This window comes from Tetrao urogallus, assembly GCF_951394365.1.
Source record: "Tetrao urogallus genome assembly, chromosome: 25".
NCBI lineage: Eukaryota > Metazoa > Chordata > Aves > Galliformes > Phasianidae > Tetrao > Tetrao urogallus.
In genome coordinates, this window is record NC_136838.1 from 2,606,471 (window position 1) to 2,744,175 (window position 137,705).

At 56.4% G+C, this 137,705-nt stretch overlaps 8 protein-coding genes across 11 annotated transcripts in view; 5 read left to right on the forward strand and 3 right to left on the reverse strand.

The window, feature by feature from the left end:
• Positions 1-1,682, forward strand: part of BTBD2 (BTB domain containing 2) — a gene marked incomplete at both ends in the record, with an annotated part of 11,925 nt that extends 10,243 nt beyond the window's left edge. Inside the window, 4 exons of the mRNA XM_079546613.1 lie at positions 1-101; positions 1,069-1,156; positions 1,266-1,412; positions 1,521-1,682. The exon at positions 1-101 is cut by the window's left edge and continues 92 nt beyond it. Coding sequence (XP_079402739.1) covers positions 1-101; positions 1,069-1,156; positions 1,266-1,412; positions 1,521-1,682 — 498 coding nt within the window. The remainder of the gene's footprint in view (positions 102-1,068; positions 1,157-1,265; positions 1,413-1,520) is intronic.
• Positions 1,683-3,426: 1,744 nt separating this feature from the next.
• Positions 3,427-10,406, reverse strand: CSNK1G2 (casein kinase 1 gamma 2; the record flags this gene model as incomplete). 4 transcript variants are annotated; one of them, XM_079546666.1, is made up of 12 exons in its annotated part: positions 3,427-3,692; positions 4,306-4,412; positions 5,133-5,237; positions 6,057-6,140; positions 6,310-6,458; positions 6,539-6,623; positions 6,736-6,821; positions 6,915-7,149; positions 7,245-7,393; positions 7,516-7,585; positions 7,678-7,718; positions 10,220-10,406. In XM_079546666.1, the coding sequence occupies 12 exons, from the start codon at positions 10,404-10,406 to the stop codon at positions 3,638-3,640; spliced, it is 1,353 nt and encodes a 450-aa protein (XP_079402792.1). In that variant the 3' UTR covers positions 3,427-3,637. The 4 variants fall into 4 exon arrangements, with proteins under 4 accessions (XP_079402792.1, XP_079402791.1, XP_079402794.1 ...); XM_079546665.1 differs by having other exon boundaries at positions 5,133-5,240; XM_079546668.1 differs by lacking the exon at positions 5,133-5,237.
• An 18,788-nt stretch (positions 10,407-29,194) lies between these two features.
• SCAMP4 (secretory carrier membrane protein 4) lies at positions 29,195-34,503 on the reverse strand (the record flags this gene model as incomplete). Its single annotated transcript, XM_079546756.1, has 6 exons — positions 29,195-29,371; positions 29,482-29,599; positions 29,788-29,889; positions 30,426-30,582; positions 31,908-32,036; positions 34,407-34,503. The coding sequence occupies 6 exons, from the start codon at positions 34,501-34,503 to the stop codon at positions 29,195-29,197; spliced, it is 780 nt and encodes a 259-aa protein (XP_079402882.1).
• A 2,880-nt stretch (positions 34,504-37,383) lies between these two features.
• Positions 37,384-48,491, reverse strand: LOC306955460 (nuclear receptor ROR-beta-like; the record flags this gene model as incomplete). Its single annotated transcript, XM_079546757.1, has 10 exons — positions 37,384-37,545; positions 38,082-38,194; positions 38,495-38,605; positions 39,495-39,602; positions 40,008-40,140; positions 40,773-40,894; positions 41,362-41,775; positions 42,745-42,886; positions 42,980-43,065; positions 48,485-48,491. 10 exons carry the CDS (start codon positions 48,489-48,491, stop codon positions 37,384-37,386), a joined length of 1,398 nt encoding a protein of 465 aa, XP_079402883.1.
• Positions 48,492-64,155: 15,664 nt separating this feature from the next.
• LOC306955410 (AN1-type zinc finger protein 5-like) lies at positions 64,156-68,175 on the forward strand (the record flags this gene model as incomplete). The annotated part of the gene is made up of 5 exons (XM_079546694.1): positions 64,156-64,306; positions 64,793-64,886; positions 65,581-65,699; positions 66,524-66,634; positions 68,027-68,175. 5 exons carry the CDS (start codon positions 64,156-64,158, stop codon positions 68,173-68,175), a joined length of 624 nt encoding a protein of 207 aa, XP_079402820.1.
• Positions 68,176-71,120: 2,945 nt separating this feature from the next.
• Positions 71,121-75,611, forward strand: ABHD17A (abhydrolase domain containing 17A, depalmitoylase; the record flags this gene model as incomplete). Its single annotated transcript, XM_079546874.1, has 4 exons — positions 71,121-71,434; positions 73,313-73,507; positions 74,444-74,623; positions 75,386-75,611. The coding sequence occupies 4 exons, from the start codon at positions 71,121-71,123 to the stop codon at positions 75,609-75,611; spliced, it is 915 nt and encodes a 304-aa protein (XP_079403000.1).
• Positions 75,612-81,184: 5,573 nt separating this feature from the next.
• On the forward strand, positions 81,185-112,622 carry REXO1 (RNA exonuclease 1 homolog; the record flags this gene model as incomplete). Its single annotated transcript, XM_079546877.1, has 16 exons — positions 81,185-81,347; positions 91,645-93,425; positions 95,207-95,308; positions 97,602-97,803; positions 98,429-98,592; positions 100,076-100,213; positions 101,164-101,287; positions 102,361-102,474; positions 103,561-103,698; positions 105,247-105,360; positions 105,960-106,033; positions 109,184-109,294; positions 109,655-109,770; positions 109,923-110,061; positions 111,851-111,971; positions 112,534-112,622. The coding sequence occupies 16 exons, from the start codon at positions 81,185-81,187 to the stop codon at positions 112,620-112,622; spliced, it is 3,690 nt and encodes a 1,229-aa protein (XP_079403003.1).
• A 4,138-nt stretch (positions 112,623-116,760) lies between these two features.
• ATP8B3 (ATPase phospholipid transporting 8B3) lies at positions 116,761-130,283 on the forward strand (the record flags this gene model as incomplete). Its single annotated transcript, XM_079546758.1, has 28 exons — positions 116,761-116,764; positions 117,121-117,195; positions 117,515-117,591; positions 117,672-117,785; positions 118,232-118,336; positions 118,733-118,794; positions 119,216-119,288; positions 119,379-119,449; positions 119,989-120,071; positions 120,697-120,855; positions 121,014-121,102; positions 121,517-121,710; positions 121,940-122,148; positions 123,217-123,251; positions 123,361-123,517; positions 124,222-124,410; positions 124,486-124,598; positions 124,976-125,140; positions 125,429-125,540; positions 125,836-125,911; positions 126,434-126,557; positions 127,163-127,427; positions 127,923-128,146; positions 128,633-128,716; positions 128,813-129,052; positions 129,274-129,412; positions 129,707-129,873; positions 129,945-130,283. The coding sequence occupies 28 exons, from the start codon at positions 116,761-116,763 to the stop codon at positions 130,281-130,283; spliced, it is 3,744 nt and encodes a 1,247-aa protein (XP_079402884.1).
• Between the last annotated feature and the right edge of the window lie 7,422 nt (positions 130,284-137,705).

Genomic DNA, 137,705 nt, shown 5'->3' on the forward strand with positions numbered 1-137,705 from the left:
GACCGGCCGCGCTGCTGCCTGCGGGGGAAGGAGTGCAGCATCAGCCGATTCCAGCAGGTGGAGAGCCGCTGGGGGTACAGTGGGACTAGTGACAGGATAAGGTCAGCTTCTCTGCTCGTTCTGCTGCCGATAGATTCGTGTTTCCCGAGCTTTCCTCCCCGTGCCCGCAGGGCAGCGTGCCAGGCCCTGCTGCCGGCCGCGGGGCAGAGAGGCCGCGTTCTGCTGTGCGCGCAGCTGCAGGCTGCTGCTTGCTCCTGAGTGCCAGCGCTGCGTCCAATGCGCTGCTGGGGCGGCTCTCGTAGCCGCGGGGCAGCGAGGCGGTCGGGGCTCAGCGGTGCGGCTGATTGCTGAGGGTCGGACGAGGGGCTTTGCCGCCCGCTTTGCTGCTGACGGCGCAGGGCCGGGCCGGGGGAGGAGCAGCCGCGTGCGGCCGGGCCGGGCTGCTGCTGGAGCGGGCGGGAGGCGGCCGGGAAGCCGCGGTGCTGTGGGGTGGCGCTGGGTGCAGGGCAGGGAAGTGGCGCTGGCGCAGTCCTGCAGGCACGGCGCCTTTTTACCGCTGCCTCCGTGGGTGCGCGGTGCAGCCGCGTGAGCCGTGCGTGGCGCTGCTGTGAGCCGTGGCCGTACGGAGCCGGGCTGGGGCACAGCAGCGGGGCAGGCGTGCGTCCTTCCAGCCCAGCGTTGCCCCCGTGCCCTTCCAGCACTGTGCTGGGCCGGGGGAAGCCTGCCGTGCTGCACTGTGGAGCAATTTGCTCCGATTCCCCTTTCCTGTGTGCAGTGGGTTCTCGGAGCAGCTCTGTGAGAGCAGCACTGGGAGCTGCTGCTGGCGCCGGGTTGTCCTGCAGCCCCACAACTCGGTGCGCTGTGGGGCTCAGCGATGGGGCGGCGCGGCTCTGCTTCCCCCACGTGAAACCAAACGAGCGCGGGGCCGTAGCACAGCCAGCTTTACGGGTCAGGATCTCAGCAAAGGATTCCAGCTGTGGGTGTGAGGTGCGGGGCGGCAGCAGGGGTGGCGTTGGCGACGTGTCGGCGCTGCAGCGGCGCTCTGAGCACGGCTGTCTGCCCCTGCAGGTTCTCAGTGAACAAACGCATCTTCGTGGTTGGGTTTGGGTTGTACGGCTCCATTCACGGCCCCACAGACTACCAGGTGAACATCCAGGTACGTGGCTGGGATGTGGGGAGGGAGCACGGTGGGGAGCAGATCCCTGGGGGCGGGGATCCGTGCCCGCGGCTGTCACACGGGTGGAAAGCCGTTGTGTCTCTTGCAGATCATCCACACGGACAGTAACACGGTGCTGGGGCAGAACGACACGGGCTTCAGCTGCGACGGCTCCTCCAACACGTTCCGTGTGATGTTCAAGGAGCCCGTGGAGGTTCTGCCCAACGTCAACTACACGGCGTGCGCTACTCTGAAGGTACCTGGGGGGGCGGTGGGGCTGAGGGGCAGCGCGCAGGGCAGAGGGGGAGGGAGGGAGGGAGCGCGAAGCCACGCGCTGTGCCTGAGCCGCCCCGCGTCCCCGCAGGGCCCCGATTCTCACTACGGCACCAAAGGGCTGCGCAAGGTGATTCACGAATCGCCCACCAGCGGCGCCAAGACCTGCTTCACCTTCTGCTACGCGGCCGGGAACAACAACGGCACTTCGGTGGAGGACGGACAGATCCCAGAGATCATCTTCTACACATAGTGCCGCCGCGGGGCCACGGCGCTGCGCCGCGCCCGCCTTCGGCTCGGAGCCCGACGGAGCCCAGAAGCGCCGCACCGAACCCCACCGCCGCAGGGCTGCGGCCGCCCCTTCGTCCCCCACCCGCGGCCGTGCTGAGCGTCGGCGCTTCTCCGCCTGCAGGGAGCGCGGAGGTGAGCGGCGCCGCTGGGGGGGGCTGAGCGCCGCGGGACGGACGATGGCGGTGGGGTCGGAGCGGAGCCGCGGAGCTCCGGTTCGGCGCTACGGGGACGTCGCGGGAGCCCGCGGGGTGGGACGTTCCGCTGCGGTGATGCCCGGCAGCCGCAGCGCGGGCCGCGCTCGTGTTCTCCACGCGGGGCGGCTCAGTACGGCCAGTACCGAAATAACGCAACGAAAACCACGGCGGAAAAAGCGAGCCCGACGGGTCCGCGCGTTATTCGGCGTGCGGGGCTGCGGGGCCCGGCCCCAGCGCGGCCTCACGGCGCCTCTCCCCGCCGCTGCTCTGCGGTTTCTCTCCCCGTCGGTGAGCCGTTCCGCACGGAGAGGAGCCCCGCGTGGCTCAGCGCCGGGCGGCTGCTGTACGTACAGGAATGGCGCTCGCTGTCGGACTTCGCCCCTTTCCAAAAGTGTGAGGCGCTGCACCGCGTCACCCCCGAGCGGAGCTGGGGCCGCCCCCCCTCCCGGCGCCGCACTGAATGTATCCGCTGCTCTGTCCCGTGTTCGCGCTCTGCTTTGGGCCGCGGCGCTGCGATTTGTACATAGGAGATGAATAAAGACCTTCGGTTGTCTTTAGGCAGCTCCTGGGGAAGTGCTGCGAGCCCCAAACCCGGCGCCTTCCCTTCCCCCCCCCACCCCGTGACCACGCAGACACGCAGCAAAACGTTTTAAAGATTTTTTTTTTAATTATTTTTTTCTTCTATATTTTTTTTATTAAAAAAAAAAAAAAACAAAACAAACAAACAAAAAAAAAAACCAAACCAAACCCGAGAGGGAAAGGAGCCCCGCGCCCCCAGAGAAGCATCAGAGATGGCGACGCCGGTTCCGTACATCTCGCTTGGAAGCAGTGAGCGCTGCGGGGTGGGATGGGGGGGGTCTGCGGTCCCCAGCGGGGCGTCCCCACCGCCCCCCCTCCCCATCGGGATGGTTTGAACGATGCTCCGAAGCAGCCACAGATGTTCCCCCCGCTCCCCCCCTCCCCAGAGCCCCGGCGCCGTCCGACCCCTTTGGGGCAGAGCGGCGGGGGGCGGGTAAAGCTAAGCGTGCCCCCCCCGTGCGGTGAGCGATGCGCACGGCGGCGCGTCGCTCGGTTGGGGTCCGGGGGCTCCGCGCGCACCCCCGGGGGTCGCGGCGGTTGGGTGCGGGGCTGCGGTGCCCTCGGCGCCACCCCGGCGCCACCGCGGGACCCGCCGTGCCCCCGTTTAACCGTTTATGGGGGTCCGACCGCCGCACGGCGCCGCGGAGCTCGGCCCGCCCCGCTGCCCGCCGGGACCCGCAGCCGTGGGGCGCAGCGCCGTGCCGAGCGCATCGCGGGACGCGGCGGATGGCGGTGAAGGACGGACCGACAACTCGGCGCGCTGCACTGAGACTCACTTTAAATTAACTTAAGAGACAAAGAAGCAACAGAAAAAAAAAAGAAAAAAAAAAAGAAAAAAAAAAGAAAAAAAAAAAAAAGAGCCCAGGGTTCGGTGCGCAGCGCAGCGCGGTGAGGATCGGCTCCTGTCCCGCCGGGCACAACGGGCGGCTCCGCGCTGCGCTCCCTGCGGGGCTTTTCTTTTTTTTATACCTTTTTTTTTTTCTCTTTTTTGGCGGATGCGGGGACACGAGAGCGGCCGGGCCGGGCAGGGGGAGGCGCCGCTGTGCTGCGTGTGGGCGCCGGGCTCCTCCAACCCCACGGCATCGCGGGCACCGTCCGGCACGGCCGGAGGGAGGGGAGCCCCGCACCGCTGCTCCGCCCGCGCTCACTTATGGCGTTTGGTGCTTTTCCTCTTCCTCCTCTTGAAGAAACAGCAGCACCTGCGGACAGATGGATGGGGATGGAGGGACGGAAGGAGGGGAGGATGGAGGGACGGGGACGTGGGGACATCGGGATGGAGGGACAGGGATGGGAGGATGGAGGTGGAGAGGGATGGAGGAACAGAACGATGGAGGGACAGAGGAGGGATGGAAGGATGGAGGGATGGAGGGACGGAAGGATGGGCAGATGGAGGGACGGGGACAGAGGGATGGAAGGATGGATGGAGGAACAGAGGAACAGGAGGATGGAGGAGCAGAGGGACAGAGGAACAAAATGATGGAAGGGCAGAGGAACAGTGGAGGGATGGAGGGACAGAGGAACAAAAGAATGGAGGGACAGATTGACAGAGGGATGGAGGGACAGAAGGACGGGGGGAAGGAGGGACCATCAGTGCCTGAGTGTGAGGGGAACAGGGGCCCCGTGGGGGTCGGGGCACACAGCGATCCCTGAGAGCCCCACACAGATCCGTCCCACGGCCCTGCACTGCATGCGGCACCACCACGGTGACACCGGTCACAGCGATACCAAGCATGGTGGCACTGCTCGCACTGTCCCTTACGGTGGTGGCGGGGCAGCGAGTGGGGTGCAATGTGGGGCTGGGGGCGTCCTTACTTTGTATCGTCGGTCACCTCCACCTCGGTGGGGGCTGTGATGGGCGCGTTCGAGTGCCCCGCCGTCGGGTCGTCCGTGTTCAGCTCTCCGTTGGTGGAGCTCATCACCTGCAGGGAGGCACACGTCAGCGTGGGGCCGTGCTGTGGGGTGGGGGTGGCGTCCCATAGGGCCTCATCCCTCGCCCCACAGCAGCAGCTGCAGGTGGCGGCCCCGCATCGTGGCGGCCCCGGCTCCCCTGGCTGGGATGGCAGACGGCTGCTCCTGTGCTGCTGTGCGCCCAGCCGCCCCACAACCCCCAGCCAATCCCCCAGCAGCTTCACCGCCGCCCCTGAGCCCCGACACGGCCGTGCTGAGGGGCTCAGCCCCCAAAGGCTCCCGCAGCCCCGGAGGTCCCTCAGCACGGCAATGGCAGCCCGGTGCCGCAGGCCCCACCGTGAAGCCGGGCCGCCCCGGCGCCGTGGGACCAAAGCCGTCACCCCCAGCCCAGAGGAAGAGCGGGCAGCGACCCGGCAGGGGATGAAGGGCAGCAGGAGGGCGAGCCGACCCACGGCCACCCCACGGAGCAGCGGGGCCGAGCAGCAGCGACGGGACAAAGCGCAGACAGAGGGAACGGCGCAGCGCAACCAGGGGGGACCCGGGGGTCCAAGGCACGGTGCCCCCCCGAGTCGAGGGCCGCCCGGGGAAGGGCGGAGGGAAGCAGGGCTCCAAGCCGTCGCCCCATCCCAGCGATGGAGGAACGGCCCGCAGTCAGAGCCGCGTCCTGGCAGCGCAGCACGGCCGGCCTGCTCTGCCCCGCGCCCCCCTGCCCTCAGCACGTGGTTGTGTACCTGCACGGACCCCCCGAGCCGGCCGGCTGCCAGGCGAGCTCCCCCGGGCTCCTCGGCCGGCTGCCCGCCAGCGTGAGCATCCCACTGCTCCGTCCCATCGGGCGGCTGCTCGCGGCAGGCGGGAGGTAGAGGATGAAAAGAAACAAAAGAACAGAAAAGAGGAAAAGAATGGGGGGGAGAAGGGAGAGGTGGGGGACAACGGGGCGAAGGGGGGGGGGGAAGAAGAGCGGCGGGAAGGAGTAGAGAAAATAAGACATGCAAAAAAGCAAAAGCCGGGGCCGGAGCAGCTCGGGGGGAGGCGCTGGCGCAGCTCTGAGCCCTGCAGGAGCGCGCGGCTCCGGGCTGTGGGAGCTTTGTGGGGGAAGCTGGGGAGGGCCGGAGCCACGCGGTGCCTCTGCCCCCACCTGCAGCTCACAGCGGGGCCTGGCGTCCCCGGTAGAAGCGCTGCGGCCTCGAGCAGGGAGGCGGATGGAGCGCCGCGCTCCTCAGCCCTCACTGCTCAGCCTCAGAGGGTCCCAAAGGGCAGCAGCGCTCAGGCACCCGCACAGCACCGCTCCCCCGAGCCCCAGCTGAAGGCACGAGGGGCTGCGCAGCCACCGGGACGGGGCTGAGGGTCGCTCGTCTCCTGCACAGCTCTGCGGTCCCCCAGCACCGCCCCACGCACGCAGCCTGGGGCCACGCTCCGGAGCGGCCCCTCCTGGTGCCAGCTCCGCCCCACCGACGGGGGAGACCGGAACCACATCAGCGAATCACACCGGGCGTCGCCCCCAGCTCCGCACCGCCGCCGTCCAGCAGCGCCGCAGCCCGCAGGCAGCCCCAGCTGCTCCCTCCCACCCGCAGCGACCGGTCAGCCACCGGGATGCAGCCCCAGCACCGGGGCTGTGAGGAGCAGGAGGTGCCGGGGGAGGCCGCGCTGCCGCTCACCTGGTGTTTGGTGTGTGGCTGTGCTTTGTCTCTGCTCGGGGGCTGCACCTGCACCTCGCTGTGCATCGTGCCGATGGGGGTGGGCTGGGGATGCAAGGAGCACAACGTCAGCCGTGCCACCGCTTGCGGCCAAAGGAACCGAGCAGCCCCGGCGCCCAGCCCGGCCCCCGGCCCCCTGCTGCTGAGGAGCCTCAGATGCCGTGTAACAGCTCTCACGCAACAGCTGCCCCCTGCCCCCCCCCTCCCCGCTCACCAGTGGTTTCCCAGCCCAGTCGTATTCGTAGTCGAACACGAAACCGTTCCTCTCAAACAGATCCGTGAAGAGCTTTCGCAGGTAATCGTAGTCCGGCTTCTCAAAGAAGTCCAAGCGCCGCACGTAGCGCAGGTATGTGGCCATTTCCTCTGCGGGGACAGGGGGGCTCAGTTTGGGGAGGGGGGGTGGAGGTGTGGGGCCGGGCCGGGGCCACGCTGGGTGCCCTCACCTGGGAAGTTCTCGCACAGCACCTCCACCGGCGTGGCTCGCTTGGTGTCGCCGATCTTCTGGTACCTCTCCTTCAGTGTGTCCGCCTGGCGGGGGGAGCGGGGTCAGGGGGAGCAGTGGGGGGCAGCTGGGACGTCCCCACAGCACGGCAGGGACACGGCAGGGGCGGCACGGTACGAGCAGCCCCCAGCCCTTTACCTTCAGGCCCTGCCAGGGAAGGCTCCCACGGAGGAAGTACATAAACATGTGGCCTAACGCTTCCAGGTCGTCCCTGCGGCTTTGCTCTGAGCGGAGACAGAAGCGGCCGTCAGCACCTCCCCCCCAAAGCCCCCCTCAGCCCCCCTCAGCCCCCCCAGGCGGGTCGCAGCCCCCCGTACCCTTCCCCAGGTGGGTGTTGATGCTCATGTAACGCGCCGTCCCCGTCAGGCTCTTGTGCTCTCTGTAGGGGATGTGTTTTTTGGTCTCGGGGTCGATGTACTCTTTGGCCAGGCCGAAATCAATGATGTGAATGGTGTGCTGCCGTTTGCTGCCCGGCCGCCCCACCAGGAAGTTCTCGGGTTTGACGTCTCTGTAGATGAGGCTTTTGGTGTGGACGTACTCCATCCGTGTGATCTGAAGGGCACAGGGGGGGTCGTTCAGTGCACCGGGCCGCCTGCCCCCCACCCCCCCGGCCCCCCCTTCTCCCTCCACGTCCCCCCTCCCCTCACCAGCTGGATGGCGATCATCAGGACGGTTTTGAGGGTGAAGGTGCGGTCGCACAGATCAAAGAGATCCTCCAGGCTGGGGCCCAGCAGCTCCAGCACCATGGCGTTGTATTTCCCGCAGGGGCCGAAGTAGTAAACCTGAGGAATTCCTTCTGCGAGAGAGAGGAAAAGGGGGGCGGTGGGGGGGGGGGGGTCAATGCGTGCAGCAGTGGGGGGCGCAGCCCCACGGCGCCTGGCAGCGCTGCCTCCCACGGCTGGGGGCCCTGGGCCGTACCTGCATTGCCGAGCTGCTTGTAGAAGCGATATTCCAGGTGCAGCTGTGGGGCCCGGGACTTGATGGGCTCCTGCGAGGAGGGAAGTGGTGCTCAGTGCTGCTGAGGTCGCCCCCCCTGAGGTTGACCCCCCCCCCCCAGCCCCGCACTGCAGGAGGACTCACCAATTTGATCGCTACGTATTCGTTGGTGTAGAGGTTCTTTCCTGCAGGGAAACACCAACAGAAGGCATCGCCACTGAGCGGGGCTCCCCGTCCCCACACCCACAGGAGGACCTTCCCACCCACAGCTCCTAAAGGCCGAGCTGCAGTGCCCACACAGCTCAGCACGGCCCTGCGGCGGCCCCCCAGGACCCCCCCCCCCTGCTGCCCCCACGCAAAGGGCCCCTCCTGCAGCCCAACGGAGCTGCATCTGCTCGGGGTTTCCTCCCAGCAATCTGCTCCTCCTGCCACGAGGTTTCATCTGAAGCCACCTGAAGCAGCAATAAATCCTCGCCGGGTGACAGCAGAGCCAGCTGCCGAGCAGGGTTACGGGGAAGGGATGAATGGGGGACAGGAAGGGAGCGGAGAAGGCAGGAGCTGCTGCCCCATCCGTGCAGGGAGCTCCCCAGCACACAGTGCCTCTGTGGGGACAGCAAGGGAAAGTCAGAGCCTGCCGTGGTTCGGTTCCAGCCGGGGCTCCTGGTTATTCACCACAGTGCTGGAGGATGGGGGATGAGAAGGGGAGAAGAAATGCAGGGGGGGGCTGCAGCCCGGCCGGATGGACATCGTGAATGTGAGCGGCAGCCCCTCCTGTGACGTGGGGGCAGGGAGACCATCAGCATCACTGCGAGCTGCTGGCCTCCAGCCCGCTAAACAGGGGGTGCAAAGGTAGAAGGAGCGACAGAAAGCTCCAGGAGGGGAAAAGGGAAGGAGAACGGAAGGAGGGCAGGGGCTGCTCAGCCAGGCCTGTCCCTGCACAGCCCCGAATTTGTGCAAACTATGGCCGTGTTGACACCTAAAAGGCATTGCCCCCAGGTGGCACCTCACTGCTGCGGGGCTGCATGGAAGCGGAGGTGGTTGCGAAGCAGAAAACTGAAATCCAAGCAGCAAAACGGGTGGCAGAGAGCAAATATTTGCCTTTGCAAAGGGGCCCTTTGCCCCATCAGCACGGCGCTGCCTCCAAACCAAGCCGTGCGATGGGGCAGCTGCTCCCACACGTCACGGCTGCACAGCGAGGGCAGCTCAGGCACCGCGGGCTCTGAGTGCTCACCATGGCTGTGCTGCCCCTCAGAGCAGCCATTGCTTTTAATACCATCTGAGAGAAAAAAAAACCAGCACGAGTTCGGGGTTTGTGACACCGCAGCCGTGGGCTGAGGACCCACTCCTGTCTTCCTGCCCCCTCCAAAGAGCTGCTTTTAACTTTAGAAAGAAGAGGTGACAGATGGAAGTTTAACTTGGAAAGAAGAAAGTCACCGCGCTTCCGTTCTGCTGCTGGAAGCAGAAGCACTGGGGTGGGGAAAGGTAAGCAATCACCAAAAGGTCACAAGAAGAGACAAATCTGCACTCGGTTGCTGCCTCTGAGGTGCAGCTTCGGGGCTGGCAGGGGGTGCAGGCAGGAAGCAGCAGTGGGGACAAGACGTGCCCTGAGGACTGCTTGCTTTGTGCCCACCTGGGGACGCCTGGCAGCCCGCTCTGCCCCTGCACCACGACCCGGCCTCTCTCCTGTCCTCCTGCAGCACCAGCCCTGCCCCAAAGCTCACAGCCTGCTTCACCTGGCACAGACTGAACTCCCGCAGGCATCAGCTGTGTGCTGGCACAGCCCTGCTGGGACTGCAGGCCTCCCCTGCCCCCGATGTCCATTGGGGAGGTGAAATCCCACTGAGAACCTCCCAGGGCACGTGGGGTCACAGAACCACAGCAAGGCCCAGGTTGGAAGGGACCTCAAGGATCACAAAGCTCCAACCCCCCCCATCACACGCAGGGCTGCCAGCCTCCACATTTCACAGCAGCCCAGGCTGCCCAGGGCCCCATCCAACCTGGCCTTGAACACCTCCAGGGATGGACGGGGCATCACAGCCTCTCTGGGCAGCTGTTCCAGCACCTCACCACTCTCATAGCGAAGAAGCTGACATCCAACCTCAATCTCCCCTCCCTCAACTTCAAACCATCTCCCCCTGTCCTGCCGTTATCTCCCCTTTCACAGAGTTGATTCCCCTCCTGTTTGCAGGCTCCCTTTAGGTACTGCAGGCTGCACTGAGGTCACCCTGCAGCCTTCTTTTCTCCATGCTGAACAAGCCCAGCTCCCTCAGCCTGTCTTTGGAGGGGAGCTGCTCCAGCCCTCAGCTCATCTTTGTGGCTCCTCTGGCCCCTCTGCAACAGCTCCACGTCTTTCTTGTGCTGGAGGCCCCAAACCTGGACGCAGCACTGCAGATGGGGCCTCACGAGGGCAGAGTAAAGAGGGACAATCCCTGCTGCCCACCCCTCTTCTGATGGAGCCTAGGATCCTCGGGAGAGAGCGCTGCTTCCCACAGTGAACCCGAAGGGAGGGGAAGGGGGAGAGACGGATGAGGCGCCGCAGCGCAACCTTCACCCCACAGCATGTGGGAGAGGAAGCGCTGAGCAACAGAACCCGGCGGGGTCAGGGCTGCCCACGCAGTGCTGGGCTGCAGGAGGGCACGGCAGCACGAGGCACGGCGAGGACAGAGGAGCAGAAGGCCCTTCTCACCTAGGCGGAGCTCCCCGAAATTGCCGCATCCGATCTTCTTTCCGACGCGGAAGTTGGGACCCACCATTAAGACTCCCGAGTTGGTTCCGGCGCTCCGACTTCCATGGCTGCTCCTTCCTCCACCCGTCTTGGACATCCTTTTACCTTCCTCCAGCTCCCCTTTCCCTCCTCTCTTATCAAAATCCATAAGTTTGTGATACCCCGGCCTCTCCACGGTTACGCTGCTGCCATACAAATCCCAGAGCTGCTGAAAGTTGAGGGGGAGAGGAGAAAAGAAGCGGGGCTGCCCTCGGTCAGTGCAGCATCCCGGTGTGCGGCGGGGGGACGAGCCGGGCTACTGCAACGTTGGTGCCTCCCGAGGTGCCGCCGGGATGGTCATGGTCAGCGGTCACGAGGAGATCTTTGGTGGAGAGAACATCCTGCACAGGGGGTCCTCCCAGCGCCCGGCGAGCTGCGGAGGGGGGGAGAAAGGAGAGTCGGTGAAAGACGGAGCTGCGTGCCCAGCGCCCTGCCCCACGGCGTGGGAAAGGGGTGAAGGGGGGCTGCCGTGGGGAGAGCAGAGCTGGAACTGCTGCCCTACGTCCCAAGTGGGAGGGAAGTTGTGCCGTGTGAGGCAGAAGGCCGTGGGGAGGACAGGGCACCCAGAGAGGGGGGTGGCAGAAGGGGCTGAGCTCCACGGAGCAGAGCACCCAGCATGGGGCAGCTATGGGGCACAGAGCTGAGCCCCACGGAGCAGAGCACCCAGCATGGGGCAGCTATGGGGCACAGAGCTGAGCCCCAAGGAGCAGAGCACCCAGCATGGGGCAGCTACGGGGCAAAGCGCAGTGGCTGTGCAGCTTCCTACAAACAAGGGGAGGATGCTGGCCCTGGAGGAGGCGGGCTGCGAGGATCCCTGCTCAGGACCCGGTGCAGAGCAGCTGATGGCCGCACGCTTTTGCTCCGTGCCATGCAAGGGAATGCGAGGCCCCATCGTGCTGTGGCACAGATGCCGGCACCTGGGAGAGAGGTCTGGGTGGAAAGGACAGCAGCCCAAGGCACAAAAAGCCCCTCTGCTCACCGTGAGCTGACACAAACATCAGTACGGGGGCAGAGGAGAGGGACGGACAGACAGCCAGGCTCACACAGCCACCACAGGTGGGTTTTTGCCCCTGGAGCAGTGGCTGCAGTCCCCTCCGCTCCCCTCCAGCTCCTGCTGCACTACTGTCAGTCCTCAGCTCTGCTACCGTGGGTTAACCAAGCAAACCCAGCCCCCTCCAGCACTCAGACTGCAGGAAATGAGCGCACTGCAAGCCCTGACGCTCAGCCAAAGCCCATAAAACTTTTTACTGGCTTGCAATAGCTATTAATAATAATAAAAAAGGCTTCTTGTGCTGAAGGATGCACGGGGGGAGGGGGGACGAGGGAGGGTCTGAGAGCACTTTCAGGCAGCCCAGGAGCTGCAGGGCTGCCCTGCTCCCCCCCAGCAGCACACCTCGCTTTGGAGCACAGCGCCTGCAGTGAGGCTGAGCAGTGAGGGTTACGGGCTCCGTTCCTGCAGGCTCTGAGCTGCCATCTCTGGAGCATCCTGCTCTGCACCCCAACGCTTCAGCTGCTCCCACCCTCCTCACTGTGCCACGCTGCCATGGCATCAAACCTAGGGGCTGAAGCTCCGCACAGCGAGGCGCCGGGGACACCGAGCTGCCCTGGCTGTGGGGCAGGAAGGGCTGCGGTGATGCTCGGAGCGGCGCCTCCCCGTGCTTTGCTCCCCCCAGCACACAGCCAGCACGTCACACCCTGCTCTTCGCTCCTTGATGTGGTCTTAAAGCAAAGCAGAGCTCCCCTGTAGCAACGTGAAGAGCTCTGAGTCCAGGAAGCAAAACCAAAACGCGCTGCAGAGCAAAACGCAAGCGAGCAGCGGCCCGAAGGAACGGAACTCCAGAAACAATGAGAGCCCCAACGGGGCCACGCAGAGCTGCTGCTCTCGGCTGGGTTTCCTCATCTGCCCTGCAGTTTGCAGCCTGCGCTGAAATATCCACGCTCAGAGGCTCCTGAGCACGGCTGCAGGCCTGAAAGGCTGGCAAGGTGCTTCTAAAAGTTCTTTCCCATGCAGTGAAACCTGGCAGTGCCAGCTGGGGCAACACTGTTCTGGGCCCTCCAGGCACAGATGCCATTCCCAGCCCAAAGAGGTCACAAGAGAAGAACAAAAGAGGGGAATGGAGAGGAAGGAGCCCGAGGTCGCTGCACCCTGCTACTGCTGCTCCTGGCACACAGCGTTGCTCCCCACCTGCACGCAGGATGGATCCCAATGCTGCAGAAAGGAAATGCAGCTGCACGCAGATGAAAGAGAATGAGAAGCTTCTGAGAGCACAAGGAAGAAAAGCCCTCAGCACCGCACTGATCCTGCCCAGCCGCTGCCTGCAGTGCTCTTCAGGCCTGGATCAGGGTTGGAGCTCCTCAGCAGCTGAGAGCTCTGAGAAAATCCCTGTCACCATAGGAGGGAAATCCAGAGGTACAGAAAAATCCAACTGTTCCTCATCTTCTGGGAACTGAACGTCCCAGCCCCGTTTGCCTGAGCCCAAAGGCAGCACCTCCTGCAGGACAGCAGGAGCAGCACCTGAGCGCAAGGCGCAGATCAGCGTGGGCTGCCATCTGCTGCACCCACTGCTCCTGCTGCAAGGAGGGGAAAGCTCACAGCATGGAGCAAACACGTCCCGGCTCTGCCTCCCTCTGTGCATTGGGATGCTGCAGCACCAGCAGACGTCCCAGCCCAACAACAGGCAGCAGCTCCTTCCAGCCCAGCTTCCTCCTGGGCCCTCAGGGTAAGAGCAGAGCAGTGGTGAGAAGGGTAAGAAGCGCGGCCATCCAGTGGAGAAGGCAGCTCTGGGTGAGAGCTGTGCCACCACAGCTCAATGAAGGCCCAACGGCTCCGTGCTGACGTCTCTGTAGAGGGCTGGGAGCAGCAGAGCTGCGGGCTTTTGGGGTGAATCCCATCAGCAAAGGAAGTCCTGGCAGCAGCTGCCTTCCCAGCAGCACCCCGGGGTTCCTGCTGCTGCAGAACATCTCCCAGCCCTGCAGTGAAGCAGAGATGGTGCCCAGCCCTGCTCACCACAGCTGAGCTCTCCCAGCTCTGCTCACTGCTTCCTCCTTTGCACGTTGGTGTCGGCACAACAGGAAGCTCCCATTAAACACCTCACTGCAACGTGGGGCTGCTTAGGGCAGCACGCAGCTCAGCTCCGCAGCTCCCATCCCACAGGGCTGACAGCCCGCCTTGCGTCTGCCTGATCTGGGGAAAAAACACAACCAAAAACCCCAACGAAACCCTAAACTGGGAAAGCAAAGCTTTTAATCCAACATGATCTGAGCATCCTTGTTCCAAACCTCCCCTCCCTTTTCCTGGCTCCCTGCTCCGTGCTGCCCAGCGTCCCTTTGAGGCTCTGAGCCACGAAAATGAAAAACGCTGGGATTAGGAAAGGAAATAAATAAAAAGGAGGAACGGTTTTGAACTAAAGAAAGGGAGATTTGGATTAGATGAGGGGATGAAGGTCTCTCCCAGAGGGTGGCAGGGCGCCGTCCCATAGGAGCCCCATGGAGGAGGGGCAGCCAGCCCTCGGGGGGCACTGGGTGATCTTTAGAGTCCCCTCCAACCCAAACCACGCCACGATTCCACAAACGAAGAAAGCATTTGTCGTCTTCCCTCCCCATCTTTCCTCCCCATCCCTCCCCCCCAGTCTGAAGGGTGCTGTGAAAATGATGGGTTTTTCTTCCTGAAAATGATGGGTTTTTCTTCCTGCCCCGCAGCGCCCGCCTTCCCCTTCCAGCTCTGCCACCCATCAACTGCTCCCCACGCCAGGAGAGCTCCCTCCCCAGCACACATCACACGCTGCAGGCTCTCCTCACCTCCAACCTCCCACCTCTCCAGGCCATTTTCTCCCAGCTCCCAACCATTCCCGCAGCCCTTTCACGGATCACCATACATCACCCAACGGAGAACATTTGCTATTGACACAGCTCTGCTTCACAGCTCGGTGGCCTGACAAATGCTCAGCTCCACTGAGCTCTCACCACGCAAAACCAATAATGAGTCACGCATGATTTCATTCAGATCTTTAGAGGTTACAAGCTGACACATTCAAAACCATCAGGCTGCTGGAAAAGCACAATCTCAGCTGCTCCTGAGATCCCAGGGATGGTGGGGAGGGACGAGCATCTCTGCTGAGCAACGCACCCGCAGCCAAAGGCAGAGCTCTGCCTTTCCTTGCATCCCCATCCAATGCCATCGCACCTGGATGGAAAATATTAGCAGGATTTTACCACAGAGCAGGAAATGCCACGGCTGGGATTTCAGCAGCAGCACGGGAACCAAGGAAAAGGCTAAAAATACAGCCCTAGGAAATACAGTAATAACAGTAAATATACAGACGCTAAAATAAGACCAGGTCTAAAAACGAGGCTGAAAAGGATCAAACACAGCACATCCCATCTGAGAACCGAGCGCCCCAGAGAGCGCTGAGGGCTTGGGCTCAGCAGCCACAAGCTCAAACTCCCATTAAGCCCACCAGAAAGAAAACAGTGATCCTCTATCAGAGACCCCGAATGGAAACAGTCCTGTGGTCGGCTGCGTGCTGCTGTAAGAAGGACTCTGTGCCTGCATTCAGCCCGGTGTGAGAAGAGATTGTGCCCAACTCAGGCCCAGCAGCTCTGGCTCCTGAGCCTCAAGGCCTTCTGCAGCACAGCCACTGGGCTGGATCCACAGTGCATGGGAACAGCAGCAACGCCAAACAACGTGGGGTCAGGAGCAGCAGATCCTGGGGCAGGAAGGAGCTGGGCACCAAACCGGCACGGGGTTGGATGCAGCAGGCTGCCGGGCAGGGAGGAGCTGAGCACCAGCACCCCTTCCCCTCCCAGCCCTGCTGCAGGAGGCTGCCAGCACCCCCCACCTGCTCACTGCTACTCTCCGAGACCATCAGCAGCTGCTGGGCCGGCAGAGGCTCTGCTCCAGGCTGGGAAACTGAATGATGAACAGAAGACCCAGCTCCAGCTCCAGCCTGACGCCCTGCTGCTCGCACCTGGTGCTCCTGTGCACGGGCCGGGCAGTCTCCTTGCTGCCATGTAAGCAGGATGCTGGAGTAACAGGAGCAGCGATCCTTGTGAGCAATGGGAAAGATGCAGGCTCTGTCCCTGTGTGAAGTAACACGGGCTGTAACTCTGCAGAATCCATCACATCTCAGCAGTTCAACACAAAGAGGCCAATCAGGACGCTGAAGTGGTTTCGGTTTCACACGTGCAGACGCAGCAGTAGTAGGGGAAAGGAAGTTCCTGACAGACAAAGCTCGAGTGCTGTGTTCAGTTTTGGGCTCCTCACTACAGGAAAGATGTTGAGGTTCTGGAGCGTGTCCAGAGAAGGGCAACGAAACTGGTGAGGGGTCTGGAGCACAAGGCTTATGAGGAGCAGCTGAGGGAGCTGGGATTGTTTAGTCTGCAGAAGAGGAGCTCAGGGGAGACCTCACTGCACTGTACAACTTCCTGAAGGGAGGCTGTGGTGAGGAGGGATTTGGCCTCTTCTCCCAGGCAACGAGCAGCACACGGGGCAATGGCCGCAAGTTGTATCAGAGGAGGTTTAGGTTGGACATAAGGAAGAACTTCTTCTCTTAGAGAGTGGTCAGCACTGCAATGGCTGCCCAGGGAGGTGGTGGAGGCGCCGTCCCTGGCAGTGCTCAAGAGGCGCCTGGATGAGGAGCTGCGTGATGTGCTTTAGTGCTGGTGGTGGCAGTGGGGAGGAGGAGACGGTTGGACTGGATGATCTTATAGGTCGTTTCCAACCTTGTGATTCTATGATTCTATGAAAGCAGAGCCTCGAAGTGGGAGACCGGAGAAGAACAGCAGCAGCCACAGCCTGGCTCCCAGCACCTCTGCTCTTCCCCAGACGCTGCATGCAGCGCAGGCCTCGTGCTGATGAGGCCCTTTGGGCTCCTGCTCTGCACAAGAGCAGCGTTCAGTGGGGCCCTTCGTAGCCCCAGCAGTGACTTGAACAAGTGGTCTCAGCCTCGAGCCCCCCGCACACACCGCCTTCTGCAGCTCTGCCAGCAGGTTTTCTATTGAAACCCAACAAAGCGTCCACAGCACAAGGAGCTCTGCCTGGACACCAGATCCTAATTAAGTCCACGCTGCTGCTGGGAGGCAGAGCTGTAAAGGAACCAGCTGCCTTCCAGGAACACGCAGCAGCTGGCCAGCACAAACCTGCACGCAGTCCCGTGAGAGCACCCTGAGCTGCAAGGCCAAGTCCAGCGAGATTCAGAGCACACATCCCAGCCAGATCCGATCTGAGCTCTCCCAGTGCTGCAGTTCACCCCCTGTGATGCCCAAGATTTGCTTTCAAGCCCGGTAACTCTGTGCTGAACAAGCTCCTGAGACTGCCTGCGATCAAACCACCAAGTTCCATTGGCACTTTGGGCAGCGGAGAAGCCCGAGGAGCTGCTGCCTCAGCGGCTGCCACGCACAGCACCTCAGACAGGACGGCCCTGTTCTGTATTTCAGCCTCTGCCACCAGACACAGATCTTTTATTGCCATTTCTGCTTCAGCTGCGGGCAGAAGCTGCAGCAAGAGCTCAGCCACACTTCCTGCTGCCTGGGCTCACGATTCTCCACCACCACGACCAACCATCACGCTGTCAGCGCCAGCATCCGTGCTGTGCTCTGGGAGCGGGGCAGCAAAGCATTCCAGCCTTACGCCAGGCTTCTGAGCCAGGCCAGCTCCTCCCACTGCACCTTCCTGCCCAGCCCTGGGCTCACAGCCCGCAGCACCGACACGGAGGTTTCCACACCAGTGATGATCCTCAGCAGCAGGGTGGAACAGCCACTTCCATTTCACAGCTCGCTTCTGAGGCCGGAACGCCTCCCCTGTGTCACTGCAGCCTGCAGTAAGGTTAAGACCATCTCCAGCAGCACGCTGCCTCCCCAGCCCCGTCCCTGAATACTCCCACATCCTCAAAAGCCAACACTTCTAAAAGCAGCACCAAGCACTTGCTCGCCGTTCTCTCCACGAGGATCTTAGCACAGCAATGGATGGAAACCAAGAGCTGCCATCGGTTTCCCAGGCAGCCAGAAGAGAGGAAGGCTTTCTCCTCTCCTCCTCCACAACCACAGAAGTGCTGCACTTCTGCTCCACAGCAGCAGCAGCCCAGACTGACGCACAGCAGAGGTTGCAGACCTGCCCAGCAACAGGCTTTGGGGCACCTGAGGACTTTGCTCTGCTGTCGGTGCCATCAGTGCACCTCACTGGAGCAGCAGAGCAGATGTTTTGGCAAGTGAGCGCCTGTTTCCCACCCCCCAGCTGTGGCCTTGCTTCCCAGCCTGGCAGTGAGGCTGCTTTGCGTGGCTTGCCATTCAGAAATGTGGGGTTTTTCCCTTTCTTCCTCCAAACACGCAGTTGTAAATGCACTAAATGCAGTTCAAAGTTAGTGTGAGGATTTCATTCAGATGGATGAGGCTCCTGAAGAACCTCCGAGCCCCAACCTGTGCAGTAAGAACAGCAAAGCAGGGAGATGGGAGCACATCCTGCTGCTCTGCAAGGCTGGCTCTCCTAACTTCATACCATTACTTCTCCCCACACTGCTGCAACAGCACTGATGTAACCCTTCAATTTGCTCCCATTTATGCAACCTCTGGAGGCTGAAGATGGAAAACAAACAAGGATGTGACAGCAACAACCCCAACCCCACACACCTCAGAGACCCCGCAGCCTCAAGTCCCACACGTGCTTCCTTCCAGCACAGAGGGATCAGCTGCAGTGAGGACAAGGGGCTCCACATCTGGTCTGCAAAGGGACAGAAACGTTTCCCAACTCTTATCCTGTAACAAAGGGAACTCCTGGATGCATGCGGCTCCTTCCCTTCCTTCCCTCCCCCAGGCCCAAGCTAGGGACAGGCTCAGAACCTCCTGTCCACCTGGAGGAGATTTCCTCCCTCCCAACAGCCAGGACACCTCCCAGCACCCTGGGCACGACCCAAGCAGCAGCATTCATTGGTGTGTCTTCCTGCTGCCCCCAATTGCAAACTCCAAGGGTTTTCCAGACGGCTGATGCAAAGGTTAAATGCCCTTTGGTTCTTATGCTCTCTGCAGCTCGAGGTACTTCACTGAGGAAGCGAAGTAGGGGGAACTGAGAAGGGGGAACTGAGGCACAACTGCCCACCATCACACAGAACGCCGCTTCGCAAGTGGGAGAAGAGCCCTGGGAGGTGGAGAAGGAGGGCAGGCCGTGCTCCCCATCCTACAAACAGCTCAGAGCACAGGGGGGCTCAGCACCGCAGTTGAAGGCACTGATCGCTCTGGGAGCAGCGCGGAGCTGAGGCTGGGGAACAGCTCTGCACCAGAGGGCAGCAGGCAGGGAGCAGATCCCCAGGGAACTGCTCACTCATGCATGAGGAGCGGGGCACTCAGCCCTGCAGCAGGGAGGGGAAGCCAGGAGTTCGTATTTTACCCCAAGGAAGCTCACCCAGAGTGCTGCAGCCCCGCAGATCCCAAGCACAGGCCCAAGGCTCTGTGCAACGCCTGCTGGTTCGTGCACCGCGAGATGCGTGGCAGCAGGCTTCCCATCTGGGGCTGTCACTGCACACAGCTCTGCCTGGCCTCACGTCATGCGTATCACCACCAAACCCTCTGCTGTCAGCAGGATCTGGGCTGGCATAAACACTTTTAATAGTAGGAGCTTTTTCTTTTTTTTCCCCTTAACCCATATCCTTCTGACAGAACCAGGTTAGGAAGCAGCTGCACCGGCAGATCTGGGGTGGCCTTCTGTGATGCGAGGTGGGGAGAAAGGGAACAAGCAATCACTTCCATCACCAAAATACAGCTCATTTCAACTCCTCCATGGTTACACAAAAGCAGTGGACACTACCAGTGACCGAAGCAGCTCTGCTGTGTCCCGGCAGAGTCCTGGAGGCGGGGGATCAGGGGGTGCTGCTCCCACCGGTGATGAGGCTGCTTCCATTTCTGGGCTGCGGAGCTGCAGCACTGCCAAGCCGAGCTGTCCCACATTCCAACAAGCACTGCTTCTCCCCCTGCTCTCTCCCTCAGGCTGCCCAAAGCCTCACGCATTTCCCAAATTGCTGCCAAATCTTAAGAATTGGGAGGGGAAGGAGAAGGGTGGAAGGGCAAGCTTCCAGAGGGGTTCACAGGGAAATCTCTCCCCTGAGCCGTCAGACTCCCCATAGTGGGACGCCAGCACTGTTTCCCTTTTAGAAGCAAGTTGCAGGGGCTCACTGCCGCCCTGCCCCACATGAGGACAGCTTCCAGGGCCACCAGCAGGACCCAGGGCCCCCCCACGGGTGGAAGGAGCAGCGAGGAGGCACCGTGCAATTAATCCTCCCTGCAGAGTAAGTGGGGCAGAGGGACGTGCTGTGGCACGGCAACATCCATCTGCTTACACACCAGCGTCAGCAGCGCCTTCGGAGAAGCAACGAGAGATCTGTGAGGCATTCCTCCCCCCACCCCCTCTATTACAAGGCCCAGCAGCTCGGCCCTTCCTTGCATCCTCTGTCAGAGGTGCACAAGTGAACCTGCTGTTTTCATAGGCGGGGAAGCAAAGCAATACAAAACAGACACACCTCAGATCTCCCCATGAGATCAGGACGGCACCAAAGCAGGAGCGCCGCGAGGGCTGCAGATGGAGAGGCAGCCCCAGAGCTGCTACAGGTCAGGAGAGGGATGCGTACACATGGAAACCTCTCAAGGAGTTCATCCTACAGCCAGCCACCTCTCAGGCAGGGAGCTGTGGTGCAACCTTGCTGCTTTCTCCCCTTCCCTTACCTGCTCAAGACCTGCTTTTCAGGGCTCCACACAAAGGGATGATCTGTAGTGTCAGAGGAACGTGCAGGAGACACCCCCGTGAGGACCCGCTCCATGCTGCTGTGCTATTAATATCTGGAACATTACTTGCATGTACAAACTGTCCCTTCTCCCTCATTTCTGGGCTCTCACTTCTGTGAGCTGTCCCAGAAAGCCCAGCCAACACACGCTCACCCTTCCTTAGCACACACTTCTATCTGAAACCCAAACCTTTTGTTTCTAGTTCCTGCCACTTCTCCCAGTCCCTGCAGCAGCACACCACTGGCTTCCTCACTCATCGCACAGCCCATCCATGGGCCTAACCCCATCGCTGCCTTTGTTACAGTGCTGCTGGGTGCCCACTGCAGCCTCAGAGGTGGCATGAATCCCCCCCAGGGCCCTTCATGGCTATGGACGGGCCGCAGGCTGTGCTCAGACTGCACAGACTCAGCTCAGGTACCTCCACAGTCAGTGCCAGGCGTCTGCAAAAGGGAATGAGCCAACGTCCATCTTCCTTAACAGCCCCCTGCGCCCGGCTCCCCTGTGCTGGACGGGGCTCTGACAGAAGCCTTCGCTTCCCCATCGCGCTCACAGCCACCCCAGCCAGGCTGAGGAGCATACAGGCTATTTTTTACCTAAGCACAACTCAGTTAAATAGTCAAGAACCCAACGAGGTTGGGGCAGAGGCTCGGTGTGCAACTGAGGCAAAGCAGATTTCAGCGCCAGAGCTGGGACTGGGAACTCAGCCTGGCTGCACAATCGGAGCTGGGCAAAGTGCAGCGGGTTCCCCCTGGCAGTTCCTCACCAACCCACCTCTGGCGGGGCTCCCCGTGGGCCAGGCAGTGGCACAAATCGAGAAGGATCGCAGCGAGGCGAGCGAGAAGCCATGAGCAGGTCCAGGGCACGGGGAAACTGCTGTTTGCAGGGCTGCTGCGGCGCATTTCACAGCCACCAAAGGCCGAAGCAAAAGCAAAAGCAGCCCAGCGTTTCTTTTCCGATGGGATTTTTTCACCAGGAAGTCGACGCGCGCTCCAGCCCGGCTCCCCGCGTTGGAAGCGGCCCCAAACCTGAGCCTTCAGCCCTGGCAGTGGGACAGACACACACCCAGCTGCACAGACGTTTCCTCCCTGCGCTGCTGCTCGGGCCCACGGGGCAACATGGGGCCCTCGTAGACCTGTATGCACAGAGACCAAAGCGTTTCCTGCAATCCCTCTGCTCCCTCCCCCCTTCGTGGATGTTCTTCTCTCAAACTTTTTCCTTAAGGCAAATATTTGGAGTCCAGCAGGCATTCCTCATTGCAGGAACAAGTTAAATATTGGCCCTAAAACACCAGCAAGTGCCTTTGAACGATTTCAGGCTGGAGAAACATTGCTCTGGACTTTGATTTCTGGCTCTGAGCAGAAATAGGAGCAAAGCACTCGGAGCTGCACTCCTGTCCCAGGAGCTGTCAGCATCTGGGATCTGTCCCCTGCTCCAGGTGTCTGCTGTCACCCCGCTGCATTGCATCCTCTGGTTATTTCAAGACCTGCACTTGGATACTCAGAGATGTCAGAGCAGACCTGAAGGGAACAGCAGGTGCCCCCCCCAGGCTGCAGCTCAGCCTTCAGCTCAGCCTTCAGCACTGCTCCAAGCAGCATCCTTTGTGGTGTCTGTGCTGGGGAGCACAGATGGAAGCTGTGAATAAAACCATTGGGATAAGGGGAACCAATACAGCTGGAGGTGGGGTAATCCAGGAGAGCACAGAATGGGCTGGAAAGCCCCGCTCCTTTCCCACTTGGAGCTGGGAATTCAGGCAGGGAGAGAACCCAACTTCATCACCGCCAACAGCTTGTGTCAAAAATGGAGAAGAAAAAGGGTCTCATGTTGTCATTTCTCAATCAGCACAGACCCAACAGCAAAAAGCAGTGATTTCCTAGCAGAGGACATCAGGCACTGATGAGGTCTGCAAGAACAGAGCAGCACAGAACCACGCTCCTGCCAAGGAAAGCTTCACAGAATTCAAGACCAACGTTAGCCCCTGTTAATTAACTTAAGAACAACCCTCCCAGGAAGGCAAAGCCTGCGCATCACCTGCCAAGCATCTCGTTTGCCATTTGGAAAGCAAAAGCCAGGCCTCCTTCATTAAAAAATATTACATCACATTAAACAACCAAGGGCCACAGGACACTCTCTGCTCAGTGCTCTCCTTGGGAACAAACCCTTACGGCTGTGGGTCACGCACCTCTCGACCCACCCACGTGAAGCTCTGCCTGCAGGCTGATGCTTACCTGGATGGAGCAGCATTCCCAAAATCACAGAGCATGAGAGCACTGACCCTCACTGAGCTCCCTGAGCGGCTGCAGCGCCGCACCGCAGCGCACGGAAGCAGCCAGCCCTGTGGTTTCCCATTCACTGCTTCGCCCCTTCGCCCCACAGCAGGACGGTGCTTTCAGAACCCCTGAGAGGTTTGGGGAGAAAACTGATGGTTCTGAACACATCAGGCCAACCATAAGGCATGCGAGGGCTGAGCCAGGTTTGTACCCCAAAGGGGCACCCAGCAGCACAGCAAAGGGATCCTGAGCGCCTCTGCCAGAGGTGCGTGCTGCGATACTTTGTTTTAACCCAGTTTTGTGCAACAGGAAGCACCACAGCTGGAGCAGGGATTTCAGGGGATCCCTAGGAGATGGAGGGCAGCCAGCATGGTGATGGGAGCCCACAAAAGCCCCAATGCTCAGCGTGCAGCTGCTCCAGAAGTCACCTCTCTGCCTCCCTCACCACTTAGCCCTCAGCCTGCTGCACTGCCACAGCCCTCCAGGAGGCACCGACTGCCAGCAGGAAGCACAAGGATCCATTCTAATTAAAAAAAAAATAAACAGATAAATTAGAAATCCCACAATTTATAAGCGCACAAGGTGCTGCTCCACGCACACAAGGGATGCCTGTAGCAAGCTCAGCCTCCCTCCCCCTTCCCCCCCCTCCATCTCCCCAGCAGGGCAATGGGCTGAGGGTTTGGCAGCACCAGGTGCCATCATCCCGAGGCTTTGGTCTCCAAAACCCAGCCATGCAGGTACTCAGCCTCCTGGCCACACAAAAGCTGGGGCTGTCAGCAGCTCTGCTGCTGCCAGAGCACAGGCTGCACACACACACACACACACGGGATGGAGCAGCCACAGAACAGCACTGCTGCTCCCAGCACAGCACTTCTCCTCACCACAGCAGCTCAGGAAAGCACCAGGGGAAGGGGAGGGTACAGACAGCCCGAGCCCAGGAAACGTGTTTACTGGCATGCTGCTCTCAGACATCATCTCCTCCAGCCCAGAGGGGGTGGGGGGAAATACTGATTGTCCACCAGCACCAGCCTCGTGCAGTTCCCATTGATCCGCTGAGTCACTCTCAGATTAGCAGTTTTGACAACACTCGGGCTGCACAGGAGCTCAGAAGCAGAATACAAAGCAAGAGGAGACGCAAAGCCTGGCGCTGCACCGGCGCAGGGAAGCACTCAGAGCAGAATTCGGAAACCTGCTGAACTGCGACTGCCAACTTCCTCCTCTCCACTCACTCATCTGAAGAGTGCAGCAACAAGAAAACCAAACACGAGCCACGCTGCAGCCACACAGAGCTCCATTCAGTGCTTCCCGAGATGCTGCCGGACACACAAACATCCTCCCCTGCAAACCAACGCCAACTGCACCCCGGTTGGTTTGGTGCAGGCATAGAGCAGAGCAGCAGCTGTATTTGCAGAGGACTACAGAACCCATTTGTACCCACTTATAAGGCCTTACAGGTTTGAAGGCTGGCAACCAGGAGCTGCAATCCCAAGGCTGTGGCAGGGCAGCACCCTGCAACAGCAGGATGATCCCAACAACCCCTGGGGAACTCGGGGCTCCCCCAGGTGCACACCAGCAAGAAGCTGCCACCAACCCAGCAGCACGGTTGGGTTCAATCGTCACTGTGACCCTCCAACCCTCCCAGAGGCTCCACAGCAGCACTAAAACCAGCCCTGACCAACGCTCCTACCCACAGCGCACCAAATTACAGCAAAACCCAACAAATCTCTGGCAAGCCCCAGCTGCCAAACCCACCCCAACACAGCGAAGGCCTCTCCCCGCCATCCCCACGGAGGCCTCCTGCCCTAATTCACAGCGATTCTCTTTCACTGGCAAACACCAAACGCTCGCTCCCATCTGTTACATAAGGGCCAGCGCTCCGAGCTCGGCAGTGGCAGCTTGGGGTGGGGGCAGAGGGCTGCACACCCACAGGTCAGCCCTGCTGCCCCATGAACTCACTCACTCCTCGGGATTTATTTCCGGATATCCAACCACTTGTTGTGCAGAAGGTAAAGCAGTTTAACGAGGCAACTTCCCAACGCAGCAGCACGCCTCGTTCCCACACCAGCAGCCGTTTCACACAGGACAGGACCAGGCAATGGCTGACCTCCAGCTCAGGTTGGTTTCACCAACTTCACCGTTTCACTTCAGAGCCACACACACACACACACACACAATATGGCTGGTGGCTGCCCGGACCACACGCCGTTCTCCACGCCCAGCTCCCCCACAGAAGCCCAGCGTTCCCCCCCTCGGGCTGAGAGCTCTGCTGCTCTCTCTGCACCCGCAGACAGCAGCACGGGGTGGCTGTTGAGGTGGGGGGGCTGCTGCCCGCAGAACTCTCCCCATCCGCAGAGGAAGGCAGTTCTCCCCGTGCTGGCGGGGCAGGAGGAAGGGGAGGCCGCTTTATTTCTCCCCCCACCCCCCGTTCGTCACATCCATCCTCAGCAGCTCGGCTGAAGAAAAAAAAAAAAAAAGCTTTTTTTTTTTTTAAAAAAAAAACACCGTGCCCAGCACAGCCTCCCAGCCCCAAACCAACGCTTCCAGAGCCCTGAGGGGAAAGCGAAGCCCCATACAAAGGGCCCACGTCCTACAGGCCCCGCCACAGCGGGCGGGGGGAGCGCAGCCCGGCCCTCAGAGCCCCTCACAGCCCCGCTCGGCGCCTCGGCTCGGGCTCCCAGGCCCCACGAAGGCCCCGCAGCCCCATCACCCCCACCGGCCCCCGCACCGCCCCGCTCCCGCTCCCCGCCGCCGGCACCGCCCGGCCCGGCCTCCCCCGCCCCAACGCTGCCCGGTCCCGGTCGGGGCGAAGCGCGGCGGCAGGGCGGTCCCGGTAGCCGTTACCTCGGCGGTCCCTCAGCGCCGGGCCCCGCAGCCGCTGCCCCGCGGCCTGCCCATGGCGGCGCCCCCGGCCCGGCTCTCCTCACGCCGCCTCTCGCCTCCCCTCACCACTCCAGCCAACGACACCGCTACGCCGCCGGCGTAAGCTCCGCGCTCGCCCATGCGCCCCCCACCACGCCGCTGGCGCAAGAGCCCTTCATGAATACCAACTCCGGAGCGGTGCGCGGCGCAAGCGCAGCCGATGGGAGGATGGTGGCGCAACGGCGTTGGCGTAAAGCGCGGTCGAGAATAGGAGGCTGGAGGCGAACGGCGGGCGGGAGGCTTTACGACAACGAAGCGCGCTTTACGGCAGCGCCGCGCTCGGCGGCTATAGGCGGGACTTCCGCTTAACTCTTTGTTTACCGGAGCGCTCGGTGCGGTGCGCGGCTCTGCTATCTGGCACGGGCTGTGTGCTGCCTGCGGCCCTTTATAAAGGACAGGGACAAGGGACAGCCCGTGCTGCGGGGGGTGGGACCGCGCTTCCTGCAGCTTCTGCTGGGGGACGGGCCTTGTGCTGCATATAGCCCCAGTGGGGGACAGGCCCTGCTGTAGGGCAAGAGCTGTGCTATAGGGGCAGGCCCTGCCATAGGACTAGAGCTGTGGTATAGGGAATAGGCCCTGCTATGGGGTGAGAGCTGTGCTGTAGGGGACGGGCCCTGCTGTAGGACAAGAGCTGTGCTATAGGGGATAGGCCCCAAGCTGCCTGCAGCTCCCTATAGGGAACATTGTGTTCCCATTGACCTGAGGGAGAAAGGGGACAATGCTTGGAGTCAGTCCGTCTGCTTGCTTGACCCACTGTGGGAGAAATGCTGCCATGAGATTTTTGCAGATGTGAGGACGATGCAACATCCTGTGCATAGAGACAAGATGCTAATGGCTACAGGTAGGGTAGAGGGCTTTGAGAGGAGGAAGTGATTGAGAGCAGCAGATGTTGGATTGAGTGGCTGCAATGAAAACAGCTCTTTCAGCTCCTGTGAGCAGAGCTGGAACACAAAGCAATTTGGGGCAACAGATCCAGTTGCATGCTTAAGGAAAGGGACGCAACTCACCTTCGTGTCAGTTTGCCCCAGAGATGGCCATATCCTTTCAGGCAGCAAAGCAGACAAGGCAGGAGCCCCACAATGGGCTGTGCTGCTCAGGAAGGGCCAGGAAGGAAGGCTTGACCCCATTTATCACCTGCACCTCTCCTAAGCTGGATAATGAGGACAGTGGTAACGTTGTTATAAAACACTTGCCAGCCAACTGTCCCACTGGTCCCCAGCAAGGGGATGAGCTTTGTCCATAAACGTGTGGCTCTTTTAAGGAGAGGAAAAAATAAAAAATAAAATTGGTGGGAGACTTTGGAAAGAAAATCTCCATTTTGCCATTTCCCTCTGCCACAGCTGAGGTTCCGTGGGAACAGACAGAGCTCTGACACAGCCAGTTCGAGAAGAGCACAGGATGAGCTTTTATTGTCTTGTGATCAAAACACAAACAGAAAGCAGAGCCCTGCAAGTGACACAAAACATCACACACAGACACGAGCAAAACCAGGAGCCGGGTCCGGGTTAATGGTGTGAAGAGATCGAATGTAAACATTAAAAACCATAGAGGAGCCCGAAGAATTCAGCCATGGCAGTTCAGGCAGCACTGAGTCGACTTGCTGGAATTCGGGTTTCTGGCATTGAAAAGGATGGAAGGGGGGAAAACGTGTTTTGAGGTGGCAGCTCCCATCCACGGAGCTTCGCTGAACTCTTTAGAAATCTCAGGCAGTGTTTGCTCATGACTTAGCAATCATTTTGGTAACGACGGCTGTGATCTTAGCGTCTGCCTCCAACCAGTTTGGTTTGAAGCTCTGAAGTATCCCCTTCTCTGCATCGAGCAGGTTGGAAATGCAGGGATGGGCGCTTCGAAAGACCCCCAGATTCCCCAAAGGTGAAAAGAGAAGTACAGTCTCTTGGCAATGCTTCTCCTCACGGTTCTTTTATCACTCTCTGATGGCAAGCGACATAGAATGCTTAAAATCACACTTGACACATGACAAAGGCACCTGAAAGCTTGGCAACGTCGTATTCTATTATGAAGGCTTCAAGCATTTGTAATTACAAACACATTGCACACTTGCAAGAAGAAAACACCCTTGTGTTCAGCACATGAAACATCCCCGAGGGCTGGTGCTGCAGCAGGGGTCAGTGCTGCTCGTAAACCAAGGTCAGAGGAGGCTCTGCTCTCCCACCGATGTTTGCTGTTGCTTTGGCCCTAACAACAAAGGTGTTGTGCAGACTCCAAGCTGTACTTTGCTGAGTGTTTATGGAATGACATGGGAAAAGTGAATGGAGCGAAGGGAAGTTTTGCAGAGGGGGATGGGGAACAGATATTTCTCCTTCATGAACTAACATTGTTAGTTAAGGCACATGTAGAAACGCTTTTCAAAAGATCACTTGCAAATCAGTTCCTCCTAGCTGGGGCAGCCTCCCTGTCCAGAAGCCAGGATTGCTTTCCAGTTACTTCGTGTGAACGTGCAGTGACTCCTGCTGCAGCACCTATGGCATCCCCTGGAGATGGGCAGGCCATGGGGCCGAGCCAAACCTGCAGACCTGGCTCACACGGCCCTGCACAGGACCAGCCCTCAGAGCTGAAGATGCTTAACGCTCACTGCCTTCAGAAACATTGGGAACTGACCTCCCAGACAGAGAGAGTTCCCAGCAGGGTGCTGGGGGAAGGGGGAAAGCAGAGCCTTTGCTGCTCGGGTCGCTGCAGGACACAGGGAATGGGATGGCTCAGGCTCCGGCCGTCCTGCTGGACGTGCATGAGATGAAGGTGGGCAATGAGATACATCAGTGCTAGCTTTCAGGGGTACAAACCCTCCCGACAGCTTTCTCCTCTTCGCTGATTACTGGGGAAAGGCAAGAAGCTCTGCTCGTACCTGGAAGTACTGCTGGATACAGAGGAACCAGCTCTGCACTGCTGACATCAGCTACTGAGCTTCCCTTGGTCAGTCAGACAGCTCACTGCACGATGGTGTTGGATTTTAACTAACATTGGCAGAAGGCAGAATTAAATCTATCCATTTTGGGAATTGCTCTCAAACCACCCTGGGGCCCGGTGTTGAGATAACACAGCTGGAGCCCAGAGCACAGGACAAGGCAGTCAGTCAGGCACACGTAGTGTCAGCATGAAATTCTGGTGTGGGACTGGGATGGCACAGAGATCTCACACTGCCTGCCTGTAAGAGGGCGAGCATCCCCAGGCTCAAAGCCCAGTGCCAGATGAAATGGCACTGAAATGACACAAAATGAGATGAATCTGCACCTCTGCAGCACACAGATCCAGCTAAAGCTTTTGGAAACGGCGAAAGCAGGACTTGTATCCTAAGAGCAGTTCTAGCCAAAGAAATGGGGACTCTTCTTCATTTCTGAGCAACACTCACCCACAGTGAGCACTGCCTTATGAAGGAATCTTCACCAGAGAGCTGCAGATTGCACAGACACCTTCAGATCAGCAGTACCAAAGAAATCAGGTGTTACATTTCCCGTGGAATGAAAAATTCCAGATTACTCATCCAGGAAAGCCAACACGGGTTGGTGCTCTTGCTCAGATTGTGGTTGTTCCGAGGACAGACAGCTTGGAGGTGTGTGGGGAAGCAGGAGAGCAACGCTGGCAGCGCTCACATTGCAGGGAGCTCAGCCACGATCACGAGGAGCCCTGGAGCAAAGAGCAGTGAGCAGTGGGTTCCTCAGTCTGCAACGAGGCAAATGCTGGAGCAGCACAGGGGAAAAACCTTCTGCTATTCTGATCCAGCCGTGCGGAGCTCTGGGCGTTCCATAGCAGGCAGCACACGTCTTCTGCAGCAACGAGGAGACAAAAAAAAAACCAACAACCCAACAACAAAACCCCGCCAAGAGCGGAGCGTATGGAGGGGAATGCGAATGATCTTTTCAGATAACGATAAAAGGAGCGGAAAATAAAAAAGGGAGAGAATCCAGGCAGCGCGCAGCCCGGGGGCTGCCTAAGGCCATTGGTTTCCCGAGGGGTAGTTGGGCACCGTGGGGTATTCGGGCAGGCTGTTCCCTGCAAAGTTGTTGTATTGGGCCTCTCTGCTGGGGGGGTTCCTCCACGCACCGCTGTGCCACTCATCCTGAGCCTTCTGGAAGCTCCCGCCGGCCCCTCGGTAGATTTTGTGCACCTAAAGGATGGGCAAAAGGCCCCAGTGAACATCCATGAACGCTGCGCTGAGCACTGGCCGTGCCACACAGCCACAGACATCGCGCGGCATGGCAAAACTGAAGCTCTCACCCTCAAAATGCAGACCAGCATCGCCACCGCCGACGTCGTGAACATGATGGCAGGGAACAGCATGAACACAGCAGCTGCCACGTTGGTGCTGAAGAACGTGATGGCTGCCAACCAGCCGCTGCGGGGAAGGGAAAGGAGAACACCATTAGAGCAGCTTCACAGCTCCTGGACGCTGAGAGAGCAAGGAGGGCAGTGCAGAGCTCAGTGCTGCTCTGTATCTCCCCAAGGCCCTGGAGCTGGCTTGCCAGCACTCCCTCTGTCCCCCTGCAGGTTGTGCAGTGGCCCCTGGGAGGAGGCTGTCCTTACCATGCTCCCCATCCAGAGAAACCCACTGCCTGCAGGACGGTGAGGATGAACTGCATGCCGAAGACGAAGAAGAAGGTCATGAAATTAAAGGAGCTGTCTGACCTGCGAGGGAAGAGAGATGTGAGGGGCACACTGAGTTCAGACTCAGAGCTCAAACCTTGAGCTGGAGTGGGTTCAGGTAGGGGTCAGGACTCAGAGATCAAACCCCTGAGCTGGAGTGGATGAGGGTTCATGTTTGGGTTCAGGTGAGGGCTCAGAGCTCAAACCTCAAGCTGGAGTGGTTTAGGGTTTGGGTTTAGGTTCAGGTTAGGGCTCAGAGCTCAAACACCTGAGCTGGAGCGAGGTCTTCTGGTGACCAAAGGGTGCCACCAGCTGTGTCTCCTCCACTCTGAGCCTCTCCTCTGCATTCATATTTATTTTTAATATGCATCCACCCCTGTGAGCAGACTGTGCCTCACCGCCCCTGTTGTACAGAACTTCCTTCTATCCAGCCTAAATTTCCCCTCTCTCAGCCTGAACTCATCTCCCCTTGTCCTGTCACGGGATGATCTCCAAGTTCCCCTCCAACCTGAGCCATCCTGTGATTAATCTCTCTCCCAAAGAAAGAAGAAAGCGAACCCTTCTGGGTTCCCACGTACCGAAAGGCTTTGTACACCGGTCGGAACCAGCAGACGTAGCTGCAGGGGCTGAAGAGGATCAGCCAGAGGATGGCCAAGCCAAAATTGACTCCGTAGCCACCTCCAATCCACCACGCCAGGCAAGCAATGATGTTCACGACCAGCGTGATGCAGTAAACTGCAAAGAGAGCACAGGAAAGAGCATGAACTGGTGCCATTTCACATCACAGAACAGTCAGACACCTGGGATAAAGCAGGGGTGGTCTGTGCTGAGTGGGAAATTTGCACCCACCCCAAAGGGAAACGGCTTTCTGCTGTGAGCTGTGGGGCAGCAGCACGGGGACAGCCACCTGCAGGGGATGCACTGAACAGGGGGCTGAGGATCCCTTGTGGGACTGCCAAGGGATGGAGAACAGCACAAGGCTCAGCCCAGTGCTGCTACGAGCAAGGCTCAACCCCTGTTGGTAGCAAAACCCCTTTATGAAAGAGGAGAGCTGTGGGCCCTGTGCTCTCTGGGGCTGCCCAGGAGCTGTCAGACACCAGCACAGCACCTTGCAGGCTCTCCCTCTGCTTCCTGCAGCCTCTGAGGAAGCCTGGAAGTGGTTCCAGGGCTCCTAAGTGCTGCCTTGAGTGAGGGAACAGCAGACTGCAACCAGGCTGAAAACACAGAGACATCCAGGCCCTTTCACACCCCCTGTTCTGCCCCTCGGATAGAGAAACAGCTGCCAGCAGACCCCAGAGGGCACCAGTGCTGTGCTCCATAGCTGAGCATGTCCATTCTGCACTCAGCACCCCAGAATGTCTTCCTCACAGCTACTGTTTTTAATTTCCATTACTACTCTGCTCATGCACACGTGGCAGGTGTCGGTAATTTCTCCAGCAAGAAAGATTTCCTTTAAATGAGCCCTCGTTGGAGATCCATGTGCAAGGGTTACAGGAAAAATGTCAGTTAATATGAGTCTCCATTCCTGGAGACACCTGAGGTCAGGGGATGGGGCTCTGAGCATCCAGTGGAGCTGTGGGGGTCCCTGCTCAGAGCAGGAGTACGACCAGACAACCCTTAGAGCTCCATTCCAACTCAGCCCATCCTGAGATTCTGCGACCTCAACGATCGTCCATTGAACCACTGAGTGGTTGGGATGGGAAGGGTCCTCAGAGGTCAAATGTGGAAAGGCTGGGATGGGAGGGTCCTGACAGGTCAACCATGGAGTGGTTGGAGTGGGAGGGTCCTGACAGGTCAACTGTGGAAAGGTTGAGGTGGGAGGGTCCATAGAGGTCAAAAGTGGAGTTGTTGGGTTCCAAGGGTCCTTAGAGGCCAACCATGGAATGATGGGGGTGGAAGAATCCTTACAGGTCATCCTTAGAGCCATGAGACCACAGAAATGGTTGGGGTTGAAGGGACTTTGTCGCTGCTTGGCACAGGAGTGGGACTGGATGGTATTCAGGGCCCCTTCCAACTCAACCACACACCCACAACCGGGGCAGCTTCCTTATCCAACGTACAGATCCAGACGTGGTAGATCCTCTTCACCAGGGACTGGTAATCGATGGGTATCTCATCCCCAAAGTTCTGGTAGAAGCAGGGCTTCAGGGGGATGAATTTGGGGAGCGGCGGGAAGTTATTCACCTTTTCTACAACACAGAACACAGCAGATGAGCTGAATGCTGAGATGTTCTTGTAAGTGGGGCATCCTCTGCACCTTCCCAGCGTGCATCCCACTCTCAGGACAAGGATAATTAAAAAAAACCCAACAAAACAACTCCTCAAAATGAGTGTCCCAAAGGAGGAACCCCAAAGATCCCAAAGGAGGGGGTCCCAAAAAGGGAGTCCCAAAGGAGGGTGTCTGAAAGAGGGGGGTCCCAAAGAGGGAATCTCAAAGAGGGAACCCCAAAGAAGGGAGCCCCAAAGGAGGGGTTCCCAATGAAAGAAGGGAGCCCCAAAGGAGTTTGCCCTTGGAAGGCATCTCTCTAACAGGGATTTGGTACCAGCTCAGTGCAGGCGTGGGGTGGGGGAGGATTCTGTTGTTAAGGCATTCAGGGACGTACCCCTTTCTTTCCAAAATGGGTCTTTAGGCAACACAAAGCCCCGCCAGCGAACAGAAAGCAAAAGCTTTGCACTCAGACACCACAAATCAGCACACGCTGACGGGAAGCGACACAGAAAAAATCATCTTGGGGACAAATTACATTTCAATATCAACTTATTAAATGCCCCAACCCCTGTATGAAAGCTGCTGTCAGCTTGCAGGCAGGGCTGCCGATGTGTGCCTGCATGCAGCCCCTGCACCTTGGGGAGCACTGCTGATTAAAGTTTGATTGCAGGCCAGGGCGACTAATTGCATCTCATCTCCTTCCGCCCCAGTAAACAGCATTAGAGCCAAGCAGGGGGAGAGATGAGGAATGTGCTGGGAAAAGCTCCAAATGGCACAGAAGAGGAAATGTCTGAGCAGGGGCTGTCAGTGCGAGAGTTCCCTTCCCCAGCTGCTGTCTGTGTGAGCAGACACTGCAGGAGCCGTGTGTAACTGTATGGGGAGTGCCCAGAGCTGCACTGCATCTGTGAGCTTTTAAAGCTGGCGTGAGTCACCTCGCTGCAATTAAGCTGCATTAAGAGGGAGAGCGCAGGCAGGATGCTGTGAGGGGAATCAAAGCCTTTATCGCCACAGCTGCGACCTCAGGACGCTGCATGGGGAACACAGCAGTGGGGGAAAGGAGAGGAAGGAGCTGCAGAGCTTTGGGGGTCACTAAGAAGTATTGCAGCGACGGGTTCCAGCTACAGCAGCGTGCTGAGAAATGGGATCTGGAAGCGTTCTGCTGTGCATCGAGGGGTCCTTACCTGCCATGGTGGTTCAGGGCGTTGCTGGGCCACAGCAGCCAGACAGCAGCAGATCTACTGAGAAGCAGAAGCAAAGAAGGGCTGAGGCAGCACATGTGGGCAGCAGCACGCTGCCAGCACAGCCCAGAGTGCTGCAACCTGCAGGAGCGCCCCCAGTGCCCCCCAGCCCCCCCAAAGCATCCCCTTCTTCCCCCCCAGCAAAGCACCCACTCACCGTCTCAGTGCCTCATTGGGGCTGGGATGGTACCTGGCTCCCTGCAGAGGATTCCCAGCTGCTGGCACAGAGCAGGCAGAGTTAATTGCAGAGCAAAGCACTGCTCCAAAGGTGTGTGTGTGTTTGTGTGCGTTTGTGTGTGCGTGTTTGTGTTTGTGTTTGTGGGTGGGTGGGTCGGGGTGGGGGGGAGTTTTGCAGCACTGCAACTACGGCTGCAATGCATTTCCTATGGACTGGGTGAACCCAGGTGAGCCCTGGGAGGGCACGGCAGCACAGCGTGCTCCTCCTGCACACCGATGGGGAATCCTTGCACTGCTGTCAGTGAACAGGGACAGGATCAACCCCAGCCGCTCCAGAGGTCTGATGGCTCTGAGAATGACTTGCAAGGATCCCCTCACCCAACCACTCCATAGTTGACCTCTAAGGACCCTCCCACCCCAAGCACTTCAGCATTGACCTGCAAGGACCCTCCCACCCCAACCTCTCCACCATCGATCTGTAAGGATCCTCCCACCCCAACCTTTCCACAGTTGGCTTCTAAGGACCCTCCCACCCCAAACACTTCACCATTGATCTGCAAGGACCATCCCACCCAACGTCTCCATAGTTGACCTATAAGGACCCTCCCAACCCAACCACTCCCTGGTTGACCCGCAAGGACCCTCCCACCCCAACCACTTCACCATTGACCTGCAAGGACCCTCCCCCCCCCAGCACCCCGCTGTTCTCTCAGGGTCCCACGGCCCCGAACGGATCACCGGAGCCCCGCACGCACCGCCGCTCCGCTCAGCGCCGCTCCCCCGCTCCCTCCGCGGCGCCGCGGGGTTCGATGGGAAAGAGAGTCCCAAACCGCAGCGCGGCCGCAGCGCCCCCCGCTCTTTGGACTACAACTCCCAGAGTGCATCGCGGCGGCGCCCAGCGCGCGTCACGTGACGGTGCGGGCTGACTGCGCTACGGGGAGCGGAGAGGGACATTATTATGGGAGCGGCGAAGGACTGAAATCCATCGCAGCTGAAGGGGACGTTTGCCACCACGTGGCAGCCCTCGGCCATGGCGACGGCGTTGGAGGGGTGGTGGCCCCAAAATATCTGAGACGGCCTAGCCTTCCAGAGAGGCCTCAAAGTAAGTCCAAAAAACCAGTATTTCTGTTAAAATAAGAAACACAATTTGAGAGGCTGCTGCTTCAGAGGCAGCCGTGGACCCAACGTGTCCCCACACAGTGTCATGGGGCTGACAGAACCCCATGGGGAGCTCAGCCCCACACACATTCTGAGGGTCAGGTTCCGTGGGTCCAGTGCCGTGGAGTGAGGTTCAATGGGTCAGACACTGGGGTCAGGTTCTATGGGTCAGGTGCTGTGGTTCAGATCTTGTGGGTCTGGTGCTATGGGTCATATCCTGTAGGGTGAGGTTCTATGGGTCAGGTCCTGTGGGGTCAGGAGCTGTGGGTCAGATGCTGTAGTGTTAGATCCTGTAAGTCAGGTCCTATGAGTCCTGTGCTGTGGGTCAGGTTCTATGGGTCAGATGCTGGGGGGTCTGGTCCTGTGGGTCAGGTTCTATGGGTCAGGTGCTATGGGATCAGGTTCTATGGATCAGATGCTGTAGGTCAGGTTGTATGGAGTCAGGTTCTATGGATCCAGCACTGTGGTTCAGGTTCTATGGGTCAGGTGCTGGGGGTGAGGTTGTGGGTCAGGTTCTGTGGGTCAGGTTCTGTGGGTCAGCCACTGTGAGAACACAAGCAGGAAGGGAACATTTGAGCCCCACACCAGCAGACGTCCCTCTGCCCCACTGAACAGGCACTACTGGGGACACTGGGCTACCAGTCCGGGTCAGTACTGGAGGTTATGGGGCAGATGCAGCAATGGGTTCCATGCATGGAAACCCACTCAGCGCCATTGGGGTCACACTCACTGCTCCCCACATTGTTCCCATGCAGCCCCACACATTCCCCTCCGCTCTCCATCCATCTCATCTTTATTTAACGTCATGAAGAAAGTCCGACAAAGTCCTCAAATAAACACTTCTCCGCTCCTACGGCTGCGTGGGCCCAAAGAGGTTTTATTCATCATTTTCTTTTCTTTAAAAAAATAGAAATTCCCATCGGACAGAACATCCCACTCACGTCCCCTAAACGGCAGTGGGTTCCCATCGGGGCCACCAGCACCCATGGGTGCAGAGCCGGGACACGGAACGCGGGATCTCCCATTCCTTCCATTCATTCATAGAGCTTAAAATAAGATAAAAGCCATCGGAGCTTCGTCGAGAGCGTTCTCTTTGCACCGACATTCACAGGAATAGATATAATTTATGTTTGATCTGTTTTATACACAGGGTGGGGGGACGCGGGCAGATGAACGCATCCACGTGGAACGGAGCGCACATGGAGAGCGCGGCCCCATGGGGCTGGAACGTGGGGTGAGAGAGAGGGGTGAGGGTTGGGGGGAAGGGGGAAAAGGGTTAGGGTAAGGGTGAAAGGGTTAGGGGGTACAGTAAGGGGGTAGGGATAAGGGGGTAGGGGTTAAGGGTAAGAGGGTTAGGGGGCAGGGGTTAGGGGTAGGAAAAGAAGAAGAGGGTTAGGGAGTAAGGGGGTAAGGGGTAGGTGGTAAGAGGGTTAGGGGTAAGAGGGGTAGGGGTAGGGTAAGGGTAGGGGGCTAGGGGTATGGGGCTAAGGGTAGGAATTAGGGGCAGGGTTAAGAGTTAGGGGTTAAGGGATAGGAGTATGGGGTAGGGTTAGGGGGTAGGGGTAAGAGTTAGATTTATAGGTTAGGGGTTACAGTTAGAGTGAAGTTTAGGGGTGAGGGTTAGGGGTCAGGATTATGGGTTGGGTTTAAGAGTTAGGGGTTAGGGTTAAGAGTTAGGGGTTAGGATTAGGGGTAGGGTTCTGGGTCATAGGTTAGAGGTTACAGTTAGGATTAGGGGTAGGGGTTAGGGTTAAGAGTTAGGGATTAGGGTTAGAGGTGGAGTTAAGGGGTAGGGTTAAGGTTCCGGCGCTCCATTCCCATCCCTTTTGACACGTACCACCAAGACCCCTGGGTTTGGCTTTGGGATGGCAGCACTGCAGGGCCCCAAGCCCCTCCTTGTGAAATCCACTCCATCCCTTCAATAAATAACTCAACGAGTCCGTTCCTATAAAGAGAACTGAAAAGTGCAGGTTCCCGTGTTGGGCAGTTGAATTATTGGTATTCAATACTTCCACTCTTCCCATGTGGGCTCCTCTCGCTCAGAACCCCAAATCTCTCCCACCAGGGTTCATCCTTCCCCAGTTTAAGGTGCTTTCATGCTTTCTTTGCCGATGAAATGAAGACGGCGACGCTGACGTTGACAAATCCCAAAGATGAAAAAGGCAATTCTGACTCTTCCCTTCTTGTCCACCTTCAGGATCCGGGAGGGCAGGAAACGCGCGCGGCGCATCCCCGGTTGGCACTCAGCACTGGGACGCTCAATGGGTTCTACCAACACCGGGGGGCAGAATTGGGGCTGACGGACCCACAGATGAGTGGGTGAACTCCGCCGTGAGTTGGGACACGAAGCTACAAAACCACACGGCTGCAAAACCCCACGTTTCTCCAAATCCCATCGCCTTCCTGGCGACTCTTCCACGACGAGGTTCGCTCCGTGTCCTTCCCTATGAGTTCTGCTAATGGGGAGCACCGACCCACACCCCTCTGGTTCTGCTCCCCCGGATCGAGGACGAGTCGGTGCCGCGCACCTCCAGGAGCATCTCCTCTCCCAAGTGGAGATTTCACATTCATTTCACGGGTACGGCAAAGTCCTTTTTGCTTTTCCTTCAAAGGTGCTTTACATTCAAGAGCTATTGCAATCCACAACCCCGCTGTCTTGGGTTTGGTTACGCGATTTAAACGGACGGCCCCAAACCTCAGGGTTCAGTTCATCTCCGGATTTGGGGCCGGGGAGGGGGCTGGCAGCTCCCAGCCTTAGCTCTCCCGTGGGTCGCTGTACTGCAGCTCCGAGTTGAAGACCTCCTTATAGAGGGGTGGGAAGTTCATGGCCGTCTCCGGGTGCAGGAGACGGAAAAATTCCAGTTTGTCCAAGTGCAGGTTGCAAATGGTCTTCATCAGGGGCAGCTTGGAGACCATCTGCAGGGAAAGGAGGAGCAGTGAGTGCACGTTCCCAGTCATTGGCCATTGAGTCATTGAATGATTGGGTTGGGAAGGACCCTAAAGATCACAGAATCGCAGGATGGTTGGGTTGGACGAGTCCTCAGAGATGGCAGAACTGTAGGACCATAGGATGGGTTGGGAGGGGCCTTACAGATCATACAGCCGTAGGGTGTTGGGTCGGAAGGGACCCTAAAGGTGACTGAGCCACGGGATGAGTTGGTTGGAAGGGACATTGGGTTGGAAGGGATCTTAAAGGACATGGAGCCATAGGGTGGTTGGGTTGGAGGGGGACCCATAAGATCACAGAACCATAAAATCACAGCATGGCTGGGCCGGAAGGGGCCTTAAAGACCCCCAGCCCCACCCCTGCCATGGGCCGTCTGCCCCCCACCAGCCCAGGGTCCATGCAGAGATGGGGCACCCACAGCTTTCTGGGCACCCCACAAGCTGCCCATCCCCATCCCTCAGTTCTTTGGGTTTTCCCCCAGCCGGGCTCCCCGCAGCACTGCAACCTTTGAGAGCTTGTCCTCAGCGGAGTGTTTCTTCTGGATCTCGTGCTGTAGGGCCACGTAGATCTTGTCCTGGAGCTTCTGCACCTTCTTGGACTCCGTCAGCCACGGGCGGTCTGCGGGGACGGCCAGGTCAGTGCCATGGCTGCAGCTCCACCCCGCACACTGGAGGCGCCCACTGCTCTTCCCACCACCCTTCCAGATCCTTGGGGTGGCTTTGGGGACATGGGACGACCCCGCACCACCCTCAACCCTGCCATTGGGACAAAGCTCTTCCACCCACCAACATTCGGCATATGTGTCTGTTATACATGTTTTCCCCACCCGCCTTTCCCCCCAAAATAACAAATCATTTGGGATTTCAGGGCCTGTTCCCCTCAGCTTTAGCCCCAGACCCCCCCTGTGCCCCCACACACCCGGGGAGAGCAGCACAGCGGCAGTGAACAGGGCGAGCTCCTCATCTGACAGCTGCAGGCGGCACAGGGTCCTCCCCAGCTCGAAGACGGCGCTGATGAGGTCATCGCATCCTATGGGGGGACAGGGGGACATCACGGCTCCATTGGGGCCCCCAACCCACGTCCCACCCCAATGGCTCCCAAAGCTTCTGGAGATGCTTCTCCCCTGTGTGGAGCATCTTTGGGCTTGGGGTTGGGGTGGAAGATGGGTCCTGATCACAATGGGGTCAACCTGATCTCAAGAGAAGGTTGGGGTTGGGGTGGAATATGGGTTCTGATCACAATGGGGTCAACCAGATCCCAATAGAAGGTTGGGGTTGGGGTGGAACGTTGGTTCTGATCACAATGGGGTCAACCAGATCCCAATAGAAGGTTGGGGTTGGGGTGGAACGTTGGTTCTGATCACAATGGGGTCAACCAGATCCCAATAGAAGGTTGGGGTTGGGGTGGAATATGGGTTCTGATCACAATGGGGTCAACCAGATCCCAATAGAAGGTTGGGGTTGGGGTGGAATATGGGTCCCAAGCACAATTGGGCCAATCTGATCCAAACAGAAGATTGGGATTGGGGTGGAACATGGGCCCCAACCACGATGAGGTCAACCTGATCCCAACAAATGGTTGGGGTTGGGATGGAACGTGGGTCCAGACCACAGTGGGGTCAACCAGATCCCAGCAGACTGTTGGGGTTGGGGTGGAGCGTGTGTCCCGACCACAATTGGGCCAACCTGCTCCTAACAAAACGGTTGGGGTTGGGATGGAACATGGGTCTTGACCACAATGGGGTCAACCCAGTCCCAACAGAAGGTTGGACTGGATGATCCCGGAGTTCTTTTCCAGCCACAGGAATGGATCCTTAGGGATCCCAGCCATAGGGATGCCGTGTTTCACATGGGGGCATCCCCCATCCAGGCATCAAAAGGAGGAGGGTGCCCCAAAGAGGCCCCAAAGCGGATCTCACCGAGCGCCTTGAACATCTGCACGCCACCAAACTTCCCCTCGAAGAGCACGGTGTTGTTCAGGGGGTTGAAGGCTCGGATCATACGGAGCAGGAGAACCTCGAGGCAACCTGGCACAGGCAGAGGGACAGCAGGCGAGGGAGGGGAGGGCAGGGGGTTCCATCATCCCACAACCAAATGGAAGAGAGAGAAAAGCCCCCCATGCAAGTTTGGAGTCCGGATTGTTCATTCCCAAGAGCACAGCGGTTAGACAGATCCAATGTGGGTTTGGGGTTTATTCCAATAGGTCCCATTTGGGTTTGGGATTGGGATTTATTCCAACAGATCCCGTTTGGGTTTGGTCTTTGGGTTTATTCCAATAGATCCCATGTGAGTTTGGGTTTGGGGTTTATTCCAGTAGATCCCATTTGGGTTTGCTTTTGGTTTTTTGTTGTTGTTGTTTGACTTTCAGTTGTGACCCCGATGTTTCACCAAAGGGAAATCTCTGCTCGGGTGGCATTGGGGACGGCCCTTACCGGCTTTGAGGAGGATGATCTGGTCGTTCTGGCAGAGCTCCATGAAGCCATCGATGCGCTTGGCGAACTCCACCACGTACTGGATGGCATTGGAGATGTGCAGCGAGCACTGCTGCCACATGGCCTCACAGCTCTGCGGGGTCAGCAGGGACAGCAGGATCCCTTAGGGCTCATTGGCACCCGGGGCATTCCCACCTCCCACCTCCCCATTGGTGCCCCCAACCCATGATCCACCCCTATGGCTCCAAAAGGCTTCGGAGATGGGCAGAGGGGTCCCTGCGTGGAGCACCGCTGGGTTTGGCTTGGGATGAAACACGGGTCCCAATCATAAAGGGGTCAACCAGATCCTGACAGAAGGTTGGGGTTGGGGTGGAATATGGGTCCTGACCACAGTGGGATCCATCTGATCCCAACAGAAATTTGGGGCTGGGGTAGAACGTGGGTCCTGACAGCGGGGTCAATCTGATCCCAACAGAAGGTTGGGGTCGAGATGGAACGTGGGTCCTGACCACAGTGAGGTCAACCAGATCCCAAGAGGAGCAGAAATGTGCTGTGTATTAAGAACAACATCTGAAAGAGTGGTGATGCACTGGAACTGGAGGAGGCGGTGATGGGGTCGCCGTCCCTGGAGGTGTTCTGAGCTGTGGAGACGGGGCACTGAGGGGCACGACCAGCGGGCATGGCGGGACGCACTGAGCTTGGGCTTGGGGGTCTGAGAGCTCTTTTCCAACCGGAATGATTCCACGATCCTATGACGGATCTCACCTTGCTCTGCAGGGCACGGACCTCCTCTGGGGAGTAGAGGCTCCAGGCCAGGTGCTTCAGCTCCTCTGCTGTGTACTGACAGGTCTCCAGGTGCGACTTGACCACGTTTTGGGCGATCCGGTCTGCGAGGCGGTAGGGATAGAATATGGGGGAATGGTTTAAAGTGGAAGAGGGGAAATTTAGGTCAGATGCGAAGGGGAAATTCTGCGCTCTGTAGAGGTGATGCCCTGGCACCGCTTGGAGCTGTGGGTGCCCCCATCCCTGGGGGTCTCCACGGGGCCCTGGGCAGCCTGAAGCTGCTGGGGGGCACCCAGCCCATGGCACGGCTGGGGTTGGGTGGCTTAGGGATCCCTTCCAACCCAACCATCTTACAGTGCTATGATCCTCAGGGTCTCTTCCAACCAAATCATTCCATGCTTCTATGATCTTTAGAGTCCTTTCCATCCCAACCATTCCATCATTTTAGAATCTTTATGACCCCTCCCGTCCCAACCGTCCCGTTGTTCTATGATCCTTACGGACCCCTCCAACCCAATCACTCCGCAGTTCTGTGATCCTGAAGGACTCTTCCAATCAACTCATCCCTCACCGATCTCAAGGACGGAGATGTCCCCAGCCAGCTGGCTGCCCTCCAGCGCCCCATGTGCAAACAGGGCTGGCTCCAGCATCAGCTCATAGATGGATTCCTGTTTGATGAGCGTGGCGTCGGCCACATCCAGGCTGGACTGATCAGGCGAGGGCTGCGCCGAAGCCAGCAGGTCGAGGTTGTAGTAGGTGCTGCTGCCATCAGGAGTGAGGGGGAAGTCGAAGAGGAGCCCGTCAGACAGCGTGGAGATGTCATCCAGGTCTGAGAGGCCACTGCTGACGCTGGTGGTATAGATGCGGCTCAGGGGTTCGGGCTCATCCTTGGGGCCACCGCTCTGCTCCTGTCTCTGCTGGTGCTTCTGTACCTCGGCATAGAGGCTGTCCCGCTGCTTCTTGGACATGCGGCCAAACTTCACCGCTGCAGGGGGTGGAAAACACAGCGGTGTCATGGAGTCAGCACAGTGGGGTTGACCAGCCCTCTGTTGGCCCATTGGTGTGGGTTTGCAGTGGGGTTCTGTGCCCTCTATTGGCCCACTGATGGGGTCCTGTGCCCTCTATTGGCCATTGATGGGGTCCTGTGCCTTCTATTGGCCATTGATGGGGTCCTGTGCCCTTTATTGGCCATTGATGGGGTCCTGTGCCTTCTATTGGCCATTGATGGGGTTCTGTGCCCTCTATTGGCCCACTGATGGGTTCTGTGCCCTCTATTGGCCCACTGATGGGTTCTGTGCCCTCTATTGGCCCACTGATGGGGTCCTGTGCCCTCTATTGGCCATCGATGGGGTTCTGTGCCCTCTATTGGCCGTTGATGGGGTCCTGTGCCCTCTATTGGCCCACTGATGGGGTTCTGTGCCCTCTATTGGCCATTGATGGGGTTCTGTGCCCTCTATTGGCCATTGATGGGGTTCTATGCCCTCTATTGGCCCACTGATGGGGATCCGTGCCATCTGTTGGCCACTGGTGGGTTCTGTAAACTCTTTTGGCCATAGATGAGTTCTGTGCCCTCTGTTGGGCTACTGATGGTTTCTGTAAAATCTTTTGTCCATTGATGGGTTCTATGCTCTCTGTCAGCCACTGATGCAGTTCTGTGAACTTTTTTTGGTCATTAATGGGGTTCTGTGCTTTTTTTTGGTCATTAATGGGGTTCTGTGAACTTTTTTGGTCATTAGTGGGGTTCTGTGCCCTCTTTTGGCCATCGATACAGGTTTTTGATGGGGTTCTCTGCCCTCTATCAGCCCATGCACCATTGGAGCACCTCCTTCCTCAACCCAACCCAAACAGAATCCGTTGAAATTTTCCCCATTAAAACAACACCAACAACAAAAACCAGCCCAAACCCACATATTTCTCCCCATTTCAAGGTGCCCCACGCTCTGGGGCAGCTCACCATCACGGGACATGCCCAGTGCCAAGCATTTCTGCAGGCGGCAGTGCTGGCAGCGGTTGCGGTTGGTGCGGTCGATCAGGCAGTTCCTCTGCCGTGAGCAGGAATAGCTGGCATTGTTCTGCTGGCTCCGCCGGAAAAAACCCTACAAGGGATGGCAGTGGGGTTGGGATGGCAGTGGGGTTGGGAAGGGGCCCCGTGGGATGGCAGCACCCAGGCGGCCCCGCGCTGTGCTCACCTTGCAGCCTTCGCAGGTGATGACGCCGTAGTGGATCCCCGAGGATTTGTCCCCGCAGATCTTGCAGGGGATCACCTCGATTTGGGCTGTGGCAAAAGGGGAAAAATGCAGCGTGAGGGAAACGAGGAGAACGCCTGAACCCGGCAACGGATGGGGAAACTGAGGCACGGCCGTGCTGCCCGACAGCTGCACTGCCCACAGCTCAGCCCTTGCTGCCTCATCTATGGGAACGCTATGCCAGGACCCCAAAAGGCCGCTGTGGGGCACAGGAATTGAGCAGAAAAACCCTTGCAAGACTTTTTCAGCACGGCGCATCCACGCACCAGCCCCCCACCATACAGTTTTGGGATGGTGCCCCTCATTTCTCGCTTGCTTATGGGGCTGGGAGCACTGTGGACCCCATGCACGGGGTGAGCCCCCATCCCTGCCCCCACCCCACGGCCGGTGCCCCCCACCCGCCCCCCCCAGCCCCAATATAGCAATGCTCAGCTCAAGGTCCCCCAGCAAATCCGCTTCCCTCCCGCTTCTGCTTCGCTGGCACTGAGCTGCTAATAGGCTTCGTCCTCGTGTTCCAGCTGCCCCAGATCCGGCCCACTGCTGTCCCCCCCACCCCCCATAGCACTGGTACGTGCCTCCCAGCATCGCTGCACTGCTAATCCCCCCCTTCCCCCCAGGGGTTCTGTGCAGCCGCCGCCGCGCCAAAATAAACCCTGCGGCCAGATTATGGGCACTGAAAATCCCCACGGTCTGTGCAAATCCCCGGTGTGGGTAAAGTCCCTGCTGCCTTCCCCTGCCCTCCCAGGCATCATCCCAGGGGTCCTCTGCAAGGTTTGGGATGGGGTTCTGTGCCCTCTATTGGCCCATCGCAAACCCAACTCAATGGGCACAGAAGCCCATCCTGAACCGCCATCAAAGGGCCAAGAAACAGCAGCTGGGGGATCAAGATGGGGTGCTGTGCCCTCCGTTGGCCCATTGATGGGTTCTGAGCCCTTTATCAGCCCACTGTTGGGGTTCTCTGCCCCTTTTTGACCCACTGTTGGGGTTCTGAGCCCTTCATTGGCCCACTGATGGGGTTCTGTGCAATCCATTGGCCCACTGATGGGGGTTCAGGATGGGCTTCTGTGCCCTTTATCGGCCCATCACAAACCCATCTCAATGGACACAACCCCATTCCAAACCCCCAGCAATGGGCCAAGAAGCAGCGGTTGGGGGATCAAGATGGGGTGCTGTGCCCTCTATCGGCCCACAGATGGGTTTCTGAGCCTTCTATTGGCCCGGTGTTGGGTTCTGTGCCCCCTGTTGGCCCATATATTGGGCTCTGTGCCCCCTATTGACCCTCTGATGAGGTTCTGTGCACTCCACTGGCCCACTGATGGAGGTTCAGGATGGGGTTCTGTGCCCTCTGTTGGCCCATCACAAAGCCAACTCAGTGGGCACTGAACCCCCATCACCAGGCCAAGAAACAGTGGCTGGGGGATCAACAGAGCCCTCTATTGACCCACTGATTGGGTTCTGTGCTCTCTACTCACCCACTGATGGGGTTTTGGGATGGGGCTCTGTGCCCCCTACTGGCCCACCGAGTTGGGTTTATGATGGGCCAATAGAGGGCACAGAGCCCCATCCTGAACCGCCATCAGTGGGCCAACAAGCAGCGGCTGGGGATTGAGATGGAGCGCTGTGCCCTGCACTGACCCACTGATGTGGCTTTGGGGTGGGGTCCTGTGCCCCCTGTTGCCCCACAGATGGGGTTTCGAGCCCTCCATTCACCACCCTTCAGTCCCCATTGCAGCCACACAGCATCACCCACTTCAGCCGACACGCCGTGATGGCAGCCGCCGCTCGGCCATTCCGAGACAACCCCGAACCCCCCTCCTGCTGCAGGATGCGCCCCAAACCCACACAAAACACAGGGACCCCATCCCACCCCATCGGCGTCACTGGGGGGGACGGAGGCGGTGCCGCCCCCGGCAGGAAACGGGCTTCGTTATGCAAGGTTAATTGCAGCCGCCGGGTGATGCATCCTCCGCCCGCAGCCGATACCCAGCCTGGTGATTGCAGCACCGGGGAAGCTCCAATCCCTACCAAATCCTGACCCCGAGAGCTGAGAAATGCCCCCTCCCCACAACCCAGCACCTTTTGGGGGGGGTCCGTAGGGGCTGAGATGCTCCGAAGCCCAGCAGCGCCTCCTGACCCCGCATCTCCCAACCTGCCCCACAGGAGAAACCAAAGCGATCGATCGGGAGCCACTCCGAGCTCTTAATTGGGAATGCTGCTAATTACAGTGCCAGCACCTGACCCGTAGCTGAGACGTCAGCCCCAAATAACTGACGTGGGGGTGCAGCCGTAACCGCAACCGCAACCGCGGCGTGGTGGCAATTAAGTGTCAGAACAGCTTTTAATTGCTGCTCTGTTTGTAACCCCGTCTGAATCACCGCTGCCCGCCTCCCTCGTGCCTCAGTTTCCCCATTAGGGCAGTGCCAGTCCCAGCACCGTATGAGCACCAGATCGGTGCGGAAAAGACTTTTTGTAGTGGGGGAAGAAACAAACTCTTCACCTCCCCAGGAAGCAAAACTGTGCTAAAGAAGAGGCAAAAAAGAAAAATGAAGGAGGAAGAAAAAGAAAAAGAAAAAAAGGGTTAAAACGAGCGATCTCCATCCCGCAATTAAATTGTCCCGGCGCAGTGTTTGCTCTCCTCCCACTGTAAATATTCATTGCCCAATTCCGGGCCCGCTGCCACTGCTGCCCATTATGTAAGGGCACCGGCCAGCAGGCTCGGCTGCGTGGTGGCAATCGGCCCCACGTCCGTCTGTCCGTCCGCCGAGCCCACGCCGTCCTCCTGTCCCACTGACACACTTTCTGTTCTGCACTCTTGTGTAACGCCGCGGCCGCTGCCCCCTCTGTGGGGTGGGCTCTGCTGTGTCCCCACGGTGCTGCCAGCCTTCACTACGGGGACTTTGGGGACCCCCGATGCGTGGCCACAGTGGGTCTGTGCGCCCTGCCGCGGCACGGGGACCCCCGTCACAGAGACCCCCACCCCTTGTCTGTATTTCCCCGCTGTGAGGGGCACGTGGGGATGTGGGGACCCCCGGAGCAATGCGTCCCCACTGCTGTCCCCGGGCCAGGAGAGCTGAGCTCCCTCCCTAATTACCCATGATTGCATTTCGGGATGGCAGCCTCCGGCGAGAGCGGAGGGAAAAATAAATAAAAGGCATTTATTGCCGGAACAAACAGGGCACGAGGCTGCAACCCCCCCCCCCCAAAAAAAACCAACCCTATAAATGCGTGCTGTGGGTAACCCAGCATGGGACTGGGAGCTGTGCAAAGTGCGGGGTCACCGGCACAGGCAGATCCACTCCATCGGGGTGTTACATAAAGCGGGGTTGGGGGTGATGCTGCGGGGCCCTGAGGGATGCTATGAGGTTTCCTGGGAGGTGGTGGGGTCCCGCATGGGGCCGGGTTGCATTTTGGGGTGTGCACAGTGCTGTGGTGGCAGTCGGTTTGGTGCTGAGTGCCCGGCCCTGCAGTGCAGCACTTTGCACTTTGGAGCTGCGGGCAGCGGCACGTGAGGGCACAGGGTGGGGGTAATGGGGCTGTGGAGGGGGGTAATGGGGCTGGGGTGAAAGTAACAGGGCTGGGGAGGGGGGCAATGGAGGTGGGGAATGGGGAAATGGGGCTGGGATGGAGGTAACAGGGCTGGGATGGGGAGTAATAGGGCTGGGGAGGAGGGCAGTGGAGGTGGGGAATGGGGAAGTGGGGCTGGGGAGGGCAGAAGGGGGTAATGGGTCAGGGGTGGAAGTAATGGGGCTGGCGTGGAGGTAATGGGGCAGGGGAGAAAGGGGGCAATGGGGCAGGGGAAGGCCCCCCGCAGCCCCACAGCCAAGCGGGGGGGTTTAATGCTGTAGGGTTAAATAAAGGCACTCTCAATAAACACGGTGAGATTTACATCCCAGCAGCTCTCAGCAGCCCACTGCAGCGATGCTGTGGCGTCACCCCGCTGCCTCACAGACCCTTCCTGCTGTACCAGGCTCCCCCCCCCCAGCCCGCTGAGGGGCTCCAGGGACCCCCATCCCCTCCACCGCTCCGTTTGCTGCACTGTTTCAACGGGGTCCTGGGGATGAAACCACGCACGCTGCACGACCCCGCTGCACAAATGAAGACCGCGGTGCTGCTCACCCCATCCCCAAAGGATCCCAGCCCTGCAGGACGCTGCCCAGCCACCATCCCCATCCAGACAGCATCACCCCAACCCCATCGCACCCCACTGGACGCCACCGTTCTTCACCTATACTTTGTTTTTGGGTGAGAGCAGGGCTGTCACCCCGATCCCATCACACCGGACCCCATTGGGTACCGCTGCCTTTCACCCACCCCGTGTTTTCAGGTGACATCGGGCACCGTCAGCCCATCACACCAGACCCCGTTGGGTCCCACCGTCCCTCGCCCCCACCACCATTTCAGGTGACGATGGGCTCCGTCACCCCCGTCCCCATGGCACCGGGCCCCATCGGGTGCCGCCGTCCTTTGCCCATGCGGGCACGCACTGCCGGGCGGGCAGGGAGGCTCCTCCTCCGCCCTCACTGATTTCCCAATGACAGATCTGGGTCACTGGGACAACTCGGAGAGGCGGCCGAGCCCCGCACGCTCCCAGCCACGCCGTTTGCAAAAACAAGAGCTGAAAACCCTATAGGATTATACGAGGGGAAGGATCCGGCGAGGGAAGAGCGGAGGAGCTGTCGGGAACGGGGCAGAACGGCGATTTCGGGGGGAGGAAACGGAGATTGAGTCCATCGGTACGAATCCGAGGGGATCCCGATGGGGAAAAAAAACTCTCAGTGGGGAGAATGGGGGGAGCGGGGTTGGCGTTTAATGAGGGCTTTTAATTGGGAGGGGGGGGGGAGGACAGGCGAAAGGAATAAAACGCAATGAAAGAAAGGAAAAAGTTGAACCCCGCTGTTAATGACCCCCGCGCCGGCGCTGCGGTTAATGAGGCGGGAGCGCTAATGAAGGTGAGGTCGCGGGGGATCGCCCGTCCCGTTACGCAGAAGGGAAAGGAGCGCAGGAACGGGGCCGCTCATAGGAGCGGTTCCACGGGGACAAATCAGTGCGCGAGGAAACCGCGGAGACCCCCGATCCCGGCCCGACATCAGCGCCTTACGGCCGCCCCGGTGCCATCGCCGACCCCCGGCTGCCCCCGTGGCCGCCCGGCAGAGGAGCGGCATATTGCCGGCAGATTAACGGGCTTTGCTGCGTGGAGAGCTTAAGGGCAGCTCAGTGCCGCCGTCGGGCAAAACAAGCACGAACCGAACTGCGGAGCGGTGCCGTCCCCACATCCGCACATCCATCCGCACATCCATCCGCACATCCATCCCCGCATCCATCCCCGCATCCCCCCGCCCCGCACCCCGTTCGTTCCCCCGCTCCCCGATGCTCCAACACCGCCTTCCCCCGACGTGTTCCTCCCTGGGACCCCCGGTTCTCCCGTTTACCCCCCTTCCCCGTTCTCACCTCGCATCGTTCCGGCGGCGCTCAGTGCGGTGCCGGGCGGCTCATGGGGCACCGGGCGGCACCGGGCGGCTCCGCACCTCCACCCGCCCCTCCGCACCGCTGACCCACTTCTGCCCGAACATGCGGCCGTTCACATGACGAACCCGCGCGGCTCCGCCCCGACAAATCGGTTTCGCCCCAAGCTCCGCCCGTCTCCCTTCCTCCTCCTCCTCCTCCTCCTCTCCCTCCCGCCGTGCGCTGCTCGGAGCCGCGCGTCGGGCGCTGCATGTTGGGCACTGCATGTTTGGAGCTGCACATTGGGGGCTGCACATTGGGGGCTGCACATAAAGCGCTGCACATTGGGGGCTGCACACTGGGAGCTGCACGCTGAGCACTGCACGCCAGGCACTGAGCTCTGCTGCCCATAGGAGGGCCGTCCCATCGCGACTCGCCCAGGCACGGGGACAGGAGCGTGTCCTGCTGAGTCACAGCACCTTCACCCCATTCCCTGCGCGGCCCCATTCAACACAGGGATGCATCTCCAGGCAGCTGGCAGAGCCTCAGCCCCGAAAGGGAATGGCTGAACCACAGCCCCACATGGGGACAGCAATGAGCACGGGAAAGGGAGAACCCTGATCCCAAACAGGGACAATGACAGGGTCAGAAACAGGGGGAACCCTGGCCCCACATGGGGACATTGATGGGGACACGGAGATGGTGGTACCCTGAACCTGAGTGGCGACAGTGATGGGGACAGGGCTGGGCCTCCCCACAGCTGCCTCAGTTTCCCCCTGCTGGGCAGTGGCCAGCTCTCCCCCAGGCTGAGCACACAGCACAGGGACGAAGCTGCCCACCCCATAGCATCCCATGCCCCCACCCCACTCCTCTCCCTTTGCATAAGGTGCTGTGGGGCGCTGACTCACACAGGGAACGTGCCCAGCACCGTCAGGATGTGGCCCACTCCAAAACTGAGCCGTGGGGAGATGAAGGGGCACAGCAGTGCCCACGGGGTCGGCACTGCAGCAGGGCTGGGTCAGCTCCGTGTGGGTCTTCATGTGGGGCTGAGCCCCAGGGCTGTGGTGAGGGCTGTGGGTGCAGGGGGGGATGTCAGCTCTGCTCTCATGGGTGCGGCACAAGGAGAGCAAACAGGGATTAGGGATTTGGGTGGTGTCATCCCGAATTCCTGCATGCCAGGGGGAGGTTTGGGGCAGAGCCCAGAGGAGGAGACACCACTTTGGGTGCTGCTGTCATCATACCCGTGTGAGTCTGCTCCTCCATGGGGGGGTCCAGCACTGCCCTCCCCAGGGTATGGGGGGGGGAAGAGGTGCTGGGGAGCTTTGGTGCCCTTCAGCACTGCAGTGCTGGGGCAAAGGGAGGAGACAGCTGCTCCCATTGGGAACAAAGTGAGCTGTGAGCCCAGGTGAGGTTTGGCCAAGGCCAGGAGTTGGTCATCGGGTTGCTTAAAGTCTGCCAAATCCAGAGGGCATCTGTGGGGTCCTGGAGTGAAATGGGTAACATGGGTCCCACCCTGCACCAGGGGAGCAGCATCCCTCAGCCTGGCCGGGATGGACACGGCACAACCAGGGGGGACACGGCGCATCAGATGGGTCATGGAACATCCAGGAGGGGCACAGCACAGCCTCTGCCCCCAGCAGTGCCCAACTCGGATCCCAGGGCTGAAGGTGCTGCGTGGCTGCAGCATTGCTCACTGCAGGCGTGGTGTCCAACCCCGTAGTTTTGGGTTGCGCCAGGCACCGGGGCAGATTTTCGCTCTCGCTCCACCAACAGCTGTCGCACCAGCAGGGCAGCCACGTGCTGCAGGCATTGCTCTGAGCCTCAGTTTCCCCACCTGCGACAGAGCTGACGATGGTGACCTCGTTAGGGCAGCACCCTAATGAGGGTGATCTTGCGGGGCGGCTCGGTGCCAGCACAGAGGGATGCTCCCTGGGTGCGATGTGAGCGGGGTGCGCTGGAAGCGGAGCGCTGGGGCTGCCTGTCACCCCGTGTCCCATCCGTGTGCCCAACCAGGCGGGAGGAGGAAGGATGGAAGCGGAGCAATGAGAGCAGCGAAGGCACCGCCATCACTGCAATCACATCAGGCAGCAGCAATGGAGCGGCGCGAGGTGCCACCGCTGTCACCCAGTACGGGGGAGGGACACAGGGATGGGGCGGTGGGGGAGAGCCGGGGGGTGGGAGGTATGGGGATGTGGCACTCTGCAGCTGGGAGGGCGCAGCAGTGCTGTGTGCGTGATGCTGGGGGTGGTTGGTGTCACCTGCAGCTCGTGGTACCGTGCCACGTCACCTCTGCACACGGTCGGTCCCCAGCTCACTGCCACCATCCCCAGAACTCGAGCATCTCCACTTGGGACCGGAGCTCCCGCATCCCTGTCGCCATCACTGTCCCCATTTGGGGTTGGGGCTGCGTTGGGGCCAGCGTGGCCAGCTGTAACCAGACCCCCGGGCAGCCCTGACCTGCTCACGTAACGCCCTCTGCTTATGCAATGCCTCACAGCACTGATAGAAGGGACATCCAACACCGCCGCAATTACCCAGCCCTTCATCAGCCGCAACCGGGCTAATTAGACCGAGAACCACTGGTGGGCTGGGGAAGGAGTGGCCAGCCCCCCGTGCACCCTATGGGCAGCCCCGTGCAATTAACACCCACCGAACCCTCATTAGAGGTCCGTGCCCCCCCACGGCGGTGCTGCGCCCCCGAGCATCCCCACACTGGAGGCGGCGCGGTGCCACCACCCCTCGTCCCCATCCCTGCAGCGCGGCGATGCCCGAAGTAGGTCAGTGGGCCGAGGTGCTGCTTTGTTTTCACCCAGCTCTGGCTCCCGGCAGCCCTCACCACTGATGTTATCTCCTCCGTTCCTCCGCTTGCAGCTGCCCCGTGTGACATCTCCCCAGGCCTGGGCAGCGATGCTGAGATGTGAGACGAGGCCGCAGAGCCCCGACGCGGCTCGTGGCACGAGTGACGCACGGCCTCGCTGCAGAGCCCCGGTGCAACTCGTGGCACGAGTGATGCTGAGCCTTCCTGCAACGCAGCTCAGAGCCCCGGCACAGCTCACAACAGCAGGAGGGGTTTGGGGATGGTGTGAGCACGGTTGGAGGGGTTTGGGGCACGTTTTAGGGTTTGACGCCAAGAAGGGAGCAGCTTCACCCTTGGTTCAGGTCGATGGAGGTGGGCTGCAGACCCACTGCGGAGCCCTGACCCACCTGGTGACACGAGGGGTGCAACGCAGAGCCCCGACTCAGCTCATCACACGTGGGACACCCCCACACCGCCTCTGCCTCCCCATCTCCCCCCCCTCCACACACACAGCTTTGGGGTTTGGGCCCCTCCTCCCCACACCGCCCCAATCATCTGCAGTGCCGTAATGAGGAGATAAACAGGAATCATGGAATCAGAGGCCCCGATCTCCCGCCCCAATCCCCCCAGGACAGATGAAAGCAGAGCGGGGCGATGCGCGGGGGCTTTTTTCCCACTTCTTTCTGCTGAATCCCACATTTTTCCTCCCCCCCTCCTCCCCCCATCCCTCCTGCTCATGCAGTTAATGAGGTTTCGCTGCAGAAGTCTCCATCTCGGCCTTGAGTTAATCTCCAGATGCCTTCAAAGGGGTTCTGTTCCCATTCTCTTCCTTCCCCCTCTCCCCATATCCATCGCTTTGAGCTGCTGAGCTGCAGCCCAGCCCCTCCATCCCATCCATGCCGTGGTCCCTCCCCATGGGGACAACTGTGAGGACAAGCATGGATGAGCTCCAGCCCCAGTGAACCCAATCCCAAATGGGGACAGTGATGGGGAAAGGGATGGCAGAACCCAGGTCCCAAATAGGGACAGTGATGGGGACAGCGATGGGGGAACTGTAATCCCAAATGGGGACATTGATGGGGACGCAGGGATGGAGGATCCCCAGTCCCAAATGGGGACAATGATGGGGACAGGGATGGTGGAACTTGGACTCCAAATGGGGATGGTGATAGAGACAGCGATGGGGACCAGGATGGGGAACTCTCATCCCAAATGGGGACAGCAAAGAGGATGGCACAACCCAGGTCTCAAATGGGAACAGTGATGGGGATAGGGATGGGGGGAAACCCTGGTCCCAAATGGTCCCCAAATGGGGACAGCAAAGGGGTCCAGGATGGCACAACTCAGGTCTCAAACAGGGACAGTGATGAGGGCAGGGATGGGGACACAGGGATGGCAGAACCCCAGTCCCAAATGTGGATGGTGATGTGGACAGGGATGGTGGAACCTGGGTCCCAAGTGGGGACAGTGATGGGGAAAGGGATGGAGGAACTTGGATCCCAAATGGGGATGGTGATGGAGACAGAGAGGATGGAACCCGGGTCCCAAATATGGGGAGAGTCATGGGGACAAGGAAGGGGGAATTCTGCTCCTAAATGGGGATAGCAGAGGGGACAGGGATAATGAAATCATGGTCTTGAATGGGAACAGTGATGGGGACACAGGGATGGGGGAATCCTGATCCCAAATGGAGACAACAGTGGCGACAGGGATGGCAGAGCTTGGACCTCAATTAGGGACAGAGGTGGGGATAGGGAAAGTGGGACCCGAATCCCAAATGGGAACAGCAACGGGGACGCAGGGTTGGGGAACTCCGGTCCCAAATGGGGACAGGGATGGTGGAACTGCAGTCCTAAGTGGAGATGGCAGTGGGGATGGTGATGGGGACAGGGATGATGCAACTTGGAGCCCAAAAGGAGGCGGTGTTGGGGACAGCAGTGGGGCAGCCCCGTGTGGGTGAGCTGCCATTGGGGCTGCTGCTATGTTGGTCCCATGGCAGAGCCGATCGGGGGTTTAACGCCGTTAATCCCAGCAATCCCTTAATTCCTGGGACCAAAATAGGAAAGATCAGTGGGTCAGTGGGAAAAGCTGGCGGCCAAAGTTAATGCGGAGAGAGGGAGAGGGGAGGAGCAGGGCAGGAAAGTGTGGGGATCCCCTGTCCAAATAGGGGGAGATGGGGGGAATGTGGGGGTTCTGCCGTGCGGCCATGGGGGGGATGTAGGGCTGCCGAGCAGCCAGCAGCTCCTATTTGGAGACATTACCCAAACCCAGCCCCAGTTTGGGGAGGAAAGGGCCGTTTTTGGCCCTTCAGTACAAACAGCCCCGTCCTCCCCGTCCCGCTCGCTGCGGGTTCGACCGGAGGGGAAAGGTCGGTCATTAGCACAGTGCACTGCTGAGCGCCCCTAATTAAGGCTTGGCAGCTCCTTTCCTCCCCCCCCCCCCTTCCCCATAAGCACCTTTTTGGCCGCCGCTCTGGAAAAAGCCACGCGTGTGGATTTAGCCCTTAATAGGGCCGGAGCGCAGGTGAGCCGCCCGCCTCCAGCACCGGCCCACAGCAAACCGGCCCCACTCTGCATCAGGGGCTGGAAATGGGGCGATCCCTGAGCTCCCCCCATCCCACGTCCTCACTTTTCATCCTCATCAGGTCGTGTTTTGGCCCCAGTATCCCTCCGGGAACGGTTTCCCCTAAATCCATCTCCGTTACCGCAAGCAGCTTATGGTGAGAAACCCTTTTCCTCTGCGTTCCCTTAATGCGATCGCGGCTTAGCGGAGCGCAGGGCTTAGCCCCGAAGTGCAAGTGAGGAGAGGAGCATTAAATAATAGGAAAGAACAAAACAAAGGGCTGAGCCCCGTGTGGGGATGAGGGGGGGGGGGTTCAATGTGGATGGGGAGCGCTGTGGTGATGCTCAATGGGGATTTGGGTGAGACCTCCCCCCCCCAGAGGTGGGAGCTTTGTGGGTTGGTGGGTCCTGGAGAAGAGCTTGTGCTCCTCAGCCTGCAGATGCCCCAAAAGGGCCAAGGGCTGGGAGTGTGCAGTGATGTACGGGACCCCAAAGGGATCAGTGGGGCAGCACACCCCATAACGAGGGGATCGGTGGAACGCCTCATTATGGAGCAGCTCACAGAGGGCTTCCACTGGTCCAGAGGCACCGCAGCATCCCACAGGGAAAACCCACCTCCATCGACCTGAACCAAGGGTGACGCTGCTCCCTTCCTGATGTCACACCCTAAAATGTGCCCCAAACCCCTCCAACCATGCTCACACCACCCCCAAACCCCTCCAACTACGGTAATGTGCCCCAAACGCTCTCACATGTGCCCCAAACCCCTCCAACCACTCTAACACCAGCCCCAAAGCCCTTTAACCATGCTCCCATGTTCCCCAAACCCTTCAGCTATATTAACATGTGCCCCAAACCCCTCCAGCTACACCAACACATCCCCCAAACCCATTCAGCTTTGCCGGGACATGCCCTAAACCCTCCAACCACGCTAACAGGGAGGGACGCAGCCCCAGCTATGGGGCAGACTCCATTCCCAGCCCCACACTGAAGGCTTTGGGGTTCTGGCCCCGCCATCAGCCCGGCTCTTCCCTTCGGTCCGGGCTCGCCTTGGACTCTGCTCCCATTGCGGCGCGTTGCTGGGGAGACCAGCAGGTTTATTTACTGTGAGGGCTGTGATAAGGATGGGAACGGGGTGGTGAACGCACGGTGTCCAATGTGCCTGACCCACTTTCTGGCAGCCCAGCGCTGCGGTTGGATTGCAGCGAGCGGAGAGGAGAGGTGTGGGGAGATGGCCCCATAAGTGCCGGGGGTTTGGGGTTTCCTATGCTGTGAACTTTGTGTTGTCTGGGCTGAGAGGAAGGGAGGAAATGCAGCTCTGTGGGGACGGTGCTGTGGGGAAGGGTGGGTGCTGCAGGATGGGTGCTGGGAAAGGATCTGGGGATGGGTGCTGCAGATGGGTGCTGCAGAGGGATGGGTGCTGCAGAGGGATGGGTGCTGCTGGAGGATGCTGGAAGAGAATGGGAGCTACACAAGATTCAGTCATGCAGTTTGGTGACGCAGAAGGGTGCTGGAGATGTACGGGTGCTGTGCAAGGATGGGTCATGTAGAAGCATGGGTGCTGCAGAAGGGTGAAGCAGAGGGATGGGTGCTGCAGAAGGGTGCTGGAGAAGTATGGGTGCTGTGCAAGGATGGGTTGTGCAGAGGGGATGGGTGCTGCAGAAAGGAAATGCTGCAGAAGGACAGATGATGCACAAGGGGGGGTGCTGCGGGAGGACGGATGCCGCAGAAGGATGGGGAGCAGCACCAACCAAACCCAGAAGCGAGATGGGGAACAAAAGCCCTCCCCATCCCCACACCATGCAGCCGGGGGGGTGGAGGGGGGACAGGAGGAGCAGCAGAGTCCCCATCACGGCTCGTCCCCCCCGGCGCTGGCACAGTGGCCCAGATCTGCCATTCCGCATGGCTTCCCCAGCCTCTCCCAGCACGCTGGGCGCCCGCTCTGCTCCTCGCCCCCCGCCCGCTAATCCGACACGACTCTTCCATTAGAGCTGAGACGCCAGCAAAGAGCTTTTTGGTGTAGGAATTAACTCCTTCTCCCAGCCCGTCCCCCAGCTCTGCCCTCGCGGGTGCGTCTCCACCCTCCTCCTCTTCCTCCTCTTCTTCTTTCTCCCCCAGGGCTGTGGGATGAAGGCACTGGGGCACCACTGAACCCTAAACACGGGGGACAGCCGTCCCAAAGGAATGCTCCTAGAGAGCCAAAGTGACCCTAAATGGGCAGCAAAGGGGAGATAGGGGCGAGCATCTGATCCGAGGTGCTGAGCGGGGATCAATCAATGGTGGATGCGCCCACAGTGTCACCTGTGTCACAGCTCGGAGCTGTCAGCTTATCACATTTGATGTGACATTGGCTGGGGGGGACGGTGGTGGCAGTGCTGCAGCTGGGGCTGCAGTCTGTGGGGTGGATGCTCGGTCCCTTTCCATCCCTCATGTAACGCTTTGGGGGGGTGACACCATTCTTGGTGGCCCCGGCATCCTCCCAGAAGCAAAGCACAGCACTGGATGCGGCTCCTGCCCTGCACTGCGGGCTCAGGCTCTGTCCCCACACAGGGTCTGGGTCTCCTCCACACCCCGGCCAAGGCTGGGTGCCCTCGTTGTCCCCAGCACTGCGAGCTCTGGGAACCTGCAGCCACCTGAGCAAGCTGGGAGCACCTCATGGGTGACGCAGGCACACGGAGGAGATGGGGATCTGAGCTGGATGCCACCCTGCGGTCACCTCCTGGCACCAAATGTCCCCAGGTGAGGGGCATCCTTGTGGAATCCTTGTGGAATCCTCTTGGCCCTGAGTGGCTCCCATCACCCGCAGGAGGTGACAACTTCCAGCCTTGCCTTGGCCGAGGAGCAGGGATGGCTCTGACCCACGCAGGGGCTGAGGTTGGGGTGTCCCTGGCACAGGAGCTCCCCCGGCATCCCAACACGTGGCCACCCATGAAATATTCAGGGCCGTTTGGTGAGATTTCCGTGTCGGCATCGAAAGCGCCATGAATATTTCAGGCTGCATTAAAGTTTTATGGCCGCCGTGCTTCGGCGCAGCCCCACGGACCGCAGGAAGCCCCAACTCCAGGCTGCTTCAGCTTCAGTGAACCATTTCCCTCTGTTTTACCCCCAGAATGGCAGCGATGCATCGTGGGCTCCCTATACCTGTCCACAAGGAGCAACGGTGGGCGCAAGAAGTGGCTCACAGCCCCCCAGCTCCTTCCAGAGGGTCTCATCCTCCACACCACGAGTTTTCCAGGTCAGCCCCCACCAGAAGGCACCGCTCCTCCAGCTCTCCGCTCCTCCCGTGTTTATATAACGATGACATCTCCTGCAGACCGGGGAAGAGAATGGGCCGGGGAAAATAATGAGGATAATTGGAGTCATTTGGGAAGAGGCCGTTCGCGAGGTGCCCCGCGTCTCCCACCTTTTACATGTTGTCTCTAATCGCCCGCAATCTCAGCTGCCCATTGCCGGAGCCCCGTTGCTGTGGCGACCGATGAATAGCCCCCAAAAAGTGCCATCCTTCCATCACAACAACAACAACAAAAATATATCGTTCTGTTCAGGAAATTAAGCAGTTTGCAACCAAAGAGCAGCTTGTGAAAGGGCTCCCGCGTCCTCTCTTTCCTCCCGGCGCCCCGGGGGGCGCTTTGTGCACGGCGGATGAGGAGGAGGTGGTGGATCACAGAGGGGTTTCTGACCCACGGAACATATGGGGAGGGTTTGGATGCCCTCTCCCCCTTCTTCTCTCCCCCAGATGTGTGTCACTGAGGCGAGAGGGGCCGGCGTGGCTCTGGGTCAATGTGTTGGCTGGGGGAGATGGGAGCAGCATAGGAGGCAGAGGGGATGCACAGGGCAGGGGGTTGGGGAGGGTCCCTGCTTTGGGATGCAGCACCCCTGCTCTGCAGGCACACGCTGTGTGCATTCTCCTCAGCAGTGCATGCTGCTGCACCGGTCCTCTGCAGGCGTTGTGAGGTGTGGTTTGGTCCCTGCTTACAATCAGTGCTCCCCAACACTTCCCTCCGGGTGGGATGGGAGCAGAGCTGTGTTCCCCTCACGGCCATCCCGCAAAGGATTGGGGAAGCAGAGCCCTGTTTTACTGACAGCCTGAGAGAGCCCTGGGGTGCAGCACTTGGTGATGGGAAAGGGGGGGAGAAAAGAGCAAAAGGGCCACGGTGCCACGGCCACAGCTCCTGGACGGGCAGAACTTTGCCGCTGGGCTCAGCAGGAGCCAGATGGAAGCACATCTTGCTGCACAGAAAGCGGGCCGTGGAGATTAACTCTGCTGGGAAAACAAGCTCAGCAGGCGCTGCCAAGCAGAGGATGCACACACGGGTTTGTGTGTGTGTGTGTGTGTGTGTGTGTGTGCAGGGGCCACGCATGTGCAGCTGTAAGCACTTGCGTGCGTGCTCCTGTATGCACAGTCAAGCTGGAAAGGCTTGGAAATCTGTCCTCGTCCTTTAATTGTGCTGCTTGGATAACAGGGATAATTGGCTAGCAATCAATACTGTTTTGCTCCTGGTTCTCCTGCCCCTGCTCTCTCAGCTCTCCCCTCCCCGCACGCCTTGCTCCCCCAGGTGGAGTGACATTTCTGTGCTGTGTGGCAGGCATTAGATAACCCAGAGATTGGCCTTGGAGGGGGCTGACTGCAGCCCCTCTGTGGGCAGGGATGGGCTCCAGGTGGGAGGCGAGGATGCTCCAGCAGCAGCAAGACCACAGCGGTGACCACAGCACGTCTGGGGGACAAGGGAGAGTGGGACAGGGAGGGCGCAGACCCAGGCTGGGTCGGCATACTGGGGAAATGCCTCACGGCTCTGCTCAAAACGCCTTTATCACCCCTCTGAGACCCTCAGCTCGCACCCCAGGCTGGAAGCGGGGTGGTGAGGGAGAGCAGGAAGGGATGGAGATGGAGGGGGTGAGCGGGAGCCTGGTGCCACCTGGTGGCTGCCTCGCTGCGCTCGTGGCCTCCACCAGTCCCCCGTCCCGGCTCCCCCAGTAGCTGGGTGGGCTCGGGCTGCTGCTCTGGGTGTCACCCGTCCGTGTCTGTCCCAGCAGGAGGGCGCCTGGTGCTGCTCGACCCAGCTCTTGCAATGGGGATGGAGGCTCCTGCAGGCACCCAGCACAAACTCTTGCTCTCGAAGGGCTGTCCAGGGATGCTGGATTCACACCTGTGCTGCGATGCAGCGGCCTGAGGACAACGGGACGTGGCTGAAATCCTTGCACAGGAGCCAGGGAATGACTTGTTCAGGCCTTCAGCCTGTGCCGTGCCAGCAAATAAATCAAACAGCACCAAGATCCCTTTGTAGGCTGGAAACGGCCCCATAAGGTGCCTCTGGGAGCTCAGAGCCCCGTGAGCATCCCCAGGGCAAAGCCTGGCTTTGGTGTTCTGAAGAGATGCAGTAACCCTGAACCAGCGCGCCAATTAGGGCTAACCCACAAATGTTTTAATAGTTGCTAGGACAGGAAGAAGGTGGGAAGATGAACATCCCTCTGAGCTTAGCGGTGGCTTCTCAAGGGCTTCTGCTGCTTGCCTGCACCCCTGGCCAGGGATTTATCCAGGTCCACCCCCAGGAGGCACCCACAAAGTCAGGAACAGGAGAGCACTGTCAGGAAGGAGCTGCACCCTGGGCACAGCCTCACAGACAGACAAACCTTGCAATACCATGTTGTGACAATACCCAAATGTGGTTCAGAGAAGAGCAGCAGGGATGATCTGCAGGCAGCAGCTGGAGACTGCCAGGGCTCTGTGTAGCTCATTAAGGAGCAGCGCGACCGCTGTTATCCAACACAGCAGAGGGAAGAGCTCGCCTGCTCCGGTGCTCTTTCTTCTCACGAGGAAGCAGAACAAGAACTGGGAGCTGGTGTTGGACAAAGTCAGAGAGCTCGGTGGCAGCCGGTGCTTGTTGCTCCTTGGCCTGCTCCTCACCGTGTGACGGAAGCATTGCAGCATGTGCTGGTCCTCAGAGCACCCCAACATCCTTTTTTGTCCATAGACCAGCAGCTCCTTGACCTGTTTGGGAACAAATAAACTTTGTATTAACCCTGCATCACAGCATAAACGCACAGGGGAACCTGGGGGAACGGCTCTCCCCCCATAGCTCAGCACTGTGTTCTGGCCCTATACCTGTGACAAGGGCTCAGCATCACCAGCCCTTTCCTGCAGCTGCCACAGACGGGCTGACCCTCACTCCCCTCCCCTACAGCCAATGCCCCAGCCCCTATAGCAGCAGGGGGAGATCCTTACGGCTGAGGAACCCCAGCACCTACAGCTTATGGGGCTGCCACACTCAGGCCGCAGGAGATGGGGGTCCCGGCCCCATAGCAGGAGGTCCCCGACCCGTTCCCTACAGCCCCAGCTGCGTCACAGCCCCCATCTCCAGGGCAGGGGCGGCTCCGTGCCCGTCCCTACAGAGGAACACCAACAGCCGGCGGTGTCCCCAGGCGTCCCCCTGTAGCGGGCCGCCTCCCATAGGGCTCGCCCCACGCCCAGACCCTCCGCCCGGGGGTCCCCGGCCTTCCCCTCCCACCCTGTCCCGCCCGGCCGGGCCCTCCCCGGGGGAGGGCGCTCGGGGGCCGCGGTCCCGCCGCCTCGTTCCGCCATGTTTCCCGGCCGCTCGCCCTGCCCGCCGCCCGCCTGAGCCTCCCGGCGGCCGCCCCCGGCCCGGCCAGGCCAGGCCCGGCCCGGCCCGGCGGCCGCCCGCCAGCTCCGGTGAGTGCGGCCTGCTCCGCCCCAACCCGCGGCCTCCGTGTAGGCCTCAAAGCCTCGGCCTCGATTTTTACGGCTCGCCCGGATCGGGCGCCCCGCTGCGGCGTGGGGGGGGGGGGGGGGAGGAGGAGGGGCGCTCCGGGACGGCCTTGAGCCGCGCTCGGCCCCGGGGCCGGCTGGGCCGAGGGGATCGGGGCGCGCTCCTACCGCCCTGCCCGGCCTCCCCACGGCCAGACCCACACGGCTGAAGGCCCCGTAGCGTCCAGGGGAGCCCCGGGCACCGCGGGCTCGGTTTGGGTTTGAGGTGCCGTGGCCGCGATGTGGATTTGCGGTTTTTCTTTCAGGTGGGGTTTCAGCACAGCGTCGGCCTGCCAACCCGCGGGCAGCTCGGACGGGGACAGAGAGGCTCGGCGGTGGGGCTGCTGCCTCGGGCTGCCCTGAGCGCGCACGGCTCGCTGAGCAGAGCGGCGGACAGAAGGGACAGAAGGCTCCGTTGGTGGTGAGTGGACACAGCGCGGCCGAGGAGCGGTGTTAGCGAGTCTCCCTGCCCGGTGCTGCCTCCGGGCTGATGGAGCAGCCAAAAGGGACGAGGTCAGCTCTCTCCCCTCGGGTGCGGTGTTTCTTGGAGGTGGCAGCTGGCCGTGAGCCAGCGCTGTGTGCCCTCGCAGCCTTGAAGCCAGCTGGATCCTTGGCTGCATCCAAAGCAGTGTGGGCAGCGGGTGAGGGAGGGGATCTGCCCTGCGCTGTGAGGCCTCACCTGGAGCACTGCGTCCGGATGTGGAGTGCTCAGTACAGGAGAGACACGGACCTGCTGGAGTGAGAGCAGAGGAGTGCTACAGAAAGGCAATGGAGCAGCTCCCTATGAGCTGAGGACAGGCTGAGAGCTGGGGCTGTGCAGCCTGCAGAAGAGAAGGCTCCGGGGAGAGCTGAGAACGGCCTCTCGGTACCTATAGGGGCTGTAAGAAACAAGAGGATGGACTCGTTAGCAGGGTCTGTGTGATAGGACAAGGGGAAATGGCTTCAAACTAAAAGAGGGGAGTCTTAGACTTGATGTAAGGAAGTTCTTTACAATATGGATGATGAAGCACTGGCTGCCCAGAGGGGTGGTGGATGTCCCATCCTTCAGATACCCAATGTCAGGGGTCAGGGCTCTGAGCCCTCAATGCAGCTGTGGGTGTCCTTGCGCAGTGCAGGAAGTGAGACCAAATGGTCTTTAAAGGTCCCTTCCGACTCAAACCATTCTGTGATTCATCAGGTTTGGCAGCAGGGCTCCGTGCTGCTTGGTGCCTGTGTGTAAACTGTAGGCTCAGGGGTAGCTGAACTCATCCAGTAGCAGCAATCCTCCAGTTCTGTCTCTGGGGCCACTCAAAATAGGAAACAATTTCAGAAAGTCAGGCAATAGTTGGCCACCTGGATGCAGGAATGGGGATTCTGTCTTTTGCTCCCAGTCTGGGGGAGCTGGATGTGGTGCAGGCTCCTGTGGCTGCTTGGGCCGAAGGAGAGGTCAGTTTAATGGAGGAACTCCAGGTCTGGTAGCAGAAACACCAACCTGAGCTGTGCAGGGGAAACCCCAAGTGCAGAGCTGTGGTTCCTGTCACCCAGCTGAGGACAAGGAGGACAAACCCAGAGCTGATTCCCTTCCTTCCCTCAGGAGCACTCCTGGGGGGTTTTATTTCTCATGTTCCCATCGCTTCGTTCCCTTGGCAGAGCAAGTTTTCCAGGAGTGTGAAAGAGAGCAGAGCCAGCTGCGAGGCCGTGCCTGCTGTGCTGGGAAAAGGAGGAATGCTGCTGGTGACTCCCTGGAGCAACAGCCGGTGTGGCTTCCGAGCCACAGCCACCTGTGAACATCCCTTTGTTCCCTATCAGAGCCGCAGCCACATTGCTCACACAGAGGGACTGGGATGAGGGAGCTGACTTGTTCCACTTCCTGAGGAAACGTGGGTGAAGGGAGGGGGGAAATCCTCACTGCAGAGCTCTTGTTGTGCAGCTGGAAGGGCTCATGCTGCTGCTCTGCTCCTTTTGTCTGCTGTCAGCCCGCAGTGTTGGTGTGCTGGTCAGTGCTGCCCTGGAAGCAGAGCCTTGTCTGCAGAACAGATCAGCTAGGGACGGTGCTGAGTGTTTTTGTCTTCTGAATTGGTGTTTTTTTGTTGCCAGGAGTTATTGCTATGGTTGGAAGGGTGCAGTGCAGTGTGGCCGCATAAATGCTACGCCAGGGTCAGCTCTTGGGTTTGCTGTGTGTGATCCTGAGAGTAAGATGCATTTTGGAAGGAGGCTCCTCCTGGGAAGGTATTTCAGAGCTCCCCTCGCAGCTGGAGAGAAGCCTTACTCTGACTTCCAGCCTAAATATAGCAGTCTGGTTCCCCTCATCCTCCAGCACGTGTCAGAGAACACTTAAATATGTCAGAATTGTGAGTTCCCTTGGAATCGCTTGCATCAGCCTCTGAAAACTGAAAAAATTAAAGCTGTCTTGTCATGAAAACAGCCCCGCCGGGTGCAGGTGGTAACTAATTAACCTGAATGCTGGCCGTTTGACCTGCATTTGTTGCTTCAGTGTTTGCAGGAGTCATTAGTCATGCTGCGATGGCACTTCTTGTTATGTTTAGAGTGGATAATTCAGGTCTTACGTGAGCCTCTGCTCCAGTGAGTGCAGCAAGCTCTGTGGAGTGAGGTCCTGCTGACCTTCCAGGCTTTGTGGCAGCCAGGTTGTGGATCCTGCTTACAAGCCATGTGTGTCTCTTCTCTCGAGGGACTCGGGTTGCACTGTGCTGTGAGTGCAGGATCCGTTCTGGGGATGCTTTGTGCTCCTTCCTGCAGTCAAGTTCTCTGAGCGTAAATCACAGAATCACAGAATCACCCGGGTTGGAAGGGACCTCAAGGATCATGTAGTTCCAACCCCCCTGCCTAGCAGGGCCACCAAACATCCTCATTTAGATCAGGTTGCCCAGGACCCCGTCCAACCTGGCCTTGAACACGTCCAAGGACGGGGCATCCACAACCTCCCTGGGCAGCCCGTTCCAGGGCCCAACCGCTCTCCTTGTAAAGAACTTCCCCCTAACATCCAACCTAAATCTTCCCTCCTTCAGCTTGGATCCATTTCCCCTAGTCCTGCTATTGTCAGCCCTTTTGAAGAGTTTACTCCCCTCCTGGCTGTAGGTTCCCTTCAGGTACTGATAGGCTGCCATGAGGTCGCCCCGCAGCCTTCTCTTCTCCAGGCTGAACAAGCCCAGCTCCCTCAGCCTGTCCTCATAGGGGAGGTGCTCCAGCCCCCTGATCATCTTAGTCGCCCTCCTCTGGACCCTTTCCAAAATCTCCCTGTCTTTCTTGTACTGAGGGGCTCCACACCTGGACACAGGACTCCAGATGGGGCCTCACAAGAGCCGAGGAGAGAGGGACAATCACCTCCCTGTCCCTGCTGACCACCCCTCTCCTGATGGAGCCCAGGATCCCATTTGCCATTTCATTTGCCATCCCATTTGCCTTTCGAGCTGCCAGAACGCACTGCTGGCTCATGTTAAGTCTCTCGTCCATCAGGACCCCCAGGTCCTTCTCTGCCGAGCTGCTCTCAAGGACCACAAAAAAACAGCTGTCTCCTTTTTATTCCCCCTTTGCAGTTTGGCACCTTGGAGGAGAAAGGATGGCTCAGGAGACCAACCAAACCCAGGTGCCTCTGCTGTGCACCACCGGCTGCGGGTTCTATGGCAGCCCACGCACCAACGGGATGTGCTCCGTTTGCTATAAGGAATTCCTGCAGAGGCAGCAGAGCAGTGACCGGATCAGCCCTCCAGGTAGAGGATTTTTGTCCAAGAAATCTGTGTTAAATGAGTGCCTCTGACTGGCTTGGAGCACGGTGCTGGTGTTGGTCAGATTCAATCCCTGCAGGAAATCTTTGTTCCCTGCAAGAGGGTCTGTTGTTTTCCTCCCAGTGGCAGCTATTTGTGAAACACCTTGCAGTAAGTTGTGAAATGCCACTTGCACTTGTGTCTTCCTCAGCAGCACAAACTTGTAGCTGTCATCTGCTCCCTGAGCTGTGTGACTGCTAGAAATCACGTCAGATCCCTCCAAATAAATCACTTCTGGGGAAGACTTTGGACTTGAGTTTGCACAGTTTTCTCTCTGGGGTTGACAAGCAAAAGCAACGAAGTAAAAAAGTTTGTTTTGTAATGAACTCAGCCCACCTGTCACTGTGTGGGGAGCAGCCAAGCGTGCAGAAGGGGTGCTTTTTCCATCCTAACATTTCTGAGGCTTCACCAAATTGTGCTCTTGTCTCTCAGCAGCCAGCAGTCCCAGCAGCAGCCCTGTGGCATCAGACTCCATGGCAGGGCAGCGGGCAGAGGAGGACTCCACACCTGAGGATGCGAAAGCCAGGTGAGGGCTTGGTCTGTGGGGGTACCTGCAGCTGTGCTGCAGACCAGCCTTAGGACACAAGGGACGGGCTTTCATCCTTTGCGTGGCCAAGGGGATCTGTAAAACAGGCTGGGTCTGACACAGTTTACTGCGATCCTGGTTTAACTGGAAGATTGAGGTGTCCCTGATGGTAATGAGTGATTGAGAGGCAAGTGCCAGAGGTTGGTAGTGAACCAAAACCCTGTAGGAAACTGGTTCTGTTACAGCTGGTGCATCTGCTCTGTCCATAACTGTGTTCAGTTGCTCCATTTTGACTCAGTTGTAAGAGAAAGCATCTGGTGGTGATCCAGTCTGGAAGCTGCAAGAGCTGCTTTAGGGATCTCACTTAGAGGAGCACACTGCTTATCTCTCCCATCACTTTGCAGCCATGACTCATAACTGTTCCCCTGGTCCTGGACTTGTTTGGATGGGCTGTTGGCTTTGGGATGTAACTGGGTAGGAAAGGAAACTGAGGTCATCACACATTCATTCTGTTGGTGTCTGTAAAGAACTTTGATCCCAGCTCCCAAGGGGTCCAGGCCTGCTGTAGTCCTGAGCTCCATCCGAGAGTAACAGAGCTATCGATGGGCTGAAGATCTCTCCCATGTAACTGTTCCTCAGAGTGCAGTATTGATGTTTGCTCTTTGCTTTGTTTGTCTGTCACACATGCTCACAGTGCTCAGACTCCTGTGACCCACCAGATGACAGCCATGAGCATATCCAGAGAAGAAGGCAGCAGTGAGACAGAAGGGCTCGCCAAGACGGAAGAGGCCACCCCAGCATCTTCCTCATCAGGTAGACTGGTTGGTTTGGCTTTTGCACGAGATGAGATGAGGTGACACCCATCTAGGAAGTTGGTTTGAGCAGCAAGCATGATGGTGAAAGAGACTTGAAAGAGCCTGCCCTGTTTTCTGTTAGTGGGATGACAGGAGGTTCAGGGCTGGATCCACAAAGCCAGGTTTCAGCACGCTGCAGGTGTTATCTTCCAGCAGCTGCAGCTCTCCCTCCTGTTGTCTCCAGCTGAGTTGCTGTAGGAAATCAGTGACCTTCAGTCTGGCTTTCAGAGCTCAGTTTTCCTTTCGGTAGATTAGAGACAGCGATGAGTATCTGTGCAGAGCATTCTGAGACCTACATATGAGGAACACTTACATAAGAGTCAACAAAAACAATTACTTGCATTACTTGCAAGGGGTTAATTTTTGATGTTTTTTTTTTTTTATTCCAGGCTCAGATGTTTACATCAACTAAGCTGGCTGTCCCTGTGCATTCTTAACCTATGGCAAGCACCAGATAATTCTACTTAGCATTAATTTTCCTCAGCAGGAGAGAGCTGTACCTTCTGATGCCTTAGCTAAACTTTGGTGTCTTGCTGGTGTTTCTGAGCTGCGGACTGGGGGAATTGACGTGGGGAGAAAACATGAAGCTGTGTGAGGTGTAGGTCTCAGTGGAAGCAGACGAGCCTCAGTTTGGGGTCTGATGTCTGCAGGCTGCTAACTGGGGTTAGGGCAGCGTGCATGCAGAGGTGTTGTCTGGCACAGACCCACAATCGAGCAGCTGGAGGAGTAAAATGATGCGTCTGTGAGTTTATCAAAGTAACAGAACTCTGGCCTTTGGTTCAGGTGCCCTCCTTGAAACATCCCAGAGTGCAGCTGAGGACAAAACTTCTCCGGAGAAACCGAAACAGAAGAAGAATCGCTGCTTCACATGCCGGAAGAAGATTGGGCTGACTGGTGAGACCCTGACCGGGGGGAAGCCTGTGTGCTGCAGCCCCAGCAGCCTGCAGGCAGCTCGCCTCCTGCTGCCCTGCTGCCTGAGCTCAGAGCGTTGCCGTGGCTCAGAGGGCAGGGGGCACCCCTCCAAAAAGTGCTTTGGGTCTGCAAGTCGTGCAGATGGGAAGGGGATGGAGTGCAGCTCTCTGTGCCAGCCCTTGAATTCAGGGTTGCAGAAGTGCGTGGAGCGGTGCCTCTCGGGTTATTTCTGCTCAGAAGCTGTTTGCAGAAATACAGCTGGTGTTCACTGTAGATCCAATTGTGCTCCTACTCGAGGCAGCAGTAAAGCCTTGCTACTGCTGATGTGAAGTGAGTTAGACCCAAACTGAAATCCCACTCCATTCATCCTTTGTTTGTTAGGGCTGCTTGACTTGTGCCGTTAGCTTTCTGAAAGCAGGGAGCTCTCAGGCAGTGCTCCTTGTTGAGTCTGTAAAGCTTGAGAGCAAGAGGTGCTGTGATGGGAGCAGGGATCACTGGCAGAACCGTGGAAGGGAAATTTGTGAAGCAACGACCTTGGCCAGGGTTTGTTAATATGAAAACATCGTTCCTCCAAATTAGCTCTTGGCATCTAGCAATCCGTGGTGCTCTGCAGGTCACGCTGTCCTAGCAGCATGCTCTGCTTTTCTGCCTCCATGGATGCACGCTGCTTTGGCAGGGTCAGCCCCAGGTTTGCTTAGCATCTGGCACTCTGCTGCCTGAGCTGCCTTGGAGATTTTGGGGCAGTCCCATAGAATAAGTGCAGATTTATAAGGCTGGAATTGTGGGCAAGGTGGCAAGGTGGGCTCTGCACCCAGCCTTCACACCCGAAGGGAGGATTATTTTCCAGTAGGAATCTGCTTGCAGAAAATTCCTGTGAATTCAGAGCATGTAGGATAAAATGGGCTTTCTCAAATAGGTGTGATTCCTCACAGCGTTGTGTTTGTGGTCTTCACAGCCCCTGGTTGCTACGGAGAGGAGTTCATTGCCAATGCAGTGGGGAGCTGAGCTGCTGTCCTGCAGCACATCCCTCCCCTTCTCCGTGCCTCAGTTTCCCAGCGTTGACAGAAACATTTCTGAGCAGTGCTGTCTCTCTGACTCAGTTATGAACTTTTAAGGCCTAAATAACTTGAAAGCGACGCTGATGAGGTGAAGGAAGGTTTTGTTTGCTGGCTCGCTGCCCGTCAGCCCAGGTGCTGCTGCTGTGCTGCCCCAGCTCCGGCTGCAGCCTGGGTTATGGATCTGGGTGCAGAGCTCCCTGCTCTGAGCTCTTCCTGCATTAGTGGAGTTTGGTGGTGTGGCAGGAGAGGGCTCTGCTGCCGTCCTGTTGCTGGATGGGGACGACCGTGGCTTAGTCTCTGCTCTCCTTCCCTGTAGGCTTCGACTGTCGCTGTGGGAATCTGTTCTGTGCCATTCACCGATACTCAGACATGCACGCCTGCCCCTATGACTACAAGGCAGAAGCTGCTGAGAAGATCCGGAAGGAAAACCCCGTCGTTGTAGCTGAGAAGATCCAGAAGCTGTGAACGGGGCTGAGCAGCTCGAACTCCAGCCTGGTAGCCTGGTGCTCCTCCCCGTCCTCCCAGCCTTCCCCCCTCCTCCCAGCCCCGTCAGTGGATATGGGGATCCAGCAGCACACGCAAACCAGCACCCGGACCGGGATATTCCTTGCACCTCCTTGACAGAAGCATGGTGTTCCTCCTCTCCCTACAATCCTTCAGGGCTCAGCAGATCCATTTCTGTCCAGCTTTCACGAGGACACTGGCCCGACTCTGCCTCACCCACTGCAGCACTGAGACCACAGCATTTCTCCTCCCCAGCCAAGCCACCCCTTCGTCCCACGGCTCCAGGTCCTGCAGACTGCCTGGGACTCATGGCTGGAGCTCCTGAGCTGCCTCCAGACTCCCCTCCCTCCACCCCACCCCCTCCTCCTGATGGCTGCAGAGTGGGGAGCCAAGGAGTCCCAGCGACGATCCCGTTCCCCACAAGGTGTTTGGTCTCAGATGCAGCAAAGAGGATTCTGTAGTTTTAATGCTCCCAACCCCACACCCCTTTTCCCTTTGAGAAGCTGTTGTTGAAGCAACTGCATCGTTAAGCTGCAGAGTATGGCACAGTAAAGTTATTTTGTGGCTTGCCGTGACACAGACACATTCCGGCCACAGGTCAGGACCTGGAAGCAAACACTGCTCTGGGGTGGGTGGAAAGTCACAGGGAGGGTCCTGGGGGGAGGGGGGCAGGGGTGCACACACGGGCTTTGAGCTCTTTCAAGGAGCATCGTGGGAGGGAACAGGGACACGCAGGAGGCTCTGGGGCACGTGGGAGCAAACGCTGGGGCTCTGGGGAAGGGACAGGCAATGGGGCTTTGCTCCCGTGGAAGATGGGGTCAGCGTTGCTTTGTTCTGGCCATCAGCAGCACCGAAGTCCCAGCTCATCCCAGGGGACAACAGCAGCCACACGGCTGTATTGCAGCGTGGGTCACCCCGAGGTTACGCCTCAGTTTCCCCACCCCCAGCAGCGACGGCTGCAACGCAAAGAAACCCCACGGTGAAAATCGTGCAGACATTGGGGGGCTGCTGCAGCACAAGCATGGAACCCCAGCGTGAGTTTCCTCGCCACAGCAGCACGCTGCAGCAAAAGCCGGAGGAAAGCAACCGTGCAACGCTGGGAAGGTGCCAGCTCTGCGGGGAGGGAACGCTGCGGGCCGGCTGCGTGCAGTGCAATGCAATGCAATGCAGTGCAATGTAATGCAGTGCAATGTAATGCAGTGCAGTGCAATGTAATGCAATGCAGTGCAATGCAATGCAGTGCAATGTAATGCAGTGCAATGTAATGCAATGCAGTGCAATGTAATGCAGTGCAATGTAATGCAGTGCAATGTAATGCAATGCAGTGCAATGTAATGCAGTGCAGCACAGCCCGCACCGCAGCTGCAGCAGCGCCACGAAAGCGCGCGCGCGGCGTTGTCCCGGCAACGGGGTGGGCGGGGCGTGGGCGTCACTTCCGGGCGCGGCGGCGGTGGGCGGGGCTTGCGGGGGCCGCCATGCAACGCCAGCGCCGCCCCCGCCTCGGCGGCCCGCAGCGGCCGGGAGTCCCGTAGGAGCTCCGAGCGGGGCGAGGCGGGGGGGGGGCCGGGGTCGGGCCGAGGAGAGCATCTGGCATGTGCAGGTATTTGGGGGGGGGCGGGATGTGGGAGGGGGCTGCGGGGGTCCGGTGTGTGCTGGGATGGGGGGAGCGAGGGAGCAGCGGGGGGAGCGGAGGGGGAGGCCGCTGTGTGCGGGGCTGCGTGCGCTGTGTGCGCTCCGATGGGCCCGGTGCCCCCCCCGTCCCCTCCAGGTCTCGCTCAGCCTAAGGCTTGCATAGGGCTGGAAGGGCAGCAGGGCGCGCGGTGAGGTCCTGCTGGGGGGGATCCCGCAGCTAAGCCATGTGAGCGATGGGGATGTCCCCCCCCCCCCCCAACCCGCCACCACCGCTGTGACGTCTGTGTGCGCGGTGTGGTTGTGCCCCCCGGCACCAGCAGTGCTGGTCAGATTGGCTGTCAGGGTGCACACAAAGCAAGGACTGCTCACCCCCATCCCCCTCCCGACCCCCCCGGGCCGTGCGGTGACACACAGGTGAGGGCACCACACAGTGCGTGACACCCGGCGTGTGCAAGCACAGGCGTGTGCACCGCCTGCCTCTGCCTGCGTGGCCGCACGCCTGGCCCGGCCTCACAGCCCGAGCGTCCCTGCAGGCGTGCGCCCACAGGGACCCCGGCACGCAGCCTGCAGGGGGTGGGCAGGAGGGGGGGAGCGGGGTCCCTTTACTCCAAATATCGCCGTGCGTGCGCCCCCCCCCCCCCCCAAAGCCGAACTTCCACCCTCCCCTCCTCTTTCCCAGCCCTTCAGAGGCAGATGGAGCGGATTCCGCGGGGTGTGGGCTGCTTTGACATTCCTCAGCCTCGAGCCTGTGCCCAAACTTGCAGAAAATAGTCGCTTTTTTTTTTTTTTTTTTTTTTTTTTTCTTCCTTCTTCCTCCCTTCCCCTTTCCCCCCCTTTCCTTTCATTTGGGAGCTCTGTGCTCCAGCTGCACACGCGTGCATTGAGGCCCTCGCCAACATCACGGGGGGGGCTGAGGGGCAGCTGTTTGTGATCCCGGCCCTGTGCTCACCTCACCGGGCTGCAGGGCTGCACGTGGGCTGGGATGCTTGGAAGGTTTTGGGGGGGGGCTCAAGGGGAGCATGGGGGTGGTCAGAAGCGTGGGCATGGCGCAGCCTTCAGCTTGGGATGGCGGTGGGTGGCGGGTTTGCCCGTGGGTTGCGCCCACACGATGCCGTGTGCCCCCTCTCTGCAGGCTGCCTGCAGGCACACGGATGGCGGCCGCCCCGACCCGTGAGGGACAGCGGGCTGCCCCATGGCAGCCGTGATAAGGACGGGGCCTCCCAGCGCTGCTTCAGATCCTCCCTCGCTCCCAGCGCAGCCTTGAATCCGCCGTCATGAACGGGCTGTCGATCAGCCAGCTCTGCTGCCTCTTCTGCTGCCCTCCCTGCCCCAGCCGCATCGCCGCCAAGCTGGCCTTCCTCCCCCCAGAGCCCACCTACGCTGTGGTCCCCGAGCCGGAGCCCATCGGCAGCACCAGCACCGGATCCCTCCGAGGCGGCGCTGCGGGGAGGTGGAAGCTGCATTTGAAGGACCGGGCGGATTTCCAGTACTCCCAACGAGAGCTGGACAACATCGAGGTGTTTGTCACCAAAAGCAGCCGAGGGAACCGCATCGGCTGCATGTACGTCCGCTGTGTGCCAGGAGCCAGGTGAGTGGTGGGCGCGGGGCTCCTGCCGGCTGCCACCTCCCTGCCCTGCCCGACCCGGCGCCGCGCTGTGGGGCTCGGAGGTGCCCTGCAGTGCGGGTGAGCTCAGCTCCTGGAACCTGTTTGGCTTGTGGCTGGAACTGGGAATGGGACTGAACAGGTTGAGGGAGGGAGTTGGGGCGCAGCCGCAGGCTATGGGGACCTCGGCGTCCCCTCCTGGCTTGCTGTCCTCGAGGTGCCCTTCTGATGTCACACTGGTGATGTCACGCTCCGGTTGCGTGCTCGGCGTCTGTGCAAAGCTTCTGTAGAGCCCAGGCGAGCCCCTGGCCCTACGGAGACCACGGGGATGGTCTGCAGACCTCAGCCAGGAACACCTGCAGCCCTGAGGCAAGCTGTGTTTGCGTGGTTCTCTCACTTACTGGGCAAGGTTGATTTTTACAAAGAGAAGAGCAATAGGATTGGAAGCCAGAAGGGATTTAGGTAGAGCTCGCCACAAAGCACCATAGGTCTGTAAGGGAGGAAGAGCTCGATTTGGAATCATTCTATAGGGAAGGGAGGACGCGGAGTCTGAGGGGCTGTGGGAATGTGTCCGCCCATGGAAAGCAGAGTGAGATGCTTTGCTTGGAGCCTCCAGGAATCCATGGCAGCTTGCTGGGATCTGCTGGGACAGCTGGCGAGGGGCAGTGCGGGGTGTGGGCCGGAGACCCCTGGGTTGGGTGGGTGCTGGGGGGAGCACAGCAGCTGCTCCCTGCGTCAACAGCACGCATGGAGCTGCAGAGCTGCACGTGCACGGACTGTCGGTGCTGTGACGGCGCTGTGCCACCGCTGCCTGCAGGAGGCCCAGATGTGGAGTGGGGCAGAGCAAAGTTTGGGCTTTGCAAAGCCTGCGTCACCCTGCGTGGCCCCACGCAACGCAGAGCGCTGCGCCTGCAGGTGTACCTGGCACATCCAGGCTGCCTGGTGGGGATGTCTGCTCCCGTCCTGTCCTGCTGCGTGTCTCCAGAGAGAGGAAACAGCCACAGGATTGCTCTGCCTGCACATCCGCTGCTGGCCTGCTCCCCATCTGCCTGCGGAAGTGGTGAATGACACACAGGCCCAGGAAGGTCCCGTCTCCATCCTGCTGCTGCCTTCCTGCCAGGGATCACTTGATCCCCACGGTGGGGTGGTCCGGTAGCATCCAGCTGCTGGGGCTGAGCTGTGGGCCCGCTTTCCAGGCTCCCTCAGCCTGCTGTCCTCGTGCTTTAGCTCTGCTGGACGTTTCTTGCGCTGTAAAGCGCCGTGTTTTCCCTCTCTGCTCCTGGATGGAGGGGCTGAGTTCCCCCTCACCCCGCTGTAGTGCTGCGTGTCCTCTCTGCTCTCTGATCACCAGGCGTTGGGAGCTGAAAGGTGCTGAATCAGAGGCGTCTCCCCCCTTGTGAGGGGTTCAGGGAGGAGTGGGCCGTGCTGCCTCCCCCAGCAGAGGAGAGCTGAGCTTCCATCAGCACGCCGTTCGTGTTAATTTTGATGATGAACATTGTTTTTCCCCTTATGGTGGAAATTTCTTGTGCCTTGTCACTCCCACAATTCACTTCTCTCCCAAGGCCTGGTGTCTTGCCAGACTCAGGAGAGAAAAAAAATCTGCTGTCAGAATTATTACTTAAAATCCCCATCGGGCAAACGGCCCCAAATCGCGAGCTTTTACATTTTATTTTTAACCAAAAATAGACTCAAAAACTCCAACCGAGGCATCGTGCCTCTGGTTTCTGCTGGTAGCAAGCCCCAGCGGCGAGGAAAGTCAGGGCATCTCCAGGGCTGGGAGCATCCCAAGGCCGTTCCTCCGTCCCTTTACGCGCTGCGGTTTCAGCCCCTAAATTAACCCTCCGCACCCATCCGGCGCTGCAGGTACACGGTGCTCTTCTCCCACGGCAACGCAGTGGACCTGGGGCAGATGAGCAGCTTCTACATCGGGCTGGGCACGCGCATCAACTGCAACATCTTCTCCTACGATTACTCGGGCTACGGCGCGAGCACGGGGAAACCCTCCGAGAGGAACCTCTACTCCGACATCGACGCGGCGTGGCAGGCGCTGCGGACGCGGTGAGCTGGGCAGGACAGGGGCTGAGCGCTGTGCTGCTGCTCCTGTGCTGATGGTGGTCGTTTGTCGTCCCCTCCCCTGTGGGTGCGGGAGGTGGGATGCCGGCTGTCGCTGCCGTGCTGCAGTGATGAGCACGGAGGTGGCTGCGGTGTGGGGCTGGGGGGGCTGGGCTGCAGGAAGAACCCGTCAGGACGGAGCTCTGGAAAACAGGAAACGTCCCTGAGAGGGGCCTGGGATGCTGGTAACGGGAAGGGGGGGCCGGAAGGCTGTTGTGGGGGGCGGGCCTGGATGCTGCGGGGTCTGACCTTGCTCAGTGGTGCTCAGTGTCACGGAGGTGTGGTGCTCCCCACCGCTGGCACGCACCGTGTTCCATCTCACCCGCTGCAGCCCTGTGCCTCACGGAATCACAGCATTGTAGGGGTTGGAAGGGACTTCCAGAGATCATCGAGTCCAACCCCCCTGCCAAAGCAGGTTCCCTACACCTTACCCCTCCTTACCCCTGCAGGCACTCCTGGCTCGCACAGGAGCTGTGTGCTGCCCTGCAGGGCTGTGTGTCCCCCTCCTCCCCCATAGCCCTGCTCCCGTTGAGGCTGAGCCCTGACGCCCCACGGCTCTTCTGGGAGCCCAGGCTGCTCCCAGGGGCCATGGTGGGGACGGCCCCTCTGTCTCCTAGACGTGCATTCCCCGAGGTCAGCACCGTGTCTGGGAAAACAATGTGCAACTCTTAATTAACGCTAATTGCTACAGTGTTTGCAAGCAGCTGCGGGAGCAGAGCAGCTGCTTCGTGCCCAGCCTGGAAGAGCTGAGGGAAGGCAGAGGGGACGGAGCCCCGTTTGCACTCTGCAGCGTGCTGTGACCAGCGCAGGGTGAGGCCTGGGCTGCAGCTCCTGGCGATGGCAGCGTTGCTGATGCTCGGGCCCTGCCCTCTCCTCCTCCAGGTATGGGATCAGCCCGGAGAACATCATTTTGTATGGACAGAGCATCGGCACAGTGCCCACCGTTGACCTGGCGTCCCGCTATGAGTGCGCTGCCATCGTGCTCCACTCCCCGCTCACCTCCGGCATGAGAGTCGCCTTCCCTGAGACCAAGAAGACCTACTGGTTTGATGCCTTCCCCAAGTGAGTGCCTGAGGAGGAGGGACTGGGGTCAGTCCTGGGTGCCAGCCCTGTCTGTGCAGAGGGGTTATGGGGAAAATCAGGGATGGCCTTAAATTGCCCCCCAGGACCCTCCTGTGTTACACGTGGTCCCCATGCTGGGACCTGTAACCCGTCCTGAGGGCTCCTGGCATTCCCTGGTGGTGTCACCTCCCAGCCATGCTGTGCTTTCATTCCTTCCCACCAGCTACCTCCCTGCCCCCCTGGGTGCAGGTCTCTCCCACCAGTATTTGGGGCATTTTTCCCCCCACCCTGAGGAGGGCAGAGGTGGTGCCTGCAGGCAGGGGTGCAGCGAGCTCTTGCTTTGCCTCTCTCCCCTGCAGCCGGGCCAGCAGGACGGTCCCTGAGCTGCACAGTGCGGCCGGGAGCCGCCAGCCCACACACTGCATCCCGATGGCCTCACTTGGCCTTTGGGCCCTGGGGACTGGGATGGGAAGGGCCTCGTTGCCAGGTTGATCCCCACACAGGGTCGCAGTGTCCAGAGGCCGTTTCCCTCGGCCCTGCCTGGGTCCCACGGGGCTGCTGTCATTGCTCTCTTGTCCTCAGCTGTTGCTGTGGCGGCGATCTCAGCGCTGGCAGAAGCTCCACGTCCCCGTGCTCGGCTGCGATCAAAGAGCATTTCCTGCTGCCTTTCCCCGGGGGGCTGTGCTTTAGGGGGCAGGAGGGCTGCCTCGATCCCTGCACTCACCCCCTTTTGTCATCTCTCCCCTTCCACTTTCTTGGCAGCATTGAGAAGATCTCCAAAATCACCTCTCCTGTCCTCATCATCCATGGCACCGAGGATGAAGTCATCGACTTCTCCCACGGCCTGGCTCTCTTTGAACGCTGTCCCAAAGCTGTGGAGCCACTGTGGGTGGATGGGGCCGGGCACAATGACATTGAACTCTACAGCCAGTACCTCGAGCGCCTTCGGAAATTCATCTCCCAGGAGCTGGCCAGCCAACGCAACTAGCTGGAGGATGGGGCAGGGTGGGGGGCTGTCGCGTGTTCGTCCAGCTCTCCCAGCGCTCCCAGTCCCTGCTGCTGGAGGCACGGTGGGTTTCTACAGCCCCAGCCTCGGGAGCCTCGAGCGGACAGTGCGTTTCCTCTGGGGTGCAGCACAGCTCTCCTCCCTCCCTGCGTCACCCGGTGCTGCTGGCATCACAGCTGGGCAGGTTGGAGAGGGCAGCTCGCTCCTCCTTCCCCGCTGGGCAGAGCGGAGCCCCTCCTGATGGTGAATCTTCAGCTTCGGACACGTCCTCATCCCCTCTTCTGAAACAGTGAACTGTTGAATTCCTCCCGGCTGCTCTGCTGCTCCTACTGTAGCAATAAGGCGAGTTGGGCTGGGAGCAGCCGCAGGGTGAGCCTGTCCCCGGTGTCACTGCGTGGCGGAGGAGGGCGCAGCTCCTTCTGTGCTGGTTGCAGCAGATGCCTGCTGCTGCTCCTTGCCTGGGGCAGAGCTGTGGCCCCATAGAGGGGGATTGGGGATGCGTGGAGGAGGTGCCCCCCCACCTCACAGCCCTCTGCTCAGCCCCGCTCTGCCTTCTTGGAACACTCCCTGTGTTCAGGTCCTTTCTGTGACACTCCTTCCCTCTCCGTCCCCTCAGAGCGGGGTGAGGAAACCAGGCACCAAATAAAGAGCTGAGGTTTAGAGTTTTACCCGTGTTGCCCTTCTGCTGGGGGCTGGGGCTCTGATCCCCTGCTCTCCCGGCTGAGCTGTGTGTCTGCTGGGCCCTGAACTCATCCCCAGCTCCAGCCCTGCGGCACCAGCAGGTGATGAAAGGAGCATGTGGGAACAGCCCTGAAATCATCCTGCACCGGCCTATGGGGCAGCAAATCCTCGTGTGGGGCTCCCAAGCCATTTCCCCATCCCCTCCTCCCTGCTGTGGGGCTGAGGGCTCATGTGAGGAGCAATAATCTCACTAAGCTGCCCTGGGCCTCACGCTCAGAGCACTGCTGTGTGCCTTTTGTTTAGGGCTCAGGTGGGACCACAGGGGTCCCTGCTCCCACAAACCCCTCTTTTCCCCCCCCCAGAGCCCCCTGTGCCACCCACAGGTGCCGGGCGGTCGTTAAGCCACGGTTTCACGTGTGCTGGAAGCACTGTGCTCACTCAGCCCTGCTCCCCATTCCCTGACCCCGAGGAGCGGGGCTGGAGCAGCGCCCTAATCCCGACACAGAGGCGTTGTTGTGTGCGCCGGGTGTATTTTTATCCTCTTAGTGCTGCCTGTTGAGCTGTGGGTGCTTTGGAGCAGCCCCGCATCGCCGGCAGGATGCCTCGGGGGGGTTGGGTTCCTGGGGGGGGGGGTGGGGGAGGACCTCAGGGCAAATTGTGGCTGCGTTTGTGGTGTCTGGAGTTCAAAAAGAAGAGCAAAAAAGTTCAGCCCTGCCCCTAAAGTCCAGAGCCAAGTGGGAGGTGTGGGCTGTGTGGACTCCCATCAGTGGGCTGTGGGGCTGGGCCCGATGCTGCTCACAGTGATGGAAGGAGGGAGGTGTGGGGTCCCCACAGTGCAGGAGCCAGACCCACCTCAGGGGTCCCGTGCACAGCATCCCCACAAACAGGGCAATGGGACGCATCCCCAGGTGGGGGGGGGGATGCAGCTCAGGCTGGGCTTGGGGAGCCTGGGGGTCTCAGCCAAGAGGGGTTTAAGTCTTTGGGGCATAAAGGAGCCTTTTGATGGCCAGGGCCTGCGTGCTGTGGTCATGGGACCCCGCTCACAGTCCCAGCTCAGTCATGGGATCCAGGAAACCGAATTAAAGCGTCTTAAGGAGCTTTTTTTCCGAGCTCTGCTCTGTTTTTTTTTTCCACGTGCTTGTCATATGAACAAAGATGGTATAAAAGGATGGCGGGGACGGGGCCCGTAGCGCTCAGGTTGGGAGTGGGGAGGAGGACAGAGGAGGGAGAGCAGGGCGAGGGGCTCAGCACAGCGCCGGATGGGATGGAGATGGAAGGGGAAAGGAGAGGACAAGGATGCTCCGCAGCAGCACCTGGCTCAGCAGCAGCACCAGGTGAGTGAGGCAACGATGGGGCTGGCAGGGCTGGCTGGGGTGGGGACAGCATCGTGAGCATCCCCGTGCCCATGGCTGCACCCAGAGAGAGGCCTTGGTGGGACGGGGGCGCAGCATGGGGATGGGGGTGGCTTTGGGGAGCCCTGTGGGGTCTGCAGGCATGGGGCACCACTCGTGTGCATGCAGGCACGCACCACTGCAGGACAGGCAGGTGAGCTCAGCTGCACAGACTGCACCCACATGGCTGCAGATGCACACATTCCCCCACGCTGCCCTTCACTGCCCCCACTCCCTCTGCTTTGCTTTGCAAACCTGCACTCAACACCCAACCCCTCGGAACCCAGCACTGCCCACCCCCACGTCCCAAACCAACCCCTGGGCTGCGGGGTGGCCCTGAGCTCACCTCCTATGGAAGCAGAGCGGTTTGGGGGATCCCCACAGCCCCGCTCCCCTCCCGCCTCACTTCTCTCCTCCCTCTGCAGGAGCGCTCGCTATCCGCGGAGCAGTGCAGCCCCTCGCTCCCGTGAGCTTCCCTTTGTCATCCTATGCCTGAGCGATGCCTGGAGGCTGGGACGGTGAAGGGAGGCCCACGGGCTGCCACGGCCCTGCAGCGATACGTCCGGACAAGGAGCCTGTGGGGCTGGGGGTGCCGGGAGCATCCCTGGGGGCTGGGGGCATCCAAAGGGTTGCAGGGATGCTCGCTGGGGGGACCGGGGCGGGGGAATGGGACATGCAGCCCTGTGCTGAATAGCTCATCCCTGGCCCTGCAGGACGATGTTTTGGCAGCTCTGAGAAATCACCCTTTCTCCAAGCTTTTTCCCTTTCCCCTTTCACTTTTCTTTTTGTTCCCTCTCCTTTTTCCCTTTCCGTATCCCCCTTTTCTCTTTTCCATTTTTCTTTCCCCCTTTCCCTTTCCCCTCTTCTATTTTCCCTTTCCTTTTTCTTTCCCTCTTCTTTTTCCACTTTCCCTCTTCCATTTCCCTTTTCTCCTTCTTTTCCCTTTTCCTTCTTCCCTTTCCCCTTTCCCTATTCCTTTTTCCCATTTCCATTTTCCCTTTCCCTTTTCCCTTTTCTATTCCCTTTTCCCATTCCCATTCTCCTTTTCCCTTTCCCCATTCCCCCTTTCCCTTTTCCTACTCCCATTTCCATTTTCCCTTTCCCTTTTCCCTCTTCCTATTCCCTTTTCCCATTTCCATTCTCCTTTTCCCTTTTCCCTTTTCCTTTTTCCCTTTCCACTTTTCCATTTCCATTTTCCCTTTTCTTTCCTCTTTCCCATTTCCCTTTTTCTTTCCCCCTTCCTCTTTTTCCCTTTTCTTTCCTCTTTCCCATTTCCCTTTTTCTTTCCCCCTTCCTCTTTTTCCCTTTTCTTTCCTCTTTCCATTTCCCTTTTTCTTTCCCCCTTCCTCTTTTTCCCTTTTCTTTCCTCTTTCCCATTTCCCTTTTTCTTTCCCCCTTCCTCTTTTTCCCTTTTCTTTCCTCTTTCCATTTCCCTTTTTCTTTCCCCCTTCCTCTTTTTCCCTTTTCTTTCCTCTTTCCATTTCCCTTTTTCTTTCCCCCTTCCTCTTCTTCCTTTTTCTCTCCTCTTTCCCACTTCCCACCCATTTCCCCCTCTCTTCACAGCCTTACAAACTCTGGTGACACCATTCCTGCGCCCTGGGGTTGTGCTGAGACCGCAGGAACATCAAGCAGAGATTTGCAACATGAAAACCTCCCAGTGACCCAAACACGAGGATTTCCCCTCAACTCTTTATATTTATACACATCTGTGTGTGCGTGGCTTTACTTTATATTCCCTCGTCTTCACCTGAGCTGAGCACGATGGAGGTGGGGATCATAGAGGCACAGAAACGGCGGCGCTCAGCGTTTCTGCGTGAGCTGAAGTTGCACTCAGTAAACGTTTCTCTCTGACATAAAAATGAGCTGAAGTTGCACTCAATAAACGTTTCTCTTTGACATAAAAATGGAAACGCTGTCTTTTTTGGGGGGGATGTGGGGAGCGGGGCTGTGGGCTGCACGCATGGAGCAGCCCTGGAGGCGGCTTAGGAAGGATGGGGATGGCTGCCGTGTTCTGATGGCGGCTCTTTTTGGGGCCGTTGTTGAGGTGGCGTCATTAATAGAGATACGGGGTTCCGTCAGGGTTGTGGTTTAGGATTAGGAGTTCATTTTAGGGGCTATAGTATTCAGGTTAGGGTTACATCAGGGATATCAGGGCTCTTGATAGGGTCAGGGTTGTTAGGCTGTGGTTAATCATAGGGGTTCAGTCCGGATTAGGGGCTATGGGGAGGGTTTAGGATGAAGAGATGGGGGGTCAGGGTTAATGTTTTTAGGGTTAGGATTAGGGTTATTGGGTTTCTGGTTACGGTCAGGGTTAGAGTTAGGATTAGGGGTCAGGTTTGGGGAGGTGTTGGGTTTAGAGTTATTGGTGTTGTTAGGGTTAGGGTACGGCTACAGTTAGGGTTAAGCTGTTAGGGTTTGGGGCAGAGTTAGGAGTACAGTTATGTGACTTTTTGTTAGGATCAGGGCTGGGGCTTGGATTTGGGTTACTGCATTAAGGTCAGGGTTATGGCTGGTTGTGGGGCTGGGTTAGGATTAGTGTTATAATAGCTCTGGTTTTGGGCAGGGGTTATGGTTTAGGATCATGGTTATGGTTGAGGTTGGTTATGGGTAGGGTTCAGGATCACAGTTATGGTTGAGGTTGGTCATGGTTATGGTTTAGGATCATGGTTATGGTTGAGGTTGGTTATGGTTAGGGTTTAGGATCACGGTTATGCTTGAGGTTGGTTATGGTTAAGGTTTAGGATCATGGTTATGGTTGAGGTTGGTTATGGTTAGGGTTTAGGATCATGGTTATGGTTGAGGTTGGTTATGGTTAAGGTTTAGGATCATGGTTATGGTTGAGGTTGGTTATGGTTAAGGTTTAGGATCATGGTTATGGTTGAGGTTGGTTATGGTTAGGGTTTAGGATCATGGTTATGGTTGAGGTTGGTTATGGTTAGGGTTTAGGATCATGGTTATGGTTGAGGTTGGTTATGGTTAAGGTTTAGGATCATGGTTATGGTTGAGGTTGGTTATGGTTAAGGTTTAGGATCATGGTTATGGTTGAGGTTGGTTATGGTTAAGGTTTAGGATCATGGTTATGGTTGAGGTTGGTTATGGTTAGGGTTTAGGATCATGGTTATGCTTGAGGTTGGTTACAGTTACGCTCCCTGAGCTCCTCCTGAGCAGACCACAACCGCCAGGCTCCATTCTACAAGCTGCTCCCAGCTTCCCATCCCTCACTCTGCACGCATAACTCAACCCCCGTCTGCACGTGGAGGGACACGAGGGCTGACTGAGACGACAACCGCCATTTTGCTGCCGTTCCCGCCCTTTTCCCCACCCCGTTCCCGCCCTTTTCCCGGCTCAGGCAGCGCCGCGGACAGCTCTGTGCGGGCAGCGGCGTCTCCAGGGGTCCTTCCCGCCGCCGGGCCCGGCGCCTCCAAGATGGCGGCGGTGTGAGGCGGAGGCGCCGTCTCCGCTCCCCGCCCCGCGGCCGGCGGGATGCTGCGGTCCACCGGTTACTTCCGCGGTATCGACTGCCCTTTCCTCACCGCCGCGGAGGGTCCGCCGTGCCGTCGGCCCTACTGCCATTTCCGGCATCCTCCGGTCGCGGCGGCGCGGTGCGGAGCTCACGGGGCGGGCGGCGCGCTGGGCCTCGGCGCAGGTACGGGCCGGGCCGCAGGAACCGAACCTTGCCGCCTTCCTTTTCCACGGAGCGGCCCCGTGAGGGGAGGCTGCGGCTCCGGGCGGTTCTCGTTGCGGCGTTTTGGTGTCGTTCGGGTTTCTTGCCGAGGCCTGGAGCGGTGGGGTGAGGGGCGGCGGCTCGGTGCTGGGTAAAGCCATGGGGAAGGAGGGCTGTTTACGTGCTCGGGGCGGTGAGGTTCTGTGCACGGAGGTGGGTGCCCCACAGCGCTGGGAGTGCGTGGGTTCACGGCTTTGGGCTCCTGATCTCTGCCCACTGCACGGGGCTGGGGGGATTTGGGTCCTTCCCGACCCCGGGCATCCTATGGCTGCAGCCATCTTCCTCCTGACCCCGAGGAGCAGCTTTGTGAAATAACTGCCGCCTGAGGACAGCCTGTCTGTGTCACAGCTCTATTCCCGTGCCTTTTCCTGGCCCTCCAGGCGCACAGCTCACACGGCAGCTGTCACAGCCCTTCTGCAGTACTGTGGGGCTGCAGCTCTGTCTGGCCTGGTCTGGTGGCTGACAGCCGGTCCTGCCCTGTGACGACCTGTGGGGAGCCCCAAAAGGGCCTCGGTGAGGTGTAGAGCTCTGCCAGCTTTCTCAGATGGAGCTTGGCTACAGAACAGATAGCTGTTGTTCTGCTCAGTCCTTCCAGCATCTCTCATTTTCCTTAGTCATTATTCTCTGATCTGCTTGTTTTCTTGCAGAGAAAAGCCTGTGTTCTTCTCCCCAGAAGAATGCTGTTTGCTTTCTTATTTTAAGGCTAGCATGTACGGCCTTAAAGTCTTTAAGCCCAAGTTGTCGAAGTTTGGGGTTTTTCACATACTTGGAAGATTAACAATTGCTCTTATCTCCCCATTACCGAATCATCTTACCCTGGCAGTGGTTTAATGTGAAATAAAAGCAGCACATCCAGAGCTGTCACAGTCAGACACGCACAGTACGATAAAAACGATCTGCAAAGCTCCATTAGAGCTCCTCGGGGGAGGTGCTCCGTGTGCTTGATGCTGTCATTACCTGTTGGCATATTATTTTGGTGCCTTTAAATATCTGCAGACTGTCACTTCTGGAACGAGGTTTTGCTCATTTTGCTCTGCCACCTGGAACAGATGCTGCTGCTGCACTAAATAAATCCAGTGCTGTGGGTTTGGGGTTGTTTTTTTTTTTTGGTGGATTTTTTTTTTTATTATTTTTAATAGTTTCAGGGTTTTTTGCTTATGAAATGGGGAAGCGAAGGTTGGTCTTCAGTTAAAAACCTCCTTGGTGCATCTGGGAAGTTTGCACAGCTTCTCATAGTGAGTAAAAAGCAAATCATAGAATTGCTCAGGATGGAAAAGGCCTTAAAGATCAAGTCCAACCACAACCTAGCTGTGCTCCCCTAATAACCTACGGCTAAATCATGGCCTTGAGCACCACATGAGTGGCAATGAGAGAAATCCTGCTTGTGTTAATACAGGCTTGCATGCATTAGTGCCCCAGGAATCAGTGTTTTTGGGGTGGGAGAGAGGTTTATTTGGCGTTTGCAACCACAGCTCTGCAAATTCTGCCTCTGCTCGGGTTGGGCTTCAGCCCTTTTTTCTGTGCTCATTTAGGCCGAGAGATGGGAAAGAAATGGTGACGCTGCTGCCAAGTGTTGGCCTTTTGAAGGGATGTGGGGTGCTGTGCAAGGTGCCTGGTGTCTGTAGAACGTTTGTGGGGTGCTCTTGGTGTGGCTGAGCATCATTTGATGGCTTCAGATGCAGAGGTGCTGTCCTTCCCTCCATCTGAAGCCGTGCAGACTGGGAGATGTGTTTAAAATCTACACTAGGGGGTGTTGGAGTTTCACTGGCAACCAGGCAACCATCTTGTGGAGAGCAGGTTGCTCCCAGCCAGCAAAGCTGCTTCTCTTGTTTTGAAGTAGCCCTGCTGCAGTGCATTTTTGACCTATTTAATTACATTGCTCAGTGCTTTAAAACCTTTTCTTTTTTTTTTAACCAAAGCAGGTGGTTCCTCCACCAAGAGCTGCAGTGCAGATCTGTGGGTTGTTTTTTTTTGGGGGGGGGAGGGGGGAGAGCCTAGAAAAAAGGATAACATCTAAAGAACCAGCCTGTGAAGCGTATTGATTCCGTGCTGGTGTTTGCTTTGATGTTTGAGGATCACCTTAGGACTGGCAATAACCCCAAAACTCTTGGTAGATCTTCTGTAGCTTTGAAGTAGCTTTTGAAAACGGGAGGAGTGGAGGTGTGATGGAGGCTGGGGATGTGTGCCAGGCAGAGCCCAGAGGGCTGGGGAAGGGGGACGTGGGCAGTGCAGTGCTGTCCCCACTTCTCCTTGTCACCATTCCACACTCCTCGAGGTGCGCAGCGCTGTAACAGATGATCTGTGATTCTTCAGCAGGGCTGGGAGGTGGGACCTGAGCCTGTAAAGGGCTGCGAATCCGCAGGCTGAAAGTTTTCATCCTGACTGGGGCTGAAGTGGTTTTTCCAGCTCTGAAGTGACTGAAATCCACCTGCTTCAGAGCAGGATGAAAAGCTTATCGAACGTGTGTGAAGTGCTTTGAAAGCGGGCCGTGTAAGTGGGAGGGAAGGGCTGCCTCCTGTCCTAAAAGCGTCTCTTCAAGCTGCAGAGGAGAAAAATAGGTCTGGCTTTAAAGTCTAGGTCCTGAGTATGCTGAAAGGCATAAAAGAAGCATAATGCAGCACTTTGCAAATACCGTAAGGAAACCCAGCTCTTGGGCACAGCAGATTTGGAAGGAGCTGCCAGGAGATGCTTGAGAAGTGGATGGGATCTGAGCCCGGAGCAGGAAGCCACAGCCAGGCCTGCAGAGCCGAGCTGCTCTGTGTGCTGATCCCGGTGCTGCCGGGAGGAGTGAGGCCTTCAGCCTTGGAGCGCTGGGCTGGGGGCAGCGCTGGGCTGGGGGCAGCGCTGGGCTGGGGGCAGCGCTGGGCTGGGGGCAGCGCTGGGCTGGGGGCAGCGCTGGGCTGGGGGCAGCGCTGGGCTGGGGGCAGCGCTGGGCTGGGGGCAGCGCTGGGCTGGGGGCAGCGCTGGGCTGGGGGCAGCGCTGGGCTGGGGGCAGCGCTGGGCTGGGGGCAGCGCTGGGCTGGGGGCTGGGGGCAGGCTGCTCCTCCGGTCTGAAGCTTTCTTGCAGCACACATTTTCTGTTTGGATGGGCAAAGCTTTACCGATCAGATCTGTTTGAAAGGTGTCTGTGTGCTGTCTGGTGACACTCCATCTCACAGCCATTTCTGGTGCGAGCCCCACAGCTCAGCAGCCTTAATGCTGTGTGGCTGCTGTTGCTTGAGTCGATTGCAGAGTTCTTGGGCTCATCTGCTCCGTTCTATTGCTGCCATCACCAGGGCAGCAAGGGCTTGGCAGTGTTTATCTTGGTTGCCTTCAGCCTAAAACCAGTGGCTTGGGATGGTGCTGGGTGTGAAGCACTACACAAAATGACACTTGTTGAAACCTGAAGTGGCTTTTTAAAACCTGACTTTAATCATGCTCAGCTCATGCGTCACTGCAGGGCCAGGGATGCTGTCTGCTGTTCATGCCATGTTCCTCCTTAGTTATTGAGGGGCTGCTTGGTAAATCCCAGCTCTATGGGAGCAGCCTCTGAACAGTGGCTGGCCTTCCCTCTGTGTGACATACAGTGCTGGTTTGCACCGTGTAATGAATGAAAGAGGTCTTTAACAGATGTTATCTCTCCTGTAGCTGCTGTTTGAGGTCAGCTTCTTGTGGGGAAGAGCTGTTACTATTGCCTTTGCTACAGGGAGATGGAAGGAGCAGAAGTGGGACCTGTGAGCTTGGTGTATCTTCCCGAGTCCCCTCCATGAGCTGTGCGTGGGGCATTGCTGGGGCTGAGATGTTTTTTTTTTTCTTAATTTGTAGGACAGTAATTACCAAAATGCTGCTGGTGGGTGTTTTTAACGGCGAGTTTTGAAATGAGAAATAGAAAATAGACTTAATGGTGAGATCAGGATCTGTCTTCTCATGTAAATCAGTGTAGCATCCTGCCAGCAGTTGGGGGTTTCTTGTCGTGGACCTGGCGGTTGGCTACAGGAGGGCACACAGCTGCTCCTCGTGTCGGGGTTCTGCTGGGGGCAGTGGGGCAGAGTGCTGCCTTGAGGTGTTTCTGCACTGATCTCTCTCCCCATCCCAGGGGAGCAGCAGCACACCAGGAAATGGAGCAGCAGGGAGGATTTGGGACGCTCGAGGCGCAGTGGTCTCCCCGTATCCTTGAGGCGCTGGCTGTGCAGGCTCCCCACGTTCCCCTCTGCACGTTGCAGGGATTCCTTTGCTGCTGAAGGATTTCTTAATCCACGTGGAGCATCTTCCCTGACATTTAAATGCTTCCTCTGTAGACAGGGATCTCTTGGAAAGAGTCCAGCGGAGGGCCGTGAAGATGGTGAAGGGCCTGGAGCATCTCTCCTGTGAGGAAAGGCTGAGTGAACTGGGTCTGTTCAGCCTTGAGAAGAGGAGACTGAGAGGGGACCTGATCCAGGTCTATCAGTATCTAAGGTGTGGGGGGCAGCATGGCGAGGCCAGGCTCTTTTCAGTGGTGAGTGGAGACAGGACAAGGGGAAACAGCTGGAAACTGCAGCATAGGAAGTTCTGCACCAATGTGCGAAGGAACGGCTGTGCAGTGAGGGGAGGAGCACTGGAACAGGCTGCCAGGGAGGTGGTGGAGTCTCCTGCTCTGGAGATGTTCAAGACCTGCCTGGATGCCGACCTGGTGTAGGAACTGCTTTGGCAGGGGGTTGGACCCGATGATCTCTGGAGGTCCCTTCCAACCCCTACAGTTCTGTGATTCTTTTTATCCTCGAGCCAGGCGCTGCAGTGCCGCCTTTGCGCCGGAGAAGCAGAAAACAGAATTCACTGATCCAGAGATTCCCAAAGCCTGGGTGCGGGAGCCCCGTGGTGCTCCTACAGCAGCACTGGGAGCAGCCCGCCTGCCCTGAGGAGCCGTGCCGTGCCAGCCCCTGCCCTGCAGCCCCGTGCCCTCCTGCTGGCAGCACTGGGAGGCGTTGGGTGGCCCTGTGGGGCTGCTGCACCACCCAGCTTGGGAAACCACCCTGCTGATAAGAGGCGATCTGTGCAACGTGCATCGCGGGGACAAGAAGTCCCCCAGGGTGATAGCAGCTAAAAAAGGGAAGAAAGAGTCAGAAAGCCCCCGTGGAAACCGGAGCACGAACCAATCTGACTCTGGAGGAGATGAGGGTGAAGGAAGGCGGGACTTGGGGTTGGGAAGTCCTGCCCTAATGATCGCTGCAGCCCAGAGGTGCTGTGTCAGCACACGGTCAGCGCGCTGTGCCTGAAGCCTGTGGAGTGCCAAGCAGATGGTGAGAGCCTCGAGTGCAGCATGAACAAATACCTGCAGTGTTTGTTAACCACGGGGAGCTCAGGTAATTCTTGGAAGTTCTTGAATGCGAAGTGAGCTCGTGGTGTTGTGCGGGCTGCAGGATGTGGGGAGGCGTGTCCTCCTTCACATGGGCACCATTCATTTAACCTGGGACCTCTCTCCTCTGAGCTGTGCCCGCCTTTAAAATCCTCAGGCTGTGCAAATGATCTGCTCTGCTCTGGGGGGGTTGAGCTGCGGAAGGGTTTTCGTGTCTTGGTGTTTTAGGAGAGGAGCCCTGCTGGGCAGCAGGCAGTGCTGGCTGGAGCTGCAGGTGTGTGAGTTGTTTTAATTTGGGCTTCTGCGTGAGCTGAAGCTGGACAGGTTGGAAAACCAGTTTGGATTTTGGCGTTGGTCCTTTGTAGGTCATGGCTGAAGCTTTTCAATGTGATACAGCCAAAAAGGTGCTTTTCTTTTCATCTGTTTGTGCGGCTGGGACTGCGTTCAGGTAGTATTGTTTTGTTATCTTGCTTCTTAAATGGGAGATCTTCACTCCAGGTGGTTGCGGAGATGGGACAGGTGCTGTGAAGATAACTTATCTCAAGCAAGCAGGAGAAAGGCTGCAGAACTGAGGGAGTGAGGGGTCAGGGCTAGGATTACTTGTGGCCACACTGCTCCAGTGCCTTTTTAAGCCAGAACTGAGCAGGGAGAAAGGAAGACGCCCGAGCACTCCAAGCATTCATTTCTTTTTTCCTTCGTCTCTGAAACTCAGCCATGCTGAGGTATTTACACTTCGAAGTCAGCCTTATTTTCATCCAGCAAGGTGGGGATGCTTTCTGCTCCATCTTTTCCCTCAGAAGCAGAGCAGTGTGTGCCCTGCAGGGATGAGCTCCGGTCCCTTCAGTGCCCCCAGCCTGCCGTGCTGGCTGCGCTGCATCCTGCTTTATCACTGCGATGGATGCTGCTCAGCCTTCAGTTTGCCTTGCTAATAGCAGATTTTGTCTCATTTTTGCTTCTTTTTTTGTTGCCTTTTTTTTTTTTTCTGCTCAAGAAATGGTGCTGTTGGTTCAGAACTTTGAAGCTCTGATACCTCAAAGGGAGCGAGACTGCGAGGGGCACAGGGAGCAGCATCTACCCCTCAGTAATGCCTCCAGCCCTTGCCCTGCTGGTGTCCCTCCACCAGTACAGAGTTATCTGTGCTCCTATCATTTAACTTCAATAATTACAGTTAGCAGTTACAGAGGGCTGTGGTTTCAATGAAGGGAAAGGAGTGTTTCCTTTAGCTCCTCTCACCTGCCCTCCTGGCCTGCTCAGTATTTGCAACGCCTCCATGTGAATTATTTCCTAGGGGTTGGATGTTGTGTTAATAGTTGGAGTTTTCCTTTGGCTCCTCACCAATGAGCCCCAAACTGCCCCTGCTTTTGCACTGCTCAGTGCTGAGGGGCAGCAGCAGCTCAGCCCACTGGCAAAACCTTTTTGGGTTGTTCTGTGCTGTCTTTTCCAAGGAGCTTCGGATGAAAAGCTTGAAATCATTTCCCAGCAGTGATAATTTATTGCTAATCTCCAAGCTTCTCCATTTGCTAAGCAGCAGCATGAGGAACACAGGCAAGCTGTTAACAAGGCTGTTCTGACAACACCGAAATAAAACAGGCTTTTATTTTCACTCTCCCAAGGTGAATTTCCACCTTCCCCACCTTTGCTGAACGCACCTCACGTTACCAGCATGGCGTGGTGCTGCTGCCTGCAGTTTGACCACCAAACTCATCCGTTTCGAGATACAAACTGCAATAACTGCAAGTTCCTAATTGCTGCCTCCTTCCTCAGAGCTGAGGCCTCCTTGTCCAGAATCAGAAGGACCAGAACCAGGAAAACAACCCGCCTTGGCTTTTTAGGAGAATCTGGCTTTTTTTTTGGTCTTGTTGATGCTTCCAGGCGCTCTTTGCCAAAGCAGCTGATCATAGCATGGTTGTTTTGGGTGACTTTGAAAGCTGTCTTCTGCTTTAAGTCAGTGGTTCCCTGAGGTGCTGTGTAAATCCTTAATAACTCGATTGTTGTAGCGTTGGTGTTAACTTCACCTTCTTGTGTCTCACAGGGACCATTCCCCGTTTCTGAGGTATTTGTGAAAACTGTTTGCCTTTTCAGGAGTGCCCGATCACAGCTCAGCTTACAGCCCTGCGAGGAGCTGCCATCTCAGGGCTCTCCAAGGCAGCCTGGAGGCTCCTCTTCACATCCATCCGAAAAGAGGCGTTTTGCTGAGCGACGCCCCTCGTTTTGGTTTCACTGGTAGATCAGAACTTCGTTTTGACCTCGTGGGGGTGAAAGTTTTGACCTCTTCACGTGGAGGTGGAAAGCATTGTAAGGTGATGGCTCTGCTGCTCTGTGCAGCCGGGTTTAGGAAGGGGTGTTTGTGTGCGTGCAGCATTGTCCCTGTGGCACAACATCCCCTGGCTTCCCAGCAGTGAAACCAAGCACCTGAAGAGGCAGCCTGATTTCAGGCAGCGTATCTCATTTCTCCACATGCATAAAATCCCCTTCTGCACGTGTTTCCATGCTAGGGACCAGAACTGCGTCCCTACTAAAGGCTTCTGTGAGCGTATCTCAAAGCCTGCTGGTGTTCTCAGAGTTTGTTGTGTGTTCTTATGCTTCCACTGGAAGAAATGTGGGGAGGTATGGAGAACCTGACCCTGAGATACAGCTGGGTACATGAGGAGAGCGATTGCAGCTAACTCCTTCTGTTGGCATGGGTTCTGTTTATTCTCCTTTATGTCCAGAGCTATTCTGCTGGCACGTTTCCTAATAGGACACCAGAGCCTGTGCTTGTCTTGTAATTCCTCTCTGTTTTGATGTAGTTAATGCAGCGTTTCTTGGGTAAAGTGTTGTTTTGGTGTAGTTTTGCCTTTTTTTGTGTGCAAGTCTTCAGATCCAGACCTCACCTTTGTTTGTAGGCCGCCCAATGCTGACCTCCAAACGGACTCCCAGGCCTTCAGTTGTCCCTCTAACAACTCTTGTGCTGAATTTTAGGTCTCCCTCTTGGGTGAGGATAAAAGCTGCCACCTCCAGACTTCAGTACAGCTTTTCTTACCTCTGATGTTTCACGAGGTGGAGAGAAATCAGGGCTTCTTTGTGCCCTACAGTGAAGCACGTGGCGATGGATGGAAATACAAGCACAGCACCTTGCTCCTTTCTCCCTCCTGCCTTCTCCTGAGCTCAGCTTGGGCTGGCAGTTGGAAGATGTGATGCTGTGTTTGCCCAGAGCCCCTGCTCAGTCAGGAGCTGGTTTGCTAACAACCTTTCAGACCCGAGAGGGTAGCAAGTTTGTTTTTTATGAAACCACTGCCTTTCTTTTAACCCAGTGCCTACCATCCTATTTGCTTGGAGGTCTGTTCTGCCACCTGCTACACAGATGTGGATCTCACGGCCAAAGGGAGATGAGCATTTGTGGTCACAGAATACAGAATCCTGGAATACCCTGGGTTGGAAGGGACCCATAAGGATCCTTAAGTCCTGCTGCTGGTCCTCTTGTTGGAAGTAACCCTCTGTCTTATGAGAACTGCAGACCCAATTCTTGTCTCTGTTTATTATTTATTTATTTGTTTGTTTGTTTATTATTATTTATTATCACTCTGCTTATTATTTAGTTCTTTTGCAGTGTTGCTGTTGTCCTTCCAGCAAGGAAAAAGGTTTCTCTGAAGTAACAGCATCTGAGTGCTGCGATAGTGAGCACTGAAACCTGCTCCAAGTCGAAAGGCAGCAAATAATTTACCTGGGGCTTCTGATCCCTTGCTGAATGGCCTCTTCTTCATTTCTTTTTTTCTTTTAAAATACGCTTTGCTTTCATTATAAAGTATCAGACACTTCAGATGACTGCTTCTCCTTGTGATACAGAGCCTGTATTTACTTCTTAGAAACTCATCTGCATAAGCAGCTTGCCCTGTATTCCTGAATCAAGTGGTAATTGGGAATTCCTATCAGCTTGTGTTCATGCCGCTGTAAAACCCCTCAGTAGCTGCTTGCTGATCACCTAATTGCTATGGAAATACGTGCCCTGGGTGCAGTGCTGGTCCCAGCTGTCAGCTTGGCTGTCTTGTGAGGCGTGGGGCACGGAGTGGAGTCTGCTTTGTCTCCTGGTTATCCAGCTGCACGCCTGGGGGAGGAGGGTGGGCAGAGGGGGAAAGGGGAGGTGAGTGACAAGCAGTGAGCGCAGAGAAGTGCAGTTTGCTCTCCTCATTCGTTGCTCTGGTGAAGCCACGCAGAGAGTTTCTGATCTGCTGGGTTCTGCTGCACTCCTTCAATAACCAGGTTTGCGAGAGCTGCCGGTGGAGGCTGGGTCCCTTCTCAGCAGCTTCTCCATACCTCAGCAGAAGACAACAGGGGCATTGCAGGCGTGTGGTGGTTGCTGTGTCTGTGTTCTGGTGTTCTGCTGCATTTGAGTCCTCCCACACTTCTCATGGGAGGTGGAACATGTGTGTCTCAGGGTGGTTCTTTGCAGTTGAGCTCTGCTGTCACCTTTCGACCTGCAGCGCTTTGTGGGTTCAACCTAAGATTCGTTTTCCTCCTGCTGCTGTGGGAAATACTGAGCTTTCAATGGGCTTTGGGCATTGGCATCAATAAATGAGAGCCTAATCCCTGGTTCTCGTGCTGGAATCCTCTGTCCTTTCTCGTGCACTTCATTGAATTAAGCAGATAATTCTGTGCGTGCCCAGCTCCTCTTAGTCCTAATGCAGTGATTATCCTTCAATGCCCCAAAGAATATTTCACTTACAGAGCTATTCCAGGAGTAAGAAAAGCACTTTGTTAACAGTTCTGTAGTCCTTAATGCCCAGGAATACTTTGGAAGCTCTAGTCTAGCCACCACTGCCCAGAGAATGTCACCAGTGGCTTTTGGTACAGTGTGTGCATTCTGTAGGGATAAATCTAAAGAAAATGTTACCTAACCTACTGACAGTAAATGATGTTTTTCCTTTGCAGAGCGGGGCTATGATCCCTACAACCCTGAGCTGCCAAAGCCCTCGCTGGAGGCAGAGGATGGGGCCCTGGCTGATCTTACAGACATGACACCTGGCATTCTGGAGCTTGAACTGGTCAACAAAGCCATCGAGGCGGTCAAAAATGAAGTTGAGAGAGAGCAGAAAAAGTATGAGGAGCTGCTGGAAACCACAAAGGAGCTCAGGGCCTCTGATGCCTCGCTTATTTCAGAAACACCTGTGTCAGCTGCCGTGACACAAAGTGATTTGTTTACCTCCTTAGAATATAATCCAGGTAGCTACAACTTCAGTAATAACTCCGACTACAACCCCACTCCTTTTGCTGCTGCTGGCCAGTCGAGTAAATACACCTTGGATTCGCTGCGATCTAAAGGTAACTCGCTGGAATACGTTCCCAAGGCTGTAGCACAGTCTAAAAAATACAGCAGCACTGTCACTAACAATAAATACGTCATCGATGACTCCAAGCCTTCGACCGACTTGGAGTACGACCCGCTTTCAAATTACTCAGCCAGGCTTTTGAACAAAGCTGCAACGAAGGAGCTGAAGGGGTCTAAAAGGGGAAGGGTCCCTAGTTATGAGGATTGCTATTCTCCTTCACGAAAGAAGCTCTGTGAAGCACCTGACGAGTACGAAGTGTGTGCCAGGTTCTCCTCCTCTGAAGATGAGGCTGATGCAGAATACAAATCCACCTCTGTCAGCTCTCCATCAAAAGCTGGTTCAGAAAGTGAATCAGATGATGGATTGTCCAGCAAAGAGCGGAGCGCTGCGTCGGGTGACTTCACTTCTCAGGGTAGCAAAGAAACTGCAGCAAAATACGGCGTGGAGGACCTGCCTGGTTCACAGAAAATCCCTCCGAAAAATCTATTGGAGAAGAATGCCAAAGCAGCAAAATTGTATTCTGGTAAGAATGACCAGGAGACTGAAAATAAAAACAAAGATTCAAAAGATAAAACCAAGAGGAAGAAATCGGATGTGAGTAAAACGCCTGGCCTCGGTGAGGTTGGTAAGAAAGAGAAAAGTAAAAATGCAGAGAAAGACAAAGTAGGCAAGAAAGAAGAAAAACTGAAAACAAAGAATGAAGAGAAAAACTGCAAAGACAAAAGTGTTAAAGTGAAAACCGATGGGAATTTAAAGAAAGCTGATAAATACAAGTCAGAGAGAGTGGATGAGCTGAAGAAAGAGAAATCCAAGGGTTCCAGCAGTAGTTCAGGGAAAAGCAAGGGTGAGGATGTCACCAAGGGCTCCAGCACAGAGAAGCTGGGTGGCAGCAAGAAAGAGTCTAAGCTGAAGACAGCTGATGTGAAGAATGGTAAGGAAACCTCGAGCAGTAAAAACAAAGACAAAGGGACCAAGAGCTCAGCGGTGGAGCAAAAGAAGGAAAAGGTCAGCGTTGCAGGAAAAGGAGATCCAAAGAAGGGGCAAAAACAGCAGAGCCTGAGTCACGTTGACCTGTTTGGAGATGAGAGTGGGGATGAGGATGACAGGGGCAAACCTGTGCCGTCCACGTTACCTGACGTGAGCTCAGACTCGGATGGTGACAGCAGCGGTTCGGATTCTCAGAGTGAAAATGGAAAGGCAAAGAAAGCAAAGCGTTCTAAGTTGTCCAAGTCATCGTCATCTTCCTCAACATCTGATGACATTGATTATTCCAGCCTGGAGAAGGACTTGGACTTCGAGACAGACCCCATGGAGGAGTGTCTCAGGATTTTCAATGAATCCACTGATGTGAAAACGGAAGACAAGGGGAGGCTGGGGAAGCAGGTAACGCCTGTCTCAGTTGGTTCTCTCAAACCTAAGTGTGAAATGACACCGGTTTGGTTTAGTGGGGCTGAGTATTTCAAGTTGCTGAAGAGCACTGTGGAAGGAGGCTGTTGGATGAATCTTATCCCTGTTGCAGCTGTTGTGACGAGCTTGCACCTGAGTGTAGCTGTTGGAGGAGAGCTCATCTTGTGAGCAGAAAAGCTGGGAGTTTTAAAGCTTTCTGCCAAACTCTCTGTTGCAATAACAGCAGTGATCCATGCTGATAGAGCTCTGCCTTGCTGACAGCTGAGGGCCTTTCCAGCCCTGGTGTAAGGCAGGTCTGTGTGTAATCTATTAAGCATGGCTTGATTTTGCTTGTTTAGGATCAGCTGTTCTCTCTTCGGTGTAATTCTCAGCTAGGGAAGGCAGCTTTATTTTTGGCCCTGTTGCCCAGTTTAAGCTCCTTTCAGAGCTTTCCAAATAAGACTCAAAATGGGCCAAATTCAGAAAGCACCAACCCAGGAGCTCTGTTGCTATCGCAGGTGTGCAGTGGCAGTGCTCAGCTGCCCCTGTGTCCCACTGCACCTGGCCTTTGCACACCCGTTACCTCATATTCCTCAGATTAAAGTGTAATTCTGCCCTGTTCTGGAAAGCACCACAGTGTGGAGGTGCTTTGAGAGAGAGCTGCTTGGCAGCGACCTGCTTCCCTGCAGCTGTTCAGCAGGATGGCGTTGCTCACTGGGGGTTTAGGTTTGTTTTAGGGGATAACTCTGTAGCTGGAGCCCCTGTGGCCTGAGCTCAGCTCTGCTTGGAGGGAAGGTTGATGCGAGCAGCGTGGTGCTTTTCCACTTGGAAGGAGAACTGAGAGTTTACTAGGGGTGCAACCAACTGCATGAATGGGCTGAGCGAGTTCCTTCAGAGTGCTGTGATGTGAAGTGCTCCTGCAGGGCACCCCGAGATGGGCACAGCTCTGCTGGAGTGGAGCTCATCCCAGCTCTGCCTCCAGTCTGTCAGTCCTGGCTCTGCTCACAGCACTGCTGGGGGCTGCAGGCAGTGCTGAGTGCAGATCAGCTAGAAAATCTTAGAATCATCTGAGATGGAAGGGATTTCTAAAGGCCATCCTGTCCAACTCGCCTGCAGTGAGCCTGGGCACCCACAGCTCCATCGGGTGCTCAGAGCCTGGTCCAGCCTGAGTCATAGGAATAAAGCTGTGTAAAGGATCAGCTAAGTTGAACACAGGAGCAGGTCTGAGCTGTTCGTTTCAGCTCCTCGTGCAGGAGCTCTGGGTTTCTTGCCGTTCAGAAACATCCCCCAGGATTTGGTCCCTGCAGCCCTTCTGTGGGTAGGGCAGTAGATGCAGGGCCGTTTCCCTGTGTGTGCCATGGCAGCCATGCGGTTTGGTGCTGGGCACGCGTTCAGGACCTGCTCTGGAAATGTGTCATACCAGCAGAAAATGAGTCAGCTCTTAGCAAGAAACCCAACCAAACAACCAAACATCCTGAGTTTTCAGCATGCCGTGAGAAGTGGGTGGCTGGAGGTGAAGGCATTCCCATCTCTGTGTCAGGTAGGGGCTGGGCAGAACGGTGCTGAAGCTGTGTGCTGTGCAGCCCTGGTCACCCCAGTGGGAGCAGTCGTGGCTTTGCTGGTGGCTCTGGGGGTCAGAGTGGGTCTCATTTAACAGCTCACAGGTGTTGTTTCCACCTGCGAGGGCCCTGTGTTCACCCCAAAGGAGGTTTGTCTGATCTTCTGGGGAGGGGTCCTTGCCTGCTCAGTCTTGGAAGCTTGTTCTTTTTGTCTTACAGCCATCGAAGGAAGAAGTAAATAAAGAAAAGACAGAAGAGAATTTAACCACCTTATTTCCCGGCCAAAAACGAAGGATCTCTCATCTTGTCAAACAAGGAAATGTAAGTGCAGCTCTCAGGAGGCATCTAAAGTGACTCTTTTCTGTCCTGGGACATCGGGGCGCAGTGTGGTCCCCTGTTCAGGCAGCAGCATATGAACTGTTCACTGGAATGCTTTGATATCACTCTTTTTTCCTTCCCCTTTCTGATTTCCTAAAAATGTGGTCAGGCATCTGTTACAAAAAGCAGCCACACACCAAGAAACAATGCTAGAACCAAGGGTAAGCTGTGGAGGAGTGAGTGGATTCGGCACCTTGTTGCTGGGGGGGCTGCCTGGTGTTCCCTGCTGCTGCAGGACAGCTTCTGTCAGTCACTACATTAAGAACAAGGTCAGGCTGTGCCCACTGGTACTTCCACACGGTAAGGAGAACTAAAAGACAGCTGGAGGAATCTTGTAAGATGTTAAAAACCTTTGCTACATTTATATATGCCCCGATTCAACGCAGGTACTGCCAGTACCTTGTTTGATATCGTTCTTGTGTGATTGTGGGAATACTTGAAATACGGAGGAGAATTAAAAAAGAAAAAGCAAGGAAGACACGCTGATCTTTTTATTTCTTTCTCACTGGGATTTTAATTCTGTTTTCTCTGAGGGTTTAATGCGTTTCCCTCCAGGTGCTGAGTGCAGATTAGTCAGTTTTATGTTCTGTAGCAGGATAAGAGTGGCGGCTGAAGCGCTGATTTGAGCTGGGAAGCCCAAATTAATTGTTCTTCCTTTCTGCTCTGCTTAGGAAAGGTTTCTTTGCTTTTAATAATTTGAAGCCCCGAGGTCAATACAATGCTGTTTATTTAACTACATATCTTCAGCCAGTTCATGTGTTTTGATAAGGCCCCTTTCTTCCAAAGTGAAGAGATAAGAGACCGAAACAAATGGGTTGGAAATTCATTAACTCAAATATTTATTGCAAATAGGTGCCTTTTAGACGGGTACAAATCCCAAAATACATTTTCTTAATGTGACAGCTGATCCCAAAATGCTTTCCAAAGCCCTGAGCCCCAGCACAGCCATCGCGTGGGCAAACAGAGCCAGCCTGGTGCTCTCAGCCCTGGACGTGCCTGCCTGGGGCTGGCAGCTCCGTGCTGCTGCCAGGTGTGTTCAGGAGGTGCTGTTAGACCTGAACTGCTGCTTTTGCCTGCACGGTTACTCGTGCTTTGCCACGTCCCTCCAGGTGGAATATTTGCTCAGCCTCGCTCGTGATTTATAACTCAAACACTGAGCAGGCCGAAGGGGAGGGAGCTGAGTTCTCAGCTGAGTTTCTGAGGGGGAATGGTGGGCCAAAGGAATTGGAGGTGAGGCAGCAAATGAGTGGCCTGTCCTGCCGGGAGGGCTGTAATTATCCTTTAATGGTTGGCTGCGCTCGGTTTGGTTTCCAGAAGCCGCTGTCGGCTCAGAGGGCAGGAATGCAGGAGGTGCCAGCTCACCCCAGCTGCAGGTCTCCGAAGCTGTGTTACACACAGGGGCTGTTGGAGCTGATTTCTCACATTTCCGTGGTTATGAAGTAATGTGGCAAAGTTTGTACTGCTTCTCTTGTTCTTCTGCTCCGAGAGAACTTCTCCATGCCAGCGTCATTTTTGGCACCTTTCCCACAACCTACATTTGGACATAAAGATGATGCATATGTAACCTGGTTGTGTCAGTAACGGCCGGAGCAGTGCAACACTTCCCCGAGCAGCAGGGCAGAGCTCAGAGCTGCTTTGTGTAATTCTCTGATCCCATAAATACTTATGTGTACGTGTGACTTGTAACTCGTTTGTAAGGAACCAGAGTGCTGAAACAAAGCTGCTGGGAGGTGGGGAGCTGCTGGGGAAGATGGTGCTGGTAATTTGGGATGGGAAAGACAGCAAAGGAGGGAAGGAGTGAGCTGAGGCAATCGTGCAGCAAAGGGGAAGGGGGAATAGTTTCCATTTTATTAGAAGCTGAAGCACGCAGTGGTGGCTGGGGGTGTGGGGCCAGATTTGTTTTCTAATGCAAGATGTGGAGCTGGGTGTTGATGGAGCCCAGAAACGGGCTCAGCACTGGTGATGGAGAGCAGGCACCCTGGCCATTAAACAAGCATTTGAATTCCAGCTCAGGGAAACCCCAGAGGGCTGAGAGGTCTCCCCAGAGGGCGAGTCGTGGGCGCTGCGCTTCGTGGTGGGTGACTGAGCTGTGCATTCTGGAATACGGTTGGGATCTTCCCTCCAAAACCAGGATGTGCTGAGGTGGATGGGTCAGGGAAGAGGAAAAACCTCTTTTGGGTGGATGAGAACCGGAGGGTGGGGATTGCTGGCTCTAGAAACCTTTTTGTCTGTGCAGGCAGAGGTCCCGAACAGACCCGTAGTCCGGCCGTACCGCCCGCCCACAGCACAGGAGGTGTGCTACCAGAGGATCCAGCTGGCCCAGCAGCAGGCAGCACAGCTGGCCGTGGCTGTGCAAAAGGCCTCCCTGTCTCTGCCAGGAGAAAAGAGGAGGATTGCTCACGTGCCAAATGTAGCCCTTACTGCAGCAGTCAAGCAAAGTAAGCCGGCAGCGTTACTTGTCGTCATCGCTATCTTGTCCTCTGTGCTGTTGGAAGGATGCTCACTGTGCTGAAATTTCTCTCAGGCTGAAAATGGGAAACTATCAGGAGGGCCACGATTGGAATCTTTGCTTGTAGGCACTGATGGAAGGTCTTTCCCCTGAGAAGTGCCATCGGTTTCCAAAAAGCGGCAGGCTAAATGTACAGATCTTTCCTGTTTGTTCTTTGGAGACTGTTTGCTCTTCTTCCTCTTTGAGGAGGTGGCTGAGCAGGAGGGAAGTGCTAATTTGTGCTCATCAGTATGTGTCCCACTGTGGTTGGAAGGGCTCAGAGCTGACCTGATGAGCAGGTGGTGCATTGTGGCTGGCAGGGTTAACTCTCTAAACTCGACTGACTCAATTACCTCAAAGCAACAACAGCAAGAAAAACAAAACCAAAAACAAGGCATGGTTCCTAGCAGAAGGCTCCTTCATCCTTGCCTGGAAGGTGGTAAAATTACTTAATTTTTATCCCTTGGGAGGCTTCTGTTTGGAAAAAATGCAGTTTGTAGCACAGCAAGGCCATTCTGACAGCTCGAAGCCCCGCGGTAGCTTTTCTCCTGAAGCGTGTTGTCTGTTTCTTGCAGGCCTGGTGGGTGGCAAGAAGGCTGCTGCTGGCAAGAGTGTCACACCTGCCAATGACTCCGAAGCTCCCACCCCTCCTCTGAAGGCTTGCACCTTAGCTGGGATGGCTTCCAAGACCACCAGCACCACCGTGCAGAAGAGGATAGCCCACGTTCCGTCCTTGCAGGTAAAAGAGATGCAGTGCCTTGTTTTGCAGCTCCGTTTCAGGTCATCCCTCATTGAGGGTGCTGTGGTGAACTGTTGCTGTTCCAAACTTAGCTCTCAGAGAAGTGCTGTTTTGATTAGGATGATTAAATGGGTTTCTTTCTTGCTGTGGTTTTCCTCGATAGGCGTTGTATAAAAAATTAAACACTTGAGGAGCAAGGAAGGCTAGAAATACTTAAGTGCTATGCTGCTCTCTTTGAATATTGATCTCTCATTTTCAGTTTGAGTCTTTTGTTGGGCTGTCTGGCTGGGTCTGTAGCTGCTTGTGTCAGGGACTTGAGGTCTCTCCTGTGTGAATGAATTGGTGACCTTCCAGCCTTTGTGGGCCAGACTGAGGAAGGCATTTATGAGTAACGTCCCGCAGCAACCTGTCTGGTTAAAATGTGATGATTTGAACTTCGTGCTGCAGTTTATATCTGGGGGAAAAGCTTTTTTTTTTTCTCCCTCTTTTTTTGATACCTGCCCAGCCTTTGTGTACTTTTGATAGCAAAGTGTAACCCGAAGCTAAATAAAAGCTGAGAGCATAAAATGCTTGCCATTGTTAGAGAGGTTGTGTGAGAGGCTGAGAAAACATACACGTGTAATGAAAAGGACCAACCCCCCTGCAACAGGTTTGAACAAGATCCAGGAATAGGAAGAGGTGGATCAGAGTGGAAGTCTCATGAGGAAAAGATGCTCCCTTCCCACTCAGGTCCCTCGTCCTCCTTGGGTCTGTGTTTGCTGCAGATGGGTTTGGTAATGGATGAATCTTGGGTAGGATAGAGGAGGATCAAAGCAATTGGGTGCTCTGGAGGTGTGCAGTTTCTTCTCCAAAGAAGGAGGCAGCCTGTGTGATTTGGGAGATGAATGGGCAGCAGTAGGTTGTAGCTCAGTGCAACAAGCAGTTCTTATGCACAAAGAACATATTGCTCAATTTCGGGGGGGGAATCCTTACAGGAGCACGAGCAGCATTAGAAAGGAAACCAAAGCAATGCAGGGAGGTCACAGGAACCCCTGGGAAGCAGGGTGGCTTAGCTGGCTGCCAGAAGCGAGCCTCCCTCCCTCCTTCCAGCTTCAGCACTTACAAGAAAGAACAAACCTTACCTGGTGTCGTGCCTTCAGCTCGAATTGCAGCGCTTGGTGCTGTGCTGATCTCAACTCCCTTAATGTCAGTATCATCGTTTTCGTGGTGTGGGATGCTTGTCTATGCAAATGCAGTGCTGTGACTAATGCTGCTGTGCAGCTGGAGGAGTTGTGTAACGAAACCTTCTTGAAGCAGTTCAAATACTGAAAGGACACAGAAGCTTCAAGCAGTGTTTTTAGAACCAGAAGTGATTTGTGTTACTTTTAGCTCTGGACAGATTTTCAGAAAGGAAGTGAATAATGCAACAGAAGATGGGAGTCTCGAGGTGACGTGTTTGTTAAACCCCAAATAGCCTCTTTCTCTCTCTCTGTCTCATCTCTAGAGCGCCAGCTTACAGAGGCCTGTTATTCCCACAGAATTTGGTGCTAAAGTCCCAACAAACATTCGTCAAAGATATCTCAATCTCTTCATTGATGAGTGCCTGAAGTTCTGCTCCTCCTCCCAGGAAGCCTTTGATAAGGTCTGTACTGGTGCTTGCTTCATGTGAGTGATGTCTGTAGTTCTGTATGGAGCCCTGTGCTTCGGCTGAGACCTGAAATGGCAGCAAAACCAGGGTATTCTCCTACCCGTGGGTCTCTATAGAGAAGGTGAATGTCAAATAATTCCAAACAGGGCAACAGAAAATAGAATTCCACTGGGGGTTTCCAATAGGAAAACCCATCCTCATTAGGAGAGCACACAGCGTTTTCATTATGCCCAGAAGAGGGGCTTAAGGGTGCATTGAGGCTGAGCTGGACAAAAAGAAACCCTTTGCTGTGATACAAACATCCTGCAGTCTGAGCATTCAGTGGAAGCAGGATGGATGTAACTGGCAGAGCTTCCTGCCTGTGAACAGTGCAGAATGTGAGGAGCCTTCTGCCAGCAGGGAATATTACAGTAAGATTTCCAAAAGCAGAATTGAGAATCTCATGTATTTCGCTGGAAAGCTTTGGCTTTGCTATTAGTTGGGCCAGCACAGGGCACTGTGGTGTGTTCTGTAACCAAAACAGATGAGGACATTTATATTTTTGGTAACGTTTTGCCTTTGCAGCTCCTTAGGGAAAACATTCCTATCGCACTCAAGGAATGGCTGCTGTCCAAACTTCTCTTTTTTTTTTGTCCAGTTCAGAGCTTTGTCTTTCCCTTGTGCTGCCCTTGAAGTGAGGAAAGCAGCCTTTCCCAAGCAGTTCCTCAGTGCCCTGTTAACCTAAGGGAGGGCTTTATACAAAAATGCTTCTGGAGCATCATTTACAATACGTTTTTTCTTGGCAGTCCAAGATCCAGTGTATGTCAGTGCTGTGACACAGTTATGTTTTGGAGTCTGGTACTTGGATTCTGCATTTTGAGATGCAAATATTTCTTTGCTTTCCCCCATTTTCCCAAAGCAGCAGTGGGAACAGAGCGCATGGTAACGAATTGCACTGTTTGCAGGCTCTGGCAGAAGAGAAGGTGGCTTATGAACGCAGCACCAGTCGCAACATCTACCTGAACGTGGCAGTGAACACCTTGAAGAAGCTCAGGAGCCTCGTGCCCAATTCCCCCTCCAGTACAAACAGTACGTACCACGTTTGTGGTTTAATAAGGAGCCCTGCTTGGATTAGAAGCCACGGAGAGAAACTTGTTGAAAAGGCAGACCCATTTCTCAGAAGCATTATGCTGAAAGGCAAACAACTCCAGTTAGCTTTTTATAGTCTGGCAAGCTTTAATGGGCCTTCAAGAGGCGAGTCCTGCAATGCTTTGTTGGCTGTCTGAGCCTAAATGGAGATAATGCCACATGGATTATTTTATTTTTTTTTTAGCACAAGTTCTTTAAAATGAAAAGCCCTGCTAATGGAGTAACTTTCACATGATACCTTCAAAGTGATAGACTCGTCCATCACCGCAGAAATCTGTTACACACATTAAGCTTCAAGAGAGAAACGAAGAGGGTTAAGACATTTCATTATTGGCTCTCGAGAGGGTACATTAAACAATCAATTTGTGCTGTTCTTGTGGATTTTTTTTTTCCCCAGTCTCTTCCCTTTTCTCCCCTCTGTCTTCATTACCTTCTTAGCCATTAGTCAGAGCGGCTGGACTTGGGAGGCTGGCCTTTAGGAGAGGGCTGCCAGTTAATGATTACTAAAAAGCACCTATCTGCCATTATCTGATGTGCTGAGCACACTCCACAGCTCCGAAGGCCTTTCTGAAGGAAGGTGAAAGATGCGGTGTGGGAGTCTGGCCTGTGGGCACCCAACAAAGCTGCTCACTGCAGATGGGTCGAGTTGTGTCGGTGCTCAGCCCCTCTCTGTGCTCTCACTCAGGATGGCAGCTTGGTGCGTGCAGTCAGCAGGTAGAGCTCCCAGAGTCTCCTGGGGAGCTGTAAAAAATGTCCTCCTCTGCCCTTAAAAAGTTGCAGCGGGCTGAGAGTGCAAGCAGAAATCTCCCTGTCGTGCTGGAGTAAGCTAGGAACACTGCACCACTGCACACAGACTGATTTCTGGAGCAGGGAATGCGAGGGGATAAATGCAGTCCTCTGTTTGCCTGTGTGCTGGGCCCAAAACTCGAGGGCTGAAATCACTCGCTCTTCCAGAGTTGCATCTGAGTATTTCATCTCTGTCCTGTTCTGCTTCTTCCCTCTTGTCACTGCAGAAACAAGTAACAAGAAGGTGGTGTCCCACGAAGCTGTGCTGGGAGGGAAGCTTGCTGCTAAGACCAGCTTCACCCTAAACCGATCAGGGAGCTTGAAAGCAGAGGATTTAACAGGTAAGATCCTGCTCCTGCAAAGCTGTCAGCTGGAAATTCTAGCTGGAGGTACAGCACGCTGAGTGGGAAGAGCAGGACCTTGCTGATGCATGAAGAGCTTTGATTTACCTGGGGGGGCTGAGTTGTGAGGTATGAGGTGCTGGTTAGCACCTTTCTTGCTTCCCTGCTCTGGGCTGTGGGTTTGCTGATGTTGGCCGTGTGGCTTTGATGTAGTGTTGGTAGCTGTTCAGAACTGCCTCTTGTGTTTTGGGTATTACTGACCCGTGGCTTTTTTTCTATCTCGATTTTACTTTAACTTTCCTCCCCTGAAGGATTACTTTGTCTTGTGCCCCTCAGATGAAAGGCAAACGCACTGATATCTCCATTTGCTCTGCAGGGCTCGTTTTCACATTTAGGAATGTCACAGTAAGGTCACGTAGTAGCCAAAGGATTGTGCCACAAGCGTTGTTCACTTTGGGTCAAATTGTTTATGGGTATTCAGGCTGCCAAGAGATATGGGCAAATTGCTGAGGAGATCAGAGAAGAGACAGGGGTGCCACGGAGCAGAAGGAATTGACGTGAGGAAAGCTTGAAAGGGCCCTATAGCTCATCTAAGTGACATCAAAGGGTGCACAGCAATATTGGAGGGGTTTAACAGCACTGAAAGAAGAGCTATCGAGCAGAGAAGTTACAGCTGCTCTGTGGAGTGAAGCAGTCAGAAATCAACAGCAGGAAAAAGCTTCTGATAAGGAGTTTTTTAGCTAGCTGTGGGCAGCCTTTGAGGAGTATTCTGTGGGCTGTGTTACAAACGATCAGTTAAAGCACGGTGAACATTACAGGCATGAGGCTTCCCTTGTTCCCTTGTGCCTGAAGATGGGGCCCTTGGGAGGGATTTCAGTCCTGCTTTCCAGATAGCCCAACCTAGTGCTGGTTGTTGGGAGAGGTGGCAGTCAGCTTGTGCCACTGTCAATACTGAACAAGGGCAGTTGAAAGTGAAGTGTGAATCGGGGGAGTTCCTACCAGGTGTGTTGGTGAGGCAGAAAAGCTGAAGAGAAAACAGCACCTGCTTCTGTGGTCTGGCTTCATGGTTGTGTTTGATGCCTGCAGGAGCTGCCCTGTACCGTCGACTGAAGGAGTATCTCATGACTGAGGAGCAGCTGAAGGAAAATGGTTACCCCATGCCTCACCCAGAGAAGCCAGGCCGTGCCGTCCTCTTCACAGCAGAAGAGAAGAAGAGCACTGACTGTAAGCTGGGCTGCTTCATTCTGCACTCTCTGCTGCCTGTGTCTCAGGTGCAGGGAGGCGCCTGTCCTACGTGCAGCACGTCTCTTTGTGTAGAGATGTTCTGCTCTCAGCATGGAGCTGCCTTTGCTCGTGTTGCCACGTGTTGTGCAGCTGTTCAGCTGGGGATTTTTAGGATTTTTCACTTAGACAGACTCCAGCCCTGTTATGGTGGTGGGGAGGAGAAGCTCCTGGTCAGCACCTGGTGATGCTCTCCTCTTCCTGGCAGTGGTTTTTTTGGGTCTCTGCACACAGCTTGCTGTGATGGTGCCACAGAGCAGCACCAGTGTGGGTCGTGCTGTGCTGCTTTGGCTGCACGGTTTTGGTGTGGTTGTTGGGCAGTGCTGGGCAAAGTGGTTTCCAAGAGCCCTTTTGGCAACCAGACAAAGCATTTGCCAGGCTTCCCCTGGGCAGGGTGGGATCCTCTGTCTGAATTTTCTGATATCCTGCAGCAGGACTGATGCTTCTCAAAAGCTGAGTGGGGCAGACCATGATGCAGGAGGGATAAAATACATACATCGGGTGCATTGTGAGGTGCCTTGTCAGGCTCCTCTGAGCATCTCTTTGGAGAGACACTGCTGAAGTGTGTTAAGTGCTCATCCATGTTAACACCTTGTGTCTACATTTGTCCTGTGGTTGCTGAAGCAACCTTTATGAAAGCTCTCTTACATTAACACTGTTAAGTACCGCATTTGTGCGAGCCCTTCTCTTCAGCTACGACTGTGTACAGCAGCTGGCAGGCTGAGGTCGTGTTGCTGGTTCTGCTTCTCTGATTTCCTACAGATATTTTAGGATTTTTGAGTTTTTTCTTCTTTCTAACCAGTCTGTTAATGCTGTGACCACGGTCAGCAGGTGGGAATGGACCAGACAGGTGTTGTGCAAAGCAGCAATGTGCTGCAACTCGGGGAATTGCTGGGAAAGCAGGTGCACAACAGACACCTCCTTGTCTGGGCTGTTTTGCATTTCCCTTCTTTGAACTGTGGGCACTACTGAGAGTGCAGGTGGCAGGAGGGAGAAGTCCCCACTTGGAGGGCTGCACTGTGCTGTGTGTTGTAGGGAATCCTAGCAGAGGAGCTGTATCCACTGAACATCACTTGGCAGTGTCACAGCCCCCTGGAAACCAGGCCTCACGAGCTCCAGTGTCCAGACTTATTTATCCTGGTTCTTGAAATAACTGTGTTGGAGCACAGCGTGGTTTGCTGGGGATGGAGAAGCAACACAGCAAGTGTGAACTGTTGGAGCAAATGTTACATGTCAAAGCCAACAGGCAGTTTTACTTTTGGCTCTGAGAAGTGGTTTGGGGTGAATTGTGCTGGGCTGCATTTTAGAGGAATCGCTGTGCCTTCGTGGGAGTTTGAGAATCCATCTTTGGCATCCTTTTAATCAGCAGTATTTACCTCTTCCAGTGAGCTGTGGGGCTTTGAGGAGCGGGATGGATCCACTGGTGCTTTGGCCACGTTGAGCAGGTACAGGATTTGCAGCAACCTGACTGAGTTCTCTCTTCCCTTGAAGCCTCCTGCAGGATTTGCTGTCGCTGTGGCACTGAGTACATGGTCTCAGCCTCTGGAAGCTGCATCCGCAAGGAGGAGTGCGTCCATCACTGGGGGAGGCTGCGCAAGCAGAGAGGTACATCAGTCAGGGAGGGCTCAGCTGCGTGCTGGATGTGCTCTACAGCCCCACATGTCTGGGGCTGGAGTTGCTGTGGAGCGTTTTGTGGCTCTGGAGCTCCTCACTCGCAGGTCGTGGCAGTTCCTGGTTTTGTCACTGGGTGGCACAGGCTTGCAAAGAGCTGCTGAGGAGCAGTGGAAGAGTCCCTGAGATGTGACAGCGGGGCTGGAACAGAGGTGGTTATTTCAGCTTTAACAAAAAAGAAAAAGATTAAGGGAACAACAAACTGCCTGTGTCTTTTGAGAAATAAGTCTGCTAGGAGACCTGAGAGCTCAAGGCCTCATTGCCTGATGGGGCTCACTGGTCTGGGATCAACTCCTTTGCAGCAAGATGCTAGCCTAGTTTGAGTGAGCTCTGTAGTTTTCTGCCAAAGCATCCATGGTCAGTGGATCTTAAGCCCCTTATGTTGCTGACCATGAATCCATACTTAATTTTCCCCTTCTGCTTGATAAATTATTGTTTCTGTGCTCATCCGGGACACCTCTGCACTTGGGAGCTAAAGTTTAGGTCTTGTTGAGGGAACTTTTCTCTTTGACTCTTAGCTCTTGCTCTTTCAGTGCCGGGTGGATGGGAAACTCATTACAGCTGCTGCTCAGGAGCTGTGGGTTCAGCAGGCTGCCAGGTTGCTAAGGTGAGTTGTTGAGCAACACCTTTTGGTTCTCAGTGACATTTGTCCTCTGCATACGGTGGTGGTGGATTCCCTTGGGGGTGTGGAGGGGCAGCAAGCACTTCTTAAATGTCTTTTGCTTCACAAAGGTAGGAAAATTAAATGTTTGGCAGGAGGGAGGATCGCAGCTGTGTGCAGCTGAGGTGGTTTCCATTTTACAAATGTGATTTTTTTTAGCACTTTTCCAAGCGAAATGTAAACATGTTTTGAATCTCCCAGCAAAAGCTTGGATCCAGCCTTCTTCAGGGAAACAAGGAAAAAGTGAGAAATAAGGAAATTCCTTTTAAGGACTCACTCAAGACTCACTCAGTTTCAGAGTGCCAAAACCTTTTTCCCTATATTTTGTTTTTTCCCCCCATCCCTGTGCCCTGTAACCACCTGCTGCAGACCAAATCCTCTCCCAGTTTTCCATATGCCACACGTCCTTTGTTGTGTCGAGGGGAGGAACTTTCCCAAGCAGTCTGTGGTAACCCAGGCACTGCTTCCCTTCAGGAAGGTGGGGAAAAGATCACAGCCTTAGAAAGCAGAGTGGAAAACCTGCTCAGGACCGGAGTTTTGGCCCTTTGATGGAGCTGAGTGGTGTCTGGGACACCTCTGCACATTGCCTTTCATTAGACACCAGCCTGGCACCTTTGCATTTTGCTGTGCTGTGGTTTGGAAGTCCCTGGGCGGTGCAGGGCCAGCAAAGTGGCCTGCAGGTTGTGGAGAGCTGTGTGCCCTCATTGCTGTGCCAGGAGCTGGGGCTGGGAAGGGAGCTGTAGGGTGAAATTCCAGGCTTATCAGAATAGAAAGAACAGTCAGCACACGGGCTCTAAACGCCTGCCCTGCCCAGCCTGAAGCATGGAGGGGATCACACACGCTGCCACTTCTTTTCCTTTTTCATTTGGAATTAGGATCTCTTTTTAATCAGCATTCACAAATACCCAGCAGGGAAGTCGGGAGAAATTGATGAGGCTATAAAACATGACTTCTCTGCATGTTTTTACATGGCTGTTGTAGCCCATAAAACCTCATGGCCTTTTAAGAAACATGCAATCTCTCTAATAGCCTCTGACTCAATGAAGCATGCCACCAGTGCTCCGGGGTGCAGCCATCCTCTCACATCTGCCTCCTCGTTGTTGTGCTGCCACAGCCTGCTGCATTCTGCCTTTCTTGGCTTTCTCATCCAAATTGAATCCTTCAGGAAACTGAAAGTCCGAGTCCCCAGCCTGCTCAGGATGGGAATATGCAATGAGATTTTGGGATGTTGCTCCTCCCAGGGAGCACAGCATCATTCAGCTTTGGAGGAGGGGCATTGAAAAAGCAATTGATTACAGTGAGAACCTGCTCTGAGTTCCTGGATGCACACAGCTGGCCATAGAAGAGCGTTGTGTTTGAGAATCCCTGCTTGGTTGGGTCGTGCTGCAGTTAGGGAGTGTGGCAGGAGGTGGCAGGAGGGAGCTGTGCACGGAGCAGCTGAGCTGGGAGCTGCTGCCTGCTGCTCTTTGTTGCACCAAGTCTGTTTCCTTCTCAGGTCTGAAGAACAGAAACAACTTTTCTCCCTTCTTCTCAGTGGTGAAGAACTGGGCAGTTGTAGAACATCAACTGTTGTAGAAAAACACCTGATTTTGTGATTTTTTTCTTTCACTGCTTGGTTACAGTGCAGAGAGAGGGAAGAGGTGAAGCTGGAGGGGAAGTAAATGGTTACTATTTGTTGGCCTGGTGGTGTGCTCTACTCATTTGTTCATCGAAACAATCAGATTCATGGGCACAGATGCAGAATTGCTGAGTGTGGCTTCTTGCTCCTGCAGCCTCTGAGCATTGCTGGCTTTGGGTGCAGGCAGAGATCAGCTCAGTGTGGTCCAGCTGCCTCCTTGGCTTCCAGTGATGCAGTTCTCTGGACTCTGGGGGTGCCCACAGTAATAACCAGTGCAAAAATGAGGCACATCCCCACTTCTGGTTACCTCTCTGCCAGCAAGTTTCAGCTCTGCTGCCCCAGTTTGTCCTCTGCAGCCTTCATCCTCAGGCATTGCCAAGTGTGGTTTGCTTCCTTGCAGGGTGAGATGAGCGAGAAGCAGGAAGGGGGAGGCTGAGCACACGCTGTGATTACGCACCACGGCGTTGAGATCTGGGCATAAACAAAACCTGCAGAACAATCAGGCTGCTGGGGAGTGAAGCAGAGGGCACGGCGCTGCGGGGTGTGGTGCAGCAATTCCACCTGACCTGAAACCACCTAAGTGGGCAAAAGGGCAGCAACGGCCTCTGCCCTGCGCTCTGCTGAGTGTTCCTGCTTCCTTGTGGTGGGGCAGGACACCAGCAGGCTGTCAGCAGCAGCAGGACAGGCTGAGTGTGATGTGTGACCTGTGGCTGTGCGCAGAGCAGGAGCAGCTCTTGAGGCAGCAGCTCAGCCCTGCAGAGGCTCAGGCCATTGGTGAAACCGCTGCCTGAGTTTTCCTGGTAGCACAGGGATCTTTCCCAAGCTGAAGCATACTGACCTGAGAGCTCTAGCAGGGATGCTTAGAAGTGGTTGGAAACGCTCCTTGTTGGTTGCACTGGGCACTGCTTGGCAGTAGCTCTGTTCTCTGCGAGCTGCCTGCTTTTGGAATACAGTGGCTTTTATTTGTAGGCACGCATTGATGTCTTGTGCCATTTTGTTATCCTGGTTTCTCCTGCCATCTGTGGGCTGTGATGTGGCTGCCACTAAGGCTTGGACAGGGATGTTTGATGGGAGAATCCTGCAGCTGGGCATGCCTCAGCCACGAGCTGAGCCAGGAGCCAGCAGTTAGAGCAGATCCCTGCAGTAACACGGTGTGAGCCTTCCCCAGCCGTGCTGCCCTGAACTGAAAGCTGCTGCCATCTCCTCGTGCTTAGGCGCGTGATGCAGTGCTGCTATGTGAGCTGTTTTTGGGTGCCTCTAGCTCTGATCTCACTTAGGAACCAGGTTTGCACCTGGTCACGCTGCTTTTAGGGGGAACTTCTCAGACCCACTGCTAGACAGCCCTTAATCCTCATTAACCTTCAGAAATCACTTGTAAAAAATAGCTTTCTTTAAGCAGATGGCTCTTCTGAAAATGAGTTTTTGGTTTCTTGCCCCTTCCTTCCTTCAACACGCTTCTCCTTTGTTTTTCCTTCAAGCAACATGTCCACGATGGGCGGAAAGAGAGCCTTGATGGCTTTGTGAAGACTTTTGAGAAGTTGCCTACGACTGATGGTTACCCCGGGATCTTCGCGTTAGACTGTGAGATGGTGGGTCCCCAATCAGCAGCACAGGCACAAAATGAGGCTTTTGGATGAAAGCTGTGTTAGAAGGAAAGCTCTTTTCCTCTGCCACCTTCTCTCCTTTCTGTGGACTCTAAATCATAGAGGTTTATGTTAAATTTACGTTGAAATTAGCTCTTAGTAGTTTTGGCAGTGTCTGCTTCCTTTGAGGACCACGTGTACCCTTGAGAAGTGGTAGCCAGTTGGTTTACATCGAGCATGGGCTGCTGGCTGGCCTCGGTGTGCTGAAGCAGCTGTGTTTTGGGAGCTGCAGCACTTCAGCAGCACTGTGAGCCCCGTGCTGAGGTCGGCACACGTTTATTTTCATGTCTGCTTTCTTGCTTGCAGTGCTACACTAAGCAGGGACTGGAGCTGACGAGAGTAACGGTGATCAACTCTGACCTGAAAGTGGTGTATGACACCTTTGTCAAACCAGACACCAAGGTGGTGGACTACAACACCAGGTGAGGACAGCTTTCTGGGGGTCAGCACCAGTAACCTGGGGGGAATTCCTCTGAGCACTTGGCTGAAAATCCCATGACCTCCACTTCCTGATGGCTGGAACCATTCGGGTCCTTCAGTGAGGGAAGCCCTCCTCTCTGTTTTTGCACTGCAGGTTCTCAGGTGTGACAGAGGAGGACCTGGAGAACACTAGCATCACCCTGCGGGATGTCCAAGCCGTCCTGCTCAACATGTTCAGTGCAGACACCATATTGATAGGGCACAGCTTGGAGAGCGATTTATTTGCACTAAAGGTAACCTGCATGTTTTGCATTTGAATCTCCCTCTGGTTCTTCCCCACCTTAGTGACTGCTGTGACTGCTGCTAGGAGATGATTATCTCCAAACTGGAGGACTCGGGGGTCTGTCTTGTCTGTGAGCTGGTGGGAAGATGGAGGAGTGGAGGATTTGTGGTGTGTGTCACTTGTAACCTCAGCACAGCTCCAGTGACTGTCCCCAGGAGGACAGACATCCGTTGGAGAGGTGAACAGAGCAGGGCTGGCTGGAAGGACCGAGCTTCAATCTTCTGTCATTCAGCCACATCTGTTTAGCCAAGACTCCTCTGTTGGTGTCAGCACCCTTTGCCTGACGTTGTGCTCAGCTGGGATCTGGGCAGGCTCAGGGGTCTGCTGTGCCCTCTGGGTGTCCACAGCAACTGTTGTGGAAGCAGTTCAGGTCTCTTTATTGCCTTTGCACTTGATTTTAAAACGCCCATGAAGTTCTCTGCCTTGTTTGCTGGGATTTGTGGTGTTCTTTGATCAAGCTGCTTTGACCTTTCAGCTCTCTTGTTTCCTGCCTGGCCTGCATCAGTCTAGTCCACACATCTCTGCTGTCCTGGAGGGAGGGCTGCGTTCAGAGCACAGATCCTGGGGGGCTTGGCTGGGGTCACTGAGGAAATCATGCAGCAGCAGGAACCAACGTGCAGTCGGTGCTCGTGGGCCTTCATCCAGCCATCCTTTATCACACAGCTTCGGTGGCCAAGCTGTGACCGCCAGCCCACAGCGCTGGTTCGGAAGCAGGAGGTTTTAATGGATGCAAAGTGCTTTACCTCTCAGTGGCACCCTTTACCCCGGCCTCTCAGAGGGTTCATCGCCGTCGTAAAAAGAAATTATTTACAGTTCTGTCAGCACGAGGTGACTGCGTTGGCCTTACAGAAGCGTGGCTTTCCCCCAGCACGGAGGGCTCTGCCAAGAGGACGAAGCTGTGAGCGATGCAGCAGTGTGACAGGCAGTGCCACGTCGAGTCGTAATGGCTGAAGGCTGTGGCAGTAAAGTCGACATCTCACTAATGGCCGTGGCAAGCTCCAAATGGTGATAGCATTTCAATTTTTATTTCAAGCTGTATTATCCTGCTTCCTCGGTCTTCCTGATCTACATAAGTAATTATCGTTGCGCGCCTGGGTGGGTGCCAAACTTGACTGCAGTCTGAGGGAGATTATCCATAATGTTGGCAGTTTTACACTCCGAAGAGCCGTAGCAGGTTGTTTCTGTTAAGCTGCAGGTTGTTTCTGTTAAGCTGCAGCTGTTTGCAGGCACTGGCAGAGCTGGGCGATGGAACTGTTCCTGAGGGGGTCAGGAACTGTCGCGCTGTGTTAGCTGGCGCTGGGAAGAGTCGAGGGAAAGGATGAGGTTGTCTGAGCCACGCGTTGAGGATGGCAGAGCTCGGGTCAGGTGTGCAGATTTCCCTCTCGCACCTCAGGGCTCTGCTGGCTTCTCCAGGCTGTGGCACCGAGGATAAACCTGTGCTGGATTTGAGCTGTGCGATCCGAAGCGGCGCTGTGCGTCTGCTGCTCGGTGTGCAGGCAGGCAGGGCTGTGAGGGCGTGCGTGTGCTGGCTGGCACGGCTTTGGGAGTTGATAGGCAGTGAGGGGTTTGCTTCATTCAGAGCCTCCTGCAGGACTGGTTGGGCCGGAGCTCCGCACCAGAGCTGCGTGGAGCTGAAAGGTTGACCGGAAGATTGCGTTCATGTGGTTAATCCTAAGGAGTGCCCGTCCCTGGGGGGAGAAGGAAAATAAACAAGGTTCTTTCCTGCTCCCTCCCTGCAGCTTATTCATGGCACAGTGGTGGACACTGCGATCGTCTTTCCCCACCGCCTGGGCCTGCCTTACAAACGGGCTCTCCGGACGCTGATGGCCGACTACCTCAAGCGCATCATCCAGGACAACGGTGAGAGCGAGGGGGGGCTGAGAGCACGGCCCCGTGTCCCGCCCCACCTGGCTGCTGTTCCTCACGCCTGCCTCCTGCCCTGCTCTCCCCAGGCCCTGTCCCCCACCGTTTTGTCTGCACGGCAGCTGTGAACGGGCCCACCTGTGCCAGAGTTTCATTTTGAGCCCTTGCTGCTTCCCTCTGTGCACTACGTGGGAGGCAGAGGAGTGGTGTGACGAGGCCAGAGGCGGCTCTCAGGGCCGTGTCACGTCCTCCCTGCTCTCCCTGCAAACTGACATTGATCTTTCTGTCCTCCTTGAGCGCAGTGTAGCTGCAGTGCTGGGCAGGAGCCCTACGGCCTACAGACAAGCAGTGCTTCAGCCCTGCTTTGAACCAGGCACAAGTCCTGCACTCGCGTGTTGTTCATTGGAAGCTCTTCCAAATCCATGGCTGTGGTTCAGTGTGATCACAGCTGGGCTTGCACTGCTGTGTGGAGGGCAGTGGGGAGGTGGTGTGGGGAAACAGGGACCAGGCTGCCCTGTGCAGCACAGGCTGTAACTGCTCTCCTTGTCTCTGTCCCCAGTGGAAGGACACGACTCCAGCGAGGACGCCAGGGCTTGCATGGAGCTGATGATCTGGAAGATCAAAGAAGACTCAAAAGTGAAACGATGACCTGCGCTTTCTCTCCCTCCTGTTCCTCCTCCACCTCTTTGAAGCAGTGCAATAAATGCTCAGAGTAACACTGTCCACCCGTACGCAGCAGCATGCTACCCCAGGCTCCCCGTGCACTCGCAGGTATCTCATGGGCTGCTGGTGGTGCAGCTGAGGGCACCAGCTGGCTGCCTGCAGGTCCCTGTGTCCACATAGCGGCTCTCGGACCCTCTTTTCTCTGCCTGAGGGGTACTCTGTGCTCCAGCAGTTGCCCCGTAGGCATGGCAAGGTGGTTCTGAGCAGCACAGCTAGAGGGAACTCCGTGGTTCCTCGGAGAAGCTCGTAGAGGTAGGTTGGATACGTGCAGAAGGATCTTTCTGGTTCCGTTCAAGGTAGATTGTTACTGTTATTTTTTTCCCAAACGTAACTTAAATTGCTTTTCTAGTCCAAAGCAGGTTCTCTTCCTGCGGTGTTGGGAGAGGGGTGGGAAGTGGAGTAGAGCTGGGCAGGAGGCTGTAAAGTGGATTCTGTAGCTGATGTGTGAGCAGGGAGTGGCGAGAGCAGATGGAGCCGTCCTGTGTGATCCAGGGCCGACCCGCTGTGCTGCACAGCCAGGGCTGCAGCCAGGTGGGCCCAGGGAGCTCCCTGCTGAGAGCTGGGCAGCTGCTGAGTGCTGGCAGCCTGGCACTGCAGGCCGGGCTGGGTGTCAGGCGTTGCCTGGACCTCAGAGAGACGGGGCTGCGATGGGTTGGGATGGGCCACGAAGGGATGTGAGGGGGCTGCAGGGCAGGAGCTGCGCTGAGGAGGGCAGCAGTGAATGCAGGCGCTGCTGCAGGTCGGGATGGGCCGTCCTTCCCCTCAGCCAGGCTTCGCTTTGGGCTGTTTGGGAGCAAGGTTTTGGGGAGGACTTGGGTGCAGAAGGGTCCCGAATGATCCATGCACATGTGCAGAACTCCCCCCTGCTCCATCCCTGATGGCAGGGACCCGATGCGCACCAGAGCAAAAGCAATAGATGGAAAATGCTCCTATTTTTTTTTTTCTTTTATTTTTTTTTTTCTAACTGGTTTACATGTTGGGAGCTTTCAGAAAAGCAGAAGCCTCCCTTCTTGTTGTGTCAGGCGCCCCGGGACGAAAGCAGTGTTGTGCACAGCAGTGGATTCCCCTGGCTGCTCGCTCTGCGTTCCATCTGCTGGCTGGCAGTGGGGGAGTCCCAGCCTCTTTTCCCCCCACTGGAGCTGTGCAGCTCCTGCTGCTCCCTGATGCTCACAGGGCACAACACCACCCTGCCCTGGCAGCATTGCAGCCTGCAGCCACGGTGGGTGTTTTCCTCCCAGCCTTCTCCCATCCCTGCAGGGAGCAGCGCTGGCCACCCAGACCCAGGGAGACACAGTTCAGAGCTTCACCAGGGAGGGAAGCTTTCTCTCCTGCTTTGCCTTTCTGTGGTTTATCCCGTTTGTTTTCACTCCTGGTGGCAGCAGCACCCTCCTGCAGCAGCTTTCCCCCGTCGCGTTGGGGTTGTGCCCTGCTGGGGGCCGCACAGCATCTCTGCAGTGCAATCAGAGCCCAGAGTGAGGGCTGTGGGTCCTTCCCCGTTCGTCGGGAAGGAGATGGGCACAACTGGTGTGGGTGAGTTGGAGCCACGTGTTGTCATTGCTGCCCCATAGCGAGAGGCTCCCGGTGCCGAGCAGCCCTTGAGCCCACAGCCCTTGGGGGGGGGGGCGATGCTGTAAAGCAGAGGTTTGTGGCCGCACGGAGGCGTTGGGTTGTGTATAAATGTTGTAACCTGTCACTTTTTGTAATTGTTTTTAATAAAAGGGTGTTGACTAGAAGCACGCTGCCCGTCTGCCTCTGCTTTACCTCCACGTGGGGCCTGGTGGTGCATCCCGGAGCATCCCTCGAATTGCTGCCCTCCCTGATTGCCTCCGTGGGGGGCGAGGAGGTGATGCTGTGGGCACATCCCAGCTCGTGCCCCTGCCCCCCTTGCACTGCCTGGAGGAGCCCCATCCATCTCCCACGCAGGGCAGGAACTTCAGGTGCTGAGCAGAGCTGATTCAGCACGGAGGAAAAGAGGTGAAGGTAAAAAGTTCAAATCAAAAACCAATCTGCCGTTAGGCGACCTCAGTGGCAATGTGTTTTATCCAATGTGCTGCCCGTGGATGTGGCTGGGATGTCAGAACAGCCCAAGCTTGCAGCTCTGCCATCCCCATCACCCCACAACTGCCCTCCCCCCCACCCCACACTGCTCCCCTGCCCCACAGTGCTGCAGTGGGGCTGGAAGGACGCAGCGCCCGTCGGTTTGGGTGCCAACCTCGGCGTGGGGATGCATTGTTCAGGAGCTCCCGCGTTCGCTGAGTGCTTTATGGACTGCCAGCCCAGCACTTGCTTAATCGCCTCCGGGTTTCTGCGGTTAATTGCGGTGAGCAATTAATCTAACGACGGCGGGACCGGAGCGGTGGGGACTTGTGCTGGGACGGAGCTCTCAGCGCTGCGGTGCGGCTCTGGGGGGTTGCTGGTCCTGACGCCAAAGCTTTGGTGAGCAAAGAGCTGATTTGTATCTTCTGTCCTACGGGGCCGAAACCTGAGAGCCCCCCCCGGCTCAGTGGGGTTGCGCCCATCCCCACTCCTTCCCGCGGCGCTGGTGCCAAACGGGGGCAGCCTCACCCCCGTGCTGAGGCTTCCATCTCCCCCGGGAGCTGATGTAGGGCTGTGCCGTGCTTCCCTGGTGCCGGGGGGATGCGGTGCCCCATGGGGAGCAGCCAGGAGGGCCGGATCGGTGCCGGGGGTGTGGCGGGGCTGTCCCACAAACCCGCGTGGGCAGGGCGCAGGCAGCGGGGCCACGGCCGGGATCGGCGCAGGTATTGCGGCCGCTTTTCCCCTCTTCCTTTTTGCCCTTCTTTCCACCCGCACCGGGGCACCAGTGGGTGCGGGGGGCCGTGAGGGGCTGTGCTGGGGGTTGCGTCTGTCTGTGTTGCCTTGAAGGGCGTTTGGACACCGCTTCGGTCCTTGCCTGGCCGGGATTGGGTTCATGGGGATGGGGATGGCACTGGGGATGGGAGTGGAGATGGGGATTGGGGATGGGGATGGGATTGGGGATGGGGATGGTGCTGGGGACAGGGATGGCGTTGGCAACAGGGACTGGGGATGCTGTGTTTTCCTGTGGGGTCGGATCAAAGCAGCATCCAGGTGCAGTTATAGGGTGAGCAAACAGCAGCAGGAGGGAAATTCACGGCCCCACGTGTTCCCTGGGCAGGAGCTGCCGGGATGCGCGGGCGTTTCCGCTCCGATCCACACCCGGTGCTCATCACAGGGCAGCTCCGCCTCGCTCTGACCCTAATTAACCAGGAGCACGCCTCAAGTGGCTGCGTTTTAACCCCTGACTGGAAGCCCTGCGAGTGGGGCACTCTCCTGCTCTGCCATCGGGGTGCTGTAGGGTCGGGCTCTCTGTGCTCTGTGCAGGCGCTGTTTCCCAGCTCGCTGTGCTCCTCGGAGAGCCCTGTGTCTGCAGGTGCTTAATGAGCAGCGAGCTCGTTTGGCATCACCTGGGAGCAGAGCACAGGGGGCGACAGCAGTCAGGGTTTGGGATTTGGAAGCGCTGTGGACGTGGGGGGGTTGTGGATGTCACGGCCACGTCCTGGAGCAGAGCAAAGCAGCAGCATCCCACCTCTCTGCAGCATCCTCCTCTTCCTCAGGACACGGCTGTGCCGAGCTGGTGGGGTCACTTAGGATGCAGGGACAAAAGCAGAGCCTTTGGTGGTGGATAAAAGCTTTGGGTTTTGGTCCGAGTTCTTGGACAAAGCCGGGTTGCTGCCCTTTTGGGGTCACCTTGGTGTGGGGTGAGGTGGGCTCTGCAGTGAGCGTGGGGCTGTGGGGCTCCCAGCATCAGCCTGTGTCATTGGGAGTGATGGGAGGAGACCCTTCTGTGGAAGAATGGGAAAAAAGGGATCAGAGGAATGAGGTGAGAAACAGCAGGGATGGACTCCTGGGGGGGGAGGTTATTAAATGATGGGGTAATGGATGCTTTACGCCTTGCTGGCTTCTGACGTGTCGGGATCATGAAGAGCTGCACAAACATTAATTAATCTGCCCTAATGACCCCGTGGGGAGGTCAGTGAGTGGAGGGGAATCTCGTCATCAGTGAGGGCGGTGCTCCTTCGGCACGATGGGTGCGATGGCGATGTGAGGAGAGGCTCTCCTTCAATGATTTCCCATGTCTTCGTTGGAGAGGAATCTTTGAGTGGTCAGAGCGCAGACTGAGGCTGAAAGGGAGCCGCAGTCCAACCCTGAGGGCACGGGGGGCCCAGCCCCACACCAACACCTTGGAGTAAACCCATCAAGGCCGCATGTGTGATGGAAATCCAAAAGATAATGCTGTTGTGTCGCCACTTCTGTGACGTTCAAACGTTAAGAATGCCACTGCACTTTCTCCGTCCTGCCCCATGGGGTGAAGCTCAGCTGCAGGGCATCCCAGTGGGTCCCGCTGTGGTTCAGCATTGCGGGTATTCTGTGTCCTTGTCCCCAGGTCCTGGTAGAGGTGGCAGCATGGACGGGCAGGACCCAGCCCTGGGCTGTGAGAGAGAGCAGAAGGGGCAGCCAGGTTGGTGCGCAATGAGCGCGGGCTGGGATTTTCCTTTCTTTGGGCAGTAGAACGGAGGACTGGCGTAAAGGTGGCCCATCAGATGGGTGCAGGAGTTGGCGTCGTGGCTGGGATGTCGCAGCTTGGTGGTGCCCACACTGGGGTAGCAGGAAGAGCATCAGAAGGGGAACAAGCATCCTTAATAATAGCGTCATGGAAGCGTGTCTCCCCAGCTCACCATGAGCACCACAACGGGTCCCAGTGTCCCCAGAGGGCGGGGGGTGGTGGCTGAGCACAGCCACTGGGTGACCACGAGCTCCTCCAGCTTTCACCTGGGAAGTGCAGGCCAACAACAGAGCCCACCACGAGCAGCTCAGGAAGAAATCTGCCTTCTGCGTGAGCAGGAAGAAATACGCGGTGAGTCAGGCGGCGCCAACCAAGGGCCGTTTCTGGTGCTGGGCCCCCGCTCTGGCTTTAAGCTGCCACTATTTTGGCAGGGCAATGCCATTAAGACGGCCAAGTACAACGTCCTCACCTTCCTCCCGCTGAACCTCTACGAGCAGTTCCACCGCATGGCCAACGTCTACTTTGTCTTCGTCATCCTCCTGCAGGTGAGATGGATGCGAGGGAGAAGCACGAGCGTGAGGGACCGTTACCAAAGCAGGGCTGTCTGGTGCTCGGAGCAGGGCGGCCGTCTGTAGGGACACTTGTGTTCCCACCTCTGACCTTTACGGATGGGATCTGGAGCTGACGTGGGTTCCCCTTTTGCGCCTATGCTGTAAGATGGCGTCAGGGGCACCGATCTGCAGTAGCATTCGTCGGATTTCAGGACCTATGAGTGGCTGAAGCTGAGATAAAATATGATTCCTTTAAATCAGTTGGGTTTGGATATAAAATAAGATCATACAGAAAACTGCCAGACAAAAATCCTACCGTCCCCAAATCTTAGCTTGGTTCCTGCTTTCTTTTGGGCCCTTCTAAGGAGGAGAGCTGGGACCCAAGGTGTCCCATGGTGGGATGGGAGTTTGGTCACTGAGGTGCCCTTTTCTTTCCCCAGACCTTTCCTGAGATCTCCACGCTGCCCTGGTACACTCTGCTCTTCCCTCTGAGCTGCCTTCTCACCATCCGTGCCCTACGGGACCTGATGGATGACATTGTGAGCGTGGGTACTGAGGGGTGGTCAGCAGAATGGGCTCCTTTGCTGTGGAAAGTTTGGGAGATGCCATCATTCAATGTACCTGAGACTCCATCAGCTCTACAACATCCAAATCGCTTCATATTTTCCCTTTGAAAGGATGTGGCCAGATGGTCTCCTTCCTTTAGGAGGGATATCTGTAATATCCCAATCCACGGCTGTAGTCACAGTTTGGCCCCTAGGGCCATCTTGGGGGGAGTTCTGCCCCTTCATTCATCAGAATGCATCTCCAGGGTGCTTCAATGAGCAGATCCTGTCCTGGGGCTGAGGAACCCAAAGAGGTTATGGCGTTAAGAGGGTTGCTTTCATGGGACAGGCACGCCTGGCATGGCCCATCCAATTCTTTTTCTCTCTTCTGCGCAGGGCCGGCACCAAAGTGACAGAAACATCAACAGCAGGCCCTGTGAGATCCTGTCTGGGGAGAGGTAAGGGGCTCTGGGAAGAAGGGCTCGTGCTTTCCTTGCGGTGAAGCAGTGATGGAGCATCCGGAGTGCTGAGCACCCCTGAGTTCAGTGTTTTGGTGGCCAGGCCTTGCAAGCTTGCATCGCCCCCCAGATCTGTTGCAGCTCCAGGAGTTTCTTTGGAAGGATGTTTGTATCCCAACAGGTCCAAGAAGCGCTGGTCTGCCTGTAGGCATGGGGGTATGGATGTGACAAAGCAGTCCTGTGCCACTCGTGGTGCCTTGATGGCCACAGAGGAACCAGCAACGCCCTGCAGACCCCAAGAAGCCAGGAGAGCCACAGGCTGCTCCAGAGGATGGATGCAGTGTTAACCCTGCCGTGCAATATTCTAACCCTGCTGTGACCGCGGGGCTGCAATATTCACGCGTTCTGAATTCCCCTTCAGCTTCCGCTGGCAGAAGTGGCGCGATGTCTGCGTTGGGGACGTCGTCCGCCTGCGCAAGGACAGCCTCGTCCCAGTGAGCAGCGCCCCGTGGCTGGTGGCTGGTGTGCCAAGGGGGGTTCAGCAAGGGGAGACCCAACCAGGTGCTTTCCCTTTGCTCCTGCAGGCCGACATGCTCCTGCTGTGCAGCTCAGAGCCCAGCAGCCTCTGCTACGTGGAGACCTGTGACATTGATGGGTGAGCAGTGCTGGATGTCCCGGCTGCGGGCTGAGCTCTCCAGCCCTGGGCACCACCAGAAATGGGGGTCAAGTGTGCTAGGGAGGCTGGCAGTCCTGCAGAAACCACAAAATCTGGGGGGTCCTCCAACAGCCGACCTTACAGACACTGCAGAAATGGAAGGAGCCTTTCATTTGGCCCCACGGATTTTGAAAATTGGAAGGCTGAGAAAATTTTCAGGCTACAGTTTTGGGGAAAACCCAGCACCCTGCAGAGCAGCTCGTGACCTCAGGTCTATCTCCTCATCTCCATTCCCTTCCAGCTCCTCATCCCTCCCGCTCATCTGCTGGATGATTTAATGACAGGGTCTCTGGGGCCGGGGCTTTTTTCCTGCTTGATGTCTGCCACGATAGCTCCCTATCTTGCTTTTCATCACCATTGCTCATGTAATCACCCAACAATTAATGTCAACTTCTGTCCCATGGGCCCGATAGCAGAATTAACAGTGCTTTTGCCCTGTAGGGTTGTTTCATTCTTCCCTCGCTGACTCTTTTTCGCAGAGAAACAAACCTGAAGTTCAGACAAGCCCTCCTGGTCACCCACCAGGAGCTGACAAGTGAGGAGAGCTTGGCTGCCTTTGATGGTGAGAAACCCAGATGGGTGAGGATGTGGCCTCCACCCCATGGTCACATCGGGGCAGCCTTCAGAGGTCTCCCATCGGCCTCGCTCTGTCCCCAGAGACACCAAATGCCATCACTCAGCACCTCCAGAGCTGGAGGGTGGTCCCTACTAAAGGGTCTGCGTGGAGACCCTTCCCCAGCAGCGTGGTTGGGGTTGGGTTAGGATGGGGGTTAGGATAGGGACTATGGATTAGGATGGGGGCCACTGGGTTGGGATGAGGGCTGTTGGGTAGGATGGGGGCCATCGGGTTTGCACATGGCCAAATGTCTGTTTTCCTACCAGAATCAAACTCTGAGCATCCAGACTTGAGCTCAGACCCTGGATTTTTTCCCCCCTTTGGTCCTGCATAGGATGCTGTGTCAACAGCAGCTGGAATTAAGGATTTGGTGCTTTATCCCACGTGGTTCCTCGACTGGGCACAGCAGGCTGGTGCTCCAGCTCAGCCTTAACCCGAGTCTCCCATCCCGCAGCTGGAAGATGCACAGGAGAAATCTGAATTTTCCCTTGAGAAATCCTCTTCTCTGAAGGAAACAAAGGACCTCGCGTTTCCCCCACAGCCAACGCCTGCTCTGTGTGCTCTGCTCCAGGGAGAGTGACCTGTGAGGAGCCCAACAGCCGCATGCACAGCTTCACTGGTGTGCTGCAATGGAGAGGCGAGACGCACGCGCTCGATGGCGACAGGATTCTGCTGAGGGGCTGCAAACTCCGCAACACCGACACGTGTTACGGCTTGGTTCTCTATGCAGGTGAGCACCAGCTCCAGGATTCTGTATTTCTCTGCGTCGCGTCCTGGATCCACGTCCCTTCGCGTCCTCTTGGTGCGTTGGCCGTGGGTAGAGGAGGGCTGAGGTTGGTGGAAGGAGCATTTTTTGCATTTTTACTTACAAAATGGTTTCTCGCCCAGGATCTGATTCTAAAATTATGAGGAACTGTGGAAAGATCAAGAGGAAGAAAACCAAGCTGGACCACATGATGGACCGCCTGGTGGTGATAGTAAGACCTGTGCAAACGCCTCCTGGGGGTTCTTAGAAGCTTCCTCGTGAGGCACTGCTTCCTTGGGCGATGCTGATTTTGTTAAGCTTGAAGTATTTTGCTCAGTTCTTGGTCCAGTTCCTGGTGGCTGTGTTGTCATCTCTTCTCCAACTGGCTGCTGGCATTCCTCTTGGGTAGGGTTTGGGTTGGGGTCAGGAAGGTGGGGAAGTTGGGTTTCACTCTGTTTGTTGTGGATGTGTTCAGCTGAATTCTATGCCACGATCTTTCGTCTCAGCCCAGGATAGCCTTCAACTTCTGTGTGGTCTCAAAGCAGCTTCACGACCAGGGGATGCAGTGAGAAGGGCTGGAAGGGACAATGGTTGGTCTGGTAGGCTCTGAGGGATGCGCCATTCTCAACCTGCCTTCCCCCATCAGATCTTTCTGGTGCTGCTGGTCACATCGCTGTGCCTCGCCGTTGCCTCAGGGTTCTGGGCCAAGATGTTCCAAGAGAAACACAGCTACCTCGCTGCTCTCTACAAGCACACGACTCCTGCCAAGCAGGCTTTCTTCAGCTTCTGGGGCTTCACCATTCTTCTGAGCGTCATCATACCCATGTCCATGTATATCACGTAAGAACGATGCAGATTGCACACGGCTGGCACTCAGTGCCCCCCTCCTTCCCCTTGCCTATCATCTGGCACCTTGGCTTGCAGCCACAGAGTGGGGCTGCCACAAAAGGGGCTCAGCACCCGAGCAAGGGTGATGCAAAGACGCACGCACCAACGTTGGAAATGGTGGACAGGCTGAGGATGACCAACCGACGAAGGCGATAACTCCTTTCTCGCATTCCCACTCTAGGTTTGAATTCATCTACCTGGTGAACAGCTTTTTCATCAACTGGGATTTGGAGATGTATTATGCTGTCAAGGACATCCCAGCCAAAGCCAGGAGCACCAGCCTCAACGACCAGCTTGGCCAGGTGGAGTACATCTTCTCGGACAAGACGGGCACCTTGACGCAGAACATCATGAGCTTCAAGAAGTGCTGCGTCAACGGGAGCATCTATGGTAACTTGTGGTGGTGGCAGGTTGGTAGGGATTGCAGAGTTGGATTGAGGCCAGGCTTTGGCTGGAGGTCATTTTGGTTCTTTTCTCTTCTCTGGCTTGCTGGGAAGCTTGGGGTACGTGGGTTGGTCTTGGTGGTGGTGGAGGAGGTGAAGGAGGAGGGGGTGAAGGAGGAGGGGGTGAAGGAGGAGGGGGTGAAGGAGGAGGAGGTGAAGGAGGAGGGGGTGAAGGAGGAGGAGGTGAAGGAGGAGGGGGTGAAGGAGGAGGGGGTGAAGGAGGAGGGGGTGAAGGAGGAGGGGGTGAAGGAGGAGGGGGTGAAGGAGGAGGGGGTGAAGGAGGAGGGGGTGAAGGAGGAGGGGGTGAAGGAGGAGGAGGTGAAGGAGGAGGAGGTGAAGGAGGAGGAGGTGAAGAAGTCGTCCTTCCCTTTATGATTTATTCTTATGGAGAGTGCATGTGATGCTCTTTGCTTTCTTTAATGATTCAGATTACTTTTTTCCCCTCAGAAACCCCAGAACTGCCAATTCCTTCCTTCTCTCATTGCTACATTTACTCGAGCTCTTGGCTGGCTTTTGGTGCTTAATTAGTGACATTTAGAGAGCAGCAAGGGGCGGAGCTTTAGCACAGAGCTCCTTTTTCCTGAGATCCTTATCAAACACCTGAGACAAACAGTGACAAAAGGAAAGAGGAGAAAAAAAACCATTTGGCAAAGTTTCTAAGCAGGAATAAACCCAATCCTCCTCTTCCTGTGTATCACATTGCACCTCTGATAGCAGCACTGCCACGATCCTTTCTGCCTTCTGACAACTGGAAATGCAGGTGAAAGCCAGACCTGCACTGTCAACATGAAAAATACAGAAAGTCTGAGCTCTTCAAGAATGAAATCAGTCAAACCTGAATGCCCCAATGGCTCACAATGGACAGACACTGGGCCAGCACTGGAAATTCCCTCCTTGCCAGTCTTCTGGCCAGCAAAAGAATCCCAGCAATCCCTCCTAGCAAAAAGCTGCTTGGAGCTCTCGCCAAGCGATGCTCCCAGCTCTTCAGTAACTGAACTGTCTCTTATTTTGGCAGGATTGGACACGGGCCATGAGAACAAACAGCCACCGGTGCGTAATTCCCCTCTCCTGCATAGCATGGGGCCAAATATGACCACGGCAGAGCATCATAGGGTGGCCCCGTTGTTGGTGTCCTACAGCCTGCCCGTGCCTCTTGCAGGGGTTGGTGTTGACCCGGAGCTGCCATGGGGAGAAGATGTTGGACTCCAACAACGTGGGGCTCCGGGAAGCAGTGCAACAAAACAAGGATCCGGTGCTGCGGGAGTTCCTGCGGCTGCTGGCCCTGTGCCACACCGTCATGGTGGAGGAGAGGGGAGGTGGGTTGGGGGTCCCCTATGAGGGGGTTCCCTTCGAGGCGCAGGGGCCGTGATATCCTTGATATGAACTGCCTAGGCTGGGGTTTTCTGTTGGATAGGGATAGGGACTGGGAGTGGCATTGGATCCCATTGGGAACGGGGTGGGATCCCACTGGGGTCGGTGTGGGGATCCCATGGGGAGTGTTGTTGGGGTCCTGTTGGGAGTGGTGCTGGGGTCCCATGGGAGTGGTGGTCCTTGCTTAATGAGGACGAAGGACACACCGTACTCACACAGCTGTTATTCTCTCTTCTCATTAAGTCAACAGAAGTTAAAAAATACGTATTTTAAAATTTCCAGATTTGGTAGATTTAAATCATCTTCAGCAAAAGTGTGTATGACTGCAAACCGAGCACGGCTCCTGAAATGGGATGGATTGGGTGGGTCGGTTGTGCTGAATGCATGTTTTTTAACCTTTATCCTTTGGAACATGTTTAGAAAAATGATTCTAAGGAGCTGAAGGAGTTGGACTTGATGATCCTCACGGGTCCCTTCCAACTCGAGATGTTCTGTGTTCCTACAGCTCTGTTCTATGACTTTCCCTAGCTTGGTAGCTCAGCCTTCAAGGTCTCCATCAGTAACGTCGGTGCAAGGCTGAGGCGTTCCAGGTGTTTGAGGGATGCTCCTCTCGGTGTCTCCTCACCCAATCCTTGCTTCTCTTCCGCAGACCAACTGGTTTACCAGGCGGCTTCTCCAGATGAGGAAGCACTGGTGCTGGCAGCCAGGAGCTTGGGTTACGTCTTCCTGTCCCGAACGCAGGACACCATCACCATCAGCGGAGATGGGGGTGAAGGGACGTTCCAAGTGCTGGCCATGCTGGATTTCAACAGCGATCGCAAGAGGATGTCGGTGTTGGGTGAGCTGAGGTGGCTGCAGGGTGGTGCCTTGCAAGGGGACGGCGAAGAGCAGCTCTGTCCTTTCTGCCTCCCAGTGAGGGACCCACAGGGCACCATCCGGCTCTACACCAAAGGGGCTGACACTGTGATCCTGGAGAGGCTGCGGGGTCGGGGACCCAACCAGGACTTCACCGAGAGGGCTCTGGATGTGAGTCCCACAGCAGCTGGGACATGAGGGGTTGGTTGGGTGCCCCGCTGCTTCTCTGTCCACACTCTGGCTTTAGGATTTAGCTCTGTCTTTCCCCCTTCTGCTCTGAGCCTCAAATGCACCTGGAACGGGGGCTGAGGGCACCAAATCCCCTTCTTGGTGTTCTGCATCGCTCTCAGACGTAGGGTCTGATATTTGGGTCCTGTGAGGAGCCAGGAGTTGGACCTGATGATCCTGATGGGTCCCTTCCAGCGGGGGATATTCTGTGATTCTATGATCACTCCTGGGGTGGGGGGCAGCCAGAGCCCAGAGGAGACCTCAGACCCCATGTGAGCACGGAGTCGAGGTGAGGAGGACACGATGTCTCATCTTGGCAGCACTTTGCAGAGGAGACCCTGAGGACGTTATGCCTGGCCAGCAAGGAGCTGAGCGAGGCGGAGTACGACGAGTGGAGCAGGAGGCACCGCATGGCCAGCATCCTGCTGCAGGGCCGGGCCTGTGAGCTGGACAGGCTGTACGAGGAGATGGAGCAGGACCTGGAGGTGGGATGGGGCCAGGGGTGGGGAGGAACGCCTTGCCCTGTTCCCTGCTGGCCCCACAGAGGGTAGGAGCATGGGGAGGTTCAGCTCTTTTGGGGTGGAGGGGGAAGAGTCCAACCCGACACCAATCCTCTGGGTGGAAGGGCAGGTGGAGATACCCCTCGGGGTGATTTTGCAACATGTCCACCCATGGGAAGGGGATGGAGCTTGCAGGAGACCCCTGGTTGGAGCCAGGGTTAACCTTCAGCTTGCCCTGACCCCCTGCCCCATGTCATGGCACCTTCCCTCCAGCTGCTTGGGGTCACAGCCATTGAGGACAAGTTGCAAGAAGGGGTCCCTGAGACCATCCAGCTGCTGAAACTGGGCAACATCAAAGTGTGGGTGCTGACGGGAGACAAACAAGGTCAGTGGAGCCAACCCCAGACCCCACCAACACATTTCAGTTTCTTCCCCAACCAGGACCAGAGATCAGATGAGACCCTGGGACGAAACAGCAGTGGGGCTCTGCTGTTCCATTCATACAGAACAATAGCAGGACCCACAGATCACGTTACTTGTGGGGAAACTGAGGCAGGGGAAGGTGTCTGCATGATGGCATAGGGTGCAGAACAGTCCCAGCACCTGTTGGCCTCCAGGGCTGGGGGATGTCCTGGGATGGTAGGGGGGCACGAGAGCCCACTGATGTCCCTGTATTGCAGAAACAGCAATGAATGTTGGCTATGCATGCAAGCTGCTCACGGATGACATGGAGATCCTGGAGGAGAAGGAAGTGAGGTGAGGAATCCTGACCTTCTGGTTCGTGACATCAGGGGGTTCCTGGAATCACAGAGGTGTGGCACTCAGGGATGTGGTTAGTGGGCAGTATTGGTGGTAGCTGGACAGCTGGACTGGATGACCTTAGAGATCTTTTCCAGCCTTAGTGATTCTGAGATTCTATGACACCCAAGGGCATAGGAATCCATGCAGGGTGAGCACGGAGGGCTGGAGATGCTTCTCCTTCCCCATCCCAGCCTGGATGTCCATTCCCATCTTCACCCACTGACACCTTTCCAGTCTTCCCCATTCATTTCTGCACCTACATTTGGCTGCAAAGCGCTCAGCTTGGTTCTCTGGCCTCCCAACCACACGCACCAGGGCTGATTTCTCATCTCATGAGCCCTCTCAGCCCCTCTTTGCCCCTCCTGCTCCCACCACTGGGTACCAGCCCTGTCTGGATCCAGCTTTGAGATGGCAAATGCCAACCAACGAGTCATGGCCAAAGCTGACCAACACTCCCCATGTGCCCTCCTTGCACAGCGAGATGCTCGAGGCTTACTGGGCGAGAAACAACAACGTCAGTGGCAGTGACTGTGCCTCACAGCAGCACCCAGAGCCTCTGTGCCACAAGAAGAGAGCTCTTGTCATCAGCGGGGACTTTGTGGTAAGGAGATAAGTGGGGCTGGTTCTGCCCCAAGGCATTGGATGGCACCAGGAGGTACCCCAAAATGGGTGGCAAAAGCCACAGGAACCCTGTTTTGGGATGGGGAATGAATGTTAGAGGAGGAGGTGACCTCACGCTGATCACGTAGTGATGGGGGCTTCACCCACACTGGCCCAAGCTGGGGGCTCATGTCCCCTTCTTCAAGAAAGGTGCAGATGTGGTACTAAGAGATGTGGGTCAGTGGGCAATATTGGAGGGGTGGATGGCTGGACTGGCTGATCTTAGAGGTCTTTTCCAACCTTCATCACTCTATGATTCATACTGGGACAAATTGCTCCCAAACTGTACCTACTGCATGACAAACCCAGAGAAAACTTTTTTTTTTGTTGCACCAGAGAGATTTGAGAGCATCACAGATTCCACTGTGACATCCCTGCCAGTCTCTAGAAAACCCAAATTTGAAATGTTGTTATCCTCCCTTCATGCCCATATTTGTTTCCCTCTGCTAAAAGAGCTCAGACCAGCCCCATCCTCCCTGCTTGTAGCCCCCATCCCTCTTGACCAGCCCTGGTGTGAGGTTCTAACCATGTGTGCTCTCCTCTAAGGACACAATCCTGCAGACAGGAGAGGTGCTACAGAAGAAGGGACAGCTGTGGCAGCACCTGGCTTGCCATGGGACGACGGACCCCCAGGAGCAGGGCAGTCTGGTGGAGAAGGCCTTTGTGGACCTGGCCACCAGCTGCCAGGCTGTCATCTGCTGCAGGGTCACCCCCAAGCAGAAAGCTCTCATCGTGCAGCTGGTGAAGAAGCACAAGAAAGCCACCACGCTGGCCATTGGGGATGGGGCCAACGATGTCAACATGATCAAAAGTGAGGCTGGGGGATGTGCTGGTGGGTTTTGGCTAGAGCATCCAACTAGAGTGGGAGTGGTGGTACCCCACCTACCATCTCCACTGTGTCACTTCTCCTTTGAGGTGAAGAGCTGGGCGAGGAACACTCAACTCAACTTCCAACCCAATTCCCAGCACAACCCCTGGCTCATTTTCCAACCTAATTCCCAATCCAGTTTGCAGTGCGGTTGTGCTGGGAAGGGAGTGAAAAGCACAAGACCATGGAAAGGGGCAGGGTGGACAACTTGCTTGGGCAACGGGGATGTCTTGAAGACTCCCCTGCTTCCCCAGCACAGGGCTGTGCCCTTTGCACACCCAGCTGTGCCTGCTGTCACACTCTATGGCACACAATGGACATGCAGGAGGGCTTTTCCCCTTTACCCATCAGCCCTGGCCGCAATCTGCTGGGCAACCAAACGCTACAGAAAAAGGGCTCTGCTAACCCCTCACTGCCCACATCTCACACCCTCTGCAGCTGCTGACATCGGGGTGGGCATCAGCGGGCTGGAGGGCGTGCAAGCCGTGCAGTGCAGCGACTTCGCCCTGGCGCAGTTCTGCTACCTGCAGCGCCTGCTGCTCGTCCACGGCCGCTGGGCTTACCTCCGCATCTGCAAGTTCCTCCGCTACTTCTTCTACAAGACCTTTGCTGGCCTCATGACCCAGATCTGGTTTGCTTTTCACAGTGGATTCACGGCCCAGGTGAGCGGTGGCTGCGTATCGGTGCGGAACGCGGCCCTCCTGTGGGTTTTTGTATCTCCAGCGCGGTCTCCTTCCTCCCTCCCTGATTTTTGGGGGCTCCCTGGTTGAGATGCAGCTGGTTACTTGCACTTGGGCCATGGGCTGGGGGAAGTGCCCTCAGAGGCACCGGCAGCTCTTGTGAGAAGCAGCTCAGCCTCACAAATGCGCAGGGAAATGGATCACAAGGTTCTCCCAAAAATGGGAGCTCCTACCTAAGGGACAAAGGTTATCAGTGCAGCGTGTGGCTCCAGCCCCACCTCTGCAGCACGCTCCCAAAGACCCACAGAGTGCTGCGCACAAGCCAGTGCTGATGCAGATCTCAGAACAAGCCCAGAGGGATTTCCATGGGATTTGAGGCAGGACTTGGCCTCACCCCAGCGCCTGGGCATCCTTTCTGAGTCTTCCCAAAGCACCACCGAGCTCACAGCCACTTCATTCTCCCCATAGCCTCTCTATGAAGGCTGGTTCCTTGCTCTCTACAACGTTTTCTACACCGCTTACCCCGTGCTTTCTGTGGGTCTTCTGGAGCAGGTATGGGACCACCAGGCTGCACCCAGCCCCTATGCCTGGAGGGCAAACCTGCCAAGGGTGGGAAGACGATGCTTGAGCCCCTCTGTGTTCCAGCAGGACGTGAGTGCCAAGAAGAGCCTGCGGTTCCCTGAGCTCTACACCATTGGGCAGCAGGACAAGCTCTTCAATTATCGTATTTTCAGCGTGACGCTCCTGCATGGTGTCAGCACATCGCTCACCAGCTTCTACATCGCGCTCTGGGCCTTTGAGGACCACGTTGGCAGCAGGACTGTGGGGGACTACGAGTCCTTCTCCGTCACGGTGGCCACCTCAGCTTTGCTGTCAGTCCTCGTGGAGGTGAGCACCCCTCCCTGTGTCTGAGCTGGGGATGAGCTGGAAGCTGTTGGCACGGATGAGGGGTTGGAGGGAACCGGTCCAAATGGAACACAGGTGAAGGGAGCCCAGGCACGCTGTGATGTTGCCCAGTGCAGCTCAGGATGGTCTCCCTTGAGGCAGAGACAAGTGGCCAAATGGAAGTACATCCTCCAGCCTTCACAAGGAGTTGTCTGTCCGTGCAGATCATCCTGGACACCAAGTTCTGGACTGCGTTGTCTTTCCTGATGGTCACAGCCAGCTTGCTGCTCTTCTGCCTCTTCTCCTTCCTGACCCAGAGCATCGATGCCTTCAGGATCGCCCCCACTGTCTTCTGTTTTCCAGGTCAGGTGCCCCAAATCCCTGCAGTCCATTCCTCCCAGAGCCAGGCCAGCCCACTGTGGGCTCCATACCAGGAGCTGTTTTCCCAGTGGATCACGTCTTCGCTTGGCTGTATCACATCCCTTGGTCTGATCCTCTTGCTATATGGTCCTGGGTGACAGGTTGACCATTTCATGATCTTGCAGTCTTGCTTTTTGATCCTGGTTGAGATCCCTTAGCAGCTTTGTGAGTGTGGGGCTGTCCCCTCACCATTGCTCTCTCTCCTCTCCACCTCTGCTGCTTGAACACTGCCCACAGATGCCACCCGGAACGCTCTGACCGACCCTTACATCCTGCTGGTGATCCTGCTGTCCCTGGTGGTGAACACCATCCCCTCGCTCACCATCCGCTCGTACAACGCCATCACAGGCAACACCAGCATCCAGCAGGTGAGGATCTGCCTCAAGGACCAGCGTCTGGAACCAGTAAGGGTGTTGCTGGTGGTGGGATGGATGCGATTCCCCAGGGAGGTCACCAGGCCTCTGTTTTCTTGCAGAAGATCTGCTGGAAGGCCAGAAGGGAGCCGGAGCCCTCGGTGGAGCTGCGCACCCACGTCCCCCGTGGCTCCTTCCACCGCCGTTCCAGCTATGCCTTCTCCCATCAGGAGGGCTACGCTGGCCTCATCACCCGAGGGGAGAGCCTGCGCACCAAGGGCACCCGCAGCACCACCAAGGGCACCCAAGGCACCCACAGCACCACCAAGGGCACCCAAGGCACCCACAGCACCACCAAGGGCACCCACACCATCACTGACACCCATACCACCAATGACACCTGTGCCACCGCAGCGCTCCATCGCCAAGGGACAAACCCCAACTTGGCTCTCCCCCCATAGCTGACCTGGCCACGTCCCGCTGAGGCCAAAGGGGTTTCCTCCTCTTGAGGTCATCTGAATCCAATTTGGGTGCTTTTGCTCCACGATCTCCGCACTGTGGTCCCCAAACCCGTGGCAGTGCTGTGTGCCATGCCCCCATCCCCACCTCCCACCATTCTCTGTGGACGTGCACAGCCCATGGGATGCTGTGGAGCCACAGCTTGGGGAGGACAGAGCATGCAAACAACCACCTGATGGCCGGGTCACCATTTTTTATCCTCGTTTTTGTAATTAAAAGCCCCCTGGGACACACACACAGACACGGGGGTGAATGACTAGAAAATAATTTATTGAAGAAACAGAAAGCTGCAGAAATACAACACAGTCATGACCAGTAGAGGATGAACAAATAGAGATTTTCTTTTTTTTTTTCTTTTTTTTTTTTTTTTTCCTCTTTTAAAACCTGTTGGAGTTAAGTTTCCTGCTAATTTCCCCTGCGTGAGTCATTGCAAAGAACAAGGAACGAACTCCAGAGCACACAGCACAGTTTGGATAAAGTGCCTGACACATAAGACTCTTTTTTTTTTTTTTTTTTTTTTAAATTATTGTCTTTTTTTCTTTTTTTCTTTTTTTTTAGCATTTGTAAATAGCTTAAACAAATATAATTGCAAGACACAGAGGAGTAACAATTGCATTTCGCTGTAGAGTAAAACCTATCCCGTGAGATTAACAACGAAGCGGCAGCAAAAGGAAAAATAATAAAGATAATAATTAAAAAACAAAACAATTCAGTCAGAAGGAAGAAAAGCATTGAGCAACGGAGGGACGTGGCCCCCAAAGGAGGTGGGATGGGTGCCTATTGCTATGCAGAGAAATGAGCAGTGGGGTGGGTGGGTGAACCCAGTGCTGTGGGCTCCTCCTGGGCAGGGTGAATGCTGCCTGACTTCTTGTTCTCCTTTAGAAATGTACGGGGGAGAAGGATGGGAAAGGCGAAACAAAAAAGGAAACAAAGCAAAGCCACAAATGGATTCGTTTGTCTTTGCGTTGTTAATTCCCTTTCTTTAAAAAACCCTGAATGAAGAAATAAGACAAAAGGATCCCAAGCGTCCATACGCACAGCCCCAGCCCCGGCTGCAGCTCCTCTTCTGCTCTGAGATGAGGGAAAAGCAAGAAACGCCCCCCCTGCCCCCTTGAAGCGACCCATGGATGAACCTTGGGTTCTGATTCTGCTCAGAAGAGAGGTGTTGTATGAAGGATCTTGTCCTGATGTTCCTGGGCTTGGCACCAGGCAGCGCAAGCTCCAGGCCCAGTGCTGGTATCCCATCATTGGAGACCTTGGAGCTGGTAAAGCTCAGCTCGTGGCTGGGCTATCATGGGATGTCAGTGCCTGCAGCTCGACTTTGAGGTTCCATGAGCCCTCTGCTCCTCCTCTCCCAGTGGGGATGGAGATGTTGCTGCCCCACTGCAAATTCTATTTTTTTTTGCACCTAAATGGAGAACCAGCCTGAGGTTCACAAGTAACAGGATGACCCAAATCCCTGAAAACTTCCACAGCGGAAACAGGACACAATGACCAGGCTGAACTGCGGGATTTGGTGCGGCTGGAGGTTCCAGACACCCTCCTCTTCCTCGTCCTTCATCAGCACAAAGCCCTGGGATCTTTGCTCTCTGATGTTCCCCACCAGGCAGGAGCTGCTCTTGTTGTTTCTCAAGGTGCCCCATTGCGCTCCAGTTCTGCTCCTGCTCCCCACAGCACAAAAATGCCTTTTTGGGGCAACCCTGGTCAAGAGAATTGTCTTTAGGACAGAGCTTGGATTGTCATTACCTGCAGGGAAAAAAAAAATATCTTTGGTATCGTTGCAGGTTGCTCCTCAAGGCATTTTGGTAGGTGTGGGCAGCAGGCGAGGCCAGATTGAGCACAGGGCAAAGCGCCTTTGGTTCAGTGGGTGCTGGTGGGTGAAGGATAAGGACAGCACTCAGTGCTCAGCTTCTTTGGGATGTCCCAAATCATTGGGTTCTTGTCCCGAGGTGGGAACCAGTGGGGCTCTGTAGATTCCTAGGACTGATGGCTGTGGGTTGGCTCTAAGCTTGGTGACACCTTCGTGTGGTTGGAAGCGAGGTCTGAGCATCCAACACTGAGATGGAGCTCCAAACAGCAACAGCTCCCCAGAGGGACGCCAGGAGCTGTTTGGATGGACAGCCATGAAGAAGACGAAGGCTGCAGGATGCTGCATTGAAGAAGATGCAGGTTTAAACCCTGTTATGCTTTTGGGGACCACATTGGTGGAGCACAATGGAGTTGAGATCTCGTTCCTTGCAGTCGTTTGAGCTTTGGGGCCACATCTAGTGACAGAGGTGAAGGATGGAGAATGAAGAGGAAGAAGAAGAGTCAAGAATCAGCATTTTAAAGTAAAGGCAAGGATGGAGGCAGGTCTTCAAGGCCACCCCAAGGGAAAGCAACTCAGGGCCATCATACAATCACAGAATGGTTTGGACTGGGGAGAGACCCTTGAAGATCACCAGTCCCACGGGCTGCCATGGGCAGAGATGTCCTTCACCAGAGGTTGCTCAAAGCCTCGTTGAGCCCAATCTCAAACACTTCCAGCAACGGGACATCAATGGGGCATCCACAGCTTTGGGCAGCCCTGTTCAGTGTCACCATCCTCAGCGTGACGAGCTTCCATTGCCAACGGTCGCAGCGTGGGGTGGAGGGCGGCGATGGGGCATCGGGGCCATTTCCCTCATCTCAGAGCAATTGAGGAGCCCAGAGCTTTGCAGACTCAGGTGACGGCGGCTGATTGTCTCTGTTTCTCATCCGCATGAAGACACTTTGACACACAGATGTGGATAAAGCACAAAGAAATCCCCAAACCTGAGAGGTGCGGGGCCTGGCGGGGTTGGTTTGGCATGGGTGGGCACACAGGGGTCCCGTGCCCCAGACACCAGTACCTGGTTTGCTGGGCATGGGGGTCGTGTGCCCCCACAACCCCCTGCAGCCCCTACACCGTCCCCCATCGGGGTAAAAACAGCGTGCAGAGAAAGGAAAGGGGGAAAAGAAGCCAACAAACCGACAGAGGGGGGTAAAGGATGGCTCTCCTTTGAGAAAAGGATTGAGAAAAGGAAATCGACGCGGTGATCCATGCAGAAAATTCTTAATCAACCCAGAAGTCATGGACAAAAAAAGCACAGTTTGTCCCCTCCCGCTCCCACCCCACCATCCCTCCCCGAATAATTATTACATTACTTCAAGAAAGAGTATATTTTTTTTTTCATGCATAAATCAAATTCTCATCTCGTCTTTTTTTTTTTTTTGTCCTTTTTTTTTTTTTTCTTTTCGTCTCCTTTAAATTACATTTGAACACAGAACACGTATAATAAATACTCTCGTACGACATGACTCAGAGAAAAGAAACACATCGGAACGCAAAAGGTATCGTCGTCGTTATTCGTTTTTCTTTTTTTTTTTCTTTTCTTTTTTTAAAAGGACTTGTTTAAATATGAAATCTGTAAACTCCGAGGGTCCTTTTTAAACCTTTCTCTCTCTCTTTCTCGCTCTCTTTCTCTCTCATTATTTTTTTTTTTCATCGTGAAACTACCCAGCTTTCGTTTCCTTAACATTCAATATGTCTCCCATTGAACGCGTCAAAGAAATAAGAACATGCCGTCTTCTGCAAAATTATAATTTAACAGTATAAAGCTTCAAGTCACAAATTCCAAAAACTAGCTAAGTCTTTTTTTTTTTTTTTTTTTTTTTTTTTTTTTTTTTTTTAAATCACATAAACTATACATTAAATATTTTGAGGTATTTCAGAGAACATTGTCAAAGGCTTGTAAGGTCTGTGCTGGGTGGAAAAGAAGGCTTTCTCCTGCATAGAGAACGTCTTTGGTATCACGAGCCATTGTGGGTGTTGGGGAGGAGGGGGGTTTGGGCAGGATCTGGCCAAGGCAATTGTGTGGAGGCGATGGGGACGGGGGGGCGAGCAGTGGGGTGCTGTGAGCTGCTCTCAGTGGGGCTGCGGAGGGGTCCCAGCGTCCCCATGGCGAAGCTCCCAGCCTGGTTTGAGACTTTGGCCAAGTTTGGTCCAACCTAAAGGAGCCATTTCAGATGGAGCCTGCTGGGGTGGTGCAGCCTGGAAGGCTTCACCCAAGAAAGAAGGGGAAACCAACGCAAAGAGCCAAGCAGCTGCAATTGGACCCCAGATTCCCCTAAGCTGGAGGAGATTTCTGCAGAAGAGCATCTTCTCCTGAGGGTTCTCCCACCGCCTCTTCCTAAAGCAGAGCCGCTCCTGTCCCACCCTACAGTGAAAAGCACCTCTGCTGGAACCTGGAAACCTTCCCTGCTGGAGCGCTGAGCTCCGAAAGGTTTGGAGACAGTCAGCAACGAGAAACAACGCGCATCCTCTCTGCGCCACCAAGAAGGGAAACAGGAGCTCCAGTCTGGGCTGAACCGCAACGAATAATCCATGGTGGAATCCATTTGTGGTGGAATCCACGTCTCCAAGGTCCCCACCAACCCCAAGCCGTTCTGCAGTCGGGTTCTGCACGGTTCAGAGCAGAGCTGCCCTCAGGACAAACGGGGACACTGGGGGACACCGGGGACATCTGAAGGGGAAACCACTGCAAGAGGGAAGGGCGATGCTTTCTCTTCCAATAGGACAAAGGTTTGGCTTTCTGTTTCCTCCACCCCAACACCCAAAGGCTACAAGAGTTGCCAGAATCCGTTCGGAGAGCTGAGGTAACAGTGAATCTTCGGGACAAAACAAAGCAAAACGAAAAGAAAAAAAAGAAGAAAAAAAGCAAAAGGAAAAAAAGCGGAGGAGCAAAGAAATGGCCACACACCTTTGGTACAAGAAAAAGGCACTCATCGACCACGCCGCCATCCCGGGGATGCTCGCTCGCCTTCTCTCGCTCTCGGGGGGACTCAAAGGGCGCAGGGAAAGCGGCGCTGCCAGCACAGACCAGACAAGGCAACAAAATCTTTGGTATCAGACGTGATTTTCAAATCACGAAAATTGAAAACTCAAGTGAGGTAGCCTTGATTCTCGGGTTCTCACTAGAAATGTCTTTGCATCCTTGAGGGCCTGTGGCATTCACTTTTTTTTTTCTTTTTTTTTTTTTTTTTCCTTTTTTTTTTCCCCGTTTTTTTTTTTTTTGGTACCTTTTACTTTCTTTGTTTTCCTTTTTTTTTTTTTTAATTTTTTCCCTTTATTTTTTTTAATTTTGTTTCGTTTTGTTTTGTTTTTTTCACTTCCCAAACCAAGGCCCCCCTTCCTGGCTTTTCAGCCCTTGAATGCTACCCGATGGGGTTCAGGAATTGCCACCACCCCCCCCCTCCCCATCGTCACCACGTCACGACAAGACAAGAAGAAACAACGTCGGGGGGGGGGGGGAAACGCCGGCGGTGGGGAGCGGATCGCAGGGGGCTGAGCTTCACTCCGCCGTTCTTTTCGGGTTCTGCTTGGCTCCGGCCCCTTCCCGGCCCCTCTTCCTCCCTCTCGTCCATCCGCTCCCCCTGCCGATGCCTGGGGTCGCTGTGTGAGGCCGTGCCCTCGCCGGCCCCCACTTCCCACCACCCCATCGGCTCTTTGGTCAATCTGTCCCACAATTCATTCCCAAACCCTGCGCTGGGTCAGGGTTTTTCCTTGTAGGGTTTTTTTCCTTTCTCTCTTTCATTCTTTTGTCCTTTCTTTCCTCTTTTTTTTTTTTTTTGGTTTTTTTTTTTGGGTGCTTCTCTTTGTTTTTTTCCCTTTTTTTTTTTTTGGTGTACACAGACACTTTTTTTTTTGTTTTTTTTGTTTTTCCTTTCCGTTTTTCCTTCTTTTCAACAAGGTGCCTTCCTGTTACACAACAGATCGCTCTCAAAGTAAAGTGAATCGAAGAAACCGTAGCGCTAGAACACAGATGGTACTATTTTACCCGCATAAATTCAACAGTGTCCCATTATTATTATTATTATTATTATTATTATTATTATTATTTTGCTTTTTTTGGGGGGGTTGGCTTTGGAGGATTTTTCTTTCTCCCCAAGTGATGGGGCTGGCAAGGGGCACCTGGCTTTCCCCTCCATCCCCAAGCCTCCCTCAGCCCTTCCCAGTCCCTGCGGCTCCTCCGGTCCCCAAGGACAGCATGGAGCCTGCAGGGCCGGAGCAACGGCCGAATGCAAAGGGTTTGACCTCATGATTGCTTTTCATATGGCACAAGTCACCATCGAGAGCTCGGAGGGGGACGATCGTTTTGAAGCTAGTACCAACTGCTCCGGAATTGCGCGGTTAAGGCAGGTTGTTAATTGGCACAAAAAAAAAAAAAAAAAAAAAAATTATCTTGTCATTTGTTTTTTTTTTCTTTCGGTACATTTGCCGGTCTTGGCGCTGAGTTTGCTCGGTTGTGGTTTCTGCTGTCGTCCCATCGGGGTTTGGTTGTTGGTGTCGTTGTCTTTTTTTCCCTTTCCAGCTCGTCAGAGAGTTTTCCCCTTCTCACACACGCAGCATTTCGCAACCAGATCCGTGCGATTTTCCTTCTCCGCTGCCTCCCGGGAGGGAATCGGTTTGGTTTTGGGTTTTGCAATTTCTTTGGTAACAGAGACGAAGACAAGTAAGGGCAAGAGTGCGTGTGGAGGGGAGGACGGGGCGAGATGCAAAGCCAACAAAACTGCTTTGTCTGAGTTCATTCCTCAACCCAAAAGCGAACCAGGAAATCCAGTGGCGAACGCTGGAGCCAACCCGGCCCCAAGCCGGCTGCCGGGAAAGACGCGATCCTTCGCTCCGAGTCTCTCCTCCCATCTCCTCTCAAACAATTCATATTGTTAAATACCCGATTTCTGTAGCTAAAATGTGCTTCTTGACCTGCGTGGGCGCGAGGTGGAGCGGCCGCCGTGCCGCTGGGGATGCTCGGACGCATGGAGCCACTTTGGGGGGGGGAACCCAGGGATGGGTCGGGGTGTGCAGGGGGTCTGGTGGGGTGGGTGCTCCTGGGGGGGTGCCTGGGGGGCGAGGAGGGTCTGAGGGCCCATGGAGGGAGGTTGTGGGGCTGCCCTTGGCTGAGTTTTCAACAGCTTCAAGAGAGAGGAGCGCCCGCGTTTCAATGGAGAAGAGGGTCTGACTGCTTTGGGAAAACCTGCTGTGCCTCAGGGGAGCAAAAAGCTTCAGCAAGCAGAGACCTGGGGTCACCTCCAGGCACACAGAGAGTGTTTTCCCTGCTTACTCCCCTTTAAATAATGGGGATTTCGGCCTTGGAAAGTTGGGGTTGTACCGGAGACCAGCCCCACAACTTCACCTCCTGCATTTCCTCCTCAATCTTTATCCCAAAACTGTGGGAGCCATAAGGGTGGTTGTGGCGGAGGCAGAAGTTGTGGGGGGGGAACAGGAGGGGACAAGATGCCCCCATCTCCAAAGTCCGAACTCTGGCTGGGAGGGTGAAGACAAACTTTGTGAGGTATCCCCAAGC